The sequence below is a fragment of the Python bivittatus genome, unplaced genomic scaffold, assembly GCF_059951505.1.
Source record: "Python bivittatus isolate LINGU-HERP-01145 unplaced genomic scaffold, Pbiv_v1 ctg000610_np1212, whole genome shotgun sequence".
In the NCBI taxonomy this organism is placed as follows: Eukaryota; Metazoa; Chordata; class Lepidosauria; order Squamata; family Pythonidae; genus Python; species Python bivittatus.
In genome coordinates this window covers 55,612,397-55,717,314 of record NW_028277088.1, presented here as the reverse complement: position 1 = coordinate 55,717,314, position 104,918 = coordinate 55,612,397, and the positions used below count along the sequence as shown (strand labels likewise).

General features: G+C 38.1%; 4 protein-coding genes, 2 long non-coding RNA genes and 3 other non-coding genes across 10 annotated transcripts; 6 read left to right on the top strand and 3 right to left on the bottom strand.

The window, feature by feature from the left end:
* Window positions 1–15,138: 15,138 nt before the first annotated feature.
* PIGA (phosphatidylinositol glycan anchor biosynthesis class A) lies at window positions 15,139–30,619 on the bottom strand. Of its 2 annotated transcripts, none has more exons than XM_088150068.1 (6): window positions 30,466–30,619; window positions 28,908–29,677; window positions 27,034–27,166; window positions 24,302–24,434; window positions 21,997–22,203; window positions 15,139–19,077 (listed from the first exon to the last, which is right to left on the bottom strand). In XM_088150068.1, the coding sequence occupies exons 2-6, from the start codon at window positions 29,623–29,625 to the stop codon at window positions 18,820–18,822; spliced, it is 1,449 nt and encodes a 482-aa protein (XP_088006194.1). In that variant the 5' UTR covers window positions 29,626–29,677; window positions 30,466–30,619; the 3' UTR covers window positions 15,139–18,819. The 2 variants fall into 2 exon arrangements, with proteins under 2 accessions (XP_088006194.1, XP_007423227.1); XM_007423165.4 differs by having other exon boundaries at window positions 30,354–30,613.
* A 425-nt stretch (window positions 30,620–31,044) lies between these two features.
* Window positions 31,045–37,981, top strand: CHST14 (carbohydrate sulfotransferase 14). The gene is made up of 2 exons (XM_007423164.3): window positions 31,045–31,196; window positions 35,048–37,981. Exon 2 carries the CDS (start codon window positions 35,587–35,589, stop codon window positions 36,691–36,693), a length of 1,107 nt encoding a protein of 368 aa, XP_007423226.1. The 5' UTR covers window positions 31,045–31,196; window positions 35,048–35,586; the 3' UTR covers window positions 36,694–37,981.
* A 3,414-nt stretch (window positions 37,982–41,395) lies between these two features.
* Window positions 41,396–48,191, bottom strand: GLRX5 (glutaredoxin 5). Its single transcript, XM_007423163.4, has 2 exons — window positions 47,824–48,191; window positions 41,396–43,750 (listed from the first exon to the last, which is right to left on the bottom strand). Exons 1-2 carry the CDS (start codon window positions 48,119–48,121, stop codon window positions 43,572–43,574), a joined length of 477 nt encoding a protein of 158 aa, XP_007423225.1. The 5' UTR covers window positions 48,122–48,191; the 3' UTR covers window positions 41,396–43,571.
* LOC148214632 (uncharacterized) lies at window positions 48,177–51,788 on the top strand. Its single transcript, XR_015797742.1, has 2 exons — window positions 48,177–48,650; window positions 49,229–51,788. It is a non-coding gene; the product is annotated as an uncharacterized LOC148214632 (long non-coding RNA).
* On the top strand, window positions 50,720–50,993 carry LOC112540073 (small Cajal body-specific RNA 13). The gene has a single exon (XR_003084135.1).
* A 5,243-nt stretch (window positions 51,789–57,031) lies between the features above and the next one.
* On the top strand, window positions 57,032–57,102 carry TRNAG-GCC (transfer RNA glycine (anticodon GCC)). Its single transcript has one exon. It is a non-coding gene; the product is annotated as a tRNA-Gly (tRNA).
* A 259-nt stretch (window positions 57,103–57,361) lies between these two features.
* Window positions 57,362–57,433, bottom strand: TRNAA-CGC (transfer RNA alanine (anticodon CGC)). Its single transcript has one exon. It is a non-coding gene; the product is annotated as a tRNA-Ala (tRNA).
* Window positions 57,434–69,070: 11,637 nt separating this feature from the next.
* PDIA4 (protein disulfide isomerase family A member 4) lies at window positions 69,071–81,458 on the top strand. Its single transcript, XM_007428540.4, has 10 exons — window positions 69,071–69,333; window positions 71,725–71,878; window positions 72,617–72,822; window positions 73,993–74,131; window positions 75,218–75,423; window positions 75,803–75,961; window positions 76,646–76,797; window positions 78,047–78,203; window positions 78,291–78,524; window positions 79,360–81,458. Exons 1-10 carry the CDS (start codon window positions 69,240–69,242, stop codon window positions 79,773–79,775), a joined length of 1,917 nt encoding a protein of 638 aa, XP_007428602.1. The 5' UTR covers window positions 69,071–69,239; the 3' UTR covers window positions 79,776–81,458.
* Window positions 81,459–91,441: 9,983 nt separating this feature from the next.
* Window positions 91,442–104,473, top strand: LOC148214631 (uncharacterized). Its single transcript, XR_015797845.1, has 4 exons — window positions 91,442–91,621; window positions 92,842–92,914; window positions 101,783–102,060; window positions 103,456–104,473. It is a non-coding gene; the product is annotated as an uncharacterized LOC148214631 (long non-coding RNA).
* Window positions 104,474–104,918: the final 445 nt, after the last annotated feature.

The following is a 104,918-nucleotide window of genomic DNA, read 5'->3' as shown; positions in this document are numbered from 1 at the left end:
ATACTTTTCGACCAGCTTATTGCCAGTCATATTTTTAAACCATATGAGTTATTGTAAGAGGCATTTGGATTATGTCAGCCCTTCTAGGCAGTCCAGGCAGGAAACCAAAACTAAGAGTATTAATACTACCTTTATTGTAAGGCTACGGTAACAGAATCCTGTAAGTCTGAAAGCACTTCCCCCGTCTCTTGCCTTTATTTTCTGGAGAACTAGGGAGGGTCTCTTCTGAGACGCTTTCTCCACCCCCCTCCCTCCTGTGGACTCGGATTTCTCTTAGATCGTTGTCTAGGCTGTGGCTTTTCCTCTTGTCTCCCAAGGTTATTCTCATAGCCCATTACAGATTACTAATAACTGCAAAATGGCAATATATTCTATTAAAACTTCTTTTGATTTTGCAATTTGGTCCAGATATATCAGCAGCATGTAAGCTTCAGAATTATTTTCTGTATTGGTATGTGCTTTGGATAATCATGATTCTAAGTCTATTGTGTGCTTTTATGAACAATTAAATATTGTAAAGGTGGATACTAGTTTAGACCTGAATGTCATTCGGATTGATTTGTTGAGTTGTCATAAAATATTCATTGTGGACTGATAATGGACTGATGTGTTTTGTCATGTTATTTTACATTAATGTATTCTAAATGACTCTCAGTTTGTGTAATCTAAGGTTATACTATTTATTTGTTTGTTTGTGAAAACTCACAAAGTTGGAAAAAATATTGGGTTTTGTCCTTTTTTAATTTCAGTCTTTTGCTGTTCTTTCTTTCTCTGTATGTTAAAGACAAAAATAAAAGTAATCACACGTGATTCCTTACAAAGATACATGTTGGTCAGTGTAAACATGAATTGTCTCGATTCTTGCTTTTGAAGATTTTCTTTCTCTCTCTCCCTCTGACCTCTCTCTTTCTGATTGTTTTGAGAGACATCCTCACATTATTCCTCCATTAACTGCGGTGTGTAAGAGAGAGGTTTAGAAAGCCATAGATTGCTGTAAAAACCACTAGTAGGTATTAGATTGTTATAGAAGAAATGAATCTAAATAGTTAAGTTACACATATTTAAAGATTTTGATCATATATACTTTTTTCTATTGACTTTTAATTTTATTGGAAGCTGATTTCAAAAGTCCCAGAATTATCTTGCTGACATTTATAATATGCTTCCTTTATAACTTACTCAAGATAAAAAGATGTAAGACACTGTACATCTTATTCATTTAGACCTGGAAAGTATGAGGGACTCAAACAAAAAGTTGTCAGTAACATACACTCTTACTTAAAATAGTAACACATAAGGAGTACTACTTATTTGAAATAGTAACATATTTAAGCATACTATTTACTTAAAATAGTAACACATAAGGAAGAGAGGAGAGGCAGAGATTTAAAAAAGGCTTAAAAAGCAATGCTTATTCAAATGAAAAGAACAGGTATTTAATGGTGTTCAAGTGATCTACCCATGGCTCATGTAAGTAGTTATAGGACAGGGCTGTATACAGATATGAAGAGGAAGAATTTCTTTATGAAATCCATTTTGAGATAGAGAAAAAAAATCTGTTCTGCGATTGTATTTTGAAGCTTCAACCAAGCTAATACCAAAGTTTTCCTCATATTTTCTATGGTATGGAAAGATTTTATTTCTTTTTAAGTATAGTATGAACTTTTTATCTACAGCCAAGATGTGCCCGCCCTGGTCAAAGAGCAGGAAGGAGATTGAAGCTTTTCATGGCAAGCTACAACTGCAATGGAAAACAGCAGTCTACATTTCAGGAAATCTACAGTTTGGGGGGTATGCAAATCCTATGAAACAAGGCATGGCCAAGTTGACAGCACTGAGCCCTGCAATTTCCCCTTCTGTCCATTTTAAAGCAGTCAGTTATCGCTTTTTTTTCCTCTGAATATCTTGCAGCACAGGTCTAGAAGACTGCACTAAACTCATTTATGAGTAACCTGACTATATTACATATTACATATTTTTAATGTCCATTCCATAATTCAGTTTTAGAGCCATAACTAGCCAGTTTCCTAATCCTCTCTGCTCTGTTCAACAATACTTAAGCTTGATTTTTCCCACTTGTATAAATAGCTTATACGTTCTTTTTTTCATGGAAGCACAGTCTTGACCTTCCATGTAGATATCAGGATCTTTAAACTTTTCTTCTTCAGTTGCTTTTCAAGAAATTTCCCTGTCATTAAAGAGAGAGGGGGAGAAACCTCTACTTATTGCAAATAATTCTCACCCTCTTTTCTCTAATTTGTGGTGGGAAATTGGGTTCCATTGATTCAGACTTCTCTTTTAGCACTGAGACTTACTCCCCTTTCCCAAACTCAGAGCACAACACAACCTTTAAAAAGGTGATTTCCAGTATTTTTATTTTGTTAAATGCAAATTGCTTTTCATTTAATTTTGTCCAAGGAAAAGTGTTGGAGGGAAAGTGTGTGTGTATATAAGTGTTCTTGAAAGCAGGAATCTATCCCAAACAAGGATTAGTGAAGCAGGTGATTCTTTGAGACTTCAGAAGCATTTTCATCTTGAAAAGTCAAAGGGAGTATTCAGGACCTTCCAGTTTCTACACAGAGTAAAACTTTTCTGTCTCTATTTCTGAAATATGTTAGTTTGGTTTTCTAATCTTTCCTTCAGTTACTCAGGAGACTCAACCTTTTTCTCTCCTTTATGGAACCTCTTCACATATATACTTCAATCTGGACCTCATAGCCCTGTTGGAGGCAAAGTGTTGCCGAATGTGTATGAGCATTCCTGAGAGCAGGAATCTAACCTGAAGAATGAATAATGAAGCCTAGCTAACTACATCTTGCCAGGAAGAAAGTCAGAGAGCAAAAGTCTGTGTATTCATGCCAGGGAACAAAGGCAGAAGGAAGTGACCCTAAGATTAGCTATGTCATAGACAAAAGAGCAGTCAAGAGTAAAAGATAAATAGGGGACACAAAGTAAATCCTTGATTCTCCATCTATACTCCCAGATGCTTGTGGCCAGTATGTTGCAAGGTGCTAAAGCGTCAGAGCTTCTGAAATTGAACTTTGAATGGGGGTGGGTAGAGAAAAGAAATTGTGGGTAGAAAAGGCAACTCACTAAATATCATTCAACTTCTCAGGATGAAAGTCAGTGCATCAATTGTGCTTTTCCTTCTTCACCTCCAATATATTGCCTTCCAATCTTGCCCTTTTTAATAGATTTTGTTTTTCTTTTTGCAGTTGGAAAAATGGTGGGAAAATAATGGGAGTATGAATGGTAGACAACATCATCTGAATGCCCCATAAAATTTCATAATGACACATTGGCTGTTATGCAATAAAAGACTCACTGGGAAATTCCCTTGGGGCAGGTTTAGGGCCTTTCCCCCAACTATTAAATTAAAGTGTTAATCATCCATCCTTCAATCAGCAAAAGGACATTTCACATGGGCATGAAATTTGCTGCCCCCATTACCAATCCCTCATTTAGCCTCCCCTGCTTCTGTATTGATTTACTACTGAATGATGCTGTCTTGACTTAGCAAGTATTGTTAAAACTGTTGCACCATCTCCTTTCACCTGTAAGTGAAACCTATAACCACTAGAGCAATTGGCTTTAGACAGAAGATGGGGGAAGATCTTCAGAAACCTTCCTTGTGCCATTTTTCTCTGACCTATTTTTAGCTAAATGAGTCTCTGTGTTTAAGCCATGAAGGAATTTCCTGTCTCTCTCTTTCTCCTCCCCCTCTCTCTGCTTTAGACTATATCACAGTCTTCCTTCTCTTCAAGATGTAACTTAGACAATAACTATTTTCATGTTTTCCTGAATAAATATTGCTTTTACTTCAAATACAATGAATGTCTATTAGCATTTGTTGATGGCTGAGCTAAGTCTATACTCTTCATCCAGGACAACTATATTTCTTTTGATTATTAGTGTTTTGTAATAGGATGTCCTGCTACTTTATTACTCAATGTTCTTTCAGCACTTTGCTTATGTTCAGGAGCATATTCTCTGGCAAGGCCTCCTGCTGAATTCAAATCTCCAACTTTTGCAGCATGTGATAAGCAAAGAGACTGGTTGATTCCTTCAGCTTGTGTCCTCCCTATTCAGCACATCACCAACAGGCAGGAAAAACATCTGTCAGTCGTGGCACTGCAGCAGGAATGGCATAGATGGAACAGGACTGTAGCTCCTTTCTGAGCCCTCCTCTAATACACCATTCTGTCATAACTGAGTTGAACATAGTTGTAAAAAACAGTTTTGAATTACAAAGGGAGCTGAATCACAAGCAGAAATTTTACTTAGGGTTTATTTCACTTTTCCTTATAAAGGTAACAAATGCCAGTTTCCAGATTTCTACATGCTCTGTTCAGGAGGCAAAAAGGAAATGGATATTATGTTACCCAGGCCTATTTCAAGCCATGACAAGTAGGTTTTCTTTTTCTTTTTTCTTTTTTTTTAATGTTTCAAATTCGACTATATCCCACTCTTTAGGGAGACAACAACAAATTGTTGCAGATGAGGTTGACAACGGAGGAAGCTTTCCTGCATCAGCCCTAAATGGCCAATAACCACCTCTCTAATTCCATCCACTACTGATCGCCTAATTTAACATTCAGTGGAATCATTAGCAATTGTGACAACTTTGGGATAATCAAAAGAAATATAGTTGACCTGGATGAAGTTATTGGATGCTGCTAATTTAAGGAAGAAAATGCTACTTTAATATAAATACAACTAAAGATGATTCACGGGCTTAGAACACAGCACAAACAAGATGTCGCTGGGGAGTGTTTGTAACATGGTTAGTTGTGAGTGGGGAAAGGTAATCAGAGACCTTCTCTCATGCGATATAGAGGTGTATAGAGGTGGCCTTGAAGAAAATATATGGCAACCATTAATAAAACATGAGCTTAGCCTGGGAAAACATGGGAAAGATTTGCCCTCTCCCTCTTTGGTATAAAAGGAAGGGAAGAGGAAATGCTGTTTGGCTTTCAAGATTCAGTTATTATATAGAGTTCTTGTGATGTCTGTTTCCTGACATGGTATACCTCAAAGGGCTGACATACAGGTGAAACTTTTGCCTTTAAATCAGGGTGACCAATAAACAGTCTCCAAGCCACAGTCTCCTACTACTCATGTGACACTCATAAGCAGCTGAAAATTGTGTTGCTGAATACCAGGTGTGGATGAGAAGGAATTTCTCATACCAATGGTAGGAATCATGGAGATCTGACTGAATGATTGTCAAATGATTATTTATCTAGTTATGTCCAGCTTTCTAAACTGGCTGAGGTTGTCTCAGAAAATGTTGGAGATTCTCAGGCTGCTGCTTAGGGAGCGTTCAATGTCTGTACTGACACCTTGTCAGGGAAAGCTAAGAAATTTATCAAATGTACATATTGAGATAAATAATCTTTGGACTTGTTTTTTTCTGCTCAGTGAGAGAGATTTGGAGGTGGAGGAACCTCCTAGCATTTTCTCCCTGTTGAAGCTCTGATCAATATTTGGTACAGGAAAAAGTTGACCTCTGCATAGAACAAAATTAACTTTGTGAAAGTCAGGAACTTGACAGCAGAGAAAATAACTCTACTTATTTAGTAGTAAAATACTCAAGTCTGGAGCTCATATTAAGGCCTGCTCAGGGAGCTTATGGTGCAAAAATATCTTATTTTTCCACATCAGATGCATCTGCACAAAGCTGACCGGTGGAACTATTTCAGTGAAGTTTGTCCTTCCCTTTATCTACCTACCTACCTACCTACCTACCTACCTATCCCTCTCTCTCTCTCCCTCCCTCTCTCCCTCCCTCTATGTATTAGTTCACAATTTTTAATCATTCTGTGAATCAGAGTTTTCTCCAGCCAGAAGACACATTTTAATTATATTATTTATATAGGTGTCCACATGCTGCAAGGAGTGTGATGGTGATGCAGTAATGTTGTTGAAAGAGGAGAGGATTACTCAGCCCATTTCTTGTGGGAAAGCTTAGAGGCTTTCTCAGAATATATTTGTTTTTATTATTCATCCAATAGTGGAGTTTGTTTTAATGAAAACAGAGGAGAAAACATGTTATGAAATGTGTCATTTTGGCACCACATTTCAGCACTGGAAAACATGGAAGGCCGCAGGAGCTATAAAAATTAGACTGGGCCCATCTGGAATCCATGGAGCCCACTTTGGACACTTTTCTCAGTCCTCGAAGCCTATTTGCTTCACTGTTTCCCCAGGGTGCCTGTATAGAATCAGAATTTGAATATCAGATTTGGTCCAGAAATCCTAGGTTAGATGGAGAAGCATACACATTTTTCAAACCATACCACAAAGAATTTTTCACCAACAATCTACACTTCAAGGATGTGGATAGGACACTGAATGACTCTCTCACCCCATATCAGTTTAGATGCTTATTAAGACCATTCTTGCCATTCCTCTGCTATATTCCAACTATTCCTGAGAAATATCTAACTGGAGTAAGGAAAAAGCAGGTTTGGTAGTTTTGCATAGATTTTGGAACTCCCTAGAAAAAATGGGAAGAGGCCTGAATCACTTCTTTATTAATATTTGTTGGATCTGCAAAAGATATTCCTTTTTAGGAAAGCATTTAATATATACATTTATTGTGCTTTTACATTCCTCTTTTTCATACGGGACATGTTTTAATTACTGGTTTATCATTTGTTGTGGTTCTTACCATATTTTAATGTTTAGTATTTCTGTTGTAAGTTGAAAGGTTTAAGCTCTTTTGGGGAATACGTATCTTCCCCCCCCCCCCAGTATGTATTTATTGGATACAGCAGATCTTTAAGTGCTTGAGAGATTGACTGTAAGCAGCAGGACAACATACACATGGGTCTTTTGTTAATTTTTTTGTTTTCAGTATATTCTTCAATTCTGAGAAAATCATGATTTAATGAGCCATTTTTTTTTTTACTCAGATGCAAAACTGTGTTGCTTTGTTTTCATCCTGTTTTTCTTCTTCTCTGTTTATGAGCATGCCAGGTGTGTAACTGGTACTTTTAGCAATCAGCAGTATGTTGCACATCTGGACTTAAGCTAGCAGACAATAATAAATGTCTGCATAATCTAGATCAATCATTGAGGATGGATCAGGAAAAGGATCGATAAAAGTTTCAATTTTCTGCTGCCCCATCTTTGCAATTATTTTGTAAAAAGTAAACCTCAGTCAAATATTGTTATTTCCACATGCCAAAGTGAGGAGGTGATAAGCAAAACATTTTTCAGCTACATGGACACTCACGTTTCTGCTTTGCTGATAATTATTTAATAGGCACGCCTGTTTGTGGCAGAAATGGCAATATGTGGCTTTGGTTTGATTTCAGAAGTTTCTTGTAAGCAATCAGGTCGGCTCTTTAGCAAGAGCAAATCTACAGTATTCCTGTCTCAACAGCCTGCTACAGAAGAGGAAGAAAGAAAAAAAAACGAGTCAACAGAAAGTATGCAAATGTCAGAGAAAATGTCTAGCTACAATGTCTTTTGAGTACTGACCTGTAACAAGTTATAAAGCACCCACAATAGAGTACTGCTATGGGTAATATGGGATTTTAACAGAAAAAAGCCGGATAACTCCTGTTTGGATCAATGACAGATACAGGTCTTTGGCTTGCTTTACTGAACAACTGAAGGATATTTGGGGCATTAAGGTAGCTGGAGCTGAGCACAAAGTATTCTTGTCTGTGGAAAATATTTAATGACATTCATAATTATCAGTTTTCCTTACCAAAATTTATAAATATAGTACAAGAATTTGGTAAATGATCTCATTATTAAATTAATTTGAATCAGTTTGATATACTTTCTATAGGATCCAATCAAAATGGGTAAAGAATGGGATTGGTTCTGAACTTCAGTAAGTAAGAAGTGTAATATTTTGGATGGATCATAGGACACACATGTTTTGGGACTGTTCCATCATGGTCCTGTTTCAGTTTAATATTTTTTTCATATGATATTGGGAAGACAAATAAGGTTGAAATATGTCCATGTGACACCGAACTATATCTCCCAAACTTAGAATTTTTTACCCATGAAGAACTTATCATGCATGGGGTGTTGCCAAAAAACAAAGCAAAACCCACCGAAACTATTTTACTTCAGTGGAAAGAATCTACTACACCAGATCTAAAGTCCTAGACCAGTGTTGTCCAAACTTGGCTACTTTAAGATGAGTGGACTTCAACTCCCAGAATTCCCCAGCCAGCATGGGTTTTCCCAGAATTTCCCCAGAATTCTGGGAGTTGAAGTCCACTCGTCTTAAAGTGGCCAAGTTTGGACCTGTCCTAGACTGATCCTATGTGTTCACTCTCCAACTATGGTCTAGCTTTTTGTTGAAATATTGGAAAGATTCACCAATATTATTCTCTGGGTGGCCAAAATTTAATCTGCTGTTCAAAAACCGAGTTATTTTCTTATATATGTATTTAATTATGTCAGATGAACTCATACTTACTTGGTCCAATATGAGATCATCTTAATTTTGATCTTTAACCAGCAAATTTCTTTCATTACTGAATTCCTGTGGGGGTGCGGGTGGTGTTTTTGTTGTTGTTGTTTTCAAAAATATTTTTCTGTGTTATGCTTTTTCTTCTTTTTTTTCCCATACGTTAAAGGAATAGAAGTTTTCAAAAAAGAAAATAGGTATTGGACAGCATACAGACTAAGTGAAGTGTACTTAGTTCCTGTTGAAATGAGTATTTATAATTGATTTGTCCCACCGATCTTAGTAGGATGTATATTTGACTAGCTGTCAGAATCCAATGAAACCACTATATTTTACTGCATGAATACTATTCAACTGGAAAAATAATAAATATTCACTGACAAGCTGAGTATTAACAAGAGAAAAAAGAAACAAGACTGCCACCTTGTGTGGACTTCTGTTTAATTCATTATAGGAGTCAACTGATGCTTAAATACTTAATTCAGTTACTTAAAACTTGCTGATTTAAGGCCAGAACATTGACTCAGTTTCTATAACAGGAGATTGGAAGCTAACACTGATGCCCTAAGAGATATAAGCCATGATCTTAGCAACATTGAGCAACATGACAGACAAGGCTTAGATGCTTTGTAAAGACCTATAGGTGCAAGAGAAAGTGGGAGCATGTTATTGGTCTTAGTCACCCAACTTTCTAATATTAATTTAAGCCAAAAGATCAAGGTGAAATATGGGTGCCTGCAATGTAAGGTACAAACAAATGTGGACATTGAATAGCATGATTGGATATGTCAACTGAGGCCTCCAACCAATTAGCTTCCAGTTTCCTGGAGATGGGCACCTGTTGTGAGCCAGTATAAGATCACATTATTTCTGAACCTTAACGGACAGATTTCTTTTACTACTGAATTTCCCTGATTGCTTTTAAGGGAATTTATCATTACTGTGCAGGGTTTGAATCTGCATTCTTACACATCAACCTATACAGTGGGACAAAAAAGTATTTAGTCAGCCACCAATTGTGCAAGTTCTCCCACTTAAAAAGATGAGAGAGGCCTGTAATTTTCATCATAGGTATACCTCAACTATGAGAGACAAAATGGGGGAAAAAATCCAGAAAATCACATTGTCTGATTTTTAAAGAATTTATTTGCAAATCATGGTGGAAAATAAGTATTTGGTCAATATCAAAAGTTCATCCCAATACTTTGTTATATATCCTTTGTTGGCAATGACAGAGGTCAATTGTTTTCTGTAAGTCTTCATAAGGTTTTCACACACTGTTGCCGGTATTTTGGCCCATTCCTCCATGCAGATCTCCTCTAGAGCAGTGATGTTTTGGGGCTGTCGCTGGGCAACACGGACTTTCAACTCCCTCCAAAGTTTTTCCAAGGGATTGAGATCTGGAGACTGGCTAGGCCACTCCAGGACCTTGAAATGCTTCTTACAAAGCCACTCCTTCGTTGCCCGGGCGGTGTGATTGGGATCATTGTCATGCTGAAAGACCCAGCCACGTTTCATCTTCAATGCCCTTGCTGATGGAAGGAGGTGTTCACTCAAAATCTCACGATACATGGCCCCATTCATTCTTTCCTTTACACGGATCAGTCGTCCTGGTCCCTTTGCAGAAAAACAGCCCCAAAGCATGATGTTTCCACCCCCATGCTTCACAGTAGGTATGGTGTTCTTTGGATGCAACTCAGCATTCTCTCTCCTCCAAACACGACGAGTTGAATTTAGACCAAAACATTCTACTTTGGTTTCATCTGACCATATGACATTCTCCCAGTCCTCTTCTGGATCATCCAAATGCTCTCCAGCTAACTTCAGACGGGCCCAGACATGTACTGGCTTAAGCAGGGGGAGACGTCTGGCACTGCAGGATTTGAGTCCCTGGCGGGGTAGTGTGTTACTGATGGTAGCCTTTGTTACTTTGGTCCCAGCTCTCTGCAGGTCATTCACTAGGTCCCCCCGTGTGGTTCTGGGATTTTGCTCACCGTTCTCGTGATCATTTTGGCCCCACAGGGTGAGATCTTGCATGGAGCCCCAGATCGAGGGAGATTATCAGTGGTCTTGTATGTCTTCCATTGTCTAATTATTGCTCCCACAGTTGATGTCTTCACACCAAGCTGCTTGCCTATTGGAGATTCAGTCTTCCCAGCCTAGTGCAGGTCTACAATTTTGTTTCTGGTGTCCTTCAACAGCTCTTTGCTCTTGGCCATAGTGGAATTTGGAGTGTGACTGTTTGAGGTTGTGGACAGGGGTCTTTTATACTGATAACAAGGTCAAACAGGTGCCATTACTACAGGTAATGAGTGGAGGACAGAGGAGCCTCTTAAAGAAGTAGTTACAGGTCTGTGAGAGCCAGACATCTTGCTTGTTTGTAGGTGACCAAATACTTATTTTCCACCATGATTTGCAAATAAATTCTTTAAAAATCAGACAATGTGATTTTCTGGATTTTTTTCCCCATTTTGTCTCTCATAGTTGAGGTATACCTATGATGAAAATTACAGGCCTCTCTCATCTTTTTAAGTGGGAGAACTTGCACAATTGGTGGCTGACTAAATAGTTTTTTGACCCACTGTATAATAATTGAGATTATCTTGTGTTAACTATAATTTCATTTAAAAGTGCAAACTTCAGATTTCTTTTTAGATGTATCTCACAAACAAATGCAGATAGCTGTGTTTTCTAATTAAATATTGCTATTTCTAAAACAATAGCAATATAGAACTTTAGGTAGGAATAATTAAAAGTCACAATTCAGAAAGCCAGCTTTTAAAATACTTTGAAGTCTTTCGTGTGCTGAAATTTTTAAAAGGGAGAGTCTAGTGCAGGTTTTATTGGAACCCATTTCCAGTTGCAGTTTATAACAAAGGCTGCAGATGATAGATGGAAGTTGCAATTTTATTCTGATTTAACTAAGCGGTAAGTCCCTTTAAACAAAATATATTATTCAGCATTACAGAATACTTAGATTCTCTGCATTCCACATCTGGCCTTGAACATATTATTGACAAATTCTTTATAAATCATGTTTTCCTCTAATTAGTTCTGTCTGTTGTCTCTCCAGTGGCAGTACCTCAAAGCTAAAAACAGTGAGCTCCACCCATCCTGCAGAGGGAGCCATTGTTTTCTTTTCCATTCCCCCACAACAGATTACTCCCAACCCATATAGTAATATCTTATCTGATTAATAACCAAAAGATAAAGACCCCCTTGAGTGTTTCTCAGTCCCTTGTGACTACATTGACACATCCATGTAGTTATCTTGGCAGCAGTGTAGAAGTGGTTTGCCATCACCCTATGGGATTTTTTGTTAGTCTAGCCTACAACCCTGGTATTTCTTATTGGGTTTCCATCTAAGTACTAATAATTCATTACAAATAATTCACCTAGTTGTTTAAAATTAGCGAAAGTTTTAATACAACCTTGGTACAGGAACTGCAAACTATATTACCGTCAATAATTAATCTTGGGCAATTTGACTTTATAAAAGCACAACAAGCTTCAGGTAATACTAGATTGTTAATTGATATTTTAGAAATACAAGTAGAAAAACCTGAATCAGCAGCAGTGGCTTTATTAGATGCTGAAACACTCTCAGATTCATTACAAATGAAATTAGCTCTTCACTCATTAAGAAGCGTCTTTGAACTCATTAACATGTTCTTTATCTCCTTTTATGTATAACTTGGGTTTGGAATCATTAGCTTGTTTGATTTGGAAATCAAATGATAAATTGGGTAGAAAGGTGTCAGGAACATAAAATGTTATATACAGATAATATTTGGGATCTTATTAATAACCGTCAAAGTTCTCTTCCTAAATTTGTGGACATCATAAAAAGTTTGGTAAATTACCAGGTTATTCAATCAACTGGAATAAGCCCAAAATATTTCCAATGGGATCTAATTTATCTATGGAAATTTGTAAAAAAAAAAAAAAAAAAAAGCTTTGTTTATTGTATGAATTATTAAACACCCTGTAACAGTTATTCCTAGGGAAATATTTGTTGATTTAAATATTTCAACCTATTTACCTGAGATAGATAATATATGCAATACATTTTTTTGTTTTTGTTCCCTTGGAAGAGGTTTTTTTTTTTAATTTAGTATGTATATACCAAAATTACCACACACACAAACATTCCTATACATTTGTTTTGTATCTTGTGTCTTGCTTTTCTTTTCTTTTCTTTTTTGTGAATTATAGCAATAAAAATTGAATTTTTAAAAAATATATATCAATTTTCAGTGTCACATACTTTGTTGTATTTGCAGCTCACTTTGATTTGAAACTGAGTGCAGCCATCATTATGCAAATTATTGCCCCCGAAGAGTCTTTTTTAATAACCATTAAAATGTTGACATTTGCAACATTAATCTTATTTTTCCTCTTCCCTATAATTAAAGAAGCAATACTCTGCCCTTCAATCTACTGGGGAATGGGATGGGACCTTTCTTCTCCTTTAACCATAGACCATCTTCCATACTTCAGGTAACCTATAGCCAATGAGCAGCATGTGGCGCCTGAATTATACTTCTGCATCCCATAGGAGCACCTAAACATTGTTCTTTAGGCTTATCACACCAACTGCATTGGCAACAATTCTGAAAATAAAATAAAATAATAAAATAAATGTAAGAGCCAAGGGGCACCATTGTTGGGCTGTGCTTGGGGTACCAGTTGGCCTTAATCTGGCCCTGAATTTGAAGAGTTCCACTTTAAGGAAACTGTGGTGTGAAGGTAACGAACCCACACATCACAATCACGGTCTTAGACCACATAAACTATTTTAGGCAATATTTTAAATTAATGTATAAATTTTCTACATCTCACACTCTCTCAGCCCAGCTCACCTCACAGGGTTGTTGTTGTGGGGAAAATAGGAGGAGGAAAGGAGTATTAGGTATGTTTGCTGCCTTGAGTTATTCATAAAAAATAACAAAGGCAGGATAAATCTAAAAAAAAAACCCCTTAGCTTTGCATAGAATCTGCTTTAATTCTGCATATTTTCATAAAACGAATTGAGGATTGTTTTCCTCAGAAAACAGAAACAAATGATAGAAAATTCTTTTGAAGTATACAAAGTATATATAATCTTGTGAAGATTATTCTTCACATTTTAATACAATGCTTCCTTAAACTGCAAACCTATACAAACTTACCCCAAATCTTGGACCTATCTGTTTAGAGCAAATATCAGTAATATATATATATAAACCCTCTGTATCCTTAACATTGTGCACTATATCAGCAAAGTCAATAAAATCCAAACCTGACTTCCAAAGCTTCAGTGGTGATTCAGAATCAGAGTGTATGCAAAAGTAGATTAGTGATATACAGTTTCCATTGATTTGAGGGCTGCATGAGGCTTTGTAGCATGTTGAAGGCTACCCTATGAAAGTTTATGGAGCCTGGGCCCAGGTGGGGAGGGAGTCTCAAGAGCTTTAAGGGAAAAAAAAAAAGAGACCTTAAGCATCTGCAAAGGTTTATGGCAATTGCTTTGACTTTAAACCCCCAATGCAAACAAACAAATATATAGTACCTCCAATGTGTAGCTCCACCCACTCAGCAGTGATTTTGGGCCATAAGGGAGATGCTGTCAGGTCAAATATGGTCCATATCCCACACTTCTAGCTCTTCTGAGTTAGACAGATACTGTACTTTGTCCCTAACTTAACCAGATAAGGAGAACATCAAAGGTATATAATTTTATGACTGATGATTCACAGTGAATAGTTTCTCAGAATTCACAGTTCTCCGATGTGGGGGTAGGAGGGAGGTTGAAGGAAAGTAACAAGGAAGGAAGTTCAAGACAAATGGATCTGAATTGATTTTTGCAGTTAGTACCCTTTTTAAAATCACTGTTATAATTACAACTAGGTTTACTAAGAAGGAAGTTTCTGTAAGGTAAATTGAGGGTCAATAGTGCAAACATTCACATCCAAACAGTATCACTTAATGGTACATGGTTAAAAAAAAGTGATTAATTTATGCAGCCAATTTTGCCAAGTCTTGTTTAAGTCCGAACAACTTGCTCACTTTTGTCAACTTGCTTTAAAAAATATTCAGAGCTGTGAGAAATGGTGCTAGTGAAAGGTTATTACCTTGTTTCTTGTTTGGGGAAGTGAGAGAATAAAACTTTTTGACCTCTGTTAACAGGTAGCTCGAGCACTGCTTGTTAAAGCACTGTACTTTACCTAAAAGAGTCATAGCAGATTATCTTCACAGTACTTTATTTTTTGCATTCTGGCCAAAACCCAGGAACAATAAAAAGTCACATAGGACTAATCAGCCTCTTTGTTGGCAGTAAAAAGAGTTTTTAAAAACCCTACCAAAAATCAGGCATACACAGAAAGTATCAAGACAAAGGAAAGGGTTTGTAAAAAAATATTTATTTTGGGGGTACAGATGACATAGCCCACACCCATGGGATGTGGGAAGAAACATAAAATAAATTGTTACGGGGCACTGGAAATCTTTTAGAAATGTTAAAATTTTCCATGCCAGACTGAATACTGTATTGAAGAATTCTACTACACACAAAATTACTTTAACACAGTGTTTCTGTATTTTAATGACTGTTTTAATATTTGGGGTTCCCCACCCAGGACTATCAGCTCCATAAAATATGCATTTATGTATATGAGTATGTTGCCTGGTGTTGCATACAAAAGGCAAGAAACTTGGAGCACTAATCAATAGTAATCAGAAAAGGCTTACCCTTCTTAGAGTTACATATGAAGACATTAAATTTTTTTTTTTTTTCCTAAATCAGACTGAGTGATGCAGCAAGCAATGGAAGAGCAGTATATAAATCCAATATGAATCAGGAGTCTTTACGGATATATAGCTCCACCTATGTCAGGAATGCTGAGGTGAGGAAGAATCCACCAACTTGAGGATCTTCTCTTTCCAAAATTTTGCACAATTCATGCATGTACAAGTACTTGAACTATTACATGAACCTTCAGCTGGGGCTCATTCCAGTTTAAAAAGTCATTTTATAAATATACTTGAATAGTCCTCTTGTTATCAAACTTGCACTGTTCACAAACAGCAGACTCTGAATATTAGGCTTTCTAGTGTACTGGATGGTACACGGCATGGATTTCCAAGTAACTCTTTTGGAAATGAAAATCAAGTGTTGTACTGTAAAAGAGATGTTTTCAACCATTGATCCATGAAAAAGCATTGTCCTTTCTCACCCCCCCCCCAATCAGTAAGATTTTTTATTGTTCATTCTGCTGCAGAAGCTACTTTCATTTAGAAAAGCAAATAAATAAATTTCACAATTATTATTAAATTAAATAACAATTTTCTGATTCTTACATGTAATGGTTAGGTTCTAAAAGTAACTTTTATATTTATTCTCAAAAGCTTAAAATAGTTCATTTGGAATTAAATGGATTTAGTTTCAAATTAATTTTCAAGGGAACAGTTCCACTTTGGGTTCATATAGCCTCAGCTTACCTTTTGTCAATAGAAGCATTTTTTAAATTTAAATTGTATTGTGAGAGGATTTGTAATTACATTTTTAAACTATACATAATGTAATGTGTATGGCAATACACAATTTGGCAAATGCTGAAATACTTTTGTTATAATCAAAATTATACCTACTGATAAGAGTTCCCATCAGTATATACCAATTAATATACCGTACAGTTTCAAAATGTTTTTTTTTTGTAAAATTTCTTAAATGCTTCCAGTAAAACTAAGGTGAAATGGTACTCAGAATTTTTTTTTTTTTAAAAGTCCATAGCCTAACAAATTTGTTGCCACTTACTTTTTCATGGTAAATCATTATTTGTAAATAATCATTTACTAACATATCAACAAAGAGTATTTAAAAAGTTTTATTTGTAGAAAAAGACAGAAACCTGAATCTTTGACTTTATATAGCAAAACTACCTTTCCATCATGGTAGAATATTTGATGCAATCAGTAGTGTAAGCAACAATACTTCTTGCATTCCATAATTGTTATGAAGTCGATTAAAGAACTGAAGTTCTACCTTGCAAAGATTTTACAATTACCTAATTTCGTAACTTTCAAAAGAGCATGAAGTAGAAAAAGTGAACTTAATTTTACTGTGAAATATTTTCATAGACTAGCCATGATTGAGGAACTGATAACCTGAATGTCCAATTTATGGGCAAAATCTTTTTTTTTTTTCTATAGCCAAGAAGCCATGGCTGCACATTCATTGGATTACAATGGCCTCAGTTCTAAAAGCCATAAATACAAAATGCAGCCATAGTGTATGCACAATAAATACAGAACAGTATGAACCATTATTTACTCTGAAACATATACCAAAAATCAAAATATACCGTCAACATTATTTCTGAGATGCAAAGGTTTTTCCTACTATCAAATGTAACATAGCAGTTTTGGCTCATCCTATGATCTACAGGATAAGGAGTTGCTCATATGCAGTGGTGGACAGAAAAAATTAAGACCAAGTATGATTGATGTAAAGGGATATCGTGAGCAGAGAAAAGCAAATCGCTTAAGGTAGTAAGGCTACGATACTTAGACATTTAAGAAAAGATCCAAAGATAGCTTCAAATATACAATCACTTATAGAATACACGTTGTAATAGCATTCTTCCACCAGAAGAACAAGCACCTTTAGCAGATGAAATTATTCCTTCTCCTGCAGCCCTTTATATAAATTATTCCACAGAGTTAAATAAATCTGCAGAGAACAGCTGTATTGCACAAGAATAAGTCTACTCATGTAATATTGGGTTAGGCCAATGGAACAATAGGTATGAGAAGATGTAAAAATAACAGAGTCCTATTCTACAGACATGGTTCTCTTAAGGAAAGATACCTGAATTAACATGTTTGTCACAGAAGACTGATCTAGAGACCATAGTAACATTCAACTTATAGAGCTTAGACATTTTCTGAAAAATACTGAAATAGAAATGCTAGCTAAATGCCAAAGGGCTATGAGATTGCACTTGCCAGGGTATGAAGTAACAACCCAAATTACTGCCTAAATTACTCTCCTCTTTTTAAAAATAACATTATGCCAAATAAATTGTCAACTAGTTCAGGATTATGATTAATATTTCTCCTAAATTACTCTTCCCTTTTTAAAAATAACATGCCAAATAAACTGTCAACTAGTTCAGGATTATGATTAATATTCCTCCAAAGATGGTATCAATTGAGTTTACTAGGAGAGGCCGAAGAATATTGACACAAGTTCTACTGCACGTCTACAGTATTTATGTTCTCTTCATACTCTACTGGCATTGGCAAGCTTGTGTTGGAAACCTGTGTGTTTGTCCTAGATTTTCTTTCTCAAAACATGTTCAGATCTTTGTAAATGGTTTCAAATAAAAAGATTACTCTCTCATTAAAAAAATGGAAGTGCTTAAGTTTTGTTTTTTACAATAATGAAAACAAAAATTAGAAATTTCAAATCTTAGGTATATATACTTCATCAGTGCTTAATATCTTGGGTGATTTTTCCTTCTCAAAATAATTATGATTGGGTAAAAGAAAATGACAGCTGCCTTCATGTTTTCTGATGTTTGGAACATTAGAAATAAAATACTGCAAAACAAAATTGTTCAGACAGAAGAAGTCATATATAGGAAAAGACTGAAACATCTATTTTTACTTTAAATAAGGCAATCTTGTCATGGAAGTAGGGCTTATTTGATTGTAGTGAGCTTTTTCCAAAAAAAGTCTTCCAAAAGCTAAAAAAGTATTGGCAGGGAAGCATCCAGAATACGTCAGCTATACATGTTTCCAAACTATTAAAAAAATGAGTGTTAGATGCCTAAACAATGAGAATATTCTCCCAACTTCACAAGGTGTGCATTTCTCAATTTTAGTTGATCATACTGACATATTTAGTTAATCATACCAGTTCAAAAAGGAGACCTGGAATCCACATTTAAAAGTCAGGTATTTTCTTATATTATGCTGGAACTTTTATATACTGCTATTTCCCATACAATTTTTAAGTGTATTATGATGGTGCAAGAGAAATTAAAAACAGGAAAAGCTCTAAAAAAATAGACAAAAGATCTAACTACTCACCTATTTTTTCCCCTTATTTCCCCAGATGACCTCTTTTCATTAATGGGCATAATGATATTCATGTATTTATAAGATACTTCAAGCTAAAATAAATGTGAACAGATTTTGCAACACATCTTGGAAAAAATGTTTTGCCTAAGCCAGTTTAGATTTATGCTGAGGTAGAACTTCTTACTGAGTTTCTTTCCATTCATTACTGAAAGCTGCCCAATGACTTATAAGCATTTTTGCTTGATAAATGTAAATTTAACAGCAAATGCATAACCGTAGGGGAATGAAACCTTTCCTTTCACTTTTTAGCACCTTTAACAGTTTGTAGTGTTTTCTTTTTTCTTTTTATTGCGTAAATATTTTCTAGTCCATGCTCCATTTAGGCCTGTGGCATCTATTGCAGTATCAATAAGATCATCTGGTATCAGCCACTTCAGAAATATCAGAAAAAGAAAGCTGAGCATAGCTAGAAGAGCAAAAATGCAACCAGTCACTGGGCCACAATGAGTGATAAGTCTGTCAAGTCGTTTGCCCATTGGCAATACAGTTTCACTTGCCACTCTATTGTACACCTGAGGGAAGAAAAATACACATATTAGGTTTGCCTGCAATATGTAGATTGCATTAACTCCAAAGGTATCCGTTCTTAATACTGAATATATTGTAAATGTAATACAAAAATACACCTGGGTATATCTTTTGGTATATCCAAAGAGTCAGATAGAACAACTCTTTTTGACAGAAGGTCTCCTTATATTTCAGAAGTTTTCCCACAATAATCTCCTGATTCCCAAAATTTGCTATTCAAGCAATTTCATGTACTTCCCATCCATAATTTGATTGGATTTGGATGTAAACCAAACTGGATTATGATTACAAATTTGTGATTATTAAACTGTAATTACAGGAGAGAACCTACAGTTACAAATGAACTTGGACAATGAATTAATCAGATGATGGTAACTCTCCCATCAAGACTTTGGACCTACAGCCAGATAATAGGAACAACCTATAATGGGGAATAACTTTTGCGGCAGCGGCATCCACTGTTCATGGTTTTGTATCACACCTTTGGCTCCCAAAGATTATTTTTCCAAAGCAAAGGGTTGTGGAAGTATCAGGTTCAGCCCAAGAACTACAATGAGGTCATCCAGTACAGTTCAGATACTTTATTAGCTTGTACCTAATAGACAGAATCTCGCCAGACTAAACTTATCTACAGCTACTATAGAATATATTACGCGAGGCGCTAGGGAGGAGCCAGCCTCCTCCTCTTCATTTTCCCACAGTCTTATTGTGGGCTGAGGAGGTGTTTGCCCTGGAATGTCTCTCCCCCTTCCTGACAACCTTGAAGCTCCATTCCAGAATCTTTTCCGCTCATGCTGTCCATCACAGGAAGAAACTTCTCCTACCATATGCAGTAGCTCTAATCCTAATAGGCCACCAGGCATCTTTTAAAAGAAACAAGATATACTGGACAGCTAGCCCATAGAAACGAGGCTGGAATATCAGATGGGTATGAAGGGATCAGCAAACTGCTGTTGGCAGCAATTCACCATGTGAACTAGTGCAGCCCTCATAGGTAAGTCCCTTGCCCATACTTATTCTGGCATGCCAAATGCCCTGTATGTAAGATACTAGCTGGCTACAGGTTAAGGGCATAAAGGTATCAATATTTAGTGGGGCAAAAAAGTATTTAGTCAGCCACCAATTGTGCAAGTTCTCCCACTTAAAAAGATGAGAGAGGCCTGTAATTTTCATCATAGGTATACCTCAACTATGAGAGACAAAATGGGGGAAAAAATCCAGAAAATCACATTGTCTGATTTTTAAAGAATTTATTTGCAAATCATGGTGGAAAATAAGTATTTGGTCAATATCAAAAGTTCATCTCAATACTTTGTTATATATCCTTTGTTGGCAATGACAGAGGTCAAATGTTTTCTGTAAGTCTTCACAAGGTTTTCACAAACTGTTGCTGGTATTTTGGCCCATTCCTCCATGCAGATCTCCTCTAGAGCAGTGATGTTTTGGGGCTGTCGCTGGGCAACACGGACTTTCAACTCCCTCCAAAGGTTTTCCATGGGGTTGAGATCTGGAGACTGGCTAGGCCACTCCAGGACCTTGAAATGCTTCTTACGAAGCCACTCCTTCGTTGCCCGGGTGGTGTGTTTGGGATCATTGTCATGCTGAAAGACCCAGCCACGTTTCATCTTCAATGCCCTTGCTGATGGAAGGAGGTGTTCACTCAAAATCTCACGATACATGGCCCCATTCATTCTTTCCTTTACACGGATCAGTCGTCCTGGTCCCTTTGCAGAAAAACAGCCCCAAAGCATGATGTTTCCACCCCCATGCTTCACAGTAGGTATGGTGTTCTTTGGATGCAACTCAGCATTCTCTCTCCTCCAAACACGACGAGTTGAGTTTAGACCAAAACATTCTACTTTGGTTTCATCTGACCATATGACATTCTCCCATTCCTCTTCTGGATCATCCAAATGCTCTCTAGCAAACTTCAGACGGGTCCGGACATGTACTGGCTTAAGCAGGGGGACACATCTGGCACTGTAGGATTTGAGTCCCTGGTGGCGTAGTGTGTTACTGATGGTAGCCTTTGTTACTTTGGTCCCAGCTCTCTGCAGGTCATTCACTCGGTCCCCCCGTGTGGTTCTGGGATTTTTGCTCACCGTTCTTGTGATCATTTTGACCCCACAGGGTGAGATCTTGCGTGGAGCCCCAGAACAAGGGAAATTATCAGTGGTCTTGTATGTCTTCCATTTTCTAATTATTGCTCCCACAGTTGATTTCTTCACACCAAGCTGCTTGCCTATTGCAGATTCAGTCTTCCCAGCCTGGTGCAGGTCTACAATTTTGTTTCTGATGTCCTTCAGCAGCTTTTTGCTCTTGGCCATAGTGGAGTTTGGAGTGTGACTGTTTGAGGTTGTGGACAGGTGTCTTTTATACTGATAACAAGGTCAAACAGGTGCCATTACTACAGGTAACGAGTGGAGGACAGAGGAGCCTCTTAAAGAAGTAGTTACAGGTCTGTGAGAGCCAGACATCTTGCTTGTTTGTAGGTGACCAAATACTTATTTTCCACCATGATTTGCAAATAAATTCTTTAAAAATCAGACAATGTGATTTTCTGGATTTTTTCCCCCATTTTGTCTCTCATAGTTGAGGTATACCTATGATGAAAATTACAGGCCTCTCTCATCTTTTTAAGTGGGAGAACTTGCACAATTGGTGGCTGACTAAATACTTTTTTGCCCCACTGTAATTTTATTTCCACAATGAGATAAACTATTAGAAAACTTGAAGATGTTCTCAGGTGAATGTATTTTAATGACTGCTGCCATTATAGTATCAAAATAATGATTTTTTGAAAATAATTATGTAATCAAAAGTATTCTATAAACTAAGCAATATATTTATAAAGCTATTCCCCTTCCACTTTGAAGAGTTTCCAAACAAGGAAGTTCACCTACTTTTTCAGTTCTTTTTGCAACATTTCTCCAAGTATAGAATGTTCTAACTTTGTCATGCATAAATTCTGGAGACAGCAATGATCCTGACTTCAGTTGGCTAATAGCTTTTTCCAATCCACTACAGAGAGATTTCACTGAAGGTTCACACAAGATTATAAAATCATCTGGAAGCACCTCAGGAATCCCACCAACTCTTGTACTCACCACCTGCAACAACAGAGAAATTATTATGCTTTACTAGACAATTTATATTTCAAAAATATAAATACTAATGTATATAATAGTTCATGTTTCACTTAAACAAAAAAAATGAAGGTCTGCTCTTTTTCTGGATACTAAACAAGTTTTTTTTACTATACTCACAAAACCATTATTTTACTTCTATACCTTTCTTCCTCATTAAAGTATTGAGTAATGGAATTAGTGCACACTGAGAAATTAAACATTAAAATTCTGAACTATTTCCCATCTATAGCCCACGCTATTTCAGTATTTTGTTTGTAGGGATCTTTGTCTCTACAATTCTGTCCAGTATTATTTTGTTAAAATACTTCACATTACTGTTGTTCTGACTATATCACATTCATTCTTAGCCTGCTATATTCTCTTTTGATTGCTAAGCTTATCATTGCTCTTATCTTTCCACTCTTATTTTGTAAAATATTCACTACCTTCAGTCATTCAAAAGTCCCTTGCCTCCAAAAATGTTTTATGATGGGCACCTGCATTAAATACGTGTGTGTAGATTGTCCTGCCACTCCAAAATAGAAAAACCATGACTGTTCCTTGAAATAGAGCCAGTTTGGTGTAATGATTAAGGCACTAGGCTAGAAAATGGGAGACTGTGAGTTCCAGACCCACCTTAGGTACAAAGCCAGCTGGTTGACCTTGGGCCAGTCACTCTCTTAAAGCCCTAGGAAGCAGGCAATGGCAAACCACTTCTGAAAAACCTTGCCAAGAAAAGTGGAGGGACTAGTCCAGGCAGTTGCCAGGAGTCAACACTGATTCAAAGACACACATACACTTTCCTTCAAATGGGAAAGGATATAACCATTATGTGTTCCCATATTATTTTTTTATATAATTTTTATTGAAAGTTTTAACAATAATAACTAATACAAACTAAAATAGAACAAAAGAGAAGAAAGAGAAAGGGAGAAATGAAAGAAAAAGCTAAGGGTGCAAAAACAAAAAAGTAGAAGAAAAGTAGAAAAAAAATATAAAGAAGTAGCTTCCGATCTTCTTCACAGCAGTTATAAGTACAATTATATTTTAATCTCTGTCTCTAAAGTTACATCATGATTCTCTTCTTTCTATAATCTATCCTGTCTAATCATCAAAGCCATAAATCACAAGTTTATTTTTTTAATTTTTATGCAAAAATTCCATAAGGGGTTTCCAGTCACCAATAAATATACATACTGTCTTTTCTGTAATCAAACAAGTCAATTTAGCCATTTCGGCAAATTCTGTCATCTTCACCAACCATTCTTCCATTGTAGGTATTGCCAAATCTTTCCATCTTTGTGCATACAATAATCTTGCTGCAGTTATCATATATAAAAAGAGTGTTCCATGGCTCTTTTCTAAATGTTTATCCATCAGTCCCAGGAAGAAAAGTTCTGGTTTCAATTGAATGTTAATCTTTAAAATCCTCTGAATCACTGTATGTATTTGAGCCCAAAATTTTCTAGCTTTTTCACATGTTCACCAAGCATGATAAAATGACCCCTCTTGTTATTCACATTTCCAAATATAAATTTGAAGTACTTTTATAGATTTTAGATGATTTTTCTGGTGTCATATAATAGTACATCATTTTATAAAAATTCTCTTTAAGATTATAACAAAATGTAAATTTCAATCCTTTCAACCACATATTTTCCCATTGTTCCATTTGTACATTATATAGGTAGTCCTCGACTTACGATGACAATTGGGACTGGAATTTCCATTGCTTAGCAATGTGCCATAAAGCACAACTGCATTCCTTAGCGACTGCAATCCCTGCAGCCTCAGTTGCCATCGTTAAGCGAGGATTGTTAAATGAGGCAACTTCCGGCCGGCTTCCACAACCAAAGTCAGTGGGGAAGCCAGTAGGAAGTTGCAAGTCCCAGGCCAGCAGGCAGGTAAGTGGCTGCTGCTGGGTGGCGGAATGAGGGTGTGTGCAGGGATGCAGGGAGGGTGAACGAGGGTGCAAGGGGGTGCGCGAGATTTTGGATGTTGTGTTTATTACTGTAGTTTTTAATATTATATCCTTAAGAAAATGGTCCATTTGATCTCTTTGAATAAGGAAAGGTTTTACCTGTAAACCACAACTGGCAGCTTCCACAATTGCCATACAAAATGCTTCTGTGAGAGAGGTGTTAAGAAAAATATGTCCTTGAACCAAGACATTTCTAACTTCCTGATGTTCTAAGGCTCCTAGAAGACGGACTCTGTATACAGTTAAGGGAAACAAGTAAAAAAAGGGTAATGTTGATAAAAGTATTTTTATCAATGGACAAAATCACAGTCCAAGATAAACAGTTGCAATTATTCCTGAATTCCGTAGAACTGGATTATAAATAAGGTACTTATGTTATCAATAACAATGAATTTTCAAAGTCTTTAATTTTAGTTGGATTACACAAAGTGCAAAACAGGTTACATAATGCTTTACAAAGGTTTGCACATTCAGTCACATTTTATAAGGAATGCAGCTCATTAAATCAATTTTTAATTCTTTCAACTCTCGTCCTCAGAGAAGCCTAAAGTGCTAAACATTGGTTCAGCTATGCTGCAACTGTTCAATAGTCAAGTATAGAGAAACAAAGTGATTTGCAAGTGAGTTCTAAGATTATACAAAGATTATCTACATATGGCACTGCAGCTCTTTTGATATTTTCACCAATAACATTTCATATATTTCTAAGTGATAAATACTAGAAAGGATGATCAAGAGAAATATCTTTCAAATTTTATCATTTAAGATAATTTCTGTTAATGCTTTATAGTTGCTATTTCTGAGTTATTCATAAAGTTATTTCAGTATTAGAGTTGTATCCATATGCATTTCCATATTGGAAAATATTTAAGAGATGTCCTCCTGAACATGGAGATAAGGAAGAATATATAATGATCTAAGAAAAAAAAACTTGGCATGATACAGTGGGGCAAAAAAGTATTTAGTCAGCCACCAATTGTGCAAGTTCTCCCACTTAAAAAGATGAGAGAGGCCTGTAATTTTCATCATAGGTATACCTCAACTATGAGAGACAAAATGGGGGAAAAAAATCCAGAAAATCACATTGTCTGATTTTTAAAGAATTTATTTGCAAATCATGGTGGAAAATAAGTATTTGGTCAATATCAAAAGTTCATCTCAATACTTTGTTATATATCCTTTGTTGGCAATGACAGAGGTCAAACATTTTCTGTAAGTCTTCACAAGGTTTTCACACACTGTTGCTGGTATTTTGGCCCATTCCTCCATGCAGATCTCCTCTAGAGCAGTGATGTTTTGGGGCTGTCGCTGGGCAACACGGACTTTCAACTCCCTCCAAAGGTTTTCCATGGGGTTGAGATCTGGAGACTGGCTAGGCCACTCCAGGACCTTGAAATGCTTCTTATAAAGCCACTCCTTCATTGCCCAGGCGGTGTGTTTGGGATCATTGTCATGCTGAAAGACCAAGCCACGTTTCATCTTCAATGCCCTTGCTGATGGAAGGAGATGTTCACTCAAAATCTCACAATACATGGCCCCATTCATTCTTTCCTTTACACGGATCAGTCGTCCTGGTCCCTTTGCAGAAAAACAGCCCCAAAGCATGATGTTTCCACCCCCATGCTTCACAGTAGGTATGGTGTTCTTTGGATGCAACTCAGCATTCTCTCTCCTCCAAACACGACGAGTTGAGTTTAGACCAAAACGTTCTACTTCGGTTTCATCTGACCATACGACATTCTCCCAATCCTCTTCTGGATCATCCAAATGCTCTCTAGCAAACTTCAGACGGGTCCGGACATGTACTGGCTTAAGCAGGGGGACACATCTGGCACTGCAGGATTTGAGTCCCTGGCGGCGTAGTGTGTTACTGATGGTAGCCTTTGTTACTTTGGTCCCAGCTCTCTGCAGGTCATTCACTAGGTCCCCCCGAGTGGTTCTGGCATTTTTACTCACCGTTCTTGTGATCATTTTGACCCCATGGGGTGAGATCTTGCATGGAGCCCCAGATCAAGGGAGATTATCAGTGGTCTTGTATGTCTTCCATTTTCTAATTATTGCTCCCACAGTTGATTTCTTCACACCAAGCTGCTTGCCTATTGGAGATTCAGTCTTCCCAGCCTGGTGCAGGTCTACAATTTTGTTTCTGGTGTCCTTCAACAGCTCTTTGCTCTTGGCCATAGTGGAATTTGGAGTGTGACTGTTTAAGGTTGTGGACAGGGGTCTTTTATACTGATAACAAGGTCAAACAGGTGCCATTACTACAGGTAATGAGTGGAGGACAGAGGAGCCTCTTAAAGAAGTAGTTACAGGTCTGTGAGAGCCAGACATCTTGCTTGTTTGTAGGTGACCAAATACTTATTTTCCACCATGATTTGCAAATAAATTCTTTAAAAATCAGACAATGTGATTTTCTGGATTTTTTCCCCCATTTTGTCTCTCATAGTTGAGGTATACCTATGATGAAAATTACAGGCCTCTCTCATCTTTTTAAGTGGGAGAACTTGCACAATTGGTGGCTGACTAAATACTCTTTTGCCCCACTGTATATATAAAGGAAATAATATATTTCCAAGCTATGAAATCACAGAAAGGTATGCAGAGGGACACTGAATACAGCTGGTGTAAACTAGATTTAGCCATAACTTATTTTCTTTTCTCATGCCTTAAGTTTTTTTACTTACTATTTCTTACACATTTTCTGTCCTTTTCAAATGGAATAACATGATAGATATGCATGTATAAACAAAACAATATTATCCATTACATAAATCATCATCCTACTCCTTCAATTAATATAGCTATATTAAAATAAAATACAAGATACATACCTCTCATGTAGCTGATATCTTTCCCGTACTTCTTCTAATACAATTCTTTTTGGTCCTTCTCCTCCAACTAAGAAATGTAAATCAGGGTACTTCTGACAGAGCTCAGGAATTATACCACTAAGTAAATCTATACCTAAAGGCAAAACATTTAGATTCAGTTTTATATAAAGATGATTATTAAACAGTCATCTTTCATATATTAATATCACATAGTTGTAAATGACCTTCAAAGACAGAATTCCAAAAGATCTTATATACTGCTTTCCACCACTGAAGTTAGTATTTCAGAATTTCAAAAAGAAAGTACAATTATTAAAGTGTTAGATTCCTTAATGATTTATTAAACCCAGATTATATTAATATCACATAGTTGTAAATGACCTTCAAAGACAGAATTCCAAAAGATCTTATATACTGCTGAGGGACCTCTGTGGAGTTTCATTTTTTTCAGCATCTATTACACACTAGTCTTTCTGTATAAACTACCTATATAGCCTATTCTTAGGTAGCAGTTAGTCTTATAAAAAGTAATCTACTTCTTATTTTCTGTATCACTCTTCATCATTTCATTTTGATCAGAATATACACCCTGAAGCTCTAGAGCAACGGTCAGCAACTCTTTCAGGTAAAAGTATCACCATGCATTATATTAAAAAAAATAATAGTGTTTTATCATTTAACCATTAAAATACCCCAACTCTCAAGAGATGTCATGCAAGAGATCATTTTAATTTTGGAAGTCAGTGGTCACCTTTTAATTGTGTGGGATGTCATGTTGCCAATCCCAGTCCAGCACGATGTGCAACCTTATATGCATTGTCCAGAGCCCTCCTGAACACTGTCACTAAACTGTAATTTTTAATGCAATAGGGAGGAAAATTTAATATACAAAGAATAACCATTAACTGCATTTAATTAATTTAATATAATTTTAATTAAATTTTTATTACATTCAATCAAATTGGATTCTGACCTAGCCCTACTTGTTTTTTTGGAAAGTAACCCCTTGCACATCAAAGACCAAGTGTTGCACTTAGTGCAAAAAAATATGTTCACCCTAATTTAGAGTGTACCTTCCTCCAGAGCACTCAGCTATATACGTCTGTCTCCTTCACCTATTTTAGTCTCATACTCACAAACTTGCAGGAAAGGTTAACCTGAGGAAAGCATTGGTGCAAGATTATCTAGTTAGCTGTATTACTTAGTGAAGATTTGAATTTTCTCAGTCCTAATCTAAAATCTCCAAAGGCTATGTTAATTTAAAAGATTTACTCATTCAAAACTTGGTTGTACCTACCCCAAAAAATATGCCTGCTAGAAATCTTTGACTAAAACAACCTTTTTTTAAAAAATGTTCTTTGTTCAACATCCATTTCTTATTGTGTTTTTGGTCTGAGCATCCTTATGTCCTAGAAATTTACATTATTATTTCTAAGAATTTCTAAATAGATTAGAAACCAGCCTCACTCTTCATATTTTACAGCTATCACTGCAGATTTACAATTCAGCAAGATGCTGCCAGTATTTCTTATGATTCTCCATTCCACGCCTTTGCTTACAATTTATGGGTATACAGTATATGACCATGCAAAGTCACACCATCTCTCTCTCCTCCCTCCCTCATGTCAGTTGCAATTCATATAGTTTATAGATTCAATACATGTCACATTGCATATTAATCCAGAATTATGTGACATCTGCCAAGGGTCTAAAATCCAGTTCAGACAAGACAGAAACATTTCAAGGCTTAAAATCAGCCGCCATGCAAAAAGTTAATTATATTTAAAATGCAAAACCAGTAAAAGTGATTTCTGATCCACACACATTTCAAAGAAGAAACATTTAAATCCATCTTACCCTTCCAACCTCATTACCTTTTCTATATACAAGCCTGCTAACCACAACAACAGTTATTGTGTTGTTGTCACGTCTAGATGCATCTGGAGTGAAGTCAGTAGGATCAACAGCATTAGGGATGACAGAAACTATTTCTGGATTAAGTGCTGCTCTTAATACAGTATTCTCTTTGCTTGTGTAAGAAACACATATTATGTGGTTTGTATCACATAGGGTTACGGTCAAGAGTTTATTTGTAAGCACTGAACTGACATCAGCAAATCCAAAAAGTGAATGGTCTGTAAAAACTGTCCGTAGCTGCATTGTCTTAGCATGGAACAGTGCATCATGAGCCATAGAAGAAAATGAACTATGTGCATGAACAATGGTGATTCTTTCTCGTATAAATATATACCTGAGCAGAGGCAGACTGTGGAAAAGAGTAGTGGCTGTAGATTGGTTGTACATTACTCTTAACGGTAAATAGTAGACTTTCAGTCCATTGGTGAGGTATCGAATGCCTTTGCGATCTTCATAAGCATGGGTGACTACAATAACTTTGTGTCCTCTTTCAATTAGGCATTGTGACAACTGGTAAATATGGCTTTCCACTCCCCCCATGTTTGGGTAAAAAAAATCAGACACCATACATATTCTATGAGCTTGTCTGGCACATGCTGGAGACTTATGAGAATTCACAGTTGAAATGATGGAAGAGAGAAGCTGTTCTTGATTTCCTTCTCTTCTATATGCCATATTAGTCAGTCGTTAGTCCATGTAAACACCACTCACTTTGAAAAGGAAATTCCTAGGAGATGTAGAAAAAAATATACATTAGGGCACCATACATCATAGAAGTGTCACTATCCTGTGATAACTCACAGGAATTACTTTAAAAGTAGCAACATTTTACAATGTAATCCTACACATAATGACACAATCGAGCACACAGTCATGTCTGTAAGTATGCTTGGGACTGCAGCAATAGCTTGGAACGCAATTACTTGTGAAATAATTCTATCTGCTACTGAGAGTCACATCCCTATGAACTAAGTTATAATTTCAGTCATGACCTAGCATTCATAACTAAAATGAAGCTTTAGCAGCACTATATTCAATGTGGGTTATTCAAAACAGGGTCACCCAAATCGGAGGAAGGCCCCTGGATTTCACACCTATGACAAACTGAATCACAAAAGTCAACCATCTTTTAGCCTAGAATGTTGGGCAAGCTCAGTCATGTGGTTAGTGTACAGTTCACTGTGCTGTGCTAATCCCCAAAAGTGGGTTAATCAAATAGACCCCTGCTCCGTTTACCATGGGTACAAGTAGTTTATGGATGGCTCCACAGAACACTGGCACCATTAAACAACCGCGCAATCCCGGTTTTGTCAGCGTCAGCTAAACGATCCCTCTCTCCGACAAGGAAGGCACCCCCTTAAGTTCACCTGTCCCAATCAGAAAGGGATTGAAAAAGCGCATACCGTTCTTTCCCGCAATGGAGCCCTTTTCACGAGAAAATGCAAAATGAAACTCCTGGAGATGCAAACCACTCCTATGGCGACAGCCCCAATCTTTGGTCAGTCACTCACTTACAATTAAATCCTCACATTCCTAAGCCCAATCAAAGTCCACGGCCGACACAATTCCGGAGTCATTAAAGGCGGGAACCTTTGGAGCCGGCCGCCTTTTCCTCTAAGAGCCGCGCCAACCGCCTCCCCCTTCAATTTGCCCTTAGCAAGTCTTCACAGCACGCGCAAAAAGTAACCAGTCATAATCTTCTGATGGATCACGTGGTGCAATGAAAGCCAATCTGGGTGCTTGGGATGATTTTTAGGAAGTAATCTTTGACATGTAATTGTCGCCACTGGCTGCCTGGAATTTTTCTTACACATCAAAGGAACTTTCTTTTCTTATTGTTGGTGTTGTATTCCACCATACAGTAAATATTTCAAACAGGTTGTCCCTCCTCATCCTTCCTGGCTCTTTTCCTATCAAGCTGCAACCTGAAACGTTTTATTCAACCAGACTTCCCCTTTCTTCGTGTTTCAGGGGTCACATCTATGGTATTAACCCTTAATTAGGCTGAGAAAATATTCCCTTTTCCCCCAGCAGAGGTTTCCCTTTGGGAAATACAGTACGATCTGATTGGTTGGTTTTCTCTTGCCTTTTTAGCAGCATCCCGATGCGGCATCTTGTAGAAAGGATGGCTCGACTTGAATAGCCCCTTTCCCCGGCCTAATCAACAGAAGAAAAAGAAATGAAAAGACTGACAGCGGAGGAGTCTTAAAAGCTTATCTGCGTGAGAAACAGGCAGGAACAAAAAGGTAATTTAAAAAAAGGTGTATCCTCAGAAAGTTCTAAGTCCAGACTGACAAAGTGCCCCTGATAACACATGCAGGTTACTCTGTGTATCATGGAAAATTGTATTTAGCCATTTTTTAACTTTGTGTCAGCTCGATACTGAACTTAAAAATAAATATAGGAATGGCTGGTGTGGGTCTTCCGGGCTGTGTGGCCGTGTTCTGGAAGTTTTGTTTCCTAACGTTAGGAAACAAAACTTCCAGAACACGGCCACACAGCCCGGAAGACCCACACCAGCCATCGTATGCCAGCCGTGAAAGCCTTCGACAATATAAATATAGGAATGTTATTCTCTGCTTTGAGAAGAAAGGAATTACAGAATTGGTTTGTTTATGGTTATTACCTTTTATTGTTTTTTTGGACCCCAAAAATAGCTCGCATGGCTGCATTCTGGACCAGCTGAAGCTTCTGGATACTCTTCAAGGGTAGCCCCATGTAGAGTGCATTGTAGTAGTCTATCTGGGAGATAACAAGGGCATGAGTGACCGTTTGAAGGGCATCCCGATCCAGGAAGGGGCGTAACTGGTGCACAACCCGAAGCTGTGCAAAAGCCCTCCTGGCCGCGGCTGCCACCTGCTCTTCTTAGTCTTACCTTTTTCCTGCCCATGCATCATCATGGGCTAAGAGCCATTAATTGGGGATGGGGGTGGCATCTCTGCAGTGTAATTGATTTCAGAATCTATGCTTATGACTTCACCCAAATTATCTGTCACACCAGGAGCAAACAGCAGAATTCTTGACTTCAGACTACGAAAGTTGGGCAGGGGGAGGTACAAAAAAAACCTTCCAATATATAGTGAATAGTAAATTGAGGGGAAGACTTGTTCAAAAATATGACACAGTCTCCATCTCAGGAGCAAGGTATTTTGGAGCTTTAGTTTTCCCTTGGCTGGAGCTCAGCCATAATAGATATACACAATATATATTATAAGGGCAAAGTATAAAAGGAATTGTAACATTTCTTTCCAAAAGAAATCTCTGAAGAGTGTCCAATCTATCTTCTTTCCAGATCTCCCTCAAGACACTTGACCAGTTGACTAATTTTTATAAACATGATGCTAAATCCTCCAAACATATTCTTCAGCTCATTATTACCTTAAAGAACCTTCTTGATAGTTTGAATTGCTTTTCAGAATTCTTAGGCTTTTTCTATACCCTTCTCATACTTCCTTTAGTCACAGATTTCAACTGAATCAGACCATCAAGACATTTGATCAAACCAAATATTCATTTAGTTTCAAAACCTAGATTTCAGTACTGTTTTTTTCCTAAGGAATATGTTTCTCTGCTAAAAATATAGTAAGTAGAGCACTAATAGTAATATTTCAGGGTGTAGGAATGTATAATAATCAATGGAAAAATATTTTTCAGTGCTCTTTATCTTGAGCAATCTATTTCCTTAGAGTCCAATTCAAGCATGCACTTTATCACATTATTTCACACACTGCATCACTAAAAGATAGTTCATATATGAATGGAAAGTTCTTTCCCTGTTCCTAGATTTTCAAATTCATTTAATTCCTTGAATAAGGGATGATCTTAGATATCACCCAGAATTCTTTTCTGCCCAGGTAGATGTTATTCAGTTTCTTGCCTGCCTTTTTTTTTTTTTTTTTTTTGAAAGCCAGCAGTACTGGCCAGATGATAGTAATTATTTAAAGTATTCAAATTCTTATGATAGTTGTAAAACTGAAGGTGTTCCAGGTTATGTGCTGTCAGCCCTTCAGTGTAAGCCTAGTCAAGAACAGAACCCTGTAGGAATTCCAGGAATGTTATTTTATTGTTGTAGAATAAATTAACAGAAAAATCTGTTCTCCTTTTTAATCACAACAAGGTCAAGGTGAGTCTCCATTTAGGCTTTCTAATTTCCCAGGACTGAGTAACTATTTTGCTTCTCCCATATCCTTCTCAAGGCCAGAGCTAAATTCCTCTACATATGCAGACTGTCTTTCCTCTCTCCATTAAATGTCTCTCTAAGGTCTTAAAACTAGATAAAGATGAGGGTATCTTTGAACATATGGAGATTGCAGCTTCTTCTCCACGCAGCAATGCCCAGCATATTTTATCTCCAAATACTCAAGGAGTGTCCCTGAGTATGTGCAGAAGTGTGTTACATTAGAAATGCCAAGTACTGAAGCAGTTGTTCTTTTATGCCCATTATCAGGAGTCTATAATACAAGATTCTCCTTTGTAGCTTTTTTATGTAGCTTCTTTATCTAACTGTTCCCCTTGGGCTTTCTCCTTCTGTTATCCCTGATACCTAGCACTTATTTCTGCCATTTCAATATTCTGACAAAGAAGGGATCCAAGGAAAAGAGAATTTCACAAGCATCCAGCCAGACTGCTCAGAAGGCTCCCACAACTCTGTTCTATGCTCTTACCAGCACACTAATGATACACTTCTAAGATGAAATATTAGGCTCACATCTTCACCCAAATTACTAATTATTTTTTTTCTAATACTTGATGTAGGGAATAGGATGTATATAATGTACAATGTGGAACAATAACTGAATTATATTAGTTTCTTCTGTGGGATGAAAGCTGTGTTAGTCTATGGTGGCAAAAAATCAGGAATCTGGTAGCACCTTTTCCAACTAACAAATGTTATTAAAAGGCATAAGCTTTAATGAGCTGCAGTTTACTTCATGAGATGCATAAAATGGCTAGGATGATATAGGATTTAAACTGGGGTAAGGTGGGGGAGGGAAAGATGGGGGAAAGGAGACCAAGATAGGTTGGTTACGCAGATGCAGCTTACATGTGAGAGAGATTACAAGTACTTTTAAAAAAAAATCTGTTCAATTGTGTCTGATTCTTGGAGACTACCTGGACAAGTCTCTGCAGTTTTCTTGGCAAGGTTTTTCAGAAGTGGTTTGCCATTGCCTCCTTCATAGGGCTGAGAGAAAGTGACTGGCCCAAGGTCACCCAGCTGATTTTGTGCCTAAGGCGGTACTAGAACTCATGGTCTCCCGGTTTCTATCCTGATGCCTTAACTACTACACCAATTGTAACATGTTAAAAACCCATTGTGTTTGTTGAGATCTTCTGAGATTGCCTAAAACCTTTTGAGTTCAACAATTTCTCCTTAGATGATGCTGTGAAAATCCTATTTTTCTAAAGCAGTCACTCTGAGGTCTGCTATGGAGCATCCTAGGACACTGAGATACTCTGATATTACTTTGTCCTTGTTGTTCTGATTGTCAAACTCGTGTCCATTAGTTCTTTCCCATAAAGCTTGTCCCATTTGTCCTATGTAGAATCTAAAGGGCATTGCTGGCAGGTTATGGTATATACAGTATAACATTACATTTCCAAATGGCTATTTGAAATCAGTGAAATCCATTCAATAACATCCTACTTAACTGTGTCCCATTAACAGCAACCTACACTCATACAAATGCTGGATTCACACACTGAGCTAAACTATAGTGTAGTTTGCTTGGTTCAACATTTCACAGATGAAACAGTAATGTATTTGTGTAACAATAAGCAACTGTAAATACATAAGCAGCTTATCTCACCAAAAGATCGCTGTTGAGGGCTGAATTTGCATGCAGTATATTAGGCTGAGGACAACTTGCTGGCATCCAGAATTGCTCACTTAAAATGTGTTTTCACTCTTGTTCCTTCCTCCCCTCCCCCCCCCTTCTAAAAGAGTTGCATACTTTCTGGCATGTGAATTATCTCTGTTTATGATTGTACTTCCTAATTGTGTTGAATTATCTGTTTTTATGATTTTGTGGATATTGTGCTGAGACTACATTACAGTTGCCTTGATCTTTGCCTGCTCCCTTCCTTCTCTCTTCTCTAGAAAGACTAGAATAAGCTGGAATCAGCACCTCAATCTGCTGACCAGAGGGATTCTGCCGGCAAGCATATGAAAAGAGGAAGGCAGTTGTTTCATACCCTGAATATTCTCTCCAAGAAAACTCTGCAGATGTAGCAGCTACAAGAGAAAGGGGAGGGATAGGGGAGGCTCCAGTTGTAGGAACAGGCCCTCCCTGCCAAGCCGTCACTGCCGGCAGCCGCCCTTCCTGGCTTTGCAAAGAAAACAGCCCATCCGGTCTTTTTCAGCAGCTGCCCTGCAGGCACAAAGAAGCCTGGGATCTCCCCTTTTCTCTTTCTTTTGTCTCATGGAATACGCCAGCTCACCAGCTTTGGGGCCCTACTGCTGCTCCGCGGAAGACGTCTGTCGAGCTGGACTGGGCTGGGCTAATCAAGGCGGCTGCCAACAGCACCATTGTTGATATACAGCCAGGGCCTTTTGCCTCCAATCCGCCCAAAGCAACGTCAGTGACAATAGCATAGTCAACCTCAAGGTTGTGCTGCCACCACCTGAGCTTCCAGGCCATGTTTCCACAGCCCCTCGTGCCTCTAGTGACAAGAGGCAAAGAGATGGGAGTGCCTTCTGTGCGTCGGACCACACTGTCTGCCAAGATCCGCTCACGTGGTTCCAGTGGCACTATGCTGCTGCCTTCCATGTTGATGTTTGGTGTAATTGTGGCATCTAGTGGCCTACTCCTCATGATTGAGAAGGGGATTTTGGCTGAAGTGAAGCCTCCACCCCTCCACCCCTCTAACAGAGAGCTTTTCTGGAGAAGAACTGGCAGTAGAACAGCAGGAGATGTGGATTACCAAGTGCTGCAGGACATCCGAAATAGGACAATCCATACCATGTGCAGACAAAAAAACATGCCTCGCACCATTTGGGATCTGTCAGCAGGCCAGAGGAGGACAGCGCTCAAACACATCCTGGTTAGTGACAAACACCGCTTTTTATACTGTTATGTACCCAAAGTGGCTTGCTCCAACTGGAAACGAATTCTGAAAGTTTTAGATGGTGCGTTGGAGAACGTAGATGTTAAACTTAAAATGGATCACAAAAGAGATTTAGTTTTCCTAAATGACATGAAGCCAGATGAGATACGTTACCGACTAAACCACTATTTCAAATTTATATTTGTCAGAGACCCAATGGAAAGACTTTTGTCTGCTTACAGGAATAAATTTGGTGAGATTAAAGAATACCAGTTAAAATATGGTGTGGAAATAGTCAAAAGATATAGGAAAAACCCTGGAAAAAGCCTGGGTGATGATGTTACCTTTTCTGAATTTCTCCAGTATCTTATAGATGAAGAGACAGAAAAAATGAATGAACATTGGATGCCAATTTACAACTTGTGTCAACCCTGTGCTATAAAGTATGATTTCATTGGATCCTATGGCAGACTGGAAGAAGATGCCAATTTTGTTCTTGAAAGGGTACAAGCACCATCTTTTATACGTTTCCCAGAAAGACAAGCATGGTACAAGCCTGTAACTCCTGAAACTCTGCATTATTACATGTGTAATACTCCAAGAGAACTTATAAAAGAGCTATTACCAAAATATATTCTGGATTTCTCTTTATTTGCGTATTCCCTTCCAAATGTTACTAGTGAGTTTTGCAGACAATGAACTGTTTCTATAGTGAAGCAAACGCTATCCTATGCAGTTTTTCTAATTTTATAGTTTCCTTTTAATACTTTTGATATATAATGATTTACTATATATGCTATCTTTACATGAAAATAGCTTTAATTTTTATACTATATATATACATGCCGCTGAATTAAGCACAATATGTTTATTTGAATAGTGTTATTTTTGTATATTTTAGGAACAAGGCATTTTTGTAGTTACCAGAATAGCAACTGCAGGACAGTAAAGTTTGGGGAAGATTGTAAAACAGCAGGAGGAACAGAAATCAATACTGTAGCAAAAACAAGGCTTGTGCAGAGGGCTCAGAAGAACATGCATGGTGTGTACCATGTCTCTCTCATCAGTATGAATGTGAGGGCAGCAGTTTGGTACAATGTTGTATTAAAATACAGTGACATGGGATTTTTAAGTTGGTTAATGTATCTATTAAGGTAGGTAGCAGCCCTATATTATTTGAAAGTAAGTCACATTGTTTGTTAGACATGCTTCTAGATAACAAGCAGAAAATCAGGATTTAAATCGAATACAATTTATTTTATATATTGGTTTAATATATTCACCGAAGCTTATCCGAGCACTGAAATATGGGGAAGGCCATTAATATAGCTGGTCTACATGATCAGCAAAACAATTTGATTACCTAAAATTCAGAGTACTGTTTTCACATTGTTTTGAGGTAATAAACAGGAAGGGTGTAGGTATGAGTTGGTGTGTAGAATTCAAATAATTTATAGCTATATCTACTTTAGGTTCCCATAACAGACTTTGTATTTTTCTTACTGTGATAGTTTTGTAGGCCTCCATGATATATTTTTATTTCCTCCATGAATATATATGTGGGTGTGCTTTATTTGTGAAATAAAATATCTTTTGTAATCTTTTGTCAAAATATACCTGTTATAATTTTTTAGCTAAATTTTTCAGGTCATTTGTTAAATTTTGATTATCTACCTGCATACTAGATAGTATATGGCATCTCATCATCATGGCTTCATTCATTAGAAAGAATGAAGCAATCTACCTCTGCAGTGCATGAGGGCTGCAGACTGGACAGAGTTCTGTGTATCACATAAATGGCCATTGCCACAGAAACAAGACTATTGTTGGATATAGTAGAGGATACTGTACCAAATAAGATTCAACACTTTGTGGATGGAATGGAGGAGGATTGCCATCTTTTGCCTCAAGCAAGAAAAAGTCTAGGACCAACAAACCCAATAGCTTTAATTTTCAGGTGTTTGTACATTCTTTCCATTTTAATAAATGTGTATGTAATTATTTACTTGGATATTGTGTTTTATCTTTTACTATGCATTTCCTAAATGAAAAAGATAAAAACACACCACCATTATAATTTGAAAGGATTTCTTTTAGTGTTTTGTGTGGGAGTTCCAGCTGTAAGGCTTTAAGGCCCTTGACTTAATTTCACAAACTCTCAGGAAATCATCAGTTCAGACTGATGGGCTAACCTGTTCCTCTCTTGGTAGCCCAGTATCCAGGGTGAAAAGGAATAACAAATATAGAGAAAGGAAGCAATGACCCACTTTTGGCTCTTGTCTCACATATGGTTGCTTCAAATTATCTCCAAGAGAATGAACCATAAAAGGAAAAAAGTTGCCACCCAATCTTTTTATCTTTGTTCAACTAGTTGTCTTTAGATACTGTGATAGAAATTAAATTGGCTACCTGGTGAGGTGGGTGGAGAATGTGCCTACTTAATTGAACCACTGGTGGTTGCCCAGCACAGGATTAAAAATATATGCCCACCCATATCTTAAGTTCCTGGGGAGAAGAGGTTTCAACTGCTGCCCATGCACAACTGATAAAAGCTGTCAATACTGTGAAACAATTTAAAAGTGATAAAACCTAAGACATTTTTTGAGACTGCATGGTTCAATCCATTCTACATGGCATAGGGCCTGGTTACTTGAGGGACTGCCTGTCTCGCATAACATCTGCCTGGTCAATTCGATCCTCCAGGGTTGGTATGCTCTAGGTTCCTTCAATTAAACAATGTCATCTCTCAGGACCCTGGAAACGCGCCTTCTCTGTAGCAGTGCCTGCCCTCTGGAATGAGGCTCCCCCCGAGATCCAGATAGCCCCCACTCTGCAGTTATTTAGAAAAGACAGTGAGGGAGTGAGACCCCTCACTTTAACATGCTTGCCATCTTTTTTATGTTTTAATGTAATTTGATTATTGTGAGCTGCCCAGACTCGTTGAGAGTCAAGCAGCATACAAGTGTAATAAATAATAATTCTGTATCATATTTTCTTGAGGCTATTAGTTACATTGGCTATATACTAGCATTAGGATCATAAGTAGCATGCCTGAATACCAATTGTGGACATGATCAGATGTGCTCTGTGCTCATATTCTGCTCCCAGCTTCTGTAGGCATCAGTTTAGCCACTGTGAACTACATAGACTTTAGGCCTAATAAAGCAGGTACTTCTTGTACTCTTAATATGCAGCCCACATGTTAACTAGCACTTGAGGATGAGCATGTGAAATACATATCTTTGCTGTAGCATTTAGAAATGCTGACTCAAGAATGAAGCTCTCTATGTGCAGCTTGGCCCATATTCTCTTAGCCAAATTTAATTGGGTTATTGGGGGGATTAAGGAGCACTGAAGAATAAAAATATTGTCCATTAATTTAAGCCCTTTGGAGCTGAGATGGAGAGACATTTAGTCTTTTTAAAATCTAATGTTCACACATAAAGAACAGCTAAAGGAAATCAGTCCTTTGCCTGACGGTATGGGGGAAAACAGTACAAAGTAGGCTTAGCAATATTTCCTCAGTCTTTCTTGCCTTCAGTTTTGAGATCTGAACAAGCTACATTTAAATCCTGATGCAGTCCCAGCCAAGTCTGAAGTTTGCAAGTAGGTCTGTAGAGAGGAGAAAGGATTTGTAGCTGCTTCATACAAGAGGAGCAACATAAGCAGAGAGTAAAACATAATGGAAAGAGAAAAGCACAAATGAACGAGGCTATTCTCTTATATACACTGGATAAATAAAAAAAAGAAAATGTGGCACCCTTGAATCACCACCAGTAGTAACTTGATTTTTAGAGAACGTCTTGAACTTGAAAGTGGTAACCATGAAAAATATTAAAAACCTTTACAATAAAACTCTGTTCAAAACATTATTTAAAAATACAGAGAATACTTTCTAATATCGTTTGCAAATAAAGTCCTAGCTTTCCTCAAGAATATACTTGTGTGGACATCCGCAATGCAGTCAACACATATCTGGCAGAATTTTTCCAGATACCACAATGATAAATACTATCAGTGATACTACAAATTGTCCAGTCTGCACATTTCACAAGGGCAACAAAGGGTACATCCAGATAATTTGCCTGGTCTTGTGTTTCCCTATTTCCCAAGATATTTTAATTATCAGAGCAAGAAAAAACAAAGAAACAATATTATGGCTTTAGTTTTTTGTAGAAATTATTTGAATGCATTAACTAGCACCCATTCTATAAAATGGGTATTTTATTTATGCTCTTGGAAACATTAATTTATGCTCCAATTACCTGGGAATTTACAGTGAGTTATATACCACATAGAGAAAAGATGCTTGAAATAAGTAGAAAAAACAAACAAACTATATTGCCTCCAAAAGACAATACTGAGATACAAATAATATATTTGGCCTGGATATTGTGAGAGATTATGTGGAAGATGGGAAAGTAATGAAAGAGAGACTAGACATAGTCAAGAGATAGAAGGGTAGTCTCTTGGATCTTCTAAATCACAACTCAGCCCATTTGGGAAGAAACCTAGGAAGAAGCATTTCAAATTGTTCAGAGAGATTCCACCTTAATGGACCGACTATAAGTGAAGGTTGGTAATCCACTTGCAATTTTCAAGATTTTGTATTTTCCTCAACAGTAGCATTCAGGATACCATACTGAAGTCTGTATAGTTCTTGCTCTCTTGATCTTGCCCAGCTGTGTGGGGCTTCACAAATATGTAAACTTCCCAGTAACCAAGTAGTAAGATAAGGTATACTAAATTATCAATCACAATGTTCAAATTTAATGGGAACCTAAAAAAGTGTGTGTGTGGGGGCAAATTAAGGGCTATGTACAGCCTCTGGTAAAAAAGAGCTGAATCCAAATTCCATCTCAGAAGACATTTTTTTATACTCCATATAGAAGCAAGCAAACAAGCAAGCAAGATCTATCTCTTTTCTAATTATAAAGCAAAATAGCTTTTCCTTCCCCATTCCTAACACTGTAAATCATGTTGAGCCATCTGTCTGGCTTCTGAGATTTCAGCAAGCTTTATCCCACACCTTGTCTTTAGTCAGAAAAGCTAAACATGTATGTATGTTTGTGTGTGTATATGTATGCGTGTGTATCAGAAATATTAATTTTGCACCAAACATCATAGTTCTTGCAGAATTACTGCACACCAAAACTCTTAGATAGCTCAAAAGGAACATATAAAAGAAACACTGATAGTAGTTTCTACATATTGCTTCATGGACACTTGACTAAGAACAAATGCAGTGCATAAAACATATAAAATTCCAGTCTGAAAGACTTCAGTTAGCCCATTACTGTTTTGAATCAAATCATCTCATTATATTGAAGAATGAAAAAAGTATCTATTTATATACCCTTTATAGCAAAGGAAGATAGATATAATCATAGATCACAAAATATCCGTTTTTCAGATAATCTGGGTATATTTTACACTGCTTATACATATACAATGTATAAGGAACATAAATGCACAGGCCTTTTGCTATAGTTGCACTGAATACTAAAAACTAATATATTTTTCTACTATAGATACAAAGAAATCTAGTATAAAAATGTTTTCAAAATGTCATTCCAATGATTATTATTTCTTCAATTTTTTTAGCCTGTAACATAAAACAATGTGGACTGAAGATGTTAATTTATGCAAAACAGGAATTATCGAATGCTTTTGAAAACAGGTCTCTATGTGTCTTTGTCACAAAATATTTCAAAATCTTAAAACTAAAAAGTTTTGCAATGAGCATCCAGCAGGTTTGTGTGCTGATATAAAAGTTCAGAGGTACAACATGTTTGATTCCAAAATGAATCCTCTATCTTATTTTAAATTCAAAATAAAACAAAAAGTAAATGTGATTATCTGAGGCAGTCTTTTGGATAGAAGCTTTTACTTCAAAACCTGTCAACAATATCCCAAATCCCATTAAAACATCTGGGCAACAAAATAATGTTTGTTACTTGCTTATTAAGATAAAAAATTAAAAAGTTAATATTTTAAGATAATACTAGTGTTATTGTATACACATAAACATAGGCTGATTATTGCAATAAAAGCCCTACACAATTAAAAGTATTTGCTCTAAGAGACACAAGTTCCAAATACTATGTCCCAAGCACATGTGTATGTGTGTGTATCAAACACTATTTTCCACATTAAAAGAATAAGTGAAGCATTTCCAATCAACACTTTCTCACTATTAGTTATATTTTTAATTCTTGTTCCCAAGAATATATCAATGAGGATGAGGCATTAATAGCCATAATCCCTGTTCATGTGTTTACTCAGGGGAAAATCCCACTGAGTTCAATAGGAGCTATTCTTCTGGTAGCACTGTTGGACTTTTAAGCAGACTAGAGAAAGTTGGAATAAGAACAGTGGAATAATCTACAAGCTTGTACCACTATCTTGAGTTTATTTATTTCAGCTCATCTATGTTTCTTATCTCTTCCAAATCAAAGGAATGAACACAGAAAGCACTACTGAAATGGACAAACTATGCATTAGTATCTCCCTGCTACTCCTTCTCCTGGAATGCAAATCAGCTTTAAACATTTCTTCCCCTTCCCACTTCACTTTCCTAAAGCTAGCAAAAACTTCAAAGTTTTTGAAGTTGTTTGAAGAACTTACTTTTCTCTACTTCTATCTTTAACATCTTTAACTGCTTCCCTCTTAATATTAATTTTAGCACATTAACACTACTTTCAAAACTGTTTTTAAAAACTAAATATTAAAATTTTATTGTCAAAATAAACTGGTAATCTACAGCCCTCACCAGTAGCCAGGATCATACACAGGAAAGAGTCTACAACCACCAGCCTACCAGTTAAAAGTAGTGAGAGGGGGAAAATGTTAAACTCAAATGTTTATGAAGGACGGGAGCCTGTACTCTTACCTCTTTAGATGCTTTCGGAAATCTTTACAAATTGCCTGTTTTCCCCTCAATTGAAATACTGGTGTCAACTTTTAGTATAGATCTTTTAATACGAACAACATCAATACCATTTATATGAATAATTATGCTAAAATAAAGGAAAATGGTGATGATAGTATAGCTTCCCAAAGAATCAACATGTATATGCCAAAACCTGTTTCTTAAAAAAGTTGGAAGAACACTAGCATCACGTACATCTGCAAAGAAGTCAGATTGTCTGCAATGTGGAAGAAGTGCAGTTAAACATCCCAAGGTCCACAATGCAGGACTAACTCAAGATGTTTCATAAAGAAAATAAAAAAAAAAGACAAATAATCCCAAACTATTCTGGAATAAATTATTAGCATGAAGATAACTAAAAGTGTTGATCAATTTTCATCTAACTTAATCAAATACAAAGCAGTGCAAAACAGAAGTGAATTGCTTTTTTTACTTTGATAGTACTGTAATGCAAATATTTTGCAAAAGTAAAAAAAATTCATGACAGAATATTCATACATCAGTCTATCATACTGTGCAACAGATAACATAATGCTTAATGATAAACATCATTAATTCAAAACCCTGGCTTTTTGAACTAAAGTACAGAAGGCCTTTCTGGTACCAATTATCAAAAGGTGTCTTTGTCAAAGTCACACTAGCTTCTTTATTTTTTGCCATGGTCTTTCTCTGATTCCAGAAGTGCAGATTGAATTCCTAATTTCTTAAGCTCTTCCACTAGGTCTCCACTTTGATGCATCTGGAGTAGTATGTCACAGCCTCCCACGAATTCACCATTGAGGTAGACTTGAGGAATAGTAGGCCAGTTGGAATAATTTTTAATGCCTGAATCAAAAAATAAAAGGAAGTTAAATAAAACATTCCCAAACATGTTAAACAACATAGAACGGGATTTTTGGAAGTCTGGACAAAAGGACAATCATTAGAGAATATTGATGATGCACTAGCTATCCTGCCTGTCTTTGTAGTCATACACCTGTATTACTCTTGTCTCTCCTATTCCTTTCCTGATGCAGAAAACTACCTTTTGCTACTTTGTAAAGCATTAGTTGTTCTGACAGCACTGCAGACTGTAACTGAAACCAAGTTGAGGCTTCTAGATGTGAAGCTGATGATACCCACTGGAGCTATAAAATTTATCACCATGTACTAATTAAAAAATGTTGCAAAGCAAGTGGGGTTAGGATGGAAGCAGCATGGGAAAATGAAGAAATGTGAGAACATAGGAGCTGAAACTAGTATATATATAACAAAGCATTTAGGAGGCAAAATAGTGGGAAAATGTAGTTTTAGAGCCTATTAGTTTATGCAGGAAAACAAAGAGAAGAAATCTCCACTTTTTTTCTATCATTGGTTTTTGTTTTTTTTTGCTACAATTTACATAACTGCACAAGGCAGATTTTAGTACAGCATTTTTCATCAGTTATACTGAAAGATGGCAGTGGCTAAACAGCTAGACAGCAAATTACAATCTGAATAAAGGTTTCCCCATTCCAACCAGATACTTAAGAACTGGACTGCACACTAACAATCATTTTGTTTTTAGGGCTTTTTGTTTAAGATACAAGCTCAAGAAATTCTAAGACTAGGAGTGGCATATGGAAAACCTAGGTTTTAAAAAAATAATATGCAAGTGGGGAGGTTAATAAAATGTTATACTGTATTCTCTTTCCAAAAGGAATATTCTTATTTCAGATTCCACAGACTATTTCTTTCATGCAGGGCAATCTACTACTCTTCTTCCTTGTATTTTCTCTCTCCTTCATTTTTTAAAAATAGGTTTATACACCTCAAATACCGATACCCATCTACCCTATTTACTGGTGCTATAAATCTATCAACATTCACTAACTGATTCTGGTTTTAGAAACAATATGTGACTTTAAATTAAAATTCCAGCAGAGATCCTTTGTCAAAGAACTGCAGAACTACATAAAGAATCATGTGATGTGTGAAAAATATTTTACAAAGATCTATTATACCTTAAAATTAAGCCTAAATATTTTTACATTAAATATTTTGTCACTATGCCCTACTGATGCCTTCAATTCTATTTGCCAATCCACTTTTATTCAAACTCTTATCTCTTTCTAACAGATCCTGGGGAGTTCAGAGTGTGGTGTAACTTGTTACACATACACGACAGGCATAATTTTTCTCACTTCACAAAGCACAGAAAGTCAAGAAGAACAGTTATGGCACTTTAAGCAGAAACCTGGACTAATTCTCATTTACCCTAATTCTTTTCTTTTAAATAAAAAAATTAATGTTCCCAAATCCCAACATAGACTAAGGTTAGCAACTGGATATTTTGCAAACAAAGGGGGGGGGGGGTGAGGGAGGAGAAGGGGAAATAAGCAAGGAGAAATCTGTATGGATACACATACGCAAAAACATAAGAAAATATACTTAAGTTAACACAGACAGACTGGAAGTCAGGTGTCCTTTTATCAGTTTAAGCCTGAATCTTATAAATGAACCTGTCTTCATACTTCCATGAAAATGCAAAAAACGCCTCAAAACACTTGCAAATTTGGATCTCATTTAGAGTTTCTTGAACTACAAAACTTATTTCTAACAAACTTACAGGACTGAAGATTAATTTCACATGATAAACGTAATGATTGCTTATGAGTAACAGCTATAGTTTTTGGAAAGAAGTATTAGTTTTCCATAATAAACTCACCTAAGGGGACATATACAAGAACACAAGATATTTCTCCCCTTTTGGAGAAGAAGGAAAACATTTAATAATTTTTCTAATTAATTTTCCATATCTTCACTTTCATCCATTAACACTATTCCCATATCTAGATTCTTAATGAGTAGCTTATAGGGTTAATCATTAGCACAAGTATATGCACTGATAACTGGAAACATAGAACTATTAATAATTGTTTACTGTATTTGCATAGGACTCTTAACTGTTTCACAAATATACAAATATTAAAACATCTACCCTCCAATAAAATCCAAAAATCAAAACACAAACCAACAAATCTAAAAATATAATCTAAGTAGCACAATCTAAAAAAATACAGGTGTCAGGCCCCAAACATCCTCTGGAACAGCTCCGCCTTCAACTGTTTCTGAAAGGCAAGTACACTTGGGGCTAGTCTAACTTCCAACAGGAGGCCAATCCAGAGGGCTATTACAGAAAACAGTGACTCAGTGTTTTCCCCCTCCTCAAAGTAAGGAACCACAGCTGTTTTTCCCAGCAAGCTCAGGCCAATTCAAATGGGCAAATGTGGTCTTCAAAGTAGCTTGGTGCCAAACCATAAGAACCTTATAAGTTAACACAGTACTTTAAATTGGGCCTGGCAGCTTATAGGAAGCCAATGTAATGGTATGTACAGGTATAATGTGCTCCAGCTAGTGAAGGAGGATTCTCAAGTTGCAGACCTACCCCTTCACGGATAGTGCCTCCACATCAAGTCACCATTAGAATTGTCTGAGCACCCTGATGGACAAAGAATTATCTGTCTTGCTAGGCTTCAGTATTTCCTCCCCCACAGACCCTCACAGCCTCCAGAAACCAGAAAAAGACCTTAACAACCTGACCAGTATGGTGGCTATGTGCCAGTACAATATGAGATGGCACTTGTTCTAACCTGCTTAATCCTGAATACAAAAAGCTGTTCTGAGTATGAAGGCAATCTACTTGAGAGACCAAAATTGGTCACAACATGCACCTTATGCATTATTATTTAGTAAATGGAACTGCATGAATGGTATCACCATTTTGTTTTTGTGATTCCCTTTTCTGAATGAAAGAGGGTCAAATTAGACAGAAAGGAGAACAGGATTTTATATCAAAATATCTGTGCTTAAAATGGAATTTAAAGAGGTGCAGCACTTTTTTCCTTGTATGTGATAAAACCACTCATGCTTAAATACCAGTTTCAAGATAAGAAGCAGAACATATTTTTTTACATGTGGTCAAGCAGAGAAAAAAAAGTTACATAGGCTTTATTAAAGTCAAATGAGTACAGTATGTTTAAAAAGCGAATTAATGTGATTTTATATAGCATTAGCATGAGCACACAGTATGCACTAGGACTAGCACTGTTGGTTCAAATTCTAGCTCAGCTAGAGTGTTCAGCCATTTTATTTGCAACAAATTAAAAGTTCCAATGAATTCAATACAGTAGATCTTTTTGCCATATAAAAATAATGCATGCTGCATTATTTCTGGACAGCCTTCTTTTCCACTTTGAAAGCAAAGAGGTGCATTAGAGACCCCTTTCTGAAGGCATTCACTCACAATTTCCCTTTGATAACAGACAAAATTATTGTTTTGAGCAGGCAGCAAACTCTCAAGACCACAGGCTACTAGAAAGCTGCATATGTCAAGCCTAAGCACCAAAAATCTGGAGGACCACTAGATGGTAGTAGCAACGTCTCCGCCATTACCTAGCAGTTGTCCGGATTTTTCTGCTCAGATAGGCCTAGCCCTGACGAAGGCAAGCAAATGGAGGGGTACATACAAGCATGTTCCTCTTATGCAAAGGCAGGTGGGCAGGTGAACAGTGGTCACTACTGCCACTGTTTTCCCCCCAAAAAGTAGTGTGTCTTGCAATGGAAATGTGTCTGGGGTTTATAATTCTTGGTTCGGCCAGCAAAAATAGGTGATGCCTGTCCAGTCATCAAGTAAGTCCAACCTGTTTCATAAGATCACTGAGGGGAAAAAAAATGGGAGCGGAAGAAAAAAAACATTCGGATTGCTTTGGAGGAAAAGAAAAGTTACGTGTATGGCCTAAAAACCCCAGAAAGCATAAACGAAACGCGGTGCGTAATACACGGGGGCCTAAAAAAGGGCTGGAAACGGCTGAGGGCATCCGGAGCCCTGCGAGGCCCAGCCATTGGAAGAGGGGAAGGGTGAGCAAGGCAACGCCTACCTTGCCGGAGGTCGGGGTCCTGAAGGACGTCGTAGGCGCGATAATCATTAACGCCATGAAGACGCAGGATCTGCACCACCGCGTTACTGAAGCCGCACTGGGGCTGGGCCGGGCTGCCCTTCATGAACACCACTATGGGGTGTGCGCGCACCAGCCGCTCCACCGCCTGCTTCGACCCACCGCCCTCGCCACCGGAGCTCGACTCCGCCTGACTCAGCAGCCGCACAAAATACCCCCAGGGCCGTGAGAGTCCCGCCAACCTCAAGGCTGCGGGCAGCCGGCAAAGTGACCCACTCATGACCGCTACAACCGCTGTCCCCCCTCGACTTTGCACAGCCGTCTTCCTTTGCAGCGACCTCCCTCGCTTGGGGCCGCCCAGAGGCACTCCTTTCTGATTGGCGCAAATGGTTCCGCCCGCTCGCAACTTAGCTCTGTGAACGGTAGAAGCTGCTATCAATCACTTTCAAGATATCAGAAGCTGCTGGGAAAGGTTGCCTGCGCCTTCGGCCTGCGCGGCGGGCCAATCCGGCGGAACCGAATTGCATCTCTGAATTGCGATTAGCTAAACTCGCGAGCCAACTACGGCGCGCCGGCTCGGGCCTTTAAATGTCTTTGCTGCAGAAGCAGCGTTGCGCTTTTCGGGGTTGGAGGCACGGCCGCGTAGGGCTTTATTGGTTCGTCGAGAGCAAGAAAGGAGATGGAGAGAGTTAGGATCTTCAGATGTGAAGCTGAGAGAGCATTTTTTTGAAATTCTGTACGAAGGAAGAATGATAAGAGGGCACCTTCCTTTGCATGCCGGGCAGATAGGATCTTGAACTAACAGAAAGGTAGCGTGGGTTAAGTTGAATCGTAATTGTCATCGGTATAAGATCTTCAGGAGATAATACAGAACAGTACAGTCGTATATGACGCTGTAACTCTGCGTTGCTCTGCTGCAGTGCTGGGGGGCTTGCCAGGAGTGGAAGCAAATTTAGACGGAGGGTCGAGGGTTTGCTGATTGATCGTTTAACTGCAGTCCGGCTCCCAACCCGAAATCCTCTCCAGGTTTCTGTAGGTGGCTTACCTGCTGCTTATAGCCAAATTCTAGCTTCTATGAAAGTACTAGATTATATTAAGTTAGAGCAGCAGGCCTATCTATTTCTTCTGCTATGGAGCTGTAATTATTTTTCAATCCACCGGAGGAGGGCACGGGATGCAAACTCGGCTCCTTACATACTTGTGTAAAACTTGGTTACACAAGTACAAAAGGGGCAGAGTTGATGTCCCATTTTTGCAGTGTGCATTTTATCATACATATTAGATCATCATTAGGCCAGGCTTGCAGTTTAAATGCTGTTTTTGTTTATGGTGTATATCCATATGTGCTTCCTGTAATTTAAGATTATTATCGAGTTTTACACTGCAGGATGAACACAGATGCTTCTGCATGATACAACTGCAGCTGCCTGAAAATTGCTATCATATCTTCTCAATCATCTTATCTCAAGGCTAAACATACCCAGTTCTCTCATTGTTCCCTCAGTCTCCTGATCATCTTTCCTGCCCAGAAAAGAATGGAATGAATCAGAGCATTTATAAGCAAGTATTCTAATTAATGTCCACTTCTGTTGACATTGATCAAGTGACATCTACAGAAAGCAAACCTATACATTTATGGCCCACACAGCTTCTCACCTACAAGGAAGCTAGCATTAGACAATTATGTTTGGCATGAGAGGGAATCTAGAGGGTTGCATGTTGTGTGTTCAGGATTCATAATATCTGAATTATTGGGATTATTAAATTCCTGTGATTTGAGAATGCTTATATTAATGTAACCTAAAATTGTATTTACCTTTTTTCACGGTCATGTTATATTCCTGCTTATGTTCAACAATTAAAAAAAAACATTTTAGGTGAATTATTACCAAGCTTGTTATTTGTCATTTCTGTTTCTTTGATTTTGTTTTCCTAAGTGAAGAACTTAGCATTTGTCTTGGTCAAATTTTCTTCTGTTACTTTTGCTTATAAATGATAAGCTACAAAGTGAAATATATGGTATGCATGAGACAAATTGTAATTCAAGGTATGGTTTCTCAGTACAAGCTGAAATAAAATGGAGTTTTGTGCTTCTCAGGTATATTCAGTAGTACCAAGTTTGAATTAATTCTGAAGTTTCCAGTCTTCTAAACACAGCAAGTAATCCCTATTTCTTGATATTCTACATTTTTGTTGATTAAATTCCTGAACATACATATATTCAAATTATCTTTTTCATTTATGGCAACACACATTTTTCATTGCTGAATTTAAAAAAGCAGGATCCATTAGTATGATGAGTATCTCCAACATTACAGTGAACTCAGACATTGCTACACTATCAGTAAAAGATGGTCTCATGGATTATTTATACTGCCATAAGTGGAATGAACAAAATGGGAGAATTAAATTCTGTGTTCTAAAGTAAAATACAGGTACTTGCTATCCTTGTTAATACTGATGAAAATATCGTAATTGAAGTTGATTCAGTCAGGATCTTTTTCTGTCATAAGTGATAAAATAGAATTAATATGAAAAAATAAGTATTTATGATCCATACTACTGTAATATTTAAATGGCAACACCATTTCTGGGGTGGTACTCATCTCTATAACTATTGCTGCTGGGTGTGTGTGTAAAGAGAACTTACAGTCATAGCTTGATATTGAAAACCAGCACCATAGCAGGGTTTTTCTGTAAATGATGTTTGCCCAAATTCTAAAAAGTTAGTCATGCTAGTGACTTATAGGAAAAACAATGGATTATTGTGACACATTCAAGATTAATGCCGTATACAGTATGAAGTTTTGTAGGCAAAGGCCTACAATTCAATCAGCAGTATAAGAACTTGTGAAAATTAATTTGTTGGTCCTCTTCAAGTCTGCAGCCTTGAAACTGCCCTTAGTTGGCTTGTACTCTGGGCATAATGGGTTTGCAAAGAGTATATGATTGAGGAAGCCGAGGCAGGACTGTAAAAAAAAGCAGCAGCAGCTCCATGTGCAATGTTCCTCTGACATACTTTACACTGTTACCACGGAGATGATGATTGGCCTTGTATCATTATCCATCTGTCAGCAGTAAGAGTAAATTTGCAGTGTGATATTGTTCAGCAAATGAAGAGTTTCTGCTGAACACATAAAACTGCTACATTTGTTTAAATGTAAAAAACCAAGTAATGCATCTCTATTATGTTCCAAACATTAAAAAAAGGCTAACTATTGCCTTTGGTGTGTTTCTGTTTTCAGACTGCAAGCTGTAATTGAAGATTGTATCTCAAGAACTTGCTTAATATTTAAGTATGTGGCCTTATACCGGTAGATCTTGTTTTTTTTAACTTTGAAATTCTAACAACACGGCAAGGTGGGGGGAGAGATGGTGGAAGTATTAAGAAAGATATATTCTATTATGTATCTTAAATCATTTTCTCCCAAGTGGATGCTGTGCTCAGAATCTAATTATCCATCTTGTACTGTTGTCCAGTAGATTTACTTCTGAAACTACTGACTTATAGATAGTACTGCTGCATACAATATGTACCAGAACTTGAAAGAGCTGTAATAACAATATTTCCCATAAAAACTACTAGCTAGATCCTAATGATTTAACTGGATTTAATTTTAGATGCTATTGTAATTAGTACTGTACCTTAAATGCCTTAAAGATCATGTATCTTCTGGTTTGAATTTTATTGTTCATCTTTTGCATGGAATGTAAAATTTGAACATTGAACAAAACATCATAAAATGCAATATAGACATATTCATACATGTCTATATTGCATGTTTATGATGTTTTGTTCAATGAGTTTGTTGCTCAAAATGCTCTGTGATTGTCTTAGATGTTGAAAGGTAGGCTCAGAAATTTTGGACAGTCCATGTAGAACATGTCTCATTTCATTGCATTAAAGGCAGTTGTGTCACTGCTGAAATAAAACAAATCTAATACAAGACTGTATTCTTGTCTCTTTGGTAATGATTGTGGTTAACGTTGATCGATGCCCTAATACAGTAAGATGTACATGAAGACATTGGTGGACCTTAATTCAGATCATGTGCTCTAAACTAGTGTTTGTATACTGGTTGTCTTTTCCATTTCTGGAGTAGCTCTTTTTAAAATTTACTCTTTTAATATTAATATTAAAGCAGGAATAATCTTACTATCCAAAACCTAAAAGTTTCCTAGTTACAAATTCTGTAGCATTCCCTTGAGCATGTGAATGAATGCATAATTTTATCTTCAGTTTTTGATATTCAAGCAAGCTACATACTGATATTTAAGGGACATATTTGTGGAAGAAGGAGAATATGAAAACTGACCTGTATTAACAAGCACAACAGAAATGACTTTTTTTTTCTGGTTCCATTGTTGTACAACAGCTTATGCCCAGTCCCATATATTTAAGTGAATTAGACACATAGACAATGAAGGCCAAAAAATAAAGGATAAAGAAATTTTCTGCATCTGCAATTTTTCATTTCTATTTTTTTAAATGCCTGCATTCCATGTGATATGAATACCTTAGTTTATTCGCATGCATAATGATTTTATATTATATATGTCTGGAAGCTTTTAGAGGTGGTTTTTTTTTAAATGTTGGTATCCGCACAAGGGGACAAATCTATGGTTGCTGTTAAGCTAAACTAGAAGTTAGGATTTCTCTTTACTTGTTGGTGTATTTTAATTGTATAAAAGGAATAAATTGTGCAGACCACCAAAACAATACCTGCATTTACATGTCACCTGATTCACACATAGAACTAAGCCCTTATTAACTTAACCTTGGTTTGAATAAACCACAATTTATTGAAATCACAAAACACACAAAATCAAAGTATACTGTGAGTCAGCAATATGTGTGTTATCAATCAAATCAATGTATTTTATTTTTATTTCTCATGGTTTGAAAATAAAGCATTCATCTGCAAAGCAATACCAAGCAGAATACAAATAGCACCTGAATTTAGGAAATTAGATTATTTTTCTTAGGAAAATTTAGAATAGTACATTGAAATGTAAGCTGTACTCTTACACGAAGTGGGAGGAAATCCACAGAAGTAGGAATGTGGCAGAACTAGTAATAAAAAGAATGTGTTAAACATGGGGAGAGTTTTGCTCATTTTTATCTGCCTATTCCTGCAGGTAGTAGGATCAGAAATGACTGGAAAGACAGTATTTCATTTGTTCTGAAGCTTACCTGGTTAACATATTGTGCCAAGCCAGTTGACTTGATTGTAGAACACATTAACGTAAGCAAGTTTTATAATCAATAACTGTAAATAAAACAGAAGAAAACCAAGCAATTATAAAATACAAGGCTAAGCCCAACACATACAGATAAGAAAAACAAAATAAATCAACTTAGGGACATCCTTTTACAAATATGTATAAATGAACAAAATAATTCAACAGCAGTAAGGTATCTTAGTATCAGTTAAGAAACTTAGATATCAGTCCAGAGACCCTCCAGGGAACTGTTTAAGAATATGAGTAATAAATCTTAAAAACACTGCGTGCCAGAGAGCATAAAGAAAAACTATATTATTTAGTGACTTTACAACTTATTCCACAGAAGCAGCTTGTATAGTATATTCTAGAAACATCAAATTCATAAAGTGGAGAAGTGACTGGATCTTGAAAAAGCATAGTGGAATTTGGATTTGATTATGTTGCTCAAATAACTAGCAACTCCTTTGTTCATACTATTAAGGACCTGAGTTAAAACTGGAAATAAAAGTAAATTAAGCCAAAAAGAAGAAAGCCACATTGTAATCTGTTTGTTGTGATATATGAAACCATTGAATATTAAAGTCTTTGTAGCTGCAAAATCCGTGTACATAATTGTACTTAAGGACACCTTTACATTGTGTGCTATTTTCAGATACTACCTAGAAAATATGGTGATTGAACATTATTCCAACATCAAATCTGTAAAGATTACTTTTGCATAAAAACATTATGCCTGTAAATGTCACTTTCTGTCGGTGTGTGTGTGTGTGTGTGTATGAGAGAGAGAGAGAGAGAGAGAGAGAGAGAGAGAGAGAGAGTATGGAAAATAGTTCCTAAATTCTTGCATCAGCTTCTCTAAAATTGGTTGGACTTCACTTAGTTGGACTTCTGTGCTTGCACATTTCTTCCTCCTGTTAAGAACTACAGGGAAGTACTGAATAGAGAATCGGGTGTCCAAAAGGAAAACCGTTTTGGCAGTCAGTTTTGTATAGACTGTAAATTAGTTAATTCAAAATTAATTTTGTGTACTGTATATTGTATAATAGGCTGTGCAAGGGAGTCCTCTGCAGAGTGTTGGCACAACCAAAGCCCCTCCTTTAAGCACTGAGGCAACCACATCCTTGCTACAATGATTATGAACGTTTTCTCAGGTAGCCTGTGCACGCAGAACCACATCACTTAATCGGCAGTCCCAACAGAATGTTGTCTGTGTGAGGACATACATATGCAGACAACTTGGGAAGCCTTCAAAGCTGCAGCTCCAGTTTGACTCAGCTTTTTGAAGAGGGACATGCTGCTCACACTAGCCACCTTTGAATGTATAATACAGCTCAACTGGACACTTAGGCATCTTTAAAAGAAAAAATGAGATTCAACTAATTGCTGGAGATGTGGTTTTCAACACTAATCTTATGACATGGTAACTCCTTTTTGGCGAGAAAGTATCTTGCATACTTCATTTTGGGAAACTCATTTGTTTTGAATTATATATTTATGAATTACATATTAAAACTGGAAACTAGGAAGAAAAAGGAAATGGACATTGGTTGTATGTTCTTATAGTTACAAGAATGTTGTTATAAGGGTGAAGGATACTATTCTCTATCAACTCAACAGGTCAGAAGAACTTACCTCCTCTTCCACATTTAAACAATCATTCCATTTCTGGGGCTCTTGACTGGAGAACTACTAAGAAATCTGTTCTTATATTTTTCTGAATGTTTAATTTTATATGGATAGAAAATATAAAATGATTGGCGATATAGTGCTGGATGACAGGCCCCTCAGGTCAGATGGCACTCAACATGCTACTGAGGAAGAGCTGAGGATCTTTCAGAGTACTAATGATGTTTATCATGTGGTTAGATTAAAGCCTTTGGGACGTCTAGTTGCTGAAGGAAAAAGAAGAATAGGACAACCAGAGCAAGGTGGATGGACTCAGTTGCAGTGGCGATGAATATACTGCTGGGAGACTTGAAAGAACAGGTTAGAGATAGATCATTTTGGAGAAAATCTATCTACGTGGTCACTACGAGTCGAAAACAACTTGATGGCGCATCATCATCAGGCATCCAGTCCAACCAAAAAGCTGCAATATTCTCTCAGAAGGGATGTGAGTAGAGAACATATGTGCTTTTTGAGCTATTTTTGAGAGAAGGTTCAACACGGACTGCCACTTGCTGTTCACCAGTTTGTCTTTTCAAAAACAAACAAAAAAGTGTCAGCCAGCTAGCTATTGTGAAGTTGGTCAGGATACTGCTCCAAAAAGCATTTAAGTGGTAAATAGCAGCTAGCAATGCCAACAAAAAATAACTTGCCCATGGCTACCCTCAAACCTAGCATAGTAAACATGCTGTTATTTAAAGACTAGGTTCATATATGACCTGTAGTTTGTTTCACTATGCTCACTGAATAAACTACAACTGGCTAGGGTTGCACAACATAGTCATAAAACATGGTCTACAAACCTCAGTGACTAGATTCACATAGTATGATAAACCACAACTAAATGTACTGTGTTATAGCTTGCCATGATATGTAAGCCTAACCTGTGATTCTAAAAAGTGAAGGAGCTTACATTCTTATCCTTATTCTGGTGCTAACCTCCTTTTCTTCCTGTCTCATCACTGGCTGAATTCACACAACATACTAAAGCATATTGTGTTTGGATTTTATTTCAGCATGTGATATAAACTATGACACTGTGATTTATAAACCATAGTTTAGAGAATAATGTAGCCTATGAATATAAACAAGTCACAATTTAGTGCAATACTAACCTCACTTGTTTAACCACTGTTTGTTCACAAAACCATAATCAGTTTACTTTATATACCCTGATAACCCATAAAACACAATGGTTAGCTTCACATAGAATTAACATTTGTTTGGTTTGTGTGAATGCAGCCAAATGTAGTTTATTCAATAAACCATGGCTAAGTTTTAAGATGCTATGCTAGTTGTTTTTTTTCTCTGCATGTGAAAAGTTATCTAGTTATTTTTTTTTCTCTGCATGTGTTTTCTCTAGTTTATCTGTGTATTTTCTATATATCTGGGTTTTCTTGTTTTTGTGTGTGTGAGAGAAAGAATATTATTTTACATGGAGATATTGCCAGTATTTTATTTAAATAACTTCTTTGTTCAGAAATTACTACACAAAGTTAACTATGCCTTTGAAAACTGTTAATTGTATCTTTGTGGAAAGAAACAATAATAATTTTAATTTAAAACTGGGAGTGAGACGAAATTGTAGTTTCTAAGATATGCTCACACAGAGCTCAGTCTAGGCTATAAGCAAAGAGCATTTGGAGGTGCTGACTGTATCTGAAGATCTGATGCCGAGAAGAGGATTTTATTGTTGGATTGTTTTAGCTGTTTCCACCTACGATTAATGTATAGAATATGAGAAATCCTAATGAATCTTTAGGAAGCTAAACTAGTATCTCTTAAAATTTCTGACATCTTTGGGAGGAACTGAAAGGTGCAGTAAAATAACATCAAAATAACATGAAAAGGATAAAGTAAATTGCATAGGGCTAACCTTGTGGTGTGTCACAGAGATCACTGTACTAGCATGTGCAAAACTTCCCATTCTGGGAAAAGAATTATTTCAGAGATATTTGGAATATGCCATTTATTTTCTATTACAACCTGGCCCAGAGGTTTTCTAGAATTGGAAAATAGCCAGACCATCTCCAGAGCAGTAGGCTTGAAGTTCTGTTGTGACTGTCAGTGTTCTCCATACATTTAAGTGTTAACATAATTGTTTACAGAATATTATATGCATTTCACTTCTACCTAATCTCATTGTTTTTATATATTTCTGTTATGTGTGTTTACATGAATATAAACTTAGTAAGCTGAGGATAATGCTACACAAAACTGACTTAATGGTAATCCTAGTGTAATACGATGCATAGATATTTTTCCAGAAGGAAACTCTGAAACAAACATTCCTATACATGCATTGGTGGTTCAGTGGTAGAATTCTCGCCTGCCACGCGGGAGGCCCGGGTTCGATTCCCGGCCAATGCAACTCCATTTTTGGTGTGAGGGTGGGAGGACTGCAATTTATACTATTTTTTCTTCACTAAGTTTACATTCCAGAAATCAACAAAACTTGTATTACCTAAAGTAGGACAAAAGCTTAAAAATAACTCTTTGCAATCATATAAGCAATGCTTTTCAAATAAGTCTGTAACATGAAGACGAAAGTAAAAAAAAACTTGAATGCACTGAAGGACTGTGAAGCTTTACATTTTAAAGCACTCACTGGATTGCTAAACAAAACCTTTGGAGATGCCGGGGATTGAACCCGGGACCTCACACATGCGAAGCGCGCGCTCTACCACTGAGCTACATCCCCCAGCTGACTGTGCCTGGTCAGTGAGGTATATGCATTCCACACATTACAGTACTTTATAGACTTCAGAATTACTGTATAATTGTACTACACATTTGCCACATGAAAGAGCAAAAAAGTGAGCCTATCCATGCAACACGCCAGGACAGTAATGTGAGAAAGACAGAGTACAGTACACAAAAATTCTTAATGAAACTTTACTTACCTTTTGAATGTTGCATTTTCCAAAGATCCTCCCCACCTTTTCTTTGTCTGATACAAGAGCAGGACAATAATTTTTTTACTAATGTTTTCCTTACACAATTGTCAGAAAATGACAGACACGTGTTTGGTTTGTCCAGTAGACAGAAGTTTTTTTATTAGGCACGTTTGCAAAGGTGGGTCCCTCCCGCAGCAATGGAGGAACCCCGAAACAAGGTCTGACAGGTTTTTTTATACCCCCTATCTGTCCTCCCCCTCCTAAGAGGGCTTGGCTCACAATCTCACCTTTTTTTTACCGCCCCAGAGCGCTGCTAATTAACCGCAAAACCGCAGACATTCCACTTTCCTAATCCAATCAGCGCAATACACACTGCAATACCCACTTGACCCAACAGCCGCCCCCTGCCGTTTCTCTTCACTGTGGTGCGAACGTGCCTCCTGCCTACAGTATTTCCTCCCTCCTGCCGTTCCTCTTCACTCTGGTGCGAACGTGCCTTTTGCCTACAGTATTTCCTCCCTCCTGCCGTCCCCCCCAAGGCTGCCCCATGGTGCACAGTGCTCTCCCCTAGCAAACATGGTTCGTTTGAGGCCCTCACTTCTCCCTACCTTCCCACAATCTCCCCTTTTTCTTTTCACGCCTCTGTTGGGCCTCAAACCTGGCTAACAGGATTGCTCCCTTGTCCCGGACCCGGGGCTTCACACACTGGGACAGGTAATTCCCACAAGCAGGGAGGCATTGCATTAAGCAACATACTAGGACCAGTAAGGCAATGAAGCCAATAGCTAGCACAGAAAGTTGTTTTAACCAAGCAAAGTTAGGTAACCAACTAGTGAGCCAAGACCAATTCCATCCCTCTGGATCCTCGGATATGCGAGAGGCTAAGGTCCTCAACTTGGCTAGTTTTGCTTCAATATAATTCTCATTGTTGGTTAGGTTAAAGCAACAAAGACCTTTAAAAGATTCACAGCCTTGTCCTGCCCTTAATAGGAGATAGTCTATAGCTATCCGATTTTGAATGACCGCCCTTCTGATCTCAGTGACTTCTTCAGTGAGAGCTGCAATGAGAGAGGATGTAAGGTTGACACTTTTAGCCAGGAGGCAGGCCACCTTCCTTAGGTCCAGATAAGTTCTTCCGCTTAGTGCAGGAACCCCTACTAAGGAGAGGGCCAGAGCCATGGCTTCTGTTTCGGACAAGAGTGTCACATCACTCTCACAATCAGATGGCAGCTCCCTTTTTCTTTTTTCTTTTGATGGGTGCGCTTGCATTGGAGGCAGGGCATATAGAGAGGTCAGGCGCCCTTTGGCACAAGGGCCCCCTGAACTATAGGCTGGAACATAGGTATAAGCTTCATGTCCACATAACAAAAAGAAACCTTTAGGTAGGTATAGAGGGGTTGAAGCGTAAGGGATATTATAGACCCCTCCACAAGTGAAAGCAGGACCTTTTGAGGGCAATGGGTGGGTACGGTTCTGGGTATTGTTGAAATATACACATTGAGTTGCATTGGTTATCCCCAAGAGATTTAGAGCCATTTGCCTTTGATTGGTCCAGGGTCTTGGTATGGGAGAAGACCCAAAATTATAGAACATCCCCCCCCCACAAGGGATCATCCCCAGTGATATCAATATTCGCTATCTGAGTAACATTCTTCAGTGCTTCCAAGCTGATGGGCATTCCAAAGAAACAGGTGGAAGTGACACCATTCACAGTTAAGAGTTGCCCCACACAAAAAGTTGTGCTGTTCAAAGCTGTCTGTGCCAATTCTACAAAAAAATTGTTGTTAGAGCTGTGCTGTAGAGCATCTAAGCAGTGACATAACAGAATAACCTGGATGCAAGCCTTTATGTTGGTCATCTCCTTCCCTGCCTTAGTTCAGTTCCTTTTAAGTTTTACTTTGAGTCCATCTCCCGGTTGGGCAGTCCACGGTCGGGGATCGGGAGCTCGCTTAACCCGATGGTAGTGGGTCCAATCCCCGTCGGGTCCGAACCGCTGATTCAGTTGTCAGGAGAACTTGGTATGGTCCCTCCCAAGATGGTTTCAGCTTCTCATCCTTCCACGTTTTTATGAGGACCCAATCCCCTGGCTTGTGGGGGTGTTGGTCTTCCAGCAAGGGGGCCGTTGAGCGAGGAGTCCCTGTTTTCTTAGAGACAAGAGAGATTGTGACAGTACCAAGAGATACTTTCTTAGGAAGGCATCCTTTAGCTCGGGGATAGGCTCTCCCATTGGAGCCAGAAAAGGTCTTCCCATCATCAACTCGAACGGGGAGACCCCCACATCCTTGCGAGGGGCTGTCCGCATTCGAAGCAGGGCAACCGGAAGTGTCTTTGTCCAAGGTAGCCCTGTTTCCAATCCCAGTTTGGTGAGATGTTGCTTCAACACCCCGTTGGCCCTTTCCACTTTCCCACTGGAGTCAGGATGCCAAGGGGTGGGGAGTTCCCATCGAACCCCAGGCTCCAGTACCACGGCTTTACAGTGTCTACCAAAGCCTGCACCCCCCAGTGAGACCCTTTGTGCAGTTTCTCCAACATCCCCCTCATGTCAGCACGGCTCACTACTGGGGTCCCCTCAATTGTAACCCAACGACCTGCTTCCTCCCTGCAACCTTCCCTTTCCAGCAGCTGTGAGTAAACCCCGTTCCAGCCAAATTTTCCCAAAAGTGTGCACTACTCCCCAGGCGTATCGCGAGTCTGTGTAAATGGTGAGGGATACTCCCTTTCCCAACTCTAGTGCCCGTTTCAAAGCGTGCACTTCACACAGCTGGGCCGACCAGTCCGCTGGTAGTGCCCCCTTCTCTACTGTCTCTCCCTCCGCCGCCACTATCGCATACCCTGACTTCCTTTGTCCCTGCTCTACTCGGCTAGACCCATCCACAAATCAGACCTCACCCTCCTCCAGCGGGACCTCCTGCAGGTCCTGCACCAGCCTGTAACTAATGTCCTTCTTCTTCACAGCTAAGATAGGGGAGTTGAAGGGGGACATAGCCGGTTCCAACAGCCCTTGCCGCCTCAGCCCATCTATGATGGGCTTCAGCCCGCGCCTCCCATCCCGGGACAGCAGGTATTGGGCTTGCCGCAAACCCGTCACCCCCGGTTTCAAGGGGATGCTAATTGGGGCGATGCGAAACCGACCCGCCCCCCCTCCCCTGCCCATACCTCAGGGTTCACAACCTCCACGTCCGCCTCCCGCAACAAACACATCCTTTCTGCCTGTTCCACATTCCACAACTCCACTCCTAGACTACCCATTAGATCCCTTCCCAGCAGGTTCACTCCCGCCTGTGGGATCAGTAACACATCTGCAGTTACCTCCTTCCCATTCCACTCCAATCTTACTCCCTCCAGTATGTCTGCCTTGACCGGAGAACCTCCCACCCCCATCACCGATACCGACGCGCCCCGGGATTTCGCAATCCCTGGGATCGGTTGGCACAGCGATGTTTGAGAGGCTCCGGTGTCCACGAGGAACTGCTGTTCCTCGCCGGTGGGACCCACTGTGATGTTTACCAAGGGTTCCCCGTGGGTTCCAGTTGGGGAACCATGACCCCCCTAGTTGTAAAGGGGGAAACTCCTCTCACCCGTGGGGCGATCCACCTGACAGTCCTGAGCAAAGTGTCCTACCTGCCCGCAGCGGAAACAACCTTGCCTATCCCCAGTCCACCTCTCCCTTCTGGGGTCGACGCCACCTCTCCGGGGCCAAGGTCCCTGGACCAGATGGGGAGAAGGTCGCGCCTCCCTCAATCCCTCCCCCTTTGTCTCATTCTTGGCCGCCGCCTGAACGGCTGCCATCATCATTTGAGTTTTCTGCCTGGTCTTCACCTCCTCCCTCCCCACATAGGTCTGTTGAGCAATCCTTAGAAGTTCCCCTATCCCCTGTTTGGTCCAACCCTCCTGTTTTTGTATCTTCTTCTGAATGTCTGGCCACGCTTTGGTGACAAACTGCATTTTTAACAAGGTCTCAAAGGCTGAGGTGTCCGGAGTCACGCCCGAGAATTTGGTCAGGCCAACCCGGATCCTCTCACAAAAATCTCCGGGTGATTCATCCTTCCCCTGGGTTACCTCAAAAGCCTTGGTCAAATTCTTCCCCTGGGGCACTGCTGTTCGGGTGCCCTCCAAAATCATCTCTTTCTTGTGTCTCATGTTCTGCCGATGTGCGGCATTATTGGGATCCCAATTTGGGTCCGCCAGAGGGAATTTAGTATCCGTGGCTGGGGCATTCGGGATGTTTGTATTTCTTCGCTCCCAAGCGCGGCTCGCCGAATCTGGCCCCTCTCTTCTGGCGTATAGAGGTGGGCTAAAATGTAATTCAGTTCCCCCCAGGAGTATTCCACCGGGCCGAGAAAAAGTTCCAATTGTTCGGCGGCGGTATGGGTGTCCTCTTGCATATGAGGGAGGGTCTTTTTTAATTCCCTCAACTCACTGGGTTTGATGGGAACCGTTACGTAACTGGTGACGGCCACCCCCTGTGCGTTCGTTCCGTTCGGGACCTCCCGGACGGGGAAGGCACTGGCTGACCTTAGAATAAAGGGCAAGTTCTGAATGTCTTGGTTCAGCTGGTCCAGCTCTTTCCGCAGCCCGGGATAGGCTGGGGGTGCCGGAGGGGGAGCAGTAGGAAGAGGAGGAGGAGGAGAAGGTGGCGGCCCCCATTGGGGTCCAGTCAGCCAGAGGTCCTCCTCATCCTCCTGTTCTTTTTGGACAAAAATTTTGGCTAACTTGGGTCGAGGCCCCTCCCAATGAACATGGAACCAGACTTCCACATAGGGTTCCTGTGTTAACTATTTATGCTCCACAATGTAGTTTTTTTTAGTTGGGTCACCCAGTAATTACTGGGGATTCCAAGAGCATCCCAACGGTAGGGGAATTCGGGGTCCACTAGTGGATATTTTGGCCATTCTTTAGTGCACAAAGTTATCATGGTCGGTTTCTCCAGACCCCTGGTGAATGGACACAACCAGGGTGTCTCCCATTGTTGCAACAATTGTCCTAATGGAGAATCCGTGGGGATTCCCCCTACTGCGTTTTTCCCACTGGCCCCTGGCCTTACACTCTTACTCTGCGCCTTACCCATCCTTCCTGACTACGTTTCCCACCTTACAGAAGGTCCCGGACTCTTCTGTCCCCTTGCGGCGTCCAACGTCTCGTAACCACGCTAATCTCCCCGAGATTAGTGGCAGGTTGTACTCACCAGACCTCCCGGAGGTCCCCTCGTCGGCCGACTTCCTCTTTACTTCTGTCTGACTGGCGATTGGAGTCTGTCCCGGACCCGACTCCGGGGAAAACGGGAGACACCTCAACGGGGTGTTACGGCCGATTACTCACCGGTTCCCCACAGACTGGTCCACGTCAAGGACTCCTGCCTGGCTCGCCAATTTTGTCAGAAAACGACAGACACGGGTTCGGTTTGTCCAGTAGACAGAAGTTTTTTTATTGGGCACGTTTGCAAAGGTAGGTCCCTCCCGCAGCAATGGAGGAACCCCGAAACAAGGTCTGACAGGTTTTTTTATACCCCCTATCTGTCCTCCCCCTCCTGAGGGCTTGGCTCACAATCTCACCTTTTTTTTACTGCCCCGGAGCGCCGCTAATTAACCGCAAAACCGCAGACATTCCACTTTCCTAATCCAATCAGCGCAATACACACTGCAATACCCACTAGACCCAACAGCCACCCCCTGCCGTTTCTCTTCACTCTGGTGCGAATGTGCCTCCTGCCTACAGTATTTCCTCCCTCCTGCTGTCCCTCTTCACTCTGGTGCGAACGTGCCTTTTGCCTACAGTATTTCCTCCCTCCTGCTGTCCCTCTTCACTCTGGTGCGAACGTGCCTTTTGCCTACAGTATTTCCTCCCTCCTGCTGTCCCTCTTCACTCTGGTGCGAACGTGCCTTTTGCCTACAGTATTTCCTCCCTCCTGCCGTCCCCCCCAAGGCTGCCCCATGGTGCACAGCGCTCTCCCCTAGCAAACATGGTTCATTTGAGGCCCTCACTTCTCTCTACTTTCTCACACAATCTATTTCTTTATGAAAGACATTCACTTCTGTGCCAGTCTTATTTAAAACTGACACACATCCATAACACCAAAAAACAAAGCAAAAAAATGATTAAAGAAAATTAAATTCCCTCTTTCTTTAAAAGCTATTTCTACTTGCCTGATCCCCAATAATGTTTGTTTTCAACACAGTAACTAACCATTAACTCAGCCATTTTGCTTCTTTTGACAATCACTTCTCTCAATATCCCACATAACACCCACCACCTTGTTACGATTTCTCCATCCATTTTCCAGTTTTTAGTAAACATTCTACCAAGGCATATGAATTATCCTTGTTCTAGTTTTCCAGCATTTTTTCCAGTTGCTCACTCCATTCTTCCTTTTTTGGCGGGGGGGGGGGGGTGCCTTCAAGTCAGTTTTTGACTCCTGGCAACTGCCTGGACTAGTCCCTGCAGTTTTCTTGGCAAGGTTCCCCCCCCCCCCCCCGTAAGTGGTTTGCCCTTACCTCCTTCCCCAAGGCTGAGGGACAGTGACTGGCCCAAAGCCACCCAGCTGGTCTTGTGCCCAAGGCGGGCCTACAATTCACAGTCTCCCAGTTTCTAGCCTGATGTCTTAACCTCTACACCAAAATGGCACCATTCTTCCTGCCACACACAATTACCTTGTTTTTTGATAAATTAAATTTTAGATCTGTTCTCATCATATTATACAATCTATTGTTTACTGCAAATCATTGAGATTCATAGCCAAGAAGATGGCATAGTCTGCACACCAAATACATATATATTTGTTATCTCTCACCAACTTAGTATACGCAAGTATTCCTTATACATTTATCCACAAACATCCAAGGAGAGAAGCACAAATCCTAGTCTCATTCCCTTCTTAATGCTGAATCATTTACCAAGTATTCCACTTATTCTCCTGCATCCTTTACTTCCATTATACGCTACATTCAACAATCAAGTCCCAATGCCATATTTATACAAAAATCCTATAACTGAAGTCTATTCACTTTAACATACTTTCAAATTTAGTCTCACAAAGATTTTTGTTGAAGAGCAAAAATCCTGTCTGCACACCCCTTGGCTCAACATAAACTACACCGCACTTCCCAGATTTTGTTAATTATTTTCTCTTGTAGCCTTTCAGTCAGAATTCTGACACCTTCCCAGACATTATTAAAATATTCTTAATTTTTATACATCTAATCTATCACATAAACAGCTATGAATGTAATGTGCACACTTATACCACAGGTGACAGAGCAATAACATTACTACCCATTTTTTTTCTTTCTTTTCTTTAACTGGACCAAGAGTATAATATCAAATATTTAAATCTTATTTATCAATTTAAATGCTGTAATATGTTCCTTTGTCACAAATATATACTCAGCATGGAGTTACACCTACAGCATGGTATTGTTACAAACATGCAAAGAGGAAAAACACCTTGCTGCACAAGAAAATTAGCTTTTTTTAAAGAAAAATAATATTGGATGAGGCATTGCTATAGGGAAAGGCTGACAGCAGCAAAGTCCAGAAGTTTTTTAGTAGGACTACTTGAGCAAATAAAGGATCAAACGCAACATTTACACAACTATTTAAGAGTTTAGGTAGTCCTCGACTTACGGCCATTCATTTAACAACTGTTCAAAGCTACAACAGTGATGAAAAAAGTGACTTATGACCGGTGCTTGCACTTACGACCATTGCAGTGTCCCCATGGCCATGTGATCAAAATTTGGGCACTTGGCAACTGGCATGTATTTACAACGGTCGCAGCATCCCATTTGCAACCTTTCCAGGGAGCTTCCGACAAGTGAAGTCAATGGGGGAAGCTGGATTTGCTTAACCGCAGCAAAAATAGTCGTAAAACTGGGCACAACTCACTTAACGACTGCATTGCTTAGCAAAAGAAGTTGTGATCCCAACTGTGGTCATAAGTTGGGGACTACCTGTGCTTTTTTATCAACCATGTCTTGGAAGTATGTAATATGGGCTTTCTGTCACACAACCTCATCATATTCATCATCATAACAGCTATACTAAAAAAGAGCAACTGAGGTAGGATTGTTTTCAACCCACAATTTCTCTTCTTCATTTAATCCATTTTTCTTTTGAAAACAAGTAATTTGTCAGAAAATTAATTTTTGAAACACTGGTGCATATTTTAATATGTTCTCCTGATGCTATTCTCCCTTATCATGTCCCTGCTAGCCCTTTCCAGACAACTTCTCTGACATTTCAGGTGACTACAGCTTTGGAACCTTAGAGAGGAAAATGTGTCTTGTTCTTGCAGAAGCCACTGAGACACCTTTTATTAGGAAGAACAGTGAAAGCTTTGAGAGGGGCTGATAATGGGCAGGGGAAAAATGGCGGGGGGGGGGAAGCACCAATGTGACTTTCAGTTTACCTGATTTTATTCAAAGCATAGCATTCGCTTCTTTACATATAGGCATGGGGTACAGTGTATTTGTGCAAAATGGTGTATGTGGTAGCTATGTCTCTCTCTTGGAGCCTGATGCATTACCACCTTTCATCAAAATTAACCACACAGATGGACTGCCATGAGAAAATGCACTTATACCTGTTGCAGCTGTAGTTTGATTAGTCAGGCTTTGCTTTCTTCCTTTTTTCTAGACACCACCAAGAACACAAGCAGGATTGTGCTTTCAATAAGGCCTTTAGCAACAGCAACCCAGTGAGATGGCTTTAGGCCAGTATCATGGGACTCCTTATCTTGGAAGATTTTTGCTCTACCACATAGCATTTACTCTTTTGAGTTTTGGATGGTTTCATTTTACACTCTGTGCTGGTCTATGCTGAATGATCATTTGTGTGAGGGTCAGCCAGTCCATTATAATAACAATGCCCAGGTATCAACTGCTCCTCCACCCAAAAGTAGGAGGCTCTCAACCTATTACACTGCACAGAAAGGAGAAAGCCCAGAAAATTAATCTTGCTTCTAGTATAAATACAGCTTCCATTTAGTTAACAGCTTTTCTCGCCCTTGCCATTAACTTATCAAAGACCTGGGTCCCTTGCAAGGCTTCTTGTTCTAGTACCAGTCAGGAGAAGCCTGGCAATCTGTTTGGTTTCGTTTAGGATGTAGTGCCAGCTCTTATCTTTTTCATAATATTTAAGTAAGACTATAAACATGCTTAATCTGTATTTCAACAAGTGGCTGCCTCTGGCTGACCTTGGCTGATCTAGAAACTAAGCAGGTTTGGATCTACTTAGTACCTGGAAAGCTTCTATATCAGGTCAGTGCTATAGACCACATTGGAAACCTAATAATGATAATAAATAAAATACACACACACCCAACACCATTCTGGAAGAAGGAAATGACAAACCACTTTAGCATATGTCTGTATTATCACTAGGTGAGCTTGACAAAACAACTTTAATCTGGCAATGGACTGATCAAGGGCCAGTTCAATGGACTGAGGGCCAATATAGTGAACCCAGTTTAGTATAAACATGGCAGGTGTCATGTGAGTGATATTCAATTCCTTGATGCTTGCAGAGCCATTTTTATAACTAAGAAGCTCATATGTTCTCTGCAGCACAGATGACCTTTTACCAATTTGATCTGGCACTCAACTACTCCACATACATATAGACTGGCTTTAGCAATCAGTGCCTTGATATCACTCATTTAGATCAGCATACTGCACATGGGAGGGGCTGCCTTTGATGTAGTCATTTCAGTGAGTACAAAATACAGCAGCTGAAATACTAAATGGAACTGGTTATCATTCTAATATTGCATTATTTTGCCTCACTAGTAGTTTATTTCTAAGTCCAACTCAATGTGCTTAAGTAAGTTCATTCCTTGGCTAGAGGCCATATGATGGAGCATTTCTATCCATGTATTCCCATGAAGTTCTCAGGGCGCTGATAGACCATGAGAGCATTTATTTTCAGTGGTGGTCCTTCACTTAATACTCTTTTCTAAGGAGTCTGCTTACTGCTTACTCTATTCTCCTTCTGGCACTAGGCAAACCCATTTTATCCCCCAAACATGTTTTGTTTTTCTTTTTAATTCTGTTATCCCAAGTTTTTGATACAAGGCAACTAACAATATTTAAACAAGCAAGACTGAATAAAGTCAGGACATAAAAACTCAAGTAAATGCTACAAATGATGTAACAGATAAAAGCAGTATTTTAAAGAGATAACTTGCTATTTAAAGATAAATTTAGTGCAAGACATATTCCAAATACATGTATCTTTACAAGCAGTTTCCATTAATACTCGGTTCCTTTGGTAGGTTTTGCTGTTGCAAGGATACTAAATGGCGGGTTGAACACTTATAACAAGTGAAAATTCAAGAGTAGGAACAATGCCAGTAAACTGGTTTTTCAACACATCTGGCCAGGAAACATCCTATGTAATCTATTAAATTGTGATTCACCCAGAACAACTTTTGGGGAGCTGTTTGTGTCTCATAAAATTGAGCTGATGTGCTCAGCAATAGGTGAACCAGTCCATATTCTAATGTCATTTCCTTTCATTACAGCACTGCATTGTTTTTCAAAAACCTTTTCAGGTAAGTTTGTAAAAATGAACATCCATTTTGGGGAGCTAGCCCTACAAGATACTCTACTGTACAGAAAAAAAAATCTGTTTTCATTTTTGAGTAATATTGTTGTCCGGAAAATATAACCTTCCTGCATGGCAGTTATTCAAACCCTACCCTTTCCATTTCCTCGAGGTTTGTATCTGCACCAAAAGATGAAGGCCTCAATCCTGAAAATTCCAGTATTCTTTCCATCCAAAATTCTGCAATAAGCCTGCAGAATAATAAAAGCTGGTAGTTACACGACTGTATTCTGCTAAGTCTAATAACGTTAACACGTTTCTTCTTTTAGCAAGGCTACGTCAACGCCTAGTGACAAGGTATTTAACTAGGGCGCTACACCTTAGCACTACCCCCTTCGCTTCCCCTCTAGGGCTCAAATGACGTGGACCAGCCTAAGCGGCTCCCGCCTACCCCCCAGCTCGCCCAGTTCTTCTCAATCAGACCAATCCCATAGCGAGAAGTGGCTTTCCCGCCGGTCTAACCGAACCCACTTCTCTCCCTCCCCCTTTCCTTTGTCCGCATTCCTCTTGCTCCGCCCAAGGACTTGTTTGCCTTTCCAAACGAGTGGCAAATCGTGATTGGTAGTTTCTAGGGGAGCCAATCCGTGAGGGGCACCTCAGAGGAGTTTTATAGTTTTAAAAAAATCCGCACACGCTGCGTGCACGCTGACACACCCCGCTGGGCTTTCCCTCGTGTGTATCGCCACACCTTCTTCTTGCAAACAGAGAAGATTCGCTGGGGGGATGCAGGCGCGGGCACGTTCCCTTTACAGAAATCGACCCCCCGCCCCGCTGAAAGTCAGTTCTTAAAACACAACTTTCATTTGTTCCAACACAAGTCGCTCTTGGATTGGTTGATTACTCAGGAGTCTCGCTGCTTTCCTAGCCAATCAGGGCGCACGACTTCCTGTAAATTCGCCTTCTGGGAAGGAAAGGCTTTCTTTTCTTAAGGGAAGGGTGAGGAGGAGAGGAGGCGGCGAGAAGAATTGGAAAAAAGAATTGGAAAAAGAAGGGGGCGACATTGATGCTGCAATGAACGTCAAAAGAGTGTGCCTGCTAACGCTTCTTCTAGCGCTGGCGCAGCTTGCTGTATTAGCCAGGTGTCAAGAGGAGGAAGAAGGGGGAGGTAAGCCTTTATCTCTCGGGAAAAAAACCCTGCTCTCTCTCTCGATGAAGATTCTCAGTCATCCAGGTGGAATTGTCTGGAGGTTGAGCCGTGGCAACTGGACTTCTTTTCTTTTGGTTTGATACGTTTCGCTGCTTGCCCAAGCAGCTTCTTCAGCAGACAAGCAGCGAAACGTATCAAACCAAGAGAAAAGAAGTCCAGTTGCCATGACTCAACCTCCTGCTCTCTCTAGTCTGAGAATCGCTTGGCTGAGTTACTCCATCTTCCTGAGGTGAGAAAGCTCAAGGGGATGATGGAAGTGGCTCCTTCCCCTTCAGGACAAGCGGAAGGCATTTTGGGTTGGGAAGGTGGACAAACTAGAAACGGAAGATCGCGAGGAAAGCAGAAGAGACGAAATAAAGAGGTGTGGAAGGGACCCCGAATGCCTGGTGGACTTTTCGAATTGATGGTATTTAACATCCATATGTGTTTGTTGAGAAGGATTTCCTCCTTCAAAGTTGCAGACATACTTTGATTCTGCACGTATATTGTTTAGTCGTTATGCTGCTTTTCAGATGCCTACATTGCCATAATTTCCAAAAGAGGGTAATACATTTGTGTGAATGCTCAGGGTGCTCTGCTATAAACTTGGAAGATGCTGCTTTCAAAACTGGGGAGAAGGAACGCCAGTTGATTTACCAATTATAAGTAAATAGAATGCTCTTGTTCAAAAGCAGTGTTTCTCTGAATACTGGGCAACAACAGGGCAAAGCTGTGACTTTCTTGATAGCATGTAGGAAATATCTAACTGCCACTGGGAAAAAAGTTGAACTTTCAAAATGACTTAAGAATTTTGGAATCACCTTGTTAGCTAATGTTTTTGCTGTGTGTATGGAGACCTTACTTTGCCCCCATAACTCTTTTTGGGGTACGCACATGAAAAAATTACCAATTGCTGTTTTGAGTACAGAAAGCACTTATTTTTCATATAAAAGATCTCAGTTTCAGTCATTGACATCCAGCAGGCAGTAAAATCAGTTAAAGGCTCCTGTCTGCAATCCTGCTGCCAGATAATCATTACTGAGCGATAACACACACTCTCTCTCTGTGTAGAGAGAGAGTGTAGTTGACAGAACAATGACAGAATGCACTGTATAGGCTGTGGAAACAAAATTTTCTCCTGTACAGTTAGCGGGTTTATGCTAGGATGTGTCAGTTGTTTGTTGTGGCGTACATATTAGATCTCTTGGGATGGTGTGTTTATATTTTTTTTAATTATGTTGATTTAAACACATATGATTAAATCTGCCTAACCCTGTAATTAGTTCAGCTTACACAGGCAAGTTGGCATCATTTGTACTGATCTAAAGTAGTAAACATTTCTTTTTCAGCTAATTCATTCCAACATTCTGTTTAATTTCATTCTGCCTCCTTTAATAGAGTGAGTCTCTTAGTTGTGATTTATGAAATATTGTTTAAGGACTTCTGAAAAACATGCCACTTGTATAAGTATCTGTCAAGATAGGTTATGGCTAGTATAGGTTGGAGTTCTTTTCCTTTTACATATTAATCAATGAGAGGTAGGATTTAGGAATGTAGTACATGGTTTTGAATTTGAAGAGGTTTAAGCCTGAAAGAGGCTGTTTTGACTATTCTGGAAGTGTTTCAAATTAGTTTAAACTCTGTTGAGCTCATAATGCTTCCAGAATGGCTGTGCATTCTTAGTGGTTTACAAGCTTGAATTTGGGAATCTTTGGGTAGGCAAGTTGTTCAAATGGCATTATCTGAAGAGTGTACTGTCTAACATACCTGCTAGTGAAATATTTCATCAATAATTTAGCAATGTAGTGCCTTCCTAATGTGTTGATCTACAGTTCCTACAAGCCTCAACTCTTAATACTAATTGTGGAAGTTATTGGTTAAAACATGTAAGGATGGCAGATTCCCTACTTTAGAAAGTGAACAACATTTTTCATGTGCAATTTGTTGCATGGTGACACTGATTTCATACTTTCCCCCACCAGCAAACATTTACATTTATCATTTATTTCTTAATAGAACTCCAATAAAAATGCATAACCTGCCAAATGCTAGACAAAATTAAGGCTTTCCAGATCCTTGATAAGTTCCAAGCCAACAACCACCAGGAGATACTATATTTCCTCAGGAGGATTTAGGGGGTCAGAAGCTGTGCAAGACTGTATGAAGAGCACCACTGTATAACTGAAGTTTTGAAAGAGAAGTATGGTTGGGGGAACAGAAGTGGGAGAGATAGTGTGATATCATTTGGATGGTCTCTTGTGGTCCATTCTAAACATTTGGGCTTTGCTGAAATAGGGTTGTAACAGCACATTTCATGTGCATTGCAATGCAGAGCTTACAGGATTAGAAAACTGTATTCCTTTTAATTAGATTCTGTTGCCAGTGAGGAAACTGATGATGACGACGATGAAGATGATGATTCAGAAGTAAAAGAAGAAAATGGTGTTTTGGTGTTGAATGATGCAAACTTTGATAGTTTTGTTGAAGGCAAAGATACTGTACTTCTGGAGTTTTATGCCCCCTGGTAAGCACGATGCTTTCACGTTTCCATTTCTATCTTTGAAACTGATTCTGGTTTATTGCTGTTCAAAATACAATGGCTTATATGTGAATGGATGAAAGCTGTTGCAGCTGAGCAATTTTAACAGTATTAAACAATTTAAACAGTATTTTAAATACTGTTGCATTGGATGTCATTAGGCCTCTGGGTATGTTTCAGAGTGTGAGCTTTGGTGTTTAAAATCCTAAGTGGCTTGAGTCCTAAGTTTTTGGAGAACTGCCTTGTCTAACTAGAACCAGCCCATCCAGTCCATTCTTCTCAGAATTGTTATGAATTCCCAGCTTATGAGAGGTGAGGTCAATGGAGGCTCCTATCCTATGAAAGAATCTCCCTCTGGAAGCCAGACTGGCAACATGTTAGTTTTTGTTTTTATATTTTTATTGTCTGGGTCTTTTGATTCTGTTGATCTATAAAAATAAGAAATAAATGCATAAAAGCATAGCATTATTTGGGTGAACAATTTGACTCATGTGTAAGCCCACAAGGTTAAAGTATACCAGTGATCCAGCAACTAATTTTTCAAATAGTTTCCCTCTATCAGCAACCTTATTCATTCCTTCAATATGATCAGAGTGCTACTTAGCTAAGCACTGTCTTGAGATAAAATTGCCTCTGTCCTTAATCTAAAGTTTCTTAGTTTCTCTGTAGAAACAGAGTAATAAAATAAACTTCTGTCCAAATTTACTTTCTTGTTTTCTTTAGGTGTGGGCATTGTAAACAGTTTGCTCCAGAATATGAAAAAATAGCCAAAACACTAAAAGAAAATGATCCACCCATCCCTGTTGCCAAAGTAGATGCTACAGCAGCCTCTGCTGTGTCAGGTCGATTTGATGTTAGTGGTTACCCGACCATCAAAATTCTGAAGAAAGGGCAGCCAGTGGATTATGATGGCTCAAGAACAGAAGCAGGTAGGTAGTTTTTTTTAATGTATACATAAAAAAAGTGCTTTAACATAAAAGTAAAAAAAAATAAAATAAAAAATATATCGTAACAGTAAACAGTTACAATTCTATATAGAAGCAGGTAGGTAGTGACTTTTTTTCTTTGACCTACATTACACATGAATTGAAATAGGAAATTGTGCCACTTATTTACACACAGCCTACAGTTTATTCCAAATGCATGAGACCTCCTTGAATGATTTCTTAAAAATATAGGAAGGCAGTGTGGTTATTTTATTTGTTACAAGAGTACATTTGCTGAAAGATGCACTAAGAATCTGAACATTTTCTTTCTGTGCTTCTGGGAATCATGTAAAGACATACTTTAGCATCCTCAGAGGAAGATATACAAACTGTATTTGCACTAGGAAAATCTTTATTGCCCTTTGGGCAAAACCTGGAAAGAGGATGCACCAGATATTTGCTACATCAATATGCATACAAAGGATTCCTATAGAGTAGCTTATGTTTGCTGAAGATTTTCTATTATAGTGCCAGCCCATGTAATCACTTGTTGATTAATTTTACAAGCAGTTCGGGGAAGAGTACCTTATTTTTTCCACACAATTCTATTGTTTTGAAAATCTAGAATGAGATGTTGGTTCAGAATAAGGACTTATTTGCATGCTTTCTTTCATACAGTGTGGTGCTTTGTATTTGAACAGAGTCCGAGCCAGTTTTCCAATCCTCTCAAGAAGATGGCTGAAAAGATGATAATACCATGCCCAAATGATATTTCTTATGGCTTGATTTCTGCTTGGTATAAGCCAGTTCTCCAATGTGTTATCACATTTAGCATGAATCAAAAACTGAATACAGAATAGCTCCATAGATACAGATTCAATTCTCAGTGTCAGTATTGCCTTCGCTGAAGTGATTTCCCCAGCTACAGCATTTCTTACATTGGAGTGGTTAACACATTAGTCTCTAATAAGAATAAGAAATGATTTATATGAAAATGCTATAGTGGTGAAGGCAGAAATCTGGCCTGATTAAAGTGCCCAAGACCCTTCTGTTTCGGAGCAAGATGCATTTCCAAATTCTCTGTAGTATACAGTTGTCCTTCTGTGATAATTACACTTGATGCACATTTTGCTAGTTAAAAATAAAATGAGTCTCTTCATATTGTGTGTTTAGAAATTGTGGCTAAAGTAAAGGAAGTTTCACAACCTGATTGGATCCCTCCACCTGAAGCTACATTAGTTTTGACAAAAGAGAACTTTGATGAAACAGTGAATGAAGCAGACATAATTCTGGTTGAATTCTATGCTCCATGGTAAGAAGAAACATTGTATTTTATCATAGATATCATGACTTTTTTTCCTCCTTTGGCAGGACACCATAAGCTGACACTGTTGGATTGTGGCACTTTTTTCTAGAAAGTTTGACCTTTCAAAATAGGTATCCTTTTCATGTATTTCACTGCTTCCATGTTTGCAGTTCATTGATATTTAAAAATCCTGCAGTTTTTTAAAATGTCTGACTTATACATTGAATAACTTAAAAACAGCTAATATTTCAAAACAGAGTTGTGCAAAATTATCCCCTTTTTATAGCTATCTTCCTGTAGGCTGGATTTGGATATTGAGAGTTAATTATTTTAGCTAGTTAGATCTTGACGCAAATTTGAACTTCCATGGCACATGTGTGCTTTTGAATTGCTTTTTAAAATTGAAAAATAGATATGATTCTATTCTCTTTAAGCCATGTCACGTTTACCATAGGGTTCAAGTATATCGCATTCCTCCCTGAAAAGCATTATGTTATGATCTGAATTTTGGAGTTGAAAAGCAGCCCATTGAGGACAAATTCATATTTTTGGTATCAGCTGCACATCCACTTGAGGATGCTACTCTTAAATCTGCTGCATATCCAAGGCACTTATTTGAAAAAATGCACACCTAGCATTCATCCTTGACCCAGGGGTATAGCCTGTAGAAATGTATGGTCACTTACATTTCATCAGATGCCATGTGTAAAAAAAATTTGCGTTGATGTTTTACTAGACATGTTGCTGGCTTCTTCGGGGCAGATGTGAAACTGAACATGGCAATAGGTATCACTTCCATAAATACTGTACATATTCATTGAAACAGAATGCCCATAACCAATTGCTAACTGCTGTATAGATGCTAATTTGTAACACTGTTACATCAAAATTTGTGTTTAAATAATGTTTACCTAAAAAAATAACCTCAACAGTAACATTTTTCCCTTTAAAAATGGACCAAATTTTTTTTCTCTTTCATCTGAAATATTTTTTTCCTTTCATTTTGCTTAAAAAATCCACAGACCGATTTTGAGACCTTTTAACTGTGAATTTCTCACTCTTTAACCTCTTTCTGCCTTCCTTCTGATATAGGTGCGGACATTGCAAAAGATTAGCTCCAGAATATGAGAAAGCAGCTAAGGAGCTTAGCAAGCGTATTCCTCCTATCCCCCTAGCAAAAGTTGATGCTATTGCAGAAACAGATCTTGCAAAGAGATTTGATGTGTCTGGATACCCTTCTCTGAAGATCTTCCGCAAGGGCAAACCTTTTGACTACAATGGGCCAAGAGAAAAATATGGTATGGCAAACTGTCTTCTGTTTGCAATAACCTAAGGATTTGTTCCTATTTCCATTCAATAGTTGGGGAGCTGAGACTTAAAGAGAGCTGACTTCATGAAGCCAAAATATGGAATGAATATATATAGAGAGAGACCAAGCTTTCTAGGGTCAGCTTGGTTCCCAAAAGGAAAAAAAAAAGACATTACTTCAAAATTCCTTTCTTTTACATACCCTTTATTTTTTAAAAATAATACTTTTTGGAAGAACAAGCATAATTTTTAGTTGATGGAAGCTGCTGGCTGCATACTTTGTAAGATTAGCAGTCTTCCTTTTTTCAACTCTAAGATGATACTAAATGGATGCTTTTTCAGACAATAACAATCTATTTTTGTTAACAGGAATTGTTGATTACATGATAGAACAAGCTGGCCCTCCATCCAAACAAATACAGGCCATTAAACAAGTACAAGAATTTCTGAAAGATGGAGATGATGTTATTATTATTGGTGTTTTTAAAGAAAGCCAGGACCCAGCTTATCAACTTTATCAAGATGCAGGTACATTTCCCTTTTATTATGAAGTTGTAAACATTGCTCAGTACTGGCACATGGAAAGTACTTTGTAAAGCTTTCTGAGAATGCAGAGTAATGGAAAAATGTCCGTCAAATTTTAGATAGAGAAATGAAATAATACCACACTGTCTTCATCTCTTATAATTGCAGTGCCATGTTAATTCTCAAAAGGTGGTTTACCTCAGTTGATAACCTCCTATTACTGCTTTACTAAAATGGAGCAATATCATCTTCTTGTCTCTTTCAGAAGAAAAAATAATATATGTATTGAAGTAAAATAAGATAAAGGAGAAGGCAAGAAAGAATACACAGAACTAAGTGTGGGATTTAAACAGGTTAATTTGCTATTATCTGGCAGCTGATAGAGTTTCTGTTTTGATAGTAAAGAGGCTCTGCAGAGAATGGGAAATATGAGGAATTATCCTAATTAAAGCATTATATAGATGATGTCATAATGTGGAACTTCAGCCCTACAATGGTCATCCTGACTTAGAACATAAACTAAAACTAGGGTGAATACAGAAGAGTTTTGCATTTCTTTGTATAGTTATATTTTAATAAACTCTGGGAAATAGCAATACTGTGTGAAGTATTCGTATTTTTCAAACTTCAGAATGTCCCAATTTTTCTTTAGAATTTTTCCTCTAATTCTTTGGGTTTTTGTTTCAGCTAACAGCTTGAGAGAAGAATATAGGTTCTACCATACTTTTAGCAGTGAAATATCAAACTTCCTAAAAGTAGATCCTGGGAAATTGGTGATGATGCACCCTGAAAAATTTCAATCAAAATATGAGCCTACAATGTATGTTTTGGATATAAAAGTGAGTAGCTATGTCAAGTCCATATTAGGTACAGATCAGTTTTATTCTTTTGACTGAGTTATTTGCATATTTATTTATTTATTTATTTATTTATTTATTTATTTATTTATTTTTAAATTTATATGCCGCCCATCTCCCCCAGAGGGTAACTTTGGGTGGCTCACAATTAAAAACCAAGACAATAAAAACAATAAAAATATAAATACCCCCCAATTAAAACATAAAAAACAAATCTATAAAAGCAATATAATTTCCTGATTTATGATGCTCCAGATTACTTTTTAGAACTATATAAGTATTTATTTGAAAAACTGATTCAGGCTCCAAATTATGCAGTTACTTTTGCTGTTTCATATTGGGTTTTCTTGTATTCTGAACTTGCCACGCTGGATGCAAACATCGAATGGGATTTCATAGTCATGATCCTTAGCTTAAGTGAAGTTATATTCTGTGTGTGTGCGCGTGCATATAAACATACCCTGAAGTTCACAAATCATGAAATGCCTACAATCCAGAATAGTTAGGGTGGTCAATACAAAGGATAGAATCTTTTATGGCTAGTAATCCCCAATTTTCATTAGATTCCTTAGTAGACTTTCAAAAAAAGGTTGAAGGCCCACTTATCTTCAGTAGCTTTTTCTTGAACTGCACTTCTGGCTAATTTTGGTTCTTATAACTGATGTTTGTATTTATTTTTTCTCTCTTCTCTTCTGTTATGGACATTAACTTGGGAGGGTTCCATCCTTGCTGGTGTCCCCAAAATATAATTTTAAATAAATAAACAAGCCAACAGCATTCTTTCATACTTCTTTTTGCCCCTTTTCCCAATTTTCCCCTTGCTATTTCCATTCTGTAAAAGAATTAGATGTTTTAAAAAGTTTAACTATATGTGTGTGGGAGTGGGGGTATAACCTCTTTCCAGTTGCATTTCTTCTACAAGAAATTGGTTTTTAAAAGCTTCATAGATAACAATGAATGTTTTTAAAGGCTTATTACTGCACAGTAATCCAGAGTCAAGGAAAGGTTTCAGTGGACCAAATGTAGAGAAATTTGGGGCTAAATCTTGATTGAAGATTCTTCACTTAGTATTTCTTTTCATTTGGCTTTTGTGAATGAATAAACCTCAATAACTCTCATAGAATATAAGATTCTTCAGTTCTTTGTTAGGATTTGTGTATGAATATTCTTCATAATGAAACCTCTCATAAGCATTACATCCTCTAGACTTAGTTTTTGTTGCTGTAAACAGGAATCTACGGATGTTGCTGAAATGAAAAAACATGTGATCAAACATGCCCTACCTCTTGTTGGTCATCGCAAGACTGCTAATGATGCCAAGAGATATGCTAAGAAGCCCTTAGTAGTTGTTTATTGTATGGTAGACTTCGGCTTTGACTATCGTGTTGGTAGGTATATCTAATAAAGTAATTTTCTTAAAAATCTAGTACAACTTAATTTATAAATCTCTAAATGGTACGCTTGCTGTTTCCCAGCTACCCAGTATTGGCGAAATAAAGTTTTAGAGGTGGCTAAGGACTTTCCAGAATACACTTTTGCAATTGCTGATGAAGAAGACTACTCTTCAGAGATAAAAGATTTGGGACTGATTGACAGTGGAGAAGATGTTAATGCTGCTATCTTTGATGAAGCTGGTAAAAAATATGCCATGGAACCAGAAGAATTTGACTCTGGTGCACTTAGGGAATTTGTTTTGTCTTTTAAAAAAGGTAAATGGTCTTTCCTGGATTTAGGTGTGTGGTTAGTTCATAGGCTGTTATTTTCTCTAGCAGAAGGTAAAAAAACACAGACATAGCACTATATGGAAATAGTAAAGACTGGATTTGTGAATCACACTAACTCATGGTGTGGTTTGTTTGATTAATTAATGTGTTTGAACCTAGCCATTGCAGCATGTTCAGGAAGCGCTAGCTGTGTATGATGAGTAAGCTTCAGATAGGCGAAATTTTGTTCCAGCCTTTCTTAGCCCAGTGTCTCCATTGTTGGGATAACAGGAATTGAAGTTCAACTTTAATGAAGTGCAACAGCTTGGGGGAAATCCTTTGAAAAATGTAGTTCCACACTTTGCATTCTTGATGAAATTTTGTTACCAGGAACAGCATATTATATTGTAACCATCCAAAATATCACAACATAGTGAGAAAGTTTTTAAGTTTTTCAGCAATCTACATCTGGCTGAAAGTTAAGCAGAAATTGGGGTGGGGGAAGGACAGTATATTGTGGGGTTTTCCCCCCTTCAGTTATGCATCAAAAGGCTATAGATGCCAAATGCTCTGAAAGACGTTTCCCATCAAAGTGAAAGGATTCCCTTAAGTTTTGCCTTCACTTCTGAGTCAAATTCTAGTGATGTCACTGAACTTTTTATGAACCTCTGTGGTAAATGAGAAGTATTCTCTGATGATCAGGAAGGGTGTTTTGTGTTTTGATTTAAAGAACAAATCAAAACACTAGCACGGAGGAGCTAATTTGGGGATTGTAATTTTGCAAGTGGCAATATAGTGGATATGGTCTTGGTATAACTGTGTTCTTCTGCTTCCTTTGTAGGTAAACTAAAGCCCATTGTGAAATCCCAGCCAGTACCAAAAAATAACAAAGGTCCAGTGAAGATTGTAGTTGGTAAAACTTTTGAATCCATAGTAATGGATCCAAATTCTGATGTTCTTATAGAGTTCTACGCTCCCTGGTGTGGGCATTGCAAGAAACTAGAACCCATCTATATGGAATTGGGTAAAAAATACAAGAATCAGAAAAATCTGATAATTGCTAAAATGGATGCAACTGCTAATGATGTCACAAATGACAATTACAAAGTAGAAGGTTTCCCCACCATCTATTTTGCTCCCAGCAACAAGAAGAAGAATCCAATTAAATTTGAAACTGGGGAAAGAGATTTGGAGAACTTGAGTAAATTTGTTGAAGAACATGCCACCAAATTAAGCAGAACAAAAGATGAACTTTAAGTAGAACAATTTTCAGATTTAAGGAAAAGTCAGTGCAAACTTACTGAAAGAATGGGAGGAGCAGTGCAGCATCTGGAGAAAAGGGGATTTGGGGTAGCAAAACATTGCAGTATGAGATTTTTGTATTACAAAGCAATTCTGAACACTGCACTTTTTGATGTGAATTTTTATTAGTTTAATGGTTTTGAACCAAGAAAAATACATTATTTTTTTGTGACTAATGATCTTGATTCTTTTTTCTTTACGTGAAAACACAGCTTTAACCTTTATTGAAGAAATCATTAAGGCTAATTCTATCTGATTTCTTAATGGAGAGAAGGTGATATGGACATAAAAAGAAACTTTCTGGTGCATGACCAAACACTTGGCAATATATGAACTGATTCTTCCTGGTCTTATACTTTCTGTGTCTGTGCAGAACAGAATAATAATTCTAGATGGCAATAGTTTCTGTGCTTTATTTTATCAAGTGACCGCTAAGCAACCTACATTCATATCTCTTGTGAGATTTATTTTTAACAGCTGTTACAAGTTAAAACTGATTCCAAGATTATAAAATGTCTGTTCCTTAGTTATTGCTTAATCCCAGTAAAGTACCATTACCATTATACTTATCAGATATTCGAGGTGAAACTCACGCATGGCAGACTTCCAAAAGGAAGAATTTAAAGTATGGAAAACTAGTGCACCTTTTTTTTCTTCATAACCAAATTACTCAATTGTATATTCCTAGGCTAGTTTTTCACTTTCATAAATCTAAATATTAGCTTCCTGTGAAAGGAGTTAATCTGGATATTTGTTGAACTCTGCTGTTAGGAATTAAGACCTACATTTTGTGATCATAAGTTCTGTGATGGCCCATTAAGTGACAGTAGCAAATGTATTCTTGTAATCTTCATGTAAAAATAAGTAGCCTGATGACATCTCTGACAGTCCCTTGGCATTGGCCATACTAGCTGGATTTGGTAAGAATTGAAGACAAGACAATCTGGAGGACACCAAGCTGCATGTCTGTACCTTATGTGATGAAGATGCTTGAACGAAATGATTCTTATGCTGCACTGAACATAGATACACATCACATACAAAGAGAGTGTACTTCAAGTATGTTTGAAGTAAGATTCTTGATTGTAGGCTAAAGAACAGTATCAGCAGGTATGATTCCTCAGCTTCCAGTTTGGGTATATTCTCTCAGTAGGGAAGTACTGGTGTTGTCTCCACACTGGCAGGTGGTAGCACATAGCCAGTCTTGGCCGATCTATAATACTAAGGTTAGCCCTAAGTACTTCTTAGATGTGGGGGCAGCCTGAGAATTCTAGGGCTATTGGCTGGACTGGGAAGTAAAAAAAAGAATCCCTGAAGGAAACAATAGCAAGCCATATCCATAAAGCAGCCAAGAAAACTACATGGATATAGGTATTAGGAATCAAGCTCAACTTGGGATATTTACCATGCTTTAGTGCTAGCTATAGAATTTTGGAAATCCTTACCACTTCCAGATAGGCAGAAGAGACGCAAACTGAATTTTCTCTTAGTTTGCATCTGTTTGGACACATAACAAAGCAGTCTGTTGTGCATCCCATGTTCCTAATATGTTTGATTATTTTTAGGCCTGTTTTTGTGAAAATTTACTCTGAATGCCAGGGCCTAATAAATCTTGATTGTTTCTTCCTGTGCAACATATACTGTAGTATCTTAATTTTTTCCTCTTAGTTTGGTTGAAATTCGTAACCTGCATTACATATTGTCATCAAAAGATATTCTAGTAGTATCCATGAATAATACTTATTAGTTTTGTCTAACTATATAACTAAAAGAATTGCCAAAAGTTTTCTATTCACTATTGCCGCCTATTAAAGTAGTTTCCTTCAGTTATTCTTTGGGACACAGGGTGTTGACATGTTCTTTGCATTAATCAGGCTTCTTTTCACCTTTGATATATACTGTGAACTATTTAAAAATACTCATAAGATTTTAAAATCGATTCACAATACATTGCTCAACTTTAGGATATATGTACATAAATATTGTGAGCCATAGTAAATATAGTTTCAGATTTTCATCTATCACAATTTGGTATACATATGGTTACTTTAAAAAGATACCTTAACATTAATATACTGTTTTTATAATTAAGCATAAAACTATACAGATGTAAAAGGAAGCCAAGCTCTCTGTAATTGGCAGTCCCCACCCGGGCAATCCACAAGTGTACCAATAAATGTTCCAGAGTCACTATAAGTGAGATGGGCGGCTATACAAATACAATAAATAAATAAATGCCTGCTATTACAAAAAGAAAAAAATTGGAACAGGATGAGTGCCTCATTGAAAACATCCAGCAACCATGTTGCTATTGGTGTTCTGTGGTTTTCCAAACAATAAAGTTATTGGCACTGGGGGGAAAAACTTTTCATATTTCAGTGATCCCAAGAGAGATTCAACTGCACTTGCCTCCTTATTGGTCTTGATCGATTGTTGGAGATCCAGGGGGGTGGGAGGCTAGATCAATATATATATATATGTATACATATATGTATATTTATGGTGCTGTGCCCCATCATTGGCACCTAATTCTCTTGATGCAGGAATCAGTACAAATATGCTTCCTCACAGTACAGGCAGCACAGCAGATGGCATTATGTTAATCTAATGTATATATTAAGCAGAATGAAATTGACTGATTCCTCTTAAATTTGGCTAAGTTTTCAAGTGATAACCTCCAAAAAATTAATTTATTCTTTATGTGACACTTATTTAGAGCCCTAACCAAAAATTGCTTATTTGTTAGTGTGGTTTCTATTTTCCTATTATCCCTCCTTAAACTCCCTAAAATAATGCCAAATTACTTTTTAATACTATTTTATGTACATAATTCTAAGTAGCTGCTTAGGACCTCTATACAAATACCGTTCTGAAACAAAGATTTAAAATCAATGGAAAATGCAAGGGTCTGAGGACAGCTGCCCTCCATTATTTCCTACTCAACTACTGTATGATAATCAGTACATACTGCAGTATATCATACATACAGAAAACTGAAATATAAGGTGATATCTGCACTCAGATATATGTGACATATTGAGTCTAAGTAAAGTAACATACAGCTATAAATTTTTCTTTCTGGAATAATACAGCTGATTTTTCTGTAGCTGAAGCAAGCTAAGCCATTCAAAGGCAGCCAAATCTTAGAGAAAAGCATTTGCACCTTTGAGGAATTTGCAACTACCTTATCAGAGCATCAAACATATTTTAAAAGTGTGACAAATCAAAAGACTAGTCAAGGTCAGTAGTGGGAAGGGGGGAAAGAGAGAAGAAGGAGATCAATCTGTTACTGACGGTGAACAATCAATTGAAATTGAAATAATCCACTACTTTCGGACCAGCCAGGAAGTGATGTAACCTTACTTTCTATTTATGAGTCTTTCAATTCCTCTTGTTTAGGATACAGTGAAATTGTATTGCATTCGATCCCTTTTAAAAAGTGATACAGTAGATATGTTTAAATGTGATTTGTCAACCAAAAAAATAACGCAAATGTTCTTTAAACCATACATAAGTTTGCATATTAATCCTGTATCTCGTACCCTTATGCATGATGGGAAACCAATATGCAAAATATAGCCGTGAGATAGCTCCAGCGCGGGCAGAGCAAAGAACAGCTGTAGAGGATTTGTGAATGCTGCAGTTTTATAGGCTTGTTACACCTGCTACACATATGTGTAAGTTGATATAAATAAATGAGCTGCTACAACAACAAGGGAAATTCCTTGTTACAACAGTTTAACCAATGGATAATATTGGCTGCTTTGCTGACAAAGCACAGTTCAAACTGCGCTTTCTTTGGTATATAGTTACAGTATACAATTTATCCCATTTCATTCACCCGTTGTCTGCTGTGAGGACTCAACACACCTCAGGAAATCCTTTCAAAGACAAAAACATGGGAGGTAAACCATTCTTTTGTTCTTAGCTGATGTATTTTGGTATTCTGTAAGTCTCTGAAAGCAGGTCTGTTCAAGGCTTTGAGGGGATGATTGGATGTAGATTCAGTCAAATCATCCCTTTGAATCAAATCTAATCAATTTCAAAGCATCAGATTATCTTTTGAAGTGTTTTAGAGATTCAAAGTGAATTTAGGGATTCAATGACTTTGTGGAGACTCTAACACCATTGCAGTTTTCTTTCCATTGAAAAACATGAGACTAAGCGATATGATTACTATCTTTAATAAATGTAAGTAACAAGCCAGTTTTTTAAACTGCACCTACTGCCTGTCTGAACAGTTGGGGAGTCCTGTTCTGAAAGAGAAACTCAAACTGATTGTTCGTCTTTTAAAATTCAGTCTGCCCTTTCCTAATGGTTCTCTACCTTTCTTCAAGTCCATAACTTTTACTGTATTCTCCTTCCTGAATGTTTGGTCTTTTTATCTGACCCATAGTCTAGTCTCTGTATAGCATTTGTCTTTGGCTATCTCAGCCCCCTCTTTCATTCCTTTTCATTTTCCCCACTTTCTGTTGAAAATAGCAAACAAAACAAAACTTTGTCTCTTTTCTTTCTGCTAGTTGTTGGTCTCTGTCTTGACATGTAAATGAATGTCTTCATTGGATAAGTTATTCGATGTGCTTGCTGATAGACTACTGCATCTAATGCATGGTATATCTTTGTACAGGATATTATACACACTCTGTGATCATACACATACCTGAAGATTTCTTTTTATAAAGTAAAACAACAGATAAGCAGCCTATAACATATTATTCACAGAATAACCTTGTTAACAAACCAAACCAACAGAAAACCCAAGTAGTCAGAGGATAGTGGATATTTTGGACTTTAATAAAACTTTTTTTAAAAAAAGTTTTTAATTTTTTATTTTTAGGAAACTTTTTGCATTAGTTCTGCCCAACTTTTTAATAGTCTGTTTGCTGGACACCTTGGAGGCCACTGGGTTGTCTTTTCTCATGTCCATTATTAAGAGGTGCGTGTCAAGATGTATTGCAATGGACCCCTCAAAGATACCTGGCTAAAATGAGACAGGTCTATCCTCTATAAAGTGCCAACCATCCCTGCCATTTTCATCCAATTCCGCCAAAACAGTAATATAGTTGAAGGCATTTTAATCCTTCCCATCATAGTTTATGGTTAAATCTTTTATTGAATCAAATCTCAATTTAGTTCAAATCAGATTATGCCACCTTCAAAATCTGGATTTGAACTGGATTTTGGCTGATTCACACACCCCAGAAAAAAAGTGACTGAAGGAACTTTGGGATGCTATTAGCACTGGAATTTGGTAGTACACTCTAAACCACAAAATGAAATAGAAATTAAAAAACAACAACCCTGGAGTTTATGTTCTTTCAGTTATGATCTTTGTGTCTGAATGCACCTTGGGGGTACAGAATAAATGCCTTGCCATGATGACGATGATGTTCAATTGCAGGATGGGGTCTGACTAACCTGGTTCACACATTTCCCTAATCACATAATGCTAATCCCTAAAATATTCACAAGCCACAGCTCTGGACTTCGTACTTCGTGCTGACTCAAAGGCTCAGCACAACTTATAAACACATTAAAATATTTCTAACAATCAGTAAACTGTCATTCACGTATCATGCTAACTTGGGCACACCATATCTGGATTGCTAATTGTCAGACAACTGCTAGAGTTAGTTGTCTGTATCTCTATGCTGCCCTCTAGTAGTCATCTGGATTTTTGCAAGCCAGATTTAGTATACTTCAATAAGCCAAAATATGGTCTTTCCTTGGCGACAGGATTGCATACCACCAGGGAAAGTCAGAGGAATGAAGGTTGTCATGGAAAATTCAGAAGTACAGAGCCCAATACTAAGAAGAATCACCATGTTTATTGCAACAATTGGGTGCCTGCTTTATTGCAACAATTGGGTGCCTGCGTTACAAGAAAAAGGGACCCCAAACAATGGAAAAGCAAATATTTTTATAGAAGTTGAGGGCTACAAGGTGGGGATGGTTCTGTATGGCACTTTTATTTCCCAATTTTCAATAAAAAGCCAATAAGAAGACTTGAGATGAGACTTCTGATGAATAGCAGATGTATTTTGATCAAGACACAGCTGGGTGACCCCAATCAACACATTAACAAGAGATGTTGATGGAATCACACCTCACAAAATAAACATCAGAGGCTTTATAGACATTTAAATCTGTAATCAGATAGTACATCCCCTCATACCCATACAAGGGATTTTTGGGACGGTCTGAGCAAGTGAAAGGTGGTTCTTAGGAAGGTAAACTTAAATGTAACTTTTTCTTCCGGTTACCAAGGGAATGGCATACCAGATTCTTCTTATCTTTTTCTAGAATGTAGGGCCTCACAACTGTTGCAAAAAGCTTGGTACAACAAACCCTGCCAGCACCAGCCTTGTATCGAATTAAGTTATGGCTTGCAGCATCTGCCTAGTTCTAAGGGAGATGGGGTGGGGGATGCTGGGCTCTTTAGAAGGCAACTTTTATTGAGCTTGTACTCGGCTAATTGCTTATTCGAAGACAATCGGGCATTCAGCAAAGAGATTGGGGCGGGGGGAGAAACCAGTGCTCTTTACAAAACAAAAGCAAGTTAACCCTTTAGAAATAAAATAGAGTGCACTGTTACAGGTATGGTTATACATTATGTGAAGCATATATATATATTATATATATAATATAAAATTGTATATATATAGAATATAAAATTGTGTATCAAAATAATGCCCTTCAGTTCTGTTAGGGATCTGATTGGCTGGCACCTTTGGGGGAAGCTAGCCAAGTCCTTGTCTGTGTACCTGGGGTTGTTTCTATTTTTAGGCAAAGCAGCCCTTCTCAGGAGGGCAGCAATGCTGGGGAAGCCAGTTGTTAAAGGAGATGGAATGCTGAGGCCGCCAGGCTGACTGAGGAAGGAAGGAAGGAAGGAAAGAAGGTTGGGGCTTCTCAGCTTGTTATTAGGATGCAGCTCCCTTGTTAGGGCTGCACTGTGAGCTGGTGAGGAGGCTGCGGTATGATTTAGATGAGATTGCTGGGGGCTTTGTCTGGGACAGGGTTAGGGTCTAACAGGATTAGGTAAAGAGAGGAGAAGGGTCTGACCCTGGTCTTTTCTAAAGGACAGGAAAGAAAGACGGGTGCAGCCTCCATTTTGTTTGTTATATTTATTTTCTCCACTAAGCGGTAGAGTAAATAAGCAAATGTAAATGAAATAAACAAAATTTTGTCCCATTACTTTTAGAGTGGCTTTGTTATTTCAGTAGGGTGGAGGACTGAATCTTCCATTTCTAAACAAGAACAAAAGTACTTTATTATTTATAGTAATATTTTCTCTGAGTTCAGTGTACGTAATATATGTATAAAAATAATAACATTATTATAGTTAAAGTTGTACACTTAAAAATCATTTTTGTTGGGGATGGTACTCAGATCAGTGAATCAGAAAGAGCTAATGTGGCAGCTAATGAGGGGCCTGTGTGTTCTAAATTCGAGTCCAGAAGAGAAGGGGTATTGTCCATTTAAAATATACCAGTTAAGAACTATGGTGATTTAATCCATGAGTGCATTTTGAGTTTAGGATAAATTTGATTTTAAAAAGGAGAAGAACTGAAGATGAAGTACAAAATCAAAAGACTAGTCAAGTGAAGCAGTGGGAGTGGAGAAAGAACAAAGAAACCTGTAACTGACTGTGATCAATTAATTATAAGCACCACTGCAATCGGACCAGCCAAGATATTCTGAGCCTCAAATTGTATATAAAGTCGTTAAGAACAGATATTTTAGGTCATGCTTAGGAGTTGTTATGCTAATTAAATGCTTTCCAGGTTATAATACTTCTTTCCTTTGTTGTATGATGGCTCCTCGTTGATATAAAAATAAAAAAGGCTCCTGCTTCTAAGAATTCTGATACCAGAGACAACGAGAAAGAAGTGCCTTCTGGGTAAATTCTATGCAAATGAAAGACTGCCTTCAGCAAATAGAAAAATACGAATAGATTGAGGCGGTCGACTTCCGACTTTATATTCCTTGGATTTATAATAAGTTGTGACAAATTTTGCTAAGATCATTTGCCAACATTCTGCAAAACAAAACCGTGGTTAAGCCCTTAAGAGATAGATATCAGTAGAATGCGCGCAATTTCTGTAGGTGAGTTAGGTACAAGATAAATGTTTGTTAACGTTTGGAAGAAATAAGGCAGAAACCGAAGCAGCAAATATACCCACCCCTTCCTCCTTTGCTTTTCTGATCTTGCTTTACTAGTACTGTATATTCCCTGATGCTTTGCAGCTGACGTGCAGTAGGAGAGTTCATTACATTTGTATCCATCAAAGCGAAAACACAATAAAGGTTTCATTTGAAAACCGCTTTATAAATCTTGCTCTTTGGTACTTTTCTCCAGAAGCGCAATTCCCGTTTAGGAGGGTTAATATTAGTTAAAATGTCTAGTTGCTTTTTGTCTTGAGTTGAGAGTACCGTATATCAGTTTTCTCTAAAATAAATTCAGGAAGAATATTTTCTCAGAACTAAATAAAACAACAGAGAACTTTTCTTCCCCACCGAGCTATTAATCATAGCAGAATATCTTTGTTGTCTTAAATGTTTCTTATAATAAGGTTCCTGTGTCTTTAAAAGCTATGTTTTTTTTTTCTTTTTAGCATTTTTCCCGCAGGTGCAGGGCCCACTTTTTTTTTCCCCCTGGATCAACCAAATATTGATCCATTTGGTTGGGACAGAAATTGACCCACCGGCTTGTCGCCGAAGCCTGACATGGTGGGCTGAGAGAGAGTGACTGACTCAGAGTCACCCAGGCGGCTTTCATACCTAAGGGCGGATTAGAACTCAGTCTGCTGGTTCTAGCCTGGAGCCTTAACCACCAGACTGGCTCTCATTTATTTAAATAAATAATTTTTGATTTTAAAAAATTACATAAAAATGTAAACACTTTGAAATCTATGTGACTGGTTGAAATTCACCAGATGAAGCTTTGGAGCATGCAGTTTTCCCCCTTACTGGGTCACCACCACCTGAATTTCTGTCATGCTTCCTTCAATACCACAGGAACCGTCATGATAAGGATTGTAAATCTACTGGTGTGATTTTCACTTGACAATAAGATGGTTTGTGTTCAACCTATTTGGGGGATTGCTTTCTATGTCAATCTGCTTATTTTTATCATCAGAGGCTGTTATCTGTATCCCTCTGCTTTCAGGAATGATTGAAATCAAGCTGAAAAGAGATGAAATGTAACTAGGACTAGATATAATATTGAGTTCTTCTAGGAATCTGATTTCATTTTGATCCAGCATATGTTCATATTATTAAACAAGATATGCCACAGAGCAAAACTACTAGTCTCACTAGTTAGGATAATAGTCTGAAGCATGGTCAAAATAACAGTATTGATTTATATAGGACTTTGTGATTGGTGCAACTGCCAATCAAAGGATGGCCACAGCGGGCATCCTAAGAGAAGGATTTGGGAAATGCAGGTGGAACAGCAGCCTTGAGGGAGGCTCAGGGTTCAAGCCTCAGAACAGCTCCCCCTGTTAGGAAAACAGGTTAAGGAATAATTTTGGGATGATTGGCAGACTAGAGATAATATGTAGAAATAAGTGAACCTGTTTCAAAACCCCTCTTTAAGTTATTTAATAAAACACAATGTGTTCCTTTGTTCCTATATTAACCAAGTATCTGTGCTATCCTATCTGTTTCCTATGTTCCACCCAATTACATTACCTTAGAGGCCTAAAGAATTTCTAAACCCTTAAAGAGGTCAGTCCTGGAAGCAGAACAAAAAGATCATTTAGGAACATAGGGGGGTATGTGGCAGCCTATTCATTTAATAAATTACAATGCAAAATATTTTTAGGAATATTTGCAGATAGGGTCAGCATAATTGCTCATAGATCAAACTGGGTTATTAAAGGAAAGCAGAGAAAGTTTGTCATCAATGTGACAAAAGCAAAGTACAGTTCTATTTTCAAGAATTTTTATCATGATAATCACTTTTGGAAAATAGACAGCATTAGAAGCAATCAGGAAAAATGGATAAGACTGCCTCACTCAAATTTTCATAGTATCAAAGTGTCTATAAGGGACAAATGGAGATTGGCAGCATTTTTGTATGATAAACACATATTATTTATATTTTGGAAGACATTAACATTTAAGTAGAAGTTTAATACATTACTTCAATCAGAACTACTTTTGTAATGACTGTATTCAATTCCTCTACTCTTCATGTGCGATTGATATTCTCCCAGGCACATTAACAGAGAACAAAACCCTGCCATATTTCACAGTGGGATTTCTCCCTGCCTTTGGGTGTCAGAACTTTATTTACTGTAAACTGCCTAGTGTCCAGCTGGATTGAGGCAGAGTATAAATTTCATAAATAAATATGTAAATAAATAAATGGGTCACAATATCTGTTCCAAGTTAATAACCATTCAGCCATGTTCTTCTCCAATTTCCAAATTCCTGGATCACTTGAAGGGCAGCCTCACATACATCACATAGCAACAATCCAAAATGAATGAATTGGAGAGCATGGATGATTGCAACTATGGTCTCTCTGCCTTCAGGTAACTTACCACACTAAATTAGAAAAAGGCACTTCAAACAGTACTTTTGTGAAGTAGCAGGAATGGAGGCCAGGAGATGCTGCTTTTCAGTTGCTGCCCTAGTCTTGTGGAATTAAGCCTTGCTCCACTCCTACAGTTCTGGAAACTTTGAAGAAGGATCTTTCCTTCTTCAGTAGCTGATGAATAGTTTGTTACTCCAATCAATACTTTACCTTGAATTTATTGAAATTGGTTAAATTGTTTTTTATTGTGAACTTTTCGTATGATTTTATTTTATTTACTTTTCATCATTATTTTAATGAATTTTCTATTTTTGATTAGTAATGCGTTGTTTTAAAACTTATTTATACTTACAGTGGACATTTAAACAGTTGTGGATATTTTTTGTGGATTGTTTTGTAAACTGCTGTGAATCTACATTGATTCAGCAATACATGAGTAGAATAAATAAATAATCTACAAAAGTTACTTGTACCTTGTTGCTTTTAATGACAATGCTGCATCAATGATCATGGCAGTGTATGAATCTGGTCATTGGGGGCAGTATGCTTCCCTCCAAAAAAAAAAAAAAAGGCTTCAGCATGTCTGGGTCAATAAAACGCCCATTAACTGTATTGCCATCCATGGCATAAATATAGTGAAGAGAGGCACTCTTTGCCCTTCATCTTTAACAAACCCGATTGCATGGGATAAGGCTGTCCAATCTGCGTTGCAAAATTACTAGATGGAAGCAGAGTTAGATGTTTCTGTATTGCTTTGCTGTCTTGTCTTGTGATTATCCAAATTTTTGCAGCCCAGACTTGGTAGCTTAAATACAAGGTCTCAGAAGTTGCTATAGCAGGAAAGTATTGAGGGAGAGACAGAAGAATTGCCACCTCTCCTGCTCTCAATCCCAAATCTTCACAGTCCTAACTAGATAGCAGAAAGCAAATGGTTAATCACGGGGAAGGGATCCATTGGGTGACTGAGGAGTTGGGGGAAGAGCTTTGTGGAGCTCAGGCCAGTGGGAAAGAAATGGCCATGTGACCCTCTTTCCTTTCACCCACTGCCCTCAGTTGCCAAGACTGGAGAGTGGGATTAAGCATGTCAACTCGATCACTGTTGGAATCTGCCCACACTGAGAGGTCAGAATGTAAAGGAAAGTTTCCACCATTGTTCTACATATGAATCAGACAAACACATACGTCACATAGTTGGTTTGACCCAAATGTATAGGTTAGTTCCAGGTCAGATTGCAAGGAAAAACTAGAGGTCAAGGTAAGTAGATTTAGAAAAACTGGTTCTTTAGGGGGCGTAGGGAACCAAAAGACCAGTCAAGGTTAGCAGTGGGGTGGAACTTAGAAGGGTTAGTGAAACTAACAGTAATAATTTCTGGTAACCCACTACTTTCGGACCAGCCAGAAAAAAGGGCTTGCTCAGTTTCTATATATAGCTCTCAAGATGTGGTTTTCTTAAGTTAGGATGATTAATTTTTAACAAACAAATCAGAAGGAAAACTGGTTTGTGATTTATAGTGTATATCAGAAACTAGATTAGATGACTGGATTAGTTTGTATTTTATAGCAAAATCAAGAAATAACATATTTGTATTTCAGAAATTGCATGATGGGAAATGTAAGTAAGTTAATGAAAAGCAGTTTCTCTTCTCTTGTGTGTTCAGAAAAAAATTATCCAGCTTATAAAATGGAATAAGGATAAAGTTATGGCAATCTGTAATTATTTGAGGGATTTATTTTTCCAAACTATAGAAATTGTCTCTGTACTTTCACACTTCGAGAGAGGGGATGATTCTCTGTTGCTAATGCACATAATGCCAAAGAGTTTATGTTGAAATTACAGCAGATGGCAGTAATGCGTAAAGAAAATTCTATCCGTACCTATTCTGGATTGCTCTTTATATTAAGCTGAACAGAGATCTAGAAATAACTGTGGTGTATGATTTTGTAAGGAGTATGCAGTATTTCACCTGAGTAAAACAACTGATTTTTAAAAGTAGCACACAACTTCCATATCATCTGAAATATCACTTTAGATTTTTTAAACACATAAAAGGATTGATACCACCAAGTCTAGCTTGGCTTTTGAGGGCTACATGGATGCTTCTTCACAGAAGTAATTAAGTATTTTTCCTGTTGCCGTTTCCAGCATGTTTTTCAGCTCCCTGTCTAGTCTATAGCCCTGGGGTTCTCCCATCCTAGAAATCTCCAAACCCAAAACCTTCTGAGCCCAAACAAGGTCAGATGTAAGTTGTCATCTGCTGAATTTTGTACATTTTTGCCACTCTTAAAAATCCCTTGGTACATTACATGAATATCTTCATATGTTTAATTGTAAGCTAAAGGCCACCTTCGGGTTCTTGTATTTCTGACGCTTAACAGATTGTAAGAGGTATTGTGCCACAGTATTACACAGATTTGAAAGGCTGTAGTTTTTTCTCTCAATTTTTTTTTTAGATTTTTATTCTACTTTTTTTTCAGCTACAACTCAAGGCAGCAAACATACCAATACTCCTTCCTCCTCCTATTTTCCCCAGAACAACAACCCTGTGAGGTGAGTTGGGCTGAGATAGAGTGACTGGCCGAAAGTCACCCAGCCAGTTCTTCAAGCCTAAAGTGGGACTAGAACTCACAGTCTCCTGCTTTCTAGGCCAACACCTTAACCATTATGCCAAATCGGCTCTCTTATACAACTTGGCACAAAAGCCATAAAGGTGAAAGGCTTTAAGCATTTTAATGGTCACCTTGCGTAAAGATGGAAGGAAGAAATATTTTATATTTCTTACTGTTTGAAAGCAATGCTCCATGGAACAGAAGTTTTTTAGGAAGACTGGTATGGTAAGATCAATAATGCAAACTGCCCTTGGAAGAAGAAAAACAGGTTGACACAGCTGTAATATTCACTGCTTCGAAATATAGATTGATTACTATCATTGTTAATTTTCCTTTATACAAAGCCATATGAGAGTTTCAGATGTGTCCTAACATGTACACTTTGTTTACACACTGAAATTCAAGAGATCATGAATGAACTTGGAATGCATCATAACACATGCCAGAATATACAAGTACTGTAGTATAGTAGTACAAGTAGTATATACAACTATCTGAAGTAATTCTTCAGTAGACAAGTCAAAATGGAATGGATTAACTAAAAATTGGAAAACTATTGATCTAAATAATTCAATACTTCCAACATTTCCTACCCTGGTGCAAGATGTGCTTTTTCTGAATGGTTGATAATAACTTTTACACCTCAAAACTTTGATTGTAAAGAGGGCAAATTGGTAGCAGCTTACATTTGCTTTGAAATAGATGGCAATTACTTATGGCTCTTGCTCTATTTTTGGTTATGCAAAAAGTGTTGGTAAGGTTGGAGGATCATTTCTTTGGGCACATGTCAGATTTCTTATGCTGAGATTAATTATTAGAACAGGACTGATCTGACAAATTTCATATTAATACTTCTGATAACATTGCAGATACTGAAATAATGTGCCTAGAATTGTGGCTCTTATTCTGTCATCCAGACTTCTTCAATAACTATTTTCTGTTATTACTGTTTGTTGTAAAGCAAAAGTTTCATATACTAGAACTAGTAACACATATTTAATCAAATATGACATAAATGTTGTTCTCAGCTGAAGTGATTATTCATGGATTTGGATAGTATACAGATCAGGAGACAGGAGAAGTTTGTTCTAAATCAAGAAACCCCTTCACATCTATATACTACTAAAGCTCTCGTGTCTGTTTGTAACCTTCAATTGAATGAAAGGGTGCATCATAGGGCAACAATTTTTGAACCAAGGTACCTCAAATGGGCTAACTTATAGAATGTGTCCAAAATCCAGGATCCATTACTCCCCTGGGATTTGGGAAAGTTGTGGTCACTTAAGCGCTGCTGTGCTGCCGTGCTCAGCCATGGTCATGTGACCATCATTTCCAATGCTCCCTGCCAGCTTACCACAAGGAAAGTCAATGGGGAAGCTGGCAGGGAAGGTCATACCCTCTGGGACCTTCCCTGGCCTTCCTGTGCTCCCACACTTGCACACATACACCCACCAGTGCCCTCCTTCCCAGGCCTCTCTACACTCTCACGTACCCTGCACCATCTTTCCCTGGCCTTCCTGCGCTCCCACACTTGCACACATACACCCACCAGTGCCCTCCTTCCCAGGCCTCTCTACACTCACACGTACCCTGCACCATCTTTCCCTGGCCTTCCAGTGCTCCCACACACACACATGCACCCACCAGCGCCCTCCTTTCCAGGCCTCCCTGTGCTTGCACACATCATGCATCCCGCACCCCCTTTCCCCGCATGCCCTGCAGTACCACCCCCAACAAATTGTGTGCAGTCATCCTTCAACCCCCTGTGGCACGTCTGCGCTCTTTACCTGGGACTTTCTCCATTTCCCCCCCTGCAGCAGAGGTATCTGCACATCACACCAAGCCAAACTCAAGGGCAGAATACAAATATGATTTGCAACACAAGTGAGTGTGCGCATCAGAGAGAAAGGGAATGGCATTTAATGGCACATACCACATATTTATAACAATGATTAAGAAAACAGAACTATTAAAACTGGAAAATTAATGGCTTAGCCTTCCTGTTTTTCAGTTGCTCTACTGCAAACAGCAACTGTTTTTTCAGTCAGAGGAGCTGAAAAAGGCAGAAATCAAGCCATTTTTCTTTAAAGAGGGGTCTGTGGATTAAATTCCATGAATTCTATAAAAATTAGCATGGATGGTAAAAATGGTTTAAACAAGATAAATATTCAGCAGTGAATTTCACTGAATTTGATGGAATTTATGGAAAAGGGGTTACAGGCTTATTAGATCATACAGACAGGGTTTGTAGGAACAGTTTGTATGAATTCTAGCAGTTTATTTCTGCTATTCAGGATTTAAACTTTAAGTATAATGAATATAGTTTTCAAATAGGTCACTAATATTGTACCCAAAATCCTACATTCCAGTCTGCAAATTTAATATATTTTTTCTTCATTGAACTGGTTATTATATAAGCTTTTAATATTTTATATATGACAGTCAACAACTCTCTCTTTTGGAGGAATAAAGCAGGATTTTAAAAAATTTTTTAGAAAAGTTCCAATTCTACAATAAAATTTAATTAGAAACATTAGACAAATTACCACCTTAAGCTTTCTGTTTTTTTTTTAATGTACACATTTAATTTTAATGCAAATGAATAAAACAAGTAACATTTTAAAAAACAATTTAACATACATAGGTCTATCTGTCTGTGGGTTCATGCTTACTATTTCAGTCTCTTCTTTTCACTTCAGTATTATATTTAAAGTTTTTCCTGGTCAAATATTCTGGATTGTGAGGCCTTGATGAATTCAGTTCATATACCCATAGCACTTTGTACCTCTGTATGTACAGTAGAAGAGAAAATCAGATGTGCAGAAAAGACAAATCAAAAGCTAGATGTGAAATACTTTGGATATAATCCAAGAAAGTAGGAGAGGGGACAGTTATAATCAAAGCTGCAATACTATATCAAGTTTAAAACTGAATCGTCATTTAGTTTACAAAGTTCAAATCCATTTTTTCATTAAAAAAAAAATCCAAAGTGCAAAAACAAAAATGCTAATAATTTAAGCATGCTCTTTATAATGATAAATGAGTAATTAAAAGCATTAAGGCCACTAATTTTCATGATAACTCTGTTTAGAAGGAAATATCTCTGACATGATGACCCAATGGGCTGCCGCAATCAGCCGCAGTTACGTGATCATCATTTACAATGCTTCCTGCCAGCTTCCTACAAGGAAAGTCAATGGGGAAGCTGGCAGGAAGTCATAAGTCGCTCACACTCTCACTGCATTTTTGCCCTTAGTAATTCTGTTTCTCTGTTTAGGTAAGGAAATATCTCTGAAACAATGACCCAATGGGTCACGGATTGTCTGGTAGCAATCTAAATGCTAGGAAAAGGGTGTTGGCTTAGATAAAAGACTTATTTTTATGCACATTTTTTCCTGGAAGGCATTCCATCATTCTACCCTACTCACAGTTTGATGTAATACAGTTCAGACATAAGTTTACTCTCCCAAGAAGAACTAGGCTATAGAGCACAAAGAATCAAAGAAATCATCAAATCTATGGACTGCCAATGAAACAAGGCTATTACTGCAGCAACCTTTTAGAAAATGAATAAAAGAAAGTCCATCTTCTTCAAAATCAACCTGTTTCACTGCCAAAGGACTTTCTATGTACAGATTTTCTTTTTTCTTTTTAATAATATGAGAATGTTGATAGAAGTTGTAACTTCTGGAGAAATCTCTGATCTATTATTTATGTACCAGTTTTTAACATATTTTAAATAACAGTCGTATAACTTATTTCCTCACAGGACTTCATTTCCAAACCCCCATCATTGTTTATGCTGCTGCCTGTGGGATCCAATCTAGTTTGCTGATACATTCCTTAAACTGTAGTACAAAATTTATGACATCTAATTACATTGGTGATTATGCTGCCCGACTCCCATTGGCCACTTGAGGCTGCTGTGGGCATGACCCCTTCTCTCCATTCACTGGCATTCTTCACCCTCCATTGTCATTTTAACTTGGACTAGACTAGATACCTGAGTCTCAGATACATTTGCTGGCAATGTCTAACCAGACATTCTGTGGCTTCCTTATACACACGGTTTAAATGACATTCTAGAAGAGGAGTAGACCTTTGTAAGCAAAACCACTAGACTTATATCTAACAGTGTTATTCTTCTGCTACACAGATCAATTTAAGCCAGGAAAGAAAGTGATTCCTGCTAGCTTTGTGTTGCTGGTTCTGTCCAAAATAAGTGCATTACTGGTTCTTGGCTTCTTCTGATGATGAGGATTTTCACATGGCCATACTCTTTGCTATATTTATTACTTTGGGGTCTATGATGCTATTTTGCCTACTCCTGCATCAATCTGTGTGTTCCATGAGCTACTCCTGAATGCTGTTAACTATGACCACTCACAGCCACAGTGCCATTCTCTTGCAGCAGATTGATTTGGTACCTATGTGAAATGGAATGAAATTGACAAGAGTTCTGTCTGTTTCCCATTTTAGTTCATGTGATAAGTCACAGAAGGAAGGGGCAGCACACAGCTGAAAGGAGATTGCCTGATAGGACTGCCAGTCCTTCTCTTACCAGTGACCAATTACTCAAACTATTTCTGGAAAGAGTGCTAAACCAATGTCTCAAAGTAGCTTGGCTAGCAGGTTGGGGGAACAGGAGTATGTAATGAAAGGGGAGGGAGAACACCCAATGTGCAAGAACAGCTCTATCTTGCTTTATCCTTCATCTATTCTCCTTTCCTAGGTCAGTTTTGGACATGGGTTTCATACCCTTCCAGAAGAGTGGTAGACCCATGTACTGAATTAGTGACAGGTCACCTGATGGCAAACTTTCACACTGGTGACCTCTCACTTGGGCAACTTGAAAGAAGGCTAAAACTTCCATCCCAGACACTCAGCCACAAGCACTCTAGCCTGTCCCACCATATTTTGATAGTGACGGCAGTTGTTTTTCCAGCCAGCAGATGATGGTTGATAGGAGGGGAGACCCAGCCAGGGGGAATCTATCAGTCTCTACCCTTAAATTGTCCCATATTAAAACTGTAAGAACAACACCAGTTACCAGCCTCATCAGTAAGGCAGAAAACAGTTCAGCCATGGAGGCGACACAATTTATATCGCAAAGACAATTGTTATCCTCCTTGCAAAGACAATACAGGTAGTCCTCGACTTACAACCATTCGTTCAGCGACTGTTTGAAGTTATGGTGCTGAACAAATGGTGGTTATGACTGGTTCTCAGAGTTACAGCCATCCCAGCAACCCCGTGGTCACTTACAACTGGTTGCCAAGCACCCCGTGATTGCCATTTTCAACCAGAAAGTCAGTGGGGAAGCCGGCAGGGAAGGTTGCAAGTCATTGGGGTAAGTCTCCCCCACCCACGCACCCTCTCCAGCACCTCTGTGCTTGTGCTGCACCAGCCATGCCTGGACTGCCATGCACCTAACCTGTGTGGCACCTCTTGTGCACCGCTGCACATCCTCCCTGACCTGCATGACGCCTCTTGTGCACTGCCGTGCACCCTCCCTGACCCATGCTGCACCCCCACCCAGCAGCAGCCATTTACCTACCTCCTAAAAATTTCCCTCCTCCTAAATTACTGGAACTGATCTTCCAATGAAGTTAAATGATGGGCAACCCATAACAGATAAAAGAACACAACCCTTCATAAGCTATAAAGTTGAAAATCAGATTAAAAAATTGCAAATTAGAATGTAGCCATCAGTCCCATTAATGTAAAATGGCCAATATGATTTTTCTATTATACTTGTGTAATATATAAAAAGTAGAATTATGCCCAGATCCTTTAACCATTCTTCATAGAGAGCATACCTGGCCTGCAAACATCTGGACAACTAGATGGCAGCAAAGAGAGTTTTGTGTGTCTCTGCTGCCATTAGTTGTCTCCTGGGTTTTTGCAGCAGGTCATATATGTTGGCCCTATTCCTAGAGCTTGGAATTTTTTTAGAAAGGGATACAAGTCACATTGATAAATGTTTGTTTTTTTAAAAAATGTGGTATTAGGTTCCAAACTGAGTGCTTCATATAGGATATTTTCTCCTAGACTGTCCCATTTTTCTTGAAAACAGGATATATTTTAACTTGAGTATGAGGTTGTGTAAGAAGATATCTGGTCCTGGTCCAGAGTTAGGGCCTGGAAAAAGCAAATACATAGTTGTTCAGTCAAAGGTTTAATTCCATAGGAGTGACAGTCAAAAAGATACATGGAAGAATAAACAGTCAGCTTGAAAGGCAAAGACAAATCACTCTGAGTCCTACTGAGGGAAAGGGGAAATGAGTGAGAGTCTGGGTCTAAGCAGCACAGTGGATTCTCTAGGAAGATTGGTTTAGCAATCAGGGAGTAAGGGAACTTGGTTACTTGGCCTCCAAACAAAAAGCTTGACGTTGGAAGCCATAACTATCCTTACCCTTGTTCAGCAGAGGCTCATTAAGGACATCCAGGCTATTGAATTATTCTGCCCTAACTAATTGTTGTCTTTTAAAAAATGACAGGACATGTTGTGACCCTACATTTATACTGTGATTTTATTTCTTGGTTCTGGTGTTTTCTTACTCAGTATAATAATATATACTGTTGTTCTTGTTTACTGTTTTCTATTTGTTTTACACACAGAAATATCATGTGTAAAATATGTGATATTTTAATATACTAATACACATAGAATAGATCACATGTTGCCTAGAGTCACATGAACAGCTGAGACAATTTATAAAAATATATAAATTTTCCATACAAATGGAAAAAGCTGGTCTTTTTCCAAGATCATCTGGGTACAGTATATTGAGCTACTGTTCAGAATATCTTTTCCCAAGGAACAACATGGCCCTCCACGTTCTGATATTAAGCTCAGCAACATATTGAAGAGTGTAGATCAGTGACCTGGACAGAATATCTCAGGCTATTGAAGTCTAACTCTGGTCCTGTCTTGGTTTATTTGGTGCACGGGGCTTGATGGGCTTATCCAATCTGAAAAATCCCCAGGGAGTCTTTCTTAGATGAGGCCATGACAGACGTCAATCTACTTAAAGTAATTCATGTACTTTTGTTAAATGACAAACTCCTAATGATTTGCATTTTTCTACAAATACCCATCAGTCTTGAGCAGTGGAAATACTTCAAAGAACAGTTCTTCATCAGTTTTTACTAATCTACTTTCAATTTGATTTCACCAAAGTAGAAACTGAGAACTGCTTCTGACCATTTTTCCCATTTCTGCTTTTACTAGAATGAAACAACGCCCACCCACGCTTGGTGTAAAATCCTGACTGTTGCTTTTTCTTTGCAATGTTGCTACAGTCGTGAGTGATTTACAATGAGAAATGTCTGGATTAATTTCTGCAAAACTACACTTTCCTGCCCCCATTTCACCCTCCCAAAGTTCCTTTACAGAAGAAAAACTGTTGGATGTTTATAGCATATGTTGGCAAATAATATGCGGCTTCAATCTTAAAATGCAAATATGGATGGTTCCTGTCTCAGAGATCCACAAGATACCTGATAAAAAATTGAAGTGAACAGCAGCAGATTAAAGTCAGACTCCTGTGGAATATGAACTTTCAAAGCTGATCTAGATATTCTGTGTATGTCATAATGCATGGAAGGCTTTTTACTTTTTGATTTAAATTTTAAACATATAGCCTCATTTGAAATAAATAGTCCAATCCAACTAAGTTCATATCTACCAACTTTTTAAACAATGAGTTTGCCATGACAAATTGCTTTAGTAGTAGCTGACAGATATTACTTCATAATCTTCAGTTCTGAAATGACGGTGTCTTCAGGTCATATTCATCATCTACAGAAATGATGTATGTTTTTCCTTGCTTTTGTACTTCAGAAAAGAGATACATTTTAACAATGGAAACTCATGATTTTTATTTTACTTTAAAATAGAATTCCATGATTTGGTTGAGGAATAAAAATACAAAATAGCAAAAATGAAATAGGTATGATGGGCATGTAACATTTAACCTCCCTCCCCCGCAACTGTTTGAGTTGTCCTGATTTTAAGTTTTAAAAAGTGAAAGTAATCTGCAGATATATGCTCTTCACTTAAATAAGAGCTCTAGTTTTGGGACTATTTTAACAATTACTTCAATAATCTGTAATAGACACAAACCGAGTATAATCACTGGCGTAGCTTTCAATTTTACAACACAATGTATGACCAAAAGCAATTACTAGTTTTGCACGTAGACTGCTGTTGTGTCTCTAGAAACTGGGCCAATATCATGTAAGAGGGCAACAACTGCCAGATGGCAATAGTTCTTCCTTATTTTCATTGACCTCATTTACAGTTACATCACAGATTTGCTGATAAATATTCCATTAAAAACTAATGTCATAAAACTATCTAGCGAGGAAAGTCCTCCGTTCCACTCACAAGGTCAAAACCTTTTAATTTTCAAAAGGTAATTTGGCTGTACCCTACGTGCTTGGGAAGATTTTCCTGCTATTAAAACTATATTTTAATGCTTACGTTATACTTTTACTATTTTGTTTGGCACTTGTAAAATATTGTATGCTGCTGCTGAAAACATACCTAAGGAAAGGAGAATTAAAGTGTTACAAACTGTTTATACCAATACTTAAATCCTTTTTCAATCAAATCAAAACCTTTATTACAGCTCTTAGGCCAGAGAACACTACCTACAATAAAAACACATAAAGCTCTAATTAATAAAACTAAAAAATAGACATAAAATACAATAAAATTACAGAAAATAAATCAATGAAGTAGCAATAATACAGATAACAGTGGCAATCACCAAAATTTGTACTATTTTTCAATTGTATGCAGGATGGATGGCACAAAACTGGGCAACCTGAAAAGATATGTCAGAGTCCTGGTCAGATTGAAGAAGTGAGAGATAAGCCTTGTGCTCGCTACCAGGGTAATTCTTTAAAATGGGATAGATATATGTCTTCCAAGATTCCCTGTAAAGAGAGCAACGAAGGAGCATCTTGCTTCGGAATTCCACAGAGCCACCTCCACATGGGCATAAGCACTGCTGAAAATGAATTACTATATGCCATCTCCACAGGACTGCAGCGGGGAGTGCATTCAACCTAGCCAAGGTGAAGGCCCAATTAAATTTCAGAATTAGAATTGAGAAGAGATAAGATGATGGCACATGCTCATCTGGGAAAAATCCATGAACTGTGGGGGTTAGATACTAGGCTTAGACTGGTTTGAAAATGTATATCCTGGATACATTGCTTAAGATGACTCCTGGCATTTTCAAATCCCAAAGGGCAGAGGCTTTCTAAAGAAAGACCTAAAGACTGAAGTTTGCTACTAGTTCTTGTTAGCCAGAATGATTTAAAACAGTCGCTGGGAACCACCTGAGCCAGACCCACAGGGGAGAAAATCAATTTTAGCCAGAAATTAAGGAGATAGAATCCGACTCTGGCACCCACAGAAAACAAACCTGTCTCTATACACACCCTTTCCAAATGACTAATTAGCTGAAATTGGAACTCTGGTGGCAACTCTGAGCCTGTAGGATGAAAGATGGAAGATCTCAGTGATCTCTATCAGAGGTCCTCTAGATTTTACACACCCAGACCCCACCTTTTGGCTTCAGGATAGCTGCTGGGTGGTTCCTGCTTCCCCATCTTTCATCCAAGGGGATGCCTTTACCTGACAGTCTCCCCTTTAACATGGTTTTTGAGGCATACTGTATAGGGATCTCATTGTTTATATTCTTATGGCAAATAACAGAAAAATAAAGGAGATAAAAATGAAATAAGTTCTATAGTGCCACTTCCTAGGCCTGGAGCGGGAGATGTGTGACTAGGGAAATTAGCTCCCTCTCCTTTGAAGACAGATCAGTCTTGAAACAATAGATATAATTACTTTTAAAAATTAAAAAGAGTGTAATAATCCTTTCATTGCTTTAAGTATATAAGAAAAAATAATCAAGACTGGGGTAAATAAATTTATAGCACTACTAAAATTACAGATAGTGTCTAAAAGAATCTCCCCAAGAGTATTGCAAAGGAGAATTGAAAATTTCTGAGCAGACTGTAAGATGGTATTGCTTTGCTCTTTACTGCTCTTGTTTGAAACCATTTTGATGTAAAGAGGTTCCACTTTGCATAATCCACCCAAGAACTGAGCATGTACAGAGGACATTATTTATCAGACACAAGTAAATAACCTTAAATACACACAGAACGAAAGAAGAATCATAGCACAATACTAACTAGACGTTTACTTATGCCTACCCCAGTAACTATTCCTTGATCAGAAGTTCCTTTCTGATTCAATTTTATCTGTACTTGCTTTTTTGTTTTCTGAAAATCCCAAACTTAAATTCTGAGGCTATGGGGAAATGCTAAAGCCCACTGATTTCCAGACTTTACCCGGCAATTTCTTGCTCTTTTCCTGCCAGAGTTCTGCCTCCAGTCTTTGTCTTTCCCTACAGCCTCCTTGCCTTGGCTCTGAAACAGCCTATTTATCTTTTACAGAGGACTTATCCACACAGCAGGAGCTCCATCCTGGTGCTAGCTTGCCTATGAGGCTAGCTGAAGTTGGATCCAGGTGATTCAGCAGAAAAATGGTGCCTTCCATCAGAAAACTGAACAAATCCTCCTACACAAGCATTCTGTGTTGCATGGCAAAATCTTCAGAGGGTTGGTGACCTTCTGGGCTTCAATGGGCCTGCTACAGGACTGCCCCTTTCCCTGTGAACAAGAGGTTCTATGCTCCAGGGGCATTTCTGCTGTGGCTGCTAAGGAGTCCAGAACCTTAGCCAACAACCAACCTGTTCTTTTTCCAGCTCAGAGGAATATCAACCTCAGGGGATATCTTTTGTTGCAGGTATTGCCAAATCTTTCCATCTTTGTGCATACAATAATCTCGCTGCAGTTATCATATATAAAAACAGTGTTCCATGGCTCTTTTTTAACTGTTTATCCATCAATCCCAGGAGAAAAAGTTCTGGTTTCCATTGAATATTAATCTTTAAAATCCTCTGAAACACTGTATGTATGTGAGCCCAACATTTTCTAGCTTCCACATCCACCAAGCATAATAAAATGACTCTTCTTGTTCATGTTTCCAACATAAATTTGAAGTACCTTTATACATTCTAGATAATTTTTCTGGTTCATATATCAAAGTACATAATTTTATAAAAATTCTCTTTAAAATTATAACATAATGTAAATTTCAATCCTTTCAACCACATGTTTTCCCATTTTCCATCTGTATATTATAACCAAAGTTTTTAACCCACTTTATCATACATTCTTTGATCTGTTCTTCTGTTTCAAATTTCAATAAAAGTTTATACATTTTAGCAATTACATATTCATCATCTCTACACAATTCCATTTCAAATTCTGTCTTACATTGTTCAATACCATGAATTCTTTTGTCTACTTTGAATCTTTCTGATAACTGTAAATAGGAAGACCATTGACAACCATGTCCCTCTGCCATCAGCTGTTCTCTTGATTTTATTTTATATTCCCCTTGGTAAAATTCTAGTATCTCACAATATGTCAACCATTTATCTTTGCCTTTTCTTTCTCGTCTATAAAATGGTTCTTGTGCTGAGAACCATAAAGATGTTTTTTGGCACAGCCTGGGTTTGTATCTGTTCCATATTCTCAATATAGTACGTCTAATATAATGATTTTTGAAATCTACTGTACATTAACCTTGACTTTATCGTACCACAAATATCTATGCTACCCAAATCTCAGGTCATGTCCTAAGTCTAAAAGTCTTTTATTTCTCAGCAACACCTATTCTTTCATCGAAACCAAACAAGCAGCTGCAAAGTACAATTTCATATCAGGTAGACACAATCCTCCTCTTTCCTTTGCATCTTTTAACACCTTAGCACAGAGAGCATTTTGTAAATGGGTTGTTCTTCAGACTTGCTGTCTAAGGCAAGATCAAAGTTTTCAACAAAGTTTCTATA

What these genes read in the sequence shown, in the direction of transcription:
- CHST14 (XM_007423164.3), top strand. Translation starts at nt 35,587, where the DNA reads ATGTTTCCACAGCCCCTCGTGCCTCTAGTGACAAGAGGCAAAGAGATG.
- PIGA (XM_088150068.1), bottom strand. Translation starts at nt 29,625, where the DNA reads ATGGCATATAGAAGAGAAGGAAATCAAGAACAGCTTCTCTCTTCCATC. An exon ending in AGATATCAGCTACATGAGAG is followed by an intron (nt 24,435 to 27,033) that starts GTATGTATCTTG and finishes AACTGTATACAG; the next exon opens with AGTCCGTCTTCTAGGAGCCT. An exon ending in CTGCCAGTTGTGGTTTACAG is followed by an intron (nt 22,204 to 24,301) that starts GTAAAACCTTTC and finishes CTGTTGTTGCAG; the next exon opens with GTGGTGAGTACAAGAGTTGG.
- PDIA4 (XM_007428540.4), top strand. Translation starts at nt 69,240, where the DNA reads ATGAACGTCAAAAGAGTGTGCCTGCTAACGCTTCTTCTAGCGCTGGCG. An exon ending in TCAACTTTATCAAGATGCAG is followed by an intron (nt 75,962 to 76,645) that starts GTACATTTCCCT and finishes TTTTTGTTTCAG; the next exon opens with CTAACAGCTTGAGAGAAGAA. An exon ending in TGTTTTGTCTTTTAAAAAAG is followed by an intron (nt 78,525 to 79,359) that starts GTAAATGGTCTT and finishes CTTCCTTTGTAG; the next exon opens with GTAAACTAAAGCCCATTGTG.
- GLRX5 (XM_007423163.4), bottom strand. Translation starts at nt 48,121, where the DNA reads ATGAGTGGGTCACTTTGCCGGCTGCCCGCAGCCTTGAGGTTGGCGGGA. An exon ending in GGACCCCGACCTCCGGCAAG is followed by an intron (nt 43,751 to 47,823) that starts GTAGGCGTTGCC and finishes TTTTTGATTCAG; the next exon opens with GCATTAAAAATTATTCCAAC.